This window comes from Meles meles, chromosome 2, assembly GCF_922984935.1.
Source record: "Meles meles chromosome 2, mMelMel3.1 paternal haplotype, whole genome shotgun sequence".
Taxonomy (NCBI): domain Eukaryota; kingdom Metazoa; phylum Chordata; class Mammalia; order Carnivora; family Mustelidae; genus Meles; species Meles meles.
The window spans coordinates 103,483,516-103,627,694 of NC_060067.1; the positions used below are offsets into that span (position 1 = coordinate 103,483,516).

General features: G+C 36.9%; 1 protein-coding gene across 1 annotated transcript; it reads left to right on the top strand.

The window, feature by feature from the left end:
* Nucleotides 1-9,715: 9,715 nt before the first annotated feature.
* Nucleotides 9,716-108,640, top strand: DKK2 (dickkopf WNT signaling pathway inhibitor 2). Its single transcript, XM_045997251.1, has 4 exons — nt 9,716-10,554; nt 102,587-102,737; nt 103,932-104,087; nt 106,306-108,640. The coding sequence occupies exons 1-4, from the start codon at nt 10,333-10,335 to the stop codon at nt 106,554-106,556; spliced, it is 780 nt and encodes a 259-aa protein (XP_045853207.1). The 5' UTR covers nt 9,716-10,332; the 3' UTR covers nt 106,557-108,640.
* Nucleotides 108,641-144,179: the final 35,539 nt, after the last annotated feature.

Consider the following 144,179-nt stretch of genomic DNA (forward strand, 5'->3'; position numbering starts at 1 on the left):
AAAATCTTCTTGTTTTTGCTCATTTTATTTTATAACATTTTATTAAATTATTTTATTTAGCAGATTTGTTGTTTTTGTTTTTGTTCCATTGCTTGAGGTTCTTATTTCGGGAAAGCTGTTATAAGCTTGTTGGATCTTCTTTTCCTATCTTCTATATTTATCATTTTTCTTGAATTCTTTTTATCCATTCCTTTTTTTTAAAATTTATTGACTGTCTCTTTTTTGTTTCATTTGCTATTTCTCCAAAAGCATTAAATGTTGCTCTTTTGTTCTTTCCAATTCAATGTTGTTTCTGAAATAATTTTTCTTGTTACAATTTTTTTCAGATTTTTATTTTCTTGAAACATATATTAGAGTTTTTCTAATTCTGTTATATGATGTTCTTTCATAGATCCAATTTTTTAAATTTCCTTTAACAGGTTTTAGAAGATTAGGTTACTGTTTTTTGTGTTCATTGGAAATTGTTTTTTGGCTTGCTTGTAGTGATGCTATTCTAGTCCTTATTTTCTTCTTTTCATATATTAAATTTACTTAGGACTGGATACAGTCTTTTTTTATTGCCCATTTTTAAGTCAAGTAAGTTTTTCTTTGCTGTTCAAGAGAAAATAGGGCCAGAATAACTTTTGCAGCTGCATTGGTCTAGCACTCCCCTCCTATTGTGTTTATAAAGAGATTTAAAAAATACCCTCACATCTACTACTTCCTTTTGCTCATTTTAATCTAGACTTTCTCTTTTTGTCCAATTGTTACTGGCCTTCTCAATTTGGATTTTATTTCCCTTTTTTTTTTTTTCTCCACTGAGGAACTTTTTTTGAATTCGAGCCTGCAGTACCCTTTCCTTCCTGGTTACATCTACTGTTCTCAGATTGGCTGTGTTCTTTCCAATGAGGACCTGATAGAGACTTCGGGATTCTCTGTTTTTAGAGCCCCATTTCTTTCCTCAATTTCATTTTTCATAGCAATCGATATTATGTGGGCATTATAACAACAGGTGATTTTGCTCACTCACCTTATTGCCTGATTTTATTCTAGGTGTCATCTGTGGGATTTGTTGTTATTGTGGTTGTGGTGGTGGTTGTGTTTGTTTGTTTGATTTTGTTATCCTAAGTGTCTTTTCTTTTTTTCCTGGTTTTGTATAGCAGGAGTTTGAAAAACACACCACAATGTATTCCTAGACTCTACCTTCAAATTTTTACCCATAGGCTTTTTGAATAACATTAACCCTCGTGTGGAAGCCCCTTTATTTGATGTTTATTGCAAGTAGTAGAACATGGGACAAAGTGAGGACAGAGTGAATCCTCGAGGAGGGAGGTAGCTTGTTGAAGTAGCATTGTAAAGAGCCAGGAAAAAAAGATGCAAATATTGTTTTGTTGGTGGGCAGTCACAAAAGCTAAAAGAAGGGTAAGAACTGAGGTCTTGAGGTTTTGTTGCATTTTTTTTTTCACATAGCCAAAGACAGTTTGAAATTAAAGTGGTAGTAAGATTAAATTGTGTGGTTCATTTCAAACGCATTCTGCACAGTCATTAGACCATTTTCAACATTGTTTATCTGCTTTTGTTTCTGAGTTGTTAGGAAGAATTTTTATGAGACTTTAGTGCCACATGGGCAACCACTGCACTGACCTTGACAAAGAAAGATGGCTCCTTGTGTGTAAGCTGGGTAAGGAAAAGCTTTCTTTTTAAAAAAAAAAAATCTTTTTAAATCTAGGATTCAGAAGTATTACAACATCTTCAAGGGAAAAACAGACAATTTATTTCATCAGGACTCTACCTTCCATTAACACTGGCATAAGAAAGGTCTAAATGCTTTTCTCCAAAAAAGTTACTTTGTAATGATCTCCAATTCTTCATCTTTCTTACTACTGATAATTGTGCATTACTGCCCTCTGCTGCATGAACTTGGACCTCTCTTAGTCTTTGTAGACTGATAATAACTGTGTAGGATCATTGATTTTTTTTTTAATTAAGTCCCTTTCTAACAGCCGATAGGAATTCATCTCTTGTCAGAGAATAATATCATAATGGGTTGCAATTTGCATCCCCGATATGTATAGATTTACTTAGAGGCATTACTTAGAGTGGTTTCCTTAGAGGCATTTTCATATTAAATGGTCATAGAAAAAGAAAAGCAGATGATCATGTCTACTATATTCAGAAACTGCTTTACAAATGCGTGGCAGATAGTATACAAATTAACTTATAATTAACAGTCTTAGACTCTATCTACTCTTGACTAAAGAGAATGAAATATGGCAGATTTTAATAGGCATAACTTCTGATCAGAACTTACAGGTGTGGGCTTTTTAAATGAACCACCTTGTGGAATTATGCAAACATGTAGAGGGAAAATCAGACAATTCTTTGAATTTGAAAATAGTACTTAGGAGGTTAGAATTTTATCTTGGCTTTTCATGTTAGAAAGGGCCCCAGTGCTGGCTCTGGTGTTAAGTGGAGGAAATATATTCAGTATTGTAGAACAAAAGGATAGTTTTCAAAATTTGAATAATTCTATTAAATGTTAAGATCATATATATATAGAATACATTTTGATACCTAAAAGGTCCATTGATAAGAGACTTGAGAATTTCATTTTCTTATTAATTAAAATAGAACACTGGCATTGGAGAACAAGGCTAACCCAATTTTAGAACACGGAAACAGTTGTTATGTTCTCCGTCTTATTTGATCTTAGATATATACAAATTACGCTGACAACAAAAATAGCATTTTATGGATTTCAGAAAGAACAACAAAAAAACCGGAATTAAATCTGAGCTTATTCTCAGATTTCTTGATAATTTAAAAACTAAGTGGTCAAAGTGCACATATATTAAAATATGATTTCAAGAGTAGTTTCAATGAAATTAGAGATTCCCTCTGCTTCCACATATTTAGCACTGCCTTGAATTAATTAAAGGTACTGTGATTCCAACTGGCTATTAATTTACTGAGTAAATGGAACAAATCAAATTAAATAAATGGACAAATTAAGTTAGTAACAGAACAACTTACTGATTGCTAGATCACTCTATTTTTGATTGCCACTTCCTTTTTCTTTGATCTACAATGATTTCATTTTCGTATCATATACTCCTGTATTTTATTGTTTCCATCTTTCGTTAACAAAGTGCTGTTTTTAAATGTAACAATGACCTTATCTTCTTGGCAAATAGCTTGTATTCTTTGTTTTCTTTATCAGGGCCCCAGTGGAATCTTTGACAATCATATTCAAACCCAGTCAGCTGGGTTTGTATTCAGCCATAATTCACACACAGAAGGACGGTGAGGAACTTAATACCATTAACACAGGCCAGAGGTAAAACGTAATAGGACAAATTTAAATAATGTTTTTAAATGGACGTATGACACATCTCTCACATTAAGTTTAGGAACTTTGGTAGGGTTCCAGAAATGTTATTCCTTCCCCAAATGTCCAAATGTTTTAATGCGCACTATGTTTATAAATCCATCTGTTAGGGGCTGGATTATGTTCCGCCCACAAATTCATATGTTAAAACCCTAACCCCCCCAGTACCTCAGAATGTGATTGCATTTGGAGATAAGGTCTTTAAAAAGGTCATTAGGTTAAAATGAGGTCTTTAGGGTAGACCCTAATGCAATATGACTTGTGTTCTTTTATAAAGAGAAAATTTGGCCAAATAGAGAAAGGGACAGCCATGTGAGGACATAGGTCATCATCTGCAAGCCCAGGAGAGTGGCCTGAGAAAAAACCAAACCTACCAAAACTTTGATCCTGGACTTCATGCCTCCAGAACGATGAGAAAATAAATTTCTGTTGTTTAAGCCACCCAGTCTGTGGTATTTTGTTATAGCAGCAGACTAAGAGCAAAATAAGACACCATCTTTAGAGCAGAGAGCCTTTTCTGGTTCTCTGCTAAATAAACACCCAGTTTCCGAGAGGCTTTACTACATTGGACAAAGATGTAATATATGTACCCATCTACTTCTATTCTGGATGTTATTTGTAGTCAGGTACCAAGTTAAGCTCCTGCAGAGGAATCAGTGTTAAGTTCTATTGCAGTGATGGAATTTTCTCCTTTTTCAGGTATGCTCCACATTGTTGCCATAACTGGGCATTACATCTAAAATGAGAGCCTGCTCTGCTGCCAGTTACTCTTTGTTCAGTATTGTTTTAATACTGGACATTGTTTTAAAGGCATGAACTAAGGGACCCAAATAAGAGATAACACATGTGGGGCCCCTGGGTGGCTCAGTGGGTTAAGCCTCTGCCTTTGGCTCAGGTCCTGATCTCAGGGTCCTGGGACTGAGCTGCGTGTTGGGCTCTCTGCTTGGCAGGGGGTCTGCTTCCCTCTCTCTCTCTCTGCCTACTTGTGATCTCTTTCTGTCAAATAAATAAATAAAATCTTTATTAAAAAAAAAGAGATAACACATGCAATGCATGTAGAGTACTTCACAAGCTGGCACATAGTAAGCATTTAATATATTGTGCTTATTATTATTGTTTTATTACTTCTATATATTCCAAGCCAGATACCTATAAAATTCCTTAAGGTAGCTGTAGTTTAATATCTTAACTTTTCATACCTCAGATTGCTTTTGGGCATTGTAGCCTATTCCTACAGTATGAAAAAGTAGGGTCTATTGCAAAATGATCATCAAAAATAAACTAAACACAATTTACATTCCCTGTTACCAAGCCCTGGTTATGCTTCAAACACAGATTTTTAAATTGCCACTTGGGAACCTATTTTCCTATTTTTTGCAAATAGTTCTCACATTATTTTTCAATCTATGACACAATTTTTTTTCTAGTTGAAGTTTTTCCTTAGTCATTAGTCATAGGTTCAGATCACTGACGGGAAAAAACACACTGTACCATAACTGGATTAGCTACTCTGCCCTTCTATTTTTTAAGACTCTCTACTTCAAGTGACCAAATCATTTCTGACTGAATAAATTGCCAGATTTTCAATAGTTTCTCCATTTAACTAATGTTTGTTTTGGAAATAATCTGTAATAATAACAGAGTAGAAATCAATCCATAGTGTTGTTGGCAGGTTGAGGGCTCATAGAACATTTGCCTAACTTACTGTGGCTTCTAAATCTTAGCAGTTAACAGTTGATTAAAACCAACCAATCAACCAATACATTCCTCCCTCAAATAGATACAACAACAAAAGCAGATATTTTAAAAGTCACGTTTCTAGAGCCCTTTCTATAAAAAAAATACAGCAGCTTTAACTTCTCTAGAACTCTGGAGACCTAAGAAGCAGAGTTTGGAAGCCCCTGGTCCAGATTATTGAGAAGTTGTTTGTTTTCTTGCTCACCAAGATGATATTTCTTACAATGAACCTCTCTTAAGAATTAAGCATGTTTCCCTTTCACAGCCAAGTGTAGTAGTTTCCAAAGATGAATCTTGAAACAGCCTGCCAGAGTTCAGCAGTGGGAGTAAGTGGACCACCAGGAAGGATTCGCAGTATATAGAACAAGCAGAAATTTGCACATTACAAAAGGAAAGGCTTGGTGTTCAACATTTGGAGAATGTTTCTAATTTCCATTTCACCAAAGGTCTCTCACATGCACAAGAATCAGAAGAGTTTTATCCACTTGATTTTTTTACTATAATATTTGCTCACTTTTTATTAGCTGGGCTCAGGTGCTAGGGGGAATCTGTTCAATAATTCTCATTTGAGTGGCAGATAACATATTGAGAAGATGATTAATATGTCAAGGATCAAAACCCAAGCCATTAACAAAGGAATTATGTTTCTGGTTCGCTGTGAAATCCCTTAAACCATCTCACTTGTATGTGTTTGTGTCAAGTATAGCTGGCACCTAAACTGTGAGTGATGGGTTTTTTTCTCATTAGCTGGTCTTGTTGTCCATGACATCAAGGAAGAAAAGGGTTAGTAGCTGAAAATATGATAGGGATCAAATGGGAAATGCAAATTTTCTATCTGGTATGGAAATTAGTCCAATCAAGAAACACAAAAATGTTCACAATACCAGTGCTAACTTACATTTACTGAAGGTTAATTAAAATGTAATTGACAGCAACATATGGTACTATTATTTTATAGGCAGTGTGAGAAATATGAAATTCTCATGTGATAAGATCCGAAGAGTTGAGTATTACTAGAATAGAGAACCAGGTGGCCTTGTTTACTATGGAGAGAGGAAACCCACATAACAATATTTTTCAAATCTTATACTATCCAACAAGAAGGTCTGTCATGTCCATCCTGTGTGGACAAGATGATTTGGTGTTCTAAAGGGGCTACTAAAATATACTCTCCCTTCCCAAATTTGCCATAATACCATATGTCTGTTCTTACCAACCTAAAATGACCACACTAGTGTCATTTCTTTGGGGTTCAACCACAAATGTAAGAATATTGTCTCTTTGTACACTATAAACGTGTACATGCAACTTATAAGAAAAGGAAAAACTCTGGGGGACATCTCTAATTTCTTTTATTTCCACAGTCACATGAATTCAGTCAGAATTCATTCAATGCAGAAGTTCTTGATACCCTGTGAGAGACCAGAGTTGGTAGAATTCAGTAGCAGATGAGAACAGAGGAAGGCTCCTGAGAAGGGCAAGAGGCAGATTTCAGTGAGGCAAGGCCTTGACAGTGGACCACAAGCCCCTCCATAGCCAAGGCCCTGACTTATGCACCTTTGGCTCTTCAGAACCATAAACTTAATACGTATGAATTGAGTGTATGAACAACTGCTAAGCAGACTTATGTAGGAAGTGGTTACCAATGCAGGGAGAGAGAGAATGGGGTAGAAAACAAGAATAAAGGAATGATGTATATGCCCTTAGCTCACCTTGAGGCTAAGTAGTCAGAAGGGAAACAGGACCCAGAAACAACTACTAAGACACTTGTGTTTTTTTTTGTTTTTTTTTTTTGTTTTTTTTGTTTTTGATGGAACCAAGCTGACTGGAGGAGCAAAGAAGGAAAATATGGCCAAAGGAAAAAGTGTTCATAGAGGTACTTTCTTCTGAATAAGAAAACCCTACCCTCACTTCTGTACAGTGTTGCTTTTATATGTTTACTCCCTAATGATGTTATTACAAAATGCATAAAAATATGTTTTCTCAAGTACAATATGAAGTTTGTATCTTCGTACTTATAAAAACATACATGAGAAAACACATGTGTGGTTATGATAGTAATCCAAAGGATTATGTTTATTTACAGTTGGTTGATTTTGTGTATGCATATCTATTTGTCTACATGTGGGTTATGTGTGCCTGTTTCTATTATACAGTTGTACAGAGAACATTTGGATCATGACTGCAATTAGTTTTTACCTCTGTTTCGGGTATAATCGTGTATGTGGTAGCATTTGATTCCATAGTGTGATTTAGTTTTACATATGGGGAAAATATTTGTGCACATAAAAGTGAACTTTGATTTTCAACTCTGGTTTGAAAAAATTTGCTTTTAAAGTTTGTAAGGTGTTGGGTAAGCCTCTGAGATAATCTCTATCATGATACTCAGAGCTGAAGGCTTTTGTGAGAGTAAAGAAGCTGAGCTTGATATCATTTTTCTTTTCAGCAGAGCATTGACAAGGGTTAGGTATGAGTATATAGGATCTTGCTTTGGTTGGAAGTAAGAAAAGAGGGAACTGATGGAAACAGGCAAAGTATCTTCAGATTTTCTCTTGGTTCACTTATTCCTTCTTTAGCTGATGGTGGATATTTACAACCTTCAAATGGATGTAGAGTGACTTCTTGCCTACATATTTAGCTGTCTTTTGAATTTTCCTTTTGCTCTAAAATACTCTTGAAAAATTCCTAACCAATAGTCTTCTAACTTAATTTTCTCCTTTACTCAAATGTTTTCCAACTGGAATATCCAGGAAAAGATAATACCCTCTTTAAGGTGTAAACAATGAATCACGAGTACTTAATAGAGTTTCCTTGCCTTCCACTAGTGCCTGGAATGGTTCCTTTGTCCTTACAAATCCACTTCTAGGGATATTTTTTAAAAAGTGGGGAAAAAAAATTCAACGTGAAAATCTCTAACCTAAGAAAGCACAAAAGCAAGTCAAAGATAAGAAAAGATTCCAGAAGTTTCCTTAAATTTTAATGCCCTTTTGCTTGTGATGTTTAAAAAAAAAAAAAAAAATCTGAAACTGAAGCATTCCAGGCCAGACAGACCCACAGATCAGGGCAGGAAATATGCAAAGCGGGTGCTGTCTGGGAGAACCCAGCCATAAATTCACACTTTAGAACTCAGCCCTTTTTTTGGGTAAAGAGTCACTATCGTTCTCATTTAGAGACAATATGTTCAATGTATACTCCTGTACACGCTCGTGTGCAACTGCATCAGGTATGAAAACTGAAGAACCCGGGTCTGAAGATCAGGTCTATAATGCGGTTCAGGAGATCAGCTTCATTCTCTAGATGTTAGCTGCCAACTTGAGGCACTGTCTCAATTTGTCTGCGCACAGGCGTTAGACCATGGAAAGGATAAATGCAACAATTCCCAAACAACCCTTCCCGTTGCATTAGAAACACTGGCACTTAACCACCAAACCGCTCCAAACCAGAGCCCTGTGCTTGCCTGGGACAGCTTGTCTGGGACAGCTTGTCTCCTGCCAGTGCTTCCGCACCCCGGCGGGCCGCTGCCACTGGCGCCCCCAAGCGCTGCGCGCCAGCCCGTCCCAGCCCCTCTCTGCACCTCCTTCCACCTTCTCAGAGGCAAACCGGACCTGAGGCGCCTGGGGGCTGGCAGGGAAGGCTTCCCCGGGAATTCCCAGAGGCTGAGAGGCAGGGAGCTGAGGAAGGCAGGACCTCCAAGGCTTCCTTGCCTCCCATCATTCCCGTTTGGGATTTCCTCTAGCACAGTAAAGATGCGAGGCTGAAACCCTCCGACACTACTCAAAGCACCCCATTTTTCCCAACCCCGCGGAGACGTAAACGTACGCTGCGTGTGTGGTGGGGTCGTGAAGTTGGGGGGTACAAAAGGTGGAGACTAGAAAATTCCAAAGGTCTCCCGGGTGAGCGTAGGAACATCGTTCCCTTTTTTTTCCTGGTCCTCTTCTCCCCAGTTCCAAAGTCCCCGTCCACGTCAGTTGGGCACCCCCTGGCACAACATAGCGCAGCCTCACATACACACTGGGAGGCACAGACTAAAAACCTAGCTTGGGCCCTTGCGCATACAGACCGCATGCTCTGTACGCCCAGATGCTCACTTCTCCAAACCTTCCATGGGGCTTTTCTAGTGCTCCTCTAGGAGTCAAGTACCTTAGATGGGTTGGAGAACCTAAAGAATGGCGCTGGCGGTCCCCAAGGGCGGAGGCAACCTGCCCCTCTCCACTTCCACTTTTGCCCTCCGTCTGTTTCCAAAGGTCTTTCCACCCGCCAGAGCTGTTGTCAGGAATTAGGAGGCCTCACGTTCCCCTGGGAATGAATCCCATTTTCTCAGTTGTTGTGGCGAGCAGAGGGGTGTGGGAGGGGGCAAAAAGGAGAGGCAGGAGGGAGAGCCCCAGGGGGAAGCAGAGGAGTGGGGCGGGAACGTGGGGGGTGAGAGAAACGTTTTCACTCTTTGTCACTCTTGAATTGGGGGCGGAGAAAAAAAAAAACCCCACTGTGGGAAGCTATAAAAAGCAAAGGGGGCGGCGGTGAGAGAGCAAACGGAGAGAGCGAGACCGCGCGGCGCACACGACCGCTCCCAGGGCATTGCTGCGCCTCTGGCTGGGATAGGCGGCCGGGTGTGAATCCGGGAGCGACACTTCGTCAAGACCGTGCCAGCGCGCGTGGGAGACCTCGGCTCTCCTCAGACCTCGACAGTCCGGTCTGGGGCGTTCTTGACCATCCCCCCTCCCCGAATAGCGCCCGCTATTATTGTGTCCTGCAAAGGTTGAGACTAAAGGGTCAGGAAGGAAAAGAGGAGAGAAAAGCAACTGAGGCCGAAGGAACTGGTGTGGCCCTCCAGAGCCAATTAAGAGAACTGGACCGCGGAGATCCGGCGGGAACACCGTGGTGCCCGGCAAGGAGCAACTGAAGCGGTGCGGTCTGTGGGGCTGGGTCTTCTTGCACCTCGGGTCACGCCTCCTTGGCGAGAAGGCGCCTTGCCTTTGATTGCTTCCAGTTCCTGCAGAACTTCCTGCCCTGGTGGAGAAGCGGGTCTTGCTTGGGTCGCTCTCGCTCCTGGTCTGAGGCGTGAGACTGAATTCACACAGTGCTGGGCCCCCGAAGCCGAGTGGGGTCGGGGGAACAGAGCCTGCGAGCCCCCGCACCCCGAGTGAGGGGGCCCGGTGTTGGGGTCCTCTCTCCCTTTGCACCCGCACCCCTCCAGGCTCTGTGCCTCCCCGGGGACCCCTCGCCGGGAAATGGCCGCGCTGATGCGGGGCAAGGAGTCGTCCCGCTGTCTGCTCCTACTGGCCGCGGTGCTGATGGTGGAGAGCTCACAGCTTGGCAGCTCGCGGGCCAAACTCAACTCCATCAAGTCTTCTCTGGGCGGGGAGACGCCTGCCCAGGCCGCCAATCGATCAGCGGGCACATACCAAGGACTGGCTTTCGGCGGCAGTAAGAAGGGCAAAAACCTGGGGCAGGTAGGAAAACACTCCCAATACACTCTACAGCCAAGAGCGGTAGGCACCAGTGCTCTTGAGCGTGCATTTGCCTTTGCACCCCTCAACCTTTCAAGTGCGCCCCCACGTGTGGGCACGCACCACAGCTGGGGAGGGCTTCCCAGAAGCAGATCTTCTTTGGTGCGGGTGGCTAGCGGCTGCTGGTGCTGGGGGGCGTGGAGCGGGCGGGTTAGGGTTCTCCCACCTTTGCTTGGGGACTTGGGCAGGTACAAGATCCAGTGTGTACCGGTGGGGAATGGTTCTTCTCCAAATTTATCACGGCAATGCTGACGATAATGTTAATAGCAGCTAACACATAGCAAAGATTTTGTGTCAGGCACCATTCTAAGAACTTACCTTTATTTAATCTTCCCAACGCTATGAGTTAGTCGCTGCTACTTTTTCCCTTGTGCCAATGAAAAAAATGAGTTAGGGAGTGATTAAGAGATTTACCCAAAGCGCACAAGCTAACGCTAAGTCGCAGAATGGGCTTCCAATCCTAACAGTCAGAGGCCAAATCTTGGTCTCTCAACCGTTACATTTCACAATCTAGATGGGGAATTTACCCCCTTTCAGGTTCTGTTCCCCTCCCAACCACTTTCTTCCTTCAAAGAAGTGAGGTCACAGGCAGAAAACTTCAATAGACGCTCCGTTTCTCACTTCTGTAGCCTCATAAATCATTCAGGTGGGAGCTATCTGATGAAGCGACAGTGACAGCATCTTAACGCGGGCGACCGGGGTGCCTGCGATATAGCAAGGTGGATCCCGGATGCATTTTTGCAAGAGGGCGTCTCTCTGTCACATAGATACATTGACAGTCGCATGCAAAATGTTACACAAACATACACACCATATAACGAGCGTGCACCCTCCGCACTGCTGTGGTCGGAGCGCAATGGCCAAGAGAGGGGGCCCTTGTGGGCACTGGGAACCAGGACAGCTCCCCCTTTCTGCTCCTTCTGTAGGAAGCCAGAAGTGAAAGCTCGTTTGCCAAACAGCACTCGCCCCTCTCAGCACAACTGTCAACCCATGAAGGTGGTTCATTGCCCCAGGGAGCCCGGGTTTCCCTGTTTTATCAGAGGAGCTTGCTGCAGCCCCTATGCGAACTCTCGGTGTCCTCCATTGCCCCTGCCCCTATCACAGGCGGCTGGGTAAGGGGTGAGATCAAGGGCCAGTCCTGGATGGACAGGGAGGGAAAAGTTGCCCAGCGCTTGGTCCCCTACTGCCCTCTCACGGGGACAATTTTGCTAGTTTTGCAGTTCCAGAATGCTTTGAAATGGTTTTGAAATTCTTTGACTTAGGCTTTGAAATGGCAACCATTTCGGCTATCTTTTCAAAGAAATACAAAGTCTACAATCACAAGATTTTTTTTTAAGATCTCAAGGGAAATAAACTATATATACACGCATACTTACTACATGCATACATATCCTTTGCGCATTCTCACATGTGCACGTACCTCCACATTTATGTGACCATTTTCATTCCCTTTTACTCTTCCCTCCTAAACACCCTGATACTTTCGATAGTAATGGACATAACGTTCTCTTAGATATCTATTGTCATGAGATGAGGTGAAGGTTGGAAAGAAAGGATGCTGTCAATCCAAATCATAAGACTTTTCTCCAATGCTACTGACTTCAAATTTCAGCTTATAGGTTGTTGAAGAGAGCTAGATGTTTATTTAGTTCAGCCAAGGACAGAGGGATGAACCCAGTGATCTTTTGAGGTTCCTTTCGATTCTCATCCATGTACATTTGTGAGATTCTGTAAAAGGCTTTCTGCTTCTGTCACCACTGGGCCCCAACACTTGATGTTCCTGAATCAAATTATCAGTTATGTCAAAACTGTCATTAGCCGTGGGGTTACATGGACTAAACTGAAGATTGCCGCCCACAATCCAGTTTATGCCTTATGTTTTGATATGTCTCTTTTGCTCTCTCCAAATATCTGCTCCTTAAAGAGGTTGCAACTCTATTTGCATGTCTTCAGATGGAAAATTTATTTATTTTACAAATGAGTTTAGTCTTCTCTTCCTTCCTTCTTTTCTTTCTTTCTCTTTCTCTCTTCCTTTCTGTCTTTCAAGTTGAAATTCTTGCATACTCTCGATAACCTAGCAGTTCCGTGGAATATATATCATTATATTTCCTTAATTATATATCCTTAAGATTTGATGTCAGATTTGTGAGAAAATGGTAATTTTGAGAGATAGTGGTAACATAAAACACTGAGTTGAATCGAAGTAAAATAGATGGAAAATAGGATTATCTTTTGTTATTTTCTGGCTTCTTGAGTGCTTAGCGGGTGATCTATAATATATATTATTATGAAGAAACAAACAGAAAAAAATCTATCTTCTTTGAAGTAGAAAGAGAAATTCTTTGAATATTTATGGGTCTCTTTACTTTCTTTAGCTATGTGGTTTCTGAGATTCTTAGGACTCTAATTTTCAGTAATGGAATGGAAGTTAGAAAGTCTATTCAAACAGGAAGATGCCACATCCTTTTTTGGAGAAAAAAACACAAAACCTAGAACTGAATTGTAGCTGAGCTGAATTTTTATCCATCAGAAATAGAAAAATATGATTGATTGAGAAGATTGGAAATAAAGTAAATAAAATATTAGTACCAACTAATTATGCAGTGTCATCCTAAGGCCTGATCATTTAATTTTTGTCCTCCTCTCCATCCTTGATTACTGATGCTGAAATATATGTGTTTCAGAGATACAGGATACAGGAACAGGAAACTGTAGGATGCAAATTCAAGTAGGCACTTTAGAAACTTAGTCTTCGGTCTTCTTTTCCTTAAGTGAAAATTAAATAATTGTCTATTTTTTCTGACGTACTTTCAGAATAGAGAACTAAAATAAAAATTTTATTGTGATTGCAGAATAAATTATTGAAGGAATTTAATAATTCATTAATCTACAAAAGTGAAAATGGGCAAAATGGGCCCCAATGTTTTCTTGATTCAATGTAGTCTGTTTTCATATGAAGTAAACATTCTTAGGAATATAGGATATGGGCATTAGGAATTAGGAATATTAAATATAGAATATATAGAATATATTCCCATATAGAATATAGGAATTCAATTTGTTCAGGAGGCAAGGTGGATTATTTGTAAATCACTCCTAGAAAAGATGGTTTTTAATTTCAGGAAATATTTAGAGAGCCCAGAAAGACAATGTACTGCTCTCCAGAGGTGTTACAGTTCTCATTTTTAGGTTTGCTTTCAAAGACAGTTATAAGTTGTGATGGAAAATGACATAGAAAATTGAATATGACAGTATTCAGGTGATTGATACAGAAAGAGCAAAAATGATTTTGTTGAATTATTCACACATATGTTTTAATTTGACTTTCTGTTTTCAGCTATTGCTTACGGGTTTTAAAGGATAGTGTATATATGTATAGGCATATGGGATAAATTAAGTTGTGGACTGTAACTAATGTATATACATGTCAATATATTTCAATTTTTAAAGAGATTATTGAAATGTTCTAAATTAAAAAGAATTTTAAACAAAACTTTCAATATATGGATACATGTATTCTGAATAAGTACACTGTTGCTCGACATCACCCCTGGAGTTTGAGGTAATCAAATTTTATTGGCCACCCTTAAGAACAAATTAAAAAAGCAAGCAATTTAAAAACTCAGTTTATCTTTGCAGTTCACTTTTTTTTTTTTTTTGGTAAATGGAGATACCTTTTGGATTTGTGCTTGAAATTACTTCTTTTAGTTTTCTTTACTTCTTGCTTTGCCTTTTTGAGACAAGCAGATTACTTTGAATGTAATGCTATAGGATTTTAAAATATTTTTAAAAGTTTTGAGTAGAACAGTGGAAAATAATTGTTTTAAATGTAAATAAGCTTTCTGGCATGTGTCTCTAAAAAGAAACTGAAAACTGCTTTAAAAATTTAGATTCCAGGATTTTCTCATATAACTTGGACATTTGGATAGGTTTGGATGAAGTTGTGTTGTGAAAAAAGAATGCTTGAAATACATCAGAACAGAAGCTTAAGGGAGTCTGTTAGAGAGCACTGATATTGCATTTTCTTTAATAAAAGTGCCACATCTACTCGTATGTGTGAACACTTATGAAAGTGCTCACAAAAATCAATTATATATAAACTAGTCTATTTTCTATAGGTGATCACTTTGCTTTTTGAAATTATCCATGACTTTTTTTTTTTTTTTTAACCCCAGCCCAACTTTCTCCTGTTAGAGAGTAAATATCTGCGATTTCCTCTGGACATCAACTGACGCTAAGTGTAATCGGGAATGCAAATCATTTTCAAAATTTAAAGTTTCCAAAATAGAAAGATTTTGAAACAATCCACAGTAAGATTCCTCTTCCTTCACTGTGAATAATAGAGAAATATTGATCGTTGGTACAAGTGGAAGGTGACCTCGTGAATAGCAAGAAAAGTATTTTAACGATAATCTAACTGTGAGCATCCATCATTTTATTTTTGTGCTAGAGGAGAGAGAGCAAGGGACAAGTTTACTTAAACTCACTCCAGCTGTGACTTTGACCCTACCAGAATCTTCTTTAGTACTCCCCGCTAAAGCAAACTCCTCCCAAGATGTTTCAAATCTTATAGTTTTTAAAGTAGAGAAAATGTAATAGAAGGGGAATTGATATATTCTGTTCTAGGAGAATATTGCCACTTCCTCTTCTCTTCCCTGCACAGTAAATTTGAGTGGATATTAAAATAACCTGTTAAATTATAGAGGTCTTTTATAATACTCAGTGTATTTACATTTTAGACTTACTCTTTTCTGGCTATTCATGCTTTGATATTAATGTAACATCAAAATGAATTATAAACTAATTTCTATCTGTGATTCCCTGATAGTCCTTTAAAGTCGTTTTACTTCATTAGACCTCTAGTTACTTATACTCATCCATAAAGGAGATAAAACTGTTCCTAGTTTTTTGGCAAGATGCGAAAGGAAACAAAATTAATAATAGTTAATGGATTGATTTTTGCATTGTGTAGGATTGCTTTAAGATAGCACAGAAAGATTAAATATGGAATGAATAATGAAAATTTAGTATTACCATGTAAGGTAAGCAGAGGTTAATTTTCTCGTCTTCCTCTGTCCACTCTTGCCAGGAACTAGAGAACAGCAACATATTTTTCTCTAATTATTATCTTTTTTTTCAGGACAAATATAAGTCATTCTCCCAAACGAAGAGGTCAACTGATATAAAATATGGGAGATTTTTTTGATAGGAACATCTGTCCACAGGAAGAAAAGTCACCACCCAAATATTTTAAGTGGTAGTTTCCCAACAAGTCTCTCATGCTAGCGACTTTGGGTCACTGCCCACTTCTTTGGGTTCAAACCAATGACGGAAGGCCATGAATGATACCAGCCTCTAATCAAATGTCCTTAGGGAGAGCTCATCCCATAAATCCTTATAAACTGAATCAGAGAAAACTTTAAGGCAGAGGAATTTCAATAGCAGATCTAGAATGATATATTTTAACTCAAGTAATTAACTTATGTAGGCATTAAAAAACAGAACTATTATTTCAATACTGATTCCACAACCACTGAATCTGTATAACAGATTATATTTATGGGATCTTAATACTAGATTTACCTGTGTGCTCCAAATAATAAATATAGAAATGAAATCAGAAAAAGCATAAAAGTAGTAAAGTTTTTAAAAGCCCATTACTTCTCTCACCTCCACAAATAAAAGGGACAAATGTGCATCAGATATCCTTTTAAATATATTACAGTGCTAACTTAATTGATTCCACATATGTATTATAATTTGGTATAGAGAATAGTTACATATTTCATAATCAAATGAATTTTAACTATCCCACCCTGTCTAAAACAAACAAATATATAAAACCAATGAGTGAATAAGTACAGTAAGTGGCAAAACAAGTCAAAGCATCACAGTTAGTAGGACTGATTTCTTAAAATGGTATATCTGTCCAAACATTTCCTAAAAGATGTTAATTCTCCGTGTTATGCTTTATCATTCCAAATAAGAAGGTTCTTTTTTTTAGGAACTGAAGGAAGTGAGTGATCATTGCTCCAGATGTTTCATTTTAATTAACTCTTTTGAACCTCTTAACAGCCCTTCAAGGAGCAAGTCCTATTATCATCCTTATTTTTAGAAATAATGAAATATTTTATAAAGGATAAAACAATGATTTTCCTGAGGCACAGAGAGGTTATGCAGTTTGCATAAGCCACACAGCATTAAAAAGAGAAAGGCAAAACACACTCCCCAGTATCCATCTTCCTGCATCTGAGTGCCACCTGGTGCCCACTGACAACAGGTAGAGGCCCTCTCAGGGACGTCTCTGAGTTGGTTTGGCTGGCATCACTCATACTCTGCTCAGAGAGGGAAAAGTTATCTAGGTTGAGAGCCTACTATTGCTGTTGCATCTTTCTCACTTTTGACTCCTCCTAGCTGCCTTTCAGAGAGTCAGAGGACCTGTAGCAGCGCCACAGCACTGTAGTTTCCAAATAGGTTCTAACTTCAACTTGCCACTAATCAACTAAATGTCTTTGAAAAAGGCACTTCGCAATGAATTTTGGAACACTGAGAAGAAATAAAATGAAATAAAATGGAAAAAAAAAAGAAAAAGAAAAGGCATGCCAATTTCTGGTTCTTTTTTTTAATATGTAAAATAAGATACAATAACAATAACAACCATAAGAGTAATAACACTTATGTGACTGAGCCAGAGGGAGAGGAAAGTACACTTATTTACTGTGCAAATGTCATTATTACTACTACCATTACAGAAATAGGTAAGCCAAGGGCTCAGGCACAGAAGAGAAAGTGGCTGTACAGTCTTCCCTGCCCTCCCAACAAATTGGGCAGGGCTAACTAAATAAATACATGTGATGTCATAAGGGAAACAAATGAACTCAATTACACCAAGGCCTGGAATTTAAAATAAAACAAGACAAAATAAATAAACACAAAAGTATATTATCACATTTCTTGTATCAAATGTGAACATAGGGATGGCGAGTCAGTGCTGTCTCGTAAAAGTAAGCAAAATAGCATGTAATTGAGTAATTGGTGAAATTACACAGAAGCCAGTGTACAGCAGACATTAAAATACAATCGCAGTAAGTGAAGGTCCTAACTGCCATGGCAATATTAGTTATTTAACCACAGGAACCAAAATAATTGAACAACATGTTAGAGTCTGCTGCCAACAGCATTAATTTGATATTCTCCAAAGTAAGATAGCCTCTGCAAAGGCAGGTTTCTTGACACTTTCTGCACAGTCTGGAGCCCAGAGAGCTTGCTGAAATTTGGAAGGTTTACAAGCATCTTTGAGTGTCGGCTGTCCTACCAGGAGGACTCAGAAATTTGGAGCTCATTATTCCCATTCCATTCCCTTCACTTTCTTTGTTTTATTTGAGCTATTTCTTTCATGATACACGTAATTTGGAAATAATTTAACAATGTTAAATGAAGAGTGGAAGTCATCTCATTGAAGTATGTGATCAATTTCTTTTAATGTATTGGGAATGAGCTGTTTGCCAATAAGTGTTTCTATTTCATAATGAGCTAAAAGACTACATTCAAATGGGAGGATGAGTGGGGGGAATTGTCATTTAAAACTAACTGAAATGACAGCTCACATTCAAATAATGGTCTTCACTTGCTCATTCTAGCTTCACTTCATCTTAACCCTTTGAAACTTGGCTCAGCAGGCATTGGGTTAATTTATCTCCGGAAATCCAAGGCCGCCTTTCCAAAAATCATCCTCAGTACTCTGTAGTCTTTCCTTTATACTTTCTTTATCCCCTTACTTCTGTGGCTACATATTTCCATGTTCCTTTTTGAGTTGTTCCTCTTTCTCTCTCTCTTTTCCTTCCTTCTTTTCTTTCTCTCTCTCTACTTTCTTTCTTTCTTTCTTTCTTTCTTTCTTTCTTTCTTTCTTTCTTTCTTTCTTCACTGATCCCTCTACGAACTTCTGTCCATACATGTGGACATTTCCTCAAGTCCCTTCCTTAGTCCTCTTCTTTTTCTGCTCCACTCTCTCTCCTTTGCCGATAAGATTTCCTTCTTCGGAATCATCTGTCACATAGGCAGAAATCTACCCTTAGTTTGAACTCCTGAGCCTCTTTACCTGCTCACCAGTTTGGGAAGTCTTTACAGAAACAAACAAACACATCTCCATATAAAAAAAATATAGATTTTTATGTCTAACTTTGAATTGTCAGGAGTCAGACAACCAAGTCTTTATGATTTCTCATGCTATCAATAAAACCTGGTAAAAAGTACCCTAGGTTAGTCTAATGAAGGCCATAAGAATCAAGTCTCATTGCCCAAATTCTTCTCATGCCCTGGTTGGTTCATCACTCACTGGTGATGAAAGAAAGCTGTGTAGATTCCCATGAACCCTACATATTTGAATGCTTGGGATTTAAATAGCCTCCACTTTTTTTTTCTCTATGATAGACCTGCTTGTTAAAACAACTCATGTCTGATTAGAATGTGCACAAATCTAGAATTTATACTTCTTAAACATTACATATTATAATATATACATGCACATTTTAAACTATATATAATGTTTATTTTTGTAGCTTGAACTACTGACCACAGAGTATTTTTATGCTGTTTGCTATTTTAGAAATAATTGTTAATTTTCAGTGTGGGAAAACATCCTTAACATTTACTTTCAACCTGACAGACTTAAACGTACTTTGATAACTGTGTAAGAGGATTCTTCAAATGTACTTCATTATTATTGAAGATGGAGAACTTTCTATGGAAAGAACCAAGAGAAGCTTTATCATAAAGTATATCAAGACTTTGTACCACAGACTAAAATGGGCATAGTTGAAGCTGACAGATACAGTTGAAATCACCTAGTTTAACTCATTTTATGTGTGAGGGAACCACACTAGAAGATGTTTCCTGATCTGCCCCAATATACTACAGTCAGTGCCTGTGACAAAAGAATTTCTCCTGGAACTTGGATTACTTGACTTCTAACAAAAGTCTTCCAAATAATCAAAAACAATGTTCTCTGTTAAACCTGTAATAGCAAAGCTCTACAGAAGAATTAAATTCAGTTGTTTCAAAGCTAATGGGAGATAAATTATATAGAGAGCTCTTTTTCAGCTCTGAATTTTGTATGTCAAAATGTATTTTCAAAGAATACAATGTCACAATGACAACTGCGTCAGTAGGATTTAAACAAAATTAATGAAGGAGAGTGGCTTTGCATGTATTGTCCTTGCTCATTTTTTCAGTCATGATACTTAGTGACATGATTAGCAAGAAGCCTGGCAGGAAAGAGTCTGTGCAGGAACAGCAGAAACACACAAAAGAAGGGGAGAAAATAATGGTGGGCTCTGGGAACACAGAGATTATTTTACAAAATAATTAGAGATTATTTTATAAAAAACAAAATTAAGACCTTCCACTCTGAATTTATGAAAGACAAACGTGAATTAATTAGAATAGACCCAAGAATAAGTTAATTTAATTGGATTTTGTGATTCTGGAGTCATAAATTCAGTTTGTGTCTTGATGGATTTTTTTTTAATAAGTAGGAAGTTGAAAGTGGAAGGGTTTTGTTTTTGTTGTTGTTGTTTTGTGTGTGTGTTTTTTCTATTCATTTTCTTGGATTTATTTAAAAAATTCAGTGCCAGCGGTAATACTTTCATCTTTCTGATTACAACTTAGTTTTTGTTTTTGTTTTATTCTTGCATGCTATAAACTGCTCTCTCATTTGCTGTTAGAATATCCTGTCCATGGGGTACTTGGGTAGCTCAGTGGGCTCAGCCTCCGCCTTGGGCTCAGGTCATGATCTCAGGGTCCTAGAATTGAGCCCTGTGTTGGACTCTCTGCTCACGGGGGAGTCTGGTTCCCCTCTCCCTCTGCCTGCCTCTCTGCCTACTTGTGATCTCTTTCTGTCTGTCAAATAAATAAAATCTTCAAAAAAAAAAAAAAGAATATCCTGTCCTTGATACTCAAGGAGAGCTCTATACCTTTTTTTTTTTTTTTTTTTTTTTTTCCTATCATGTCAGGGATGTGTTACTATTTATATGTTCTACCTTGGAAAGGCATGATAAGGGTCTTAACAGTAGAAGTAAGTTTATTTTTAAAGCTCTGAAATTAAACTTGAGGGTCATATTTTGGACACATTATAGGTTATGGGATTCAGAACGGATAAAGTTCAGGGAAATAGCCAACTAAGTTGTATGGATGTGAATCACATGGACTGTGACAGAGGAAAGAACATTTTGTCAAAAGTCTTCAAACAGGAAAGTGTGTATTTTCAGAGCTGTTGGAAACATATTGTATTGCTAAGGAGGCATTTCCTAGTGAACAATGTAATAACTCTGATCATTCATAGTTACAAGTGTTGGAATCTCACCCAGTTATTTGTCTAAGCTAAAAATAGTCTAGGTTTCCGGCTTTTTATCCCTGCTCCAAAGCAATTATTCTCTAATTTATAGGATTCTACTTCTTCCTTAATATTGATCTCTTTGGCTCCTTTATTATCATCCAATATTCATTGTTTTGACTCAGACCATAATTATTTCCTGATGGACTATTACAATACTATAATAGTTTTGTATTTCTCTAAACTATCCTCTATACTATTTTTTTAATCAACTAATTCAGTGTTTTCTTTTTAAGATTTTATTTATTTGACAGACAGAGATCACAAGTAGGCAGAGAGGCAGGCAGAGAAAGAGGGGGAAGCAGGCTCCCTGCTGAGCAGGGAGCCCAATGTGGGGCTTGATCCCAGGACCCTGGGATCATGACCTGAGCCGAAGCCAGAGGCTTAACCCACTGAGCCACCCAGGTGCCCTCCTCTATACTACTTCTAAGGTGAGTTTTTTTTTTTTTTTTTTAAGACTTTATTTATGTGTCTGTTGGCCATCTGGATGTCTTCTTTGCAGAAATGTCTGTTCATGTCCTCTGCCCATTTCTTGATTGGATTGTTTGTTCTTTGGGTGTTGAGTTGAGACTATGGACTCTGAAAAACAACCTGAGGGTTTTGAAGGGTCAGGGGTGGGAGGTTGGGGGAACAGGTGGTGGGTGATGGGGAGGGCACGTTTTGCATGGAGCACTGGGTGTTGTGCAAAAAGAATGAATACTGTTACGCTGAAAAAAAATAAATAAATAAATATTATTAGTATATAAAAAAAAAAAAGACTTTATTTATTTATTTGACAGACAGAGATCACAAGTAGGCAGAGAGGCAGGCAGAGAGAGAGAGGTAGAAGCAGGCTCCCTGCTGAGCAGAGAGCCTGATGATGCGGGGCTCTATTCCAGGACCCTGGGATCATGACCTGAGCCAAAGGCAGAGGTTTTAACCCACTGAGCCATCCAGGCACCCCAGAAGTCCAAACTTCTTGACATGGCATACAGCATCATCAATTACTTGTTTCTCTCTACTTTGTCCCTGAGGCCACATAATTGTTGAGTGGAAGAGCTGGGATTTATACTCAAGCAGTATTTCTTACGTCTGTCTGTTCAATCACTGTGCCATGCTGCTGCCTCATAAAATTGGAAGCCAGAGAAATCAGCTAGAGAATTTTTATTGGTACATTTCAGAATTCAGATGTGACTAAATTCTTCAGATCCGTCAACTTGCTAATCCCTTACTTACTTCTTAGGTGTATTAGATGCTATAATCATAGTAAACAAACATTTGTTTGACATAGATGCCATGTTGGGTCCTTGGACTAGGTAGCCATACAAACAAAAGCAGTCTTCTTGTGCAATCCAGTTGGATTTTAAGATAGAAAGAGGTATCCAGAAATGATCCAGTTCATTCCTCTATTTCCAATACAGTGTGAAATTTGGACAACCTGCTGTGTTTTCCTTTTTATAAAGATTTCTGAGAATGAACTCTTACATTGCATTGCTTAGTTATCTCATTATCTTAACCTTAATTATGTTAAAAATGGAAACATCCTGAGTTCTGTTTTAAGTGAAACATGAATAAAACAAACTTGGATATCAATTTCTATGTACGATCCCTTCCTTACTAAGGGAAAATGTAATCAAATAATTTTAGTCATTCTTGATATATTATCCTCTGTTTCCCTGAGGAACAGTCAGGCTGACCTGGAAGAGTAAGACCATCTCTATAAACAGTGAAGAAAAAAGTCTGGTCATGCTGGACATTATGGTGATAATGTAAAGAGGTGTGTCTGCTTTTTATTTTCTAAATATTTTGGAAGGAATTAAATTTAGATTTTTTTTTCTTTGTAAATGCCTCACTATTCCCTGAGGAAGTCTGATCCTAATTTTATCACTTATAAAGTACTAAAGAAACATTAGTGGGAAGAGGCAGGCTTAGGAGGAATTAGAAGAATGGCAAGAAATAACAAAGTTGCACTAGTAGGAGGGTAGGAGCCTGGTGACCTAAAAATAGAATTGCAGAGAGGGTGAGTTCAGTAAAGTAGACAGGATCTTACCTCAGGTAGGGAAGAGAGATGGAATGTGTGCTAAAATACATCAAATGAAGAAATTTGTTAAAGATACAAGTTTAAAATGATGTCATAGATTTTTTTTAAACAACCACACTGAAATATTATTTTTCCAAATTAGTCTCTGCAGAGAACTCATTCTTTTGATATTGCCACTTAGATTTTTCTGTTGGAACTAACTTCAGAAATAGTTTACATGTTTATTTTAAGTCATAACTTTATGATCACAAACAATGTTATTCATATTGATTAACACACCACATTTAAAATACTTGGCTCTGAGTGGCTTTATATTGTTTCCATAAACCAAAAACCCCACAGAAGTTAAGGATGTCAAAGAAATGTGGTGTAGTTTCTGAAAGCAATTCCAAAAAGTTCCAAAAGACATTCTGAGTCATGGAATCAGTATTGTGGTTTCAATTGTAAACCCTTCAATGCTGATTGCTTTAAGGTGGAAAACCATCAATTGGGTTTGTAATCTTTATATATATATAAATATATATAATATTATCTTGTATTAGGTCTTTTCTATTAGAAGAACTTGGTCAGAATTTATGTAATATGGTTATTATTTCTCATAGGATCATGGTGTTCAGGAAGCATTTAATGAGTGCAAGCTAGCAGTATGTTCCCCACCCAAAACCCACTCTTTTCCTGAAAGAAGAGGCACAAACAAATCAAACCCAGGGCAATTCCCTAGAGTCTGTCTGGTGATACACATTATTTTATATGCCACTTAGTTAAATCATATTCACTGAAGTCAGAAAAACAAAGAGGTCTGTCAAAAGTTATTTTTAATGCAAACATTCTATTAAAATTTCAGAGATAAACTGCTTAACTTCAATGAAAATGTTCTTGCAACAATTCAAATTAATACAATGCTTCCAAAATGTTCTTTGGAAATCCTTATAAATTTTCTTGCTTACTTATTTGCCCTGCTGCTATCTTCCCAACACTTTTCAGAAAAAAAATTTTCTTTTTAACAAGAAAAATCTTCTTGAACTTACATTTCAGTGAGGTCCTGGCCACACCAGCTGCAACACATTGTAACTGAATTTTAGTCTGTTGGTTCTTATTGTTAAAAGCACAAGTGACCGGAACTCAGGTCTTATGCCACTGACATCCCAGTGATTGATTACAAATTGAATTGGATGTGTGAAAAATAAAAGCTTTCAACACAAAATAGCAACAACTATATTTGATGTCTTGAGACTTAAAAAAATTAGGTTAAACTAAAAAACATAATTCTGGTTTTAGTAAACGTCAGTAAAGAAGAATGTAGCCCAACCTCACCAGTAATTTTGTTGTTGTTGTTGTTGTTTTTAACTCCACTTCTGGAAGAGTCAGAGACTAACTGGAGAGAATGTTCTGATTGTAGGGACCAAGATGTTCTGAATTTTCAAGGCCCATTTAAAATATCTTAGGGAATCAAGGCAGGGTGACCAAAGCAATGAACAAATTATTGATTTTGGATGCATATTATCAGATGTAGAACTCTCAGGCTTAATGTTGAGCCCATTGCAACCATCACAAGGGGAATTTAGTATAAGGATTTGAAAGAGTCGTGATCTGCAGCTAAAATGCATGAAAAGGAAGAGCATGATTCAGAGCTACTTATGACTCATTCACAAAATCAAGCAGGAAAAATGGGATGACCTTTCAGTCATCATCATTGCTTCTCCAAGAATAATGCAGTCTGACATTAAGTGTAGTATCACTATACTTCTCCAGTGTACTCTCTCTTTTTTTTTTTTAACATATAACGTATTATTAGCCCCAGGGGTACAGGTTTGTGAATCACCAGGCTTACACACATCACAGCACTCACCATATCTCTAGTGTACTCTTAACAAAATCCTCCAGCCAGCATTAGTGAGGTCAGATCGCTGAGCAATCCATGATGTCTTGCTTCTAGAAAATAGGGCCACTAATATTTGTTGAGAACCAGCTCATGCCAAGAACTTCATATTATCTCACTTAATCTTCTCAATGCCTTTATAAGCTTTTGTCACATGCAGAGCACTCAGTAAATGTTTGTGAAAGACAGGCAAGAAGAAGATGCTGGAAAAGTGAACAGTTACATTATGAGCAAGCTCAGCATATGGTGTCTGTGGTCCTGCGATGCTTTAGCTTAAAATTCAGAGTTATTTGATTACGGTTTTAATGTAGAATGGTTTTGCCTTGCTGAGTTAGTAGGGAGACCATTTAATTTTTTTTTTTTTTTTAATGAATGAGATTTAGATGGCTATCGGGTTATCAGGCCATTGTACACATGGTCAAAAATGCTCAACGTCATTAATCATCAGGGAAGTGCAAATCCAAACCACAGGGAGATATCACCTTACACTTATTAGGATAGTTATTATTTTAAAAAGGCAAGAAATAGCAAGTATACATGAGGATGTGGAGAAAAGGGAACACGTGTGAGCTTTGGTGGGAATGTAAATTGATGCAACCATTATGGAAAACAGTGTGGAGGTTCCTCAAAAAATTAAAAATTGAACTATCATAATAATTCAGCAATTTCACTTCTGGTATTTATCCAAAGAAAACAAAAACACTAACTCAAGAAGACATATGCACCTCTACATTCATGGCAGTATTATTTACAATAGCCAAGATATGGAAACAACCTAAGTGTCCACTGATGAATGAATGGATAAAGAAATTGTTTATAGAAATGGAAACTATATAACATTCCACATATAACAGAATATTATTCAGCCATAAATAGAAAATTTGGATATAATGGAATATTATTCAGCCATAAAAAGAATGGAATCTTGTCATTTGTGACAGCATGGATAGACCTCAAGGGCATTATGCTAAGTGAAATAAGTCAGAGAAAGACAAATACTGTATGATGTCTCTTATATATGGAATCTAAAAAAGAAAGAAACCAGCAAACATATAAACAAACAAAAACCAAGCTTGTAGCTATGGCACAACTCCATATGCAATTAGTTTAGTAAGTTTATCTGATTATTTTTTTATGTGCTTAATTTCTTATGCAAGAAATTTAATTATTTTTTAATTATGCAGAAACAGATTAACATGTTCTACTAAAACAGGCCTTACATGAACCAAGAAAGAAAAATGATCAGTGGCATGAAATCTAAATTGAAAATAATTTCTCAAGTCGGCCTACATTATTGGTTTAATTAAGATTATGAGTTGTTGATTCTTGTGCCTGAAAATTAAGGTGAATACTCTGATCTTGGTCAAATTGGAATCTATCGAATGGGTATTATGAAATCTTTGTTATAGTTACTGCATTTTTAGGATGATACTATAGCTTTATTTGTCACTATGTTATATCTATGTTATATATTTTATAACTATATTTTAAAATCTAAGTTTCCTTTCCATTTTCCCACCAGTCTTAAAAAATAGTGAATGAGTTTATTTTCCCCATATTGAGATTTTTTGTTTTGTTTTTAGGAACTTGACAACTTTATTTTTTTTTAAGATTTTATTTATTTATTTGACAGAGAGAGATCACAAGTAGGCAGAGAGAGAGAGAGAGAGAGAGAGAAGGAAGCAGGCTCCCTGCCGAGCAGAGAGCCCAATGTGGGACTCGATCCCAGGACCCTGAGATCATGACCTGAGCCGAAGGCAGAGGCTTAAACCACTGAGCCACCCAGGCGCCCGGAACTTGACAACTTTATAGAACTGTGACTGTAAACTCTAGAAATATTATCAAAGTGCTTATCTTCTCATCTCTGAAGAATAAACCAAAATTTCCATAATCTTTAAGAGGAGGAGATTATAAATATCTATTAAAGAAAAAAGTATACATTTAAAATATCTGATCATTATTAATGGTTGGCGAATGGTAATAGATTGCTAAACAAGTACTTAATATAGATAGTTTGAGGGAAATCCAGTCCCCCAAATTGCAAAGAAGTGTTAATTTATACACTTTTAAATGTTAGATTTATTGGGATGGGGAAGCAAAGGCAATTAATACTAATTGTTTAATAGATTCTGTATTGTCCACCCTGTTTTCTCTGTCCAGATTTTCATTAACCATCAGGAAGTCAAGGTGTGGGCCAAATATCTTATGTTTCAGAAAGACTAGGGAAGAGAGATATTCCCTTGTTGGTCTGATTGTTGCAAACTCAGGGACAAGAACATAGAGCATTTTTGGAATGTGCACATGCTTAGCACCTGGAATTTTCTGAGATTTACAGTCATACTTCATCAGTCACCAGAATGAAAAGCCAAATGCCGATCTGAAGGAGAACTTCTGAGCAATTCTTCTGGAGCTAGCCATATACCCAACTTGTCATCCCTCAGACATAAGCCTTTAATCCCCTCTTCCTAAAATTGTTTATTTTAAAATGTGAGAAAGGCTAAGGATGTCACAGTCGAGCTGTGAGCTTCCTCTTTAAAGAATCCCATCCTTCAAACCCATCTTCGGCAAAGGAACTGGCATTCCATGTGCTGAGCAGATGGCGTCCTGCGGCACTGGCCAGCCCACATGTGCAGCTGGGCCTATCTGGCACACAGGTGTCCTGATTTGGACTTTCTTGAAATTCTGACACCACACTTTCCTCTATGGAGCAGTATGACTTGGCTATGCTGTTTTCTAGTGACAACAGATATACTGGCCTAACAGGAACAGCTCTGACTAAGGTGATAACATAACCTTCTAACTCATATTTAGCTGGGATCCAGGGCGTGGGGTTTGTCCTAAGAGTTTGAGCCAACTTTTTGGTTTTGATTTCCTCTTTTATATTGTATTTTGTCATTCATGCCTCCTCCCTTCACCTCTTCGAATTTTGGGTACTTCTCAGAAGGGTGGGAAAGTCCTGTGGAGGGGAAATGCTGTTGTAATAAACAAACAAAGCTGAACATTCTCCATCAAATGGGTGGCTTTCCTAATCACTGGCAAATATCAGGCAACCACATTCCAATGTTAAGTAATCTTCAGGGTTTAAAAATGAGAAAAGCCAGACAAATTCATTAAACTTTTCATAGCCTTTGACAAAAACTACTGTGAAAGTAAAAGGCAATTTCAAAACTGTAAGCAACAAAGAAGAAATTTAGTTGATGTTCCTTCTGCATAATCTCTTACATAACTATTTTGGTCTCTCCAAAAATATTTGTCAGTGCAGAGACCAGATGTTTTGAAGTTAGTTAGTTTGTTTGTTTGTTTGTTTTAAAGAAAGTATAATATTTAAGAACTTTCCCATTTCTTTCCATCTTCGTAACAGCTGCCCCTAACAACTGCTTATAATGAATATGGCTAGGTAGGAAAAACATTCGGGGAAACAATGAGGGAAGTTAGATGGTATCACATTTTCAAGCTTTAGATTGTGTTCTTGGGTGCTCTCTTTTACAAAATAAAATTTTGAAAATTATTATGTCTTGTGTGTGAAAAGCTATTCATTTTTACTCAAGTGTGCCCTACATAATGAATTGGCTCTGCCTTTAGATATGCAGACAGAATTACTCACTTCAAGGAGGAACTACAATTTATTACACAGAAGTGATTTTATACCACTGTGTTAAGATAATTCAACCATTCCCATTGATAATAGAATATGGAAGAAATATTCTGATTTCCAAAAAGTAAAAATTTATCCTATAAGAATGACTTGTTTGATATTGATTCCAGACTGCATTACAAAGGAGATTATTAAATTCAGTATTTAGGGAAATAGAGATACCCAAGAAATAACACAGGTTACTTAGGATAAATCATGACAAACTAGTTTTATTATTTTTTGAGCAAGGGAACTGGTTTGGTCTCAGTATGACATCTAATCTTTACCAATTACAGTCATTTCCTCCATGATTTTGGGGCATTAAATACCAATATATGCCAATGACTCCCATATTTGTATCTCTAGGCAAAACCTCTCTTGAGCTTCAGAATAATATACCCAGATGCCAAGCTAATATTTCCACTAACACATATTTCATACTGACCATGTCAAAATCCCATCTTTTCCTTTTTTTAAATCTGTTGCACTCATGGATTCCTCATTTTAGTTGATGGTAAATTCATTTTTTTTCTAATTGCTCAACCAAAGGCCTTGGATTCCTCTGTAATTTATCTCTTTCCCTCACACATCAGGAAATCACCTTGGTTGTATCTTCAAAATGTATCCATAGATCAAACAGGCATCTCAACAAAGGTATGAGTTAATAGTAGCTCACAGGAAAGAGACGTAGGAATTTCAGTTTGACTGAATAAGATACACCTGGGGCAAAGCAGACCTTCCAAGGAAAATAACATCATACATACAAATGGGGGAAATATATTTAGTTTATATTCTAGGACGTGTTTTATCTGTATAAATTCAAAACTTTAAAAAATTTGGAAATCAATTCAATTATCAAGTCTGCCTTTGCCAGGACAGGAAAAATTGCTCAAGTGGCATTCATTAGCCATACTCTATAAAAAACAACAACAAAAACACTTTGTAAATCCTGTTCTTTGTTAGTAAGACAAGATTCTTCAATCATTTTTTTAAAGTGACTAGATAACATCAAAACCCATATATCATGTATATTTTCTTGACATCTTCCAAATGTTCTTGTTTGTTTGTTTAGTTTTTCTCTATGTTATGATACACATATAGTTAGCAGTAGACACCAAACACACAAGGAGAATGATTCCTTAGATTGGCTATGATGTTCTTTAGCAGTCTTATATTGAGATGTGACTTAGGTTCCCAAACTCAGACTTTCAAATCACTTTGCTTTAGTTTGACTCTCTGGGAGGACAAACCTTATTTATTCTTTAGGGAAAGGGGAAATGATATCACACAAGAGATGTTATGATATTGTTATCACACCATTTATCATAGTCCCAATTTTTATCATAAATATCAAATATTTCTCCTTTATTCTGTCATAATACCAATATGATTTATTTGTCATGTTTGTGCATAGACATTTGAGGGAAATTGTATTTCATTTCAGTAACCAGAATTATCCTCTTTTGTCTAAAATTTAGGTTATTCTGTAATCCCCTTTACAGGACTTAGTATCTGTGTCTCAAGAGAGATGAAAAATACAAAATTAACATTAAGATATTGACAAATCAACCAATGAAACAGACACTAGAGGCTAGATACAGATTGGAACATCAACCACTAAGAGGCGGAGGCACCATTTAAAAACTAACGCTGGGAAAATTGGGTATTTATATGGGAAAAACTTGATACTGTAATACTACCTTACTTCATGTAAAAATCAATTCTAAATGGGTTAGTGTTTATAAATAAAAAGAAAAAATATATAAAAATTTTTAGAAGAAAATACAGTAAATATCTTCTAAGTAAGAAGAGATTTTTTAAAAGCAATGCACTAACCAAAAGGAAAAAAAAAAAGAAAAATTTGACTTAATTAAAAGTAAGAACACTGGCCTACCCAGTGACACCATAAACAAAGTAGAAAACAGACCACTGGCTAGAAGATGTCTGAGCATATGCAGCCAGCACAAATCTTATATGAGGAAGGAAGGAGTGGTGTCTGGATTATTCAACAAATCCCTATAAATCAACAAAGAATTGAAAGAGAGGTAAACTATATTGGAAGTTAAACTAAAAAGAAAAGAAAAGGGAGGTAAAAAATCCAATAAAAATAGGAAAAACACATGAACAGTCAATTGACAGAAGGGTAATAAAATGGCCAAGAAATATTTGACTAGACCTCAATCTTATTAATAACAAAGAGAATTCAAATTAAGATACTGACCTTCCATTTCATACATATTGGATGATCAAAAATTAAGACCTTAATAATACAAAATGTGCAGAAATACATACAGAACTTTATTACATGGTTCATGGGGAGTGTAATTACTACAGCTACTTGGCAATATCTTGTAATTCTGAACATTCATACATGCTATGACTTAGCAACTCCACTCCTAAGAATATATCCCAGAGAAATGCTTTTTTTCATGTGCACCAGAAGATATGTATAAAAAGGATGAAGCAGCATTGCTTACATTATTAAAAAAAAAAAAACCCAGCCAATAATCCAGTTTTTCAACAAAAGAATGCATATATAAATCATGGTAGATTAATATTGTGAAGTGTTATAAAACTGAAAATAAAGAAATGAACTATAGGTGAGAAGTAAGCATGAATGAAGCTTTGATATGTAACAGTGACAGAAAAATCAATATAAATAATGTTGAGAATAGTGCTCATTTTAGGGGGTATATAGAAGGTATACTAAATAGAGGCAAGATACTGATATTGTTCTAGCTCTTGGGTTGAAAGATGGGTTCACAGTTGTGTTTGATAAATTACAAATACTTAAATATATTTTGCATGTGTCAAATATATTTTAAACTATTTAAAAATAAAAAGATTAAAAAGTAATACAAAGGAATAATGAGAATCTTAGTATAATTTAAGGGTTTCTATTCTGGTGGGATATCTGCAGATGGAATTCAAGAGAGGGGTAGACATCTTTGAACATGTCCTCTGAAAAATGTTGTCACTTTAAAAGTAACTTTTAGAGGTCATTTGTTGGCAACACTCTGAAAAACAGTACTAGAGAAAGTTGTCTAAGAGTAGAACTTAGAACTTAGAGAATGTAGATAAAGATTTTATGAATTTTTTTCTCAACTAATGATGAACCCCTTTCCCACTGTCATATCCCTACCTTATGGAATATTCTCCCGATATATATAAACCTGGATATCTCCCTGCTTACTCATCATCTTTGAAAACATCAAGGTTTTGGATATTTTCCACCTAACCCAGAAAAGTAGACACTTTTTTTTAAGAGAAGTACTTATCGCTTCAATAAACACCCCCTTATACTAAATGTATCTCTATCTAATTGCTTCCTAGGATAGTGAATAGAGATGAAATTACTTATAATCAATGAGGAGAATAATGAATTTTAAAGTTTCAGCACTGAAACTAATATAAATATTGGATGATGTTTATTTTAATCACCTTTACAAAAAGTTGTTGGTCAATGGTTCTACTTGGAGTGTTATTAACTTACATGCTCCTTGGATACCTTGCTTGTAAAATAGGTTATAATTCTTTTTTAAAAATTTTTATTGGGGCGCCTGGGTGGCTCAATGGGTTAAAGACTCTGTCTTTGGCTCAGGTATTGATCCTGGGGTCTTGGGATCAAGCCCCACATTAGGCTCTCTATTCCTCGGAAAGCCTGCTTCCTTCTCTCTCCTTCTGCCTGCCTCTCGGACTACTTGTGATCTCTGTCTGTCAAATAAATAAATAAAATCTTAAAAAAAATTATTATTTTTTCAGTGTTCCAAGATTCATTGTTTATGCACCATACCCAGTGCTCCATGCAATATGTGCCCTCCTTAGTACATCACTGGGCTTACCCATCCCCCCACCCTCTCCCCTCCAAAAACCTCAGTGTATTGCTCAGAGTCCACAGTCTTGTATGCTTTATCTCCCCTTCCAATTTACCCCAATTCACTTTTCCTTTCCTTTTCCTAATGTCCTCCATGTTACTCCTTAAGTTCCATAAGTAAGTGAAATAATTGTTAAGCTGCAGTAAAACAGATTAAAATCACTTTAAAGTCTGTGTAAACTTTCCCTTAAGCTCTGTTATATGCATTGGTATGCGATCTTTCAGTGGTTTGGCTTTTGATGAATTCTGCATATTGGAAAGAGTAGTTTAAATAATTTTGTTATTTATTTATTTAAGATTTTATTTATTTATTTGACAGACAGAAATCACAAGTAGGCAGAAAGAGGAAGGGAAGCAGGCTCCCTGCTGAGCAGAGAGCTCCATTCGGGGCTTGATCCCAGGACCCTGGGATCATGACCTGAGCCTAAGGCAGAGGCTTTAACCCACTGAGCCACCCAGGCGCCCCAATTTTTGTTATTTAAATGGTAAGTTATATCTAGTTAGCAACTTTCTGTTCTAAAGATGATGGGGGGTGCTATAAGAGCACCCCCTTTCTTTAAGAGCAAAATAAGAAATTAAAATAATTCTTCTATTTTATTGAAATTAAAAAATGGCTTTATGCTAGTGATTCTCCAAGTTTGGTCCATGGATTCCTGGGTATGTTCCAAGACCCTTCAAGAAATCTAGAGATCAAAACTTTTTTCATAATAACACTAAGATGTTATTTTCCTTTCTTCACTATGATGATAATTTGTTATTGATGGTGCAAAAAAAAATGGTGAGTAAAATTGCTGTTACTTTAACATGAATCACGGTAGTAGCACCAGACTGTATTCGGTGCTATTGTATTCTGCATCAATAGGCTCATAATAAAATTATACACACATATGTACGCATGCCCTTTCCCTTAAAAATGATGAAGCTCTTGATGAAGCAGTGAGAATTAATTCATTTTATTACATCTTGATCCTTGAAAAGCAATCTTTTAAATATTCTGTGTGATGAAATAGGAAGTATGCATAAAGTACTTTTGCTGCTGCATGCCACAGTATGACTGTAATATTTGAGTTGCAAGTTGAACTAGCTGCCTTTTTTTTTTTTTTTTGGAACGTCTTTTTCTTTCTTTTTTTACCTGAAAGAATGACTAAAAAATAAGCTGTGGTTTTCAGACTTAGCAAATATTTGGCAAATACTTTCTCGGAAATGAGGAAAGTGAACCTGTTACTTCAAGAAAAATAGTTCATGACATTTGTTGCCATGATAACATTAGAGCTTTCAAGGTCTGCATGACCGTACTAACATTTTCTTTCTTTTTTTTTTTAAGACTTTATTTATTTGACAGAGAGAGAGAGAGATCACAAGCAGGCAGAGAGGCAAGCAGAGAGGGGGAAGCAGGCTCCCTGCTGAGCAGAGAGCACAATGTGGGGCTTGATCCCAGGACCCTGAGATCATTATCTGAGCTGAAGGGAGAGGCCTAACCCACTGAGCCACCCGGGCACCCTAACCAACATTTTCTAAGTGATCAATGGATAATGTTGCAAAAATCATAATGCAAAGTAGATCAAAGAGTTTTAATGCGTTAAAGTATGAAAGGCTCATTGACATGGTTTCAGATTCCATACTGCAACTAACCTTTTAAGAAACTACCATCTGTCAAGTTCTGGTGTAGTAATCAAGGAAGAGTCACAATCATATGAAAAAGCAGTTAAAATACTCCTCTTCCTTCAAACTACATATCTATGAGAAGCCAGGTCTTTTAAAATCCATTTCAATCAAAACAACATATCATAAGAAATTAGCTGCAGAAGCAGATAATACAGCTGTCTTCTACTCAAATGTTAGATTTTCAAAAATGTAAAATAATGCCATACTTCTCACTATATTTTTCTTCTGTGTTTAAAAATAGTTATTTTTCATAAACTATATGAGCTTATTATTATTTGTAAGTGAATTAATAAATATTTTAAAAAATTAACTTCTAATATGGTCATTATGGATAGATACAACAAACATAAACAAAAGCTTTTTGAAGACCTCAATAGTTTTTAAGACACCAATAGGGTCCTGAAACTCAAAACTTTGAGAACAACTTATGCAAATTCTCGATCTTTCTTCCCCAGTGATTAGCAATAAAGTAAACAGAAAACTTACAGGAGTATCAGAACTTAAAGAAGAACCAGGAAGGCAACTTGATCTATTCTCTTTTCTTTTTTTTTTTTTAAGATTTTATTTATTTATTTATTTAACAGACAGAGATCACAAGTAGGCAGAGAGGCAGGCAGAGAGGAGGAAGCAGGCTCTCTGCTGAGCAGAGATCCCAATGTGGAACTCAATCCCAGGACCCTGGGATCATGACCTGAGCCCAAGGCAGAGGCTTTAACCTACTGAGCCACCCAGGCACCCCTTGATCTATTCTCTTTAATTTAACATTCTAGTTTCTGAGACTTAGTGCCTCTAGTTAGGTTGAATCCCACATTTATTCTCTTAAACAAAATTTATTTAGATATTTCTATGGCTTAAGTATTGTCCTAGAACTGGAAATACAGAAAAGAAAAACACAAACATCCCTGTACTGCCCTAAAAAGTATGTGTAAACTTCAATATCGGATTTAGCTTAAATTGATACAAGTGAAAGATTAAATTAAATATTTGATTTAGCTTAAATTAATAACACTGAAAGATTGTGTGAAAACATTGATGTATACTTGGTAGATTATTTCAAGTTAGAAACTAGGAGTAGAAGTATTTATCATTTTTTGTTGCCCACCCACTCTTATGTTTTGTTATGTGTTAATAAAGAGCTAACCTATAGTTCTAAAGGGACTTGTTAGACATTTTATAGTTTTAGGTTGATGGGGCTTTAACCAAGAATCATGGCTGTACTCTCTCAGAGCTCATACGTTCTGAGTATAGGCATCATTTAGTTACCCCTTTCCTATCCTTGTAGGAAGACAGCCTACTGGTAGGTAAATCATTGAAATGGAAGGAAAAAAACACACAGGTTTATTTTGTTTTGTTTTGTTTGAGTGAAAAAAGCAGCTCATTTAAGTCTATAAAATGATGGTAAACTTCACAGATGGCAAAATGCTTTGGGATCCTTAGGGGAAAATAAATCCTTTTGAAGTATAAATTTGAGGAATTGAGGAACATTCACCTGGGCCAAATTCTTATTCCCTGTAATTCGAGAAGAGTTCCCACAGAATTACAGAGATTTAGACTGGTTAGCAAGTACTCATTTAAAGAAAAATATCTGTTAGCCAAGGAGCCTACAACTGTTTTTTTGCATAACAAAATGCCTTATTCTGCTTTGATACTGATTCAAGAATGTCCCTTCCAATACTATGTCAAAGTGAGGGTTTACATATTTTATTAAAGTGACTTACTTGAAAAATATTGCTGTCCCTTTGCCCTCCCCCAGCTGCAAGTTCCCTTGTTGAAGCATGATTTCATAAATTTATTCTGAAACAAAATTTTATTTTTCCTTTGCTCTATCCCTTCCAGCTGCAAACTGCTACCTGGCTTTGTGAGATAATTAATACATATGTTTAAAATAAGAACTCTTCTTCTCCCCTCTACTCTCCCAACTGCACATTTCTAGCCCTTCCGTGGTTGTTTTCAGCCTTTTATTTATAGTAATATTTCATGAATACAGAACAAGTTCAGATTCTGCAGTACCTCTTTCCAAGCCCACATATTGTCCTGACTCTCTGTGGTTCTGGATCTTGCCAGTGGAGAGTAGAAGCCCAGGTTCTTCCTCAGTTGCAACATTACTTTTAAATCCCACTATTTTTTATTTAATTTTTTGAGGTTTTCTGTCCCCAAAACATTACTAAATGAGCATTAGCCATGAAGGGCCCATTATAATACCCTATTTTGAAATTATGGGGTAATTTTTGTTTGTGCTTGAAGACAGTGGACATCCTAACTTTTGAACTAATCATTTGGTATGCAATTCATAATTCCTTCATATTAAAATGTAAATATATGAAAGCATTTCAGTTATTGAGAAGACACACTTGGTTCTACTTTGGTAACACTTGATGTATATGTTTGTTTTCACTTGTCAAATTTGCAAACAGATTCTTTATTGCTGGGCAGCTTATGAAAAGACATTACAAATGATCAAATGTTCTTGATGATGGAATAATGGATTGATTTTTTTTATATAGTCCAGTTTTGATTGTATTTATTGATCATCTTTTAAGTATCTTGAACATCTCTGCTTAGTAAAATATCTAGTCTAGGAAATCTTTCTATGTTATTACTATAGTTGGCCATTGAAAGACACAGGTTTCAACTACGTGGTTCCACTTATATGTGGATTTTTTTTTTTTTTAGATTTTATTTATTTGAGAGAGAGAGACAGTGAGAGAGAGCATGAGAGGGGAGAAGGTCTGAGGGAGAAGCAGACTCCCCGTGGAGTAAGCAGTCAGATGCGGGATTCCAGGACCACGGTACCAGCTAAAGGCAGCCACCCAATCAACAGAGACACCCAGGAGGCCTTATATGCGGATTTTTAATAATAAATACAGTAGGGGCACCTGGGTGGCTCAGTGGGTTAAGCCTCTGCCTTTGGCTCAGGTCATGATTCCAGAATCCTGGGCTCGAGCCTCTCATCGGGCTTCCTGCTTAAAGGAGAGCCTGCTTCTCCCTCTCCCTCTGCCTGCCACTCTGCCTACTTGTGCGCGCTCTCTCTCTCTAACTCTCTGTCAAATAAATAAATACAATCTTTAAAAAAATAAATGCAGTAAAGTATTGTAAATATATTTTCTATTCCTTATGATTGTCTTACTAACGTATTCTTTTCTGTAGCTTACTTTATCATAAGAATACAGTTATAGTACATATAATGTACAAAATTTGTGTTAAATGACTATTTTCTCAGTAAGGCTTCTGGTCAACAGTTAAGTTAGTTGTTAAGTAGTTATTAGCAGTTAAGTTGTGGAGGAGTCACAAGTTATAGGTAGATTTCTGACTGTGCAGGTGTTGGCACCCCAACCTCCATGACGCTCAAGGGCCAACTGTAATATTATTTTTATTTGACTTATAATTTTCTTAGACTAGTAATCCCTCAACACTTGGAAATAAACAGAAGCCTAATTAGACATTAAATAAATCATTCAAAGACTAGAGAAGGTTCAGTCTGTGTGTGTGTGTGTGTGTGTGTGTGTGTGTGTGTGTGTATAAGGTATTGTGTGTATGAAACATTAAAGGAGCTTTGACTTTCTCCCTTTGTTTTTCCACTTTGCAGCTGGAGTGAGCTTTGCAAATTACAAATTTGATGGTGCCTCTCCCCTTTAAGATAAAGTTCTAACAGGACCCAGGTCTATGATTTATAGGAGCACTTATCTTTACCTAGTACATAGTGCTTCTTCTTTTTCCTATTACATGCTTTAGTTGGGTAATTTATTCAACCTGCCTGCCTTACTGAACTTCTCAAGACAAGACAATGTTGCTAAGTTCCAATAGCAGCCTGTATGTATTCTTAACTATAACTGTTGCTATTCTGAATATGTTGGGTCAGTATTATTCTTAACTGCTCATTCCCACACAGACCAAAAGATTCTATCTTTTTCACCCTTGTTCATCCAGTGTCTACCACAAGAACAGACACAAAGTGGATGTGTAGCAACTATTACTTGAATACGTGAGTAAATGTTGAATTATAAATTCTTTGAAGTCTCTCTCAGTCATACACAGCACGATTCTACATTGTTTTTGACGGAGTCCATTTAGTGTTTAATGGTGGTGATTAGAGAATACTTATTTCCTTTGACCCTGTTTTATCAGAGGCTGGAACATAGATAAGGACATAATTAGAGGAGTGCTTTGGAGTTGAATCAGAAAGGTGCAACCATAAAAGGATAAGAACAAAAGATGATATGGGGGTCTAGTTTGGGAAGTTTCTCACTTTGAAACCTTCTCTTTCCCAAGGAAATAACAAACCTGTATAGCGACATGCAATTGCCTCCTGTTGTTTTCCTCAATTCTTAACAATATCAAGTATGCCCTTGTATGTCTACACTTGGCATATAGCATGACTTCCATCTACTCACACACCAGTTCCTAAACTTCACTACATACTAGAATCAGCAGATGCCCGGGCTTCCTTTCAGACCAATTAAATCAAATCTGGTGTAAAATCCAAACATTCTTAGTTTTTTAAACCTCTTCAATCAATTTCAATGTGCCACCAATTTGAGATCAACTGCACTTGAGATGACAACAGATGTGTTAATTTGGAATCATGGTAAACTCCATGAGCATGTTCAAGGAAAGGCATTGTTGGATTAGAAAACCACCTCTAGTGGTAAACTATAGCACCACCACATGAAGGTGTTTGATTTCTTACAAAACATTTCTTTTTTGTAGTGGTATAATTTAAAATTATGTTTATTTTAAAATACTGATGGAACTGCAAATGAAGTCACTCTAATTACATTCAGGAGTGCTGAAATAAATGACTACTTTGGCAAGGAAAGGCAATACATATGAAAAAAATAATCTGCTTCCTTACTGCCACCTTCCTTAAGTCCATGCTGAAAAAGAACCTCAAATTTTGTGGAATATATAAAAAGGAAATAGAATCTCTGTTACTCTGGAGTCTGTTGACACAGAGGGGATATTGAGGGTCCAATCAGGAACTTCAATTTAAGGACAAACTTAAAAATCCTTGCAACTCTCCTATTTTTAAAAATGAATTCAAGATTATTGCACTGGGGAAAAATCATTAATCTCAAAAAAGCAAAGTTATTCTGATAGTCATTGCTATAGGAAAGCACACCTATTTATTTTATCCATTAGCTTTGAACATATGAGTGAAGCTTTATTTTTTTTATTTATTTTAAAGAATTTTTTCACTTTACAACATTTAAAAACTGTCCCTTTGAAAAGTTTTCACAGTCTATCAATGTTTGATGTATTTGTCCTGCTAACACTCATTTCCCTCCACTTTCTCCTTTAAAATAATTACAATGAAGAAGGTTAAGATTTCATTTCAATTCACTCTTAAAATGCTGTACTTCTCAGTCAAATTTCAGGATAATATTTTTGCCAAAAAGTTCTTATTTAACAGGTACGTGTTTCTTTGATTTTCATTTGGCTTTGCTTTGTACAAAAGCAAGGCACAAAGCAGAGATTGTCACCTGCCCTTTCACTTCTCTCTCTGGGGTCAAATCGACAGGTACACAGTATGGGTGCAGGGGAGGGGATAAGCAGAGAGTAAAAAGAGAGGTGGAAACTGCTTGTACCCAATTCAGCCATCAAATGAATCATATAGAATATAATACTTGACTAATACTGTGCACTTAACATGATCACTAAAGATTTCAGCCAGATCCCCGAAATTTGGCTTAGATAAACAAACCTTGGTTACCAAGAAGTTGTGGAAAGTATTCTTTTTTCCCACAACCAGGTGCTGCTAAGCATGGAAAGAGGCTCTGAAACTAGGGACAACTTCCTGCTGGGGTTTAGTTAGGTATATTGAAAAATCGGCTGCTTTGAAATTATTGAGATGTTGAAATTTCTCCTTCTGAATCATGTAGTAACACCAGACCCACATCACTGAAGTTATGTATTCAAACATGATTATCATTAATAACAGAAGAAAACTGCTTGTTTTTTTTAAATCATTTTAATGGGAGCCCTCAAACCTTTACCTTCTAGCCCTTTAATTTTTATTTCCGACATTTATCTTCTAGCTCAGTAGGGACATTCTACTTCTTTGATTACCTCCGTAGCGATTTAGTTTTTATTTCCAACATTTTCTTAAGTGTTGGAATTGCTCTTTGAAGCCACACTGTTTTTTTAACACAGAAGAGTGCTACTTATTTTAAATTCCCATTGCCACTGTGACTCTAGTTTCTGTACAGTTGTGCTGTCTTAAAACAGCAGACTACGGTCTGTGCTGAGGAGTTTCTTCAGGCATTCTAGTATGCTGCCAGATTTAGGAGTCAGTGCTCTAGAAACAAAACTGTTTCTTAAATGAGATGGAAAAACTTCTTCTTGTAAAGAATCTACCTCAATCAGTGGAAGAAAACACTTCATAGAACTCCACTGATAATTGTATGATCGTTAATATAATTTGTTTAACAAGGAGCTATGCGTCCGTTAGAAACTAAAACCAAAATTAAATAAAATCCTCTGCATTTTATCTCCCCACTTATAAAAATCTATGAAAATACCCTCTGCCTCTTTAATTGCAAATTCAAAATAATAATACAAATGGGATGCTTGGGGTGTACAGGCAAGTTAAGAGCAGATGCACACCAAATACCATATAAGGAAGAAAGAATGAAATGATAGAGCATCACCAAAATATCTAAACATATTTTGGGAGAACCGTATTAAAGGCATTGAGATGGAAGAAACAGATCTTCTAGGTTTTTCTGCTGTTTCACATTTTTAAATTTTCTATTTATTATTTTTATTTTCTTCTACTGCCATAATAAATGACCACAAACTTAGTGGCTTAAATCAACATGTTAGTTTTCTTACAGACTGGGAATTTTGGCACCGGTCTCGTTGGGCTAAAATCAAGGTGTCAATAGGGCTGAGTTCTTTTCTAAAGCTCTGGGGAGAATTCATTTCCTGGACTTTCCTGGTTTCTGTAGACTGCCCATGTTCCTTGACTCTTGGGACCCTTTTCTTCCATCTTCAATGCCAGTAACAGAAGGTCTTCCTTTCATATTGCATCTCTCTGACCGTTCTTCCTTGGTAACGAACTTCTCCAAGTTTTATAGTCTTTCCAACTCTAGCCTGGAAAGCTCTTCCAGTTTTAAAGGTCTATGTGATTGGATTGGGCCTGCCCAGATATTCTAGAATAATCTTCCCATACCCTGTTTCTTAATGTCTGCAAAGTTCCTTCTGTCATATGAGGTAATGTATTCACAAATTCTAGGGATTAGGATGTAGACATAGTTATGGGTGTGAATTCTGCTTACTACAGCATGCATGATCTTTAGGCAGTAATTTGTATACCACATCTTCTATGATTTTATTGAGTTATAAGAATTATAACAGGGATTTATATTATATTACCTATAATATAATATAAATTAATTATAATGAATAATAATATAAATTATATTTATATTATAATATTAAAAATTATAAGAATTACATAGGGAAGTAAATTTAAGAGCTTTATTGGAAGTGTATTTTGTCAACTGCAGATGACTTGTGGCTAGTGGTTGAATAGATGTTAATAGATTCTTAATTGGGGCTTTGGTCTAAATTACCCTTGAAAATTTCTTAGGAAGACATTATGAATCCTAAGGTAGGTATATCAATAATAACCTATATTAATAATCAATATCTAATCAATAATAACCTATATGTTATATAGGTTATTACTGATAGGCCTAGCTTAGGATTCACAATATTAAAGATATATATGTATATTTATACATATTTTATTATACATATCTATTATATTTATTATATAAAGTATGTATATTATACATATTTTATATTTATATAAAATATTTATATATTTATACATTATATATATGTGTATGTATGTGTGTGTGTGTGTGTATTTTTCCTTCACTATTGAATAGATCACCAGCACTGTGATCTGCCTAAACACCAGGTAGTTAGTAGATGAAAACTGTATGTTTCTAAACATTTGAATCACAGTGAAGTGAGACACTATAATATTAAAATACAGAGGCATGTTGGAACTGAGTGAGTAATTCAATAGCATATTCATACACCCAATCCTTTACTCACTCTGATCATATGGTCTGGAGTGGTGGCCTTAATTTAAATTGTTCTTTCTCTTGCATTCTATTTTATAGATTCTTGCTCTCTCTCTCTCTCAATACACATAGTATTTATATAACTCATATATAAATATGAGTTATCTCATATATAAATATGAGTTATATTGAACCATGTTGCTTCATCAACTTGAATTTTGACCATCGCTCATAAGGAAAAAAATAAGTAAAACAAATAGGAAGTATGAATTCCATTCCCATGAGTTTTTCCTCCATCCAATAGTTCAGTTTGGAATGCAAGACTTAACACAACTTCTAGAGCTGTGTTTCTCAAATTATTATGTGCATACAAATTACCTGGGGATCTTATTAGAATACAGATCCTTATTCAGCAGATCTGGGATAGAGCCTAATATTTTTTATTTCAACAAGGTCCCTGGTGATGTGTTGATGATGGACCCAGTTTGAGATATATTTGTTGTACCTGGCTAATGATGTGTTGTTGCTACGGTAACCCAACTCTGTAGTAAAGGAAGCTGCAGGTATAGGCACTTGGTGTTTGTGGTTGGCTGAGGAACGAGAGGAGCAAAACCACCATCCATGGAATTATAACTGAATGCCTCTAAGTCAGAACCCCACCAAAGGCCAAACTTTAGGGCAGTGTCACCGAGCCTTGTATGGTCCTTGGCTCAATGATAATGAAGGCTGATGGGATTGCTTGCTGAGATGGGATCGATCCCAAAGCCTCTCCAGTTGGTCAAGGGCACATGGGTGGTCTGGGGGAGTGGCAGGGTGAGGGACTGAAGCATGAGCACTTCTGTTCGGACTGGAATGATGGCAAATGATGCCTGAGCAGAATGAAGCCAGAGGAAAGTCTGGTGGAGATCTATAGCAAGTCCTATGCAGATCCCTCACCTGACCTAGATAAAGGGGAGAAAGACTGAGTCATCAAGCAGCTGGTTCCATTCAAAGTTTCCCTCAGGATAGCAGGTACCGTGGAGAATTCCCCATGAAAAGGAAGGCAGAGACCTACAACCCAAGGACTCTTAAATTGCCAAAAACCATGAGAAGCTATGGGAGAGGCAAGAAGCAAATTCTCCATTAGCACCTTTGGAAGAAACCAACTCTGCTATCACCTTTAAGTAACAAGATTTTGGTGGACTTAAGCTATGAGGGATCTTACCTTCAATCCATCCATAATCCTGTAGTATATGTTTGAATTATGTATTACTAATCATTTGTGGGATATGATAACTTATCTGACCTATACTAAGCATTTAATAGATGCTATCTAATTTAATCCCTATAATGGTGCCAAGAGATGGGCATTATCCCCTTTTAAAGAAAAGGAAACAAAAGGTGAGGAAATCCAATGATTTGTCCAAGATCACACAATTTCTAAGTGGCACAGCTGAATTCAAATACATCCATGATCTTCTAGGATCTGGAATTTTAATCACTGTGCTATAGTAAACATTTCAACAGGGAGTCAACCCAGAACCCGAACTCCAGATAGAGTATTAGAATGAGATTGATTTTTTAAAAAATTTTTTTAAATTTATTATTTGACAGACAGAGATCACAAGTAAGCAGAGAGGCAGGCAGAGAGAGAGGAGGAAGCAGGCTCCCCGCTGAGCAGAGAGCCCGATGCAGGGCTCGATCCCAGGACTCCTGAGATCATGACCTGAGCCAAAGGCAGAGGCTTTAACCCACTGAGCCACCCAGGTGCCCCATGAGATTGATTTTTAATCTTTATACCATTTTTAGGACATACCAGCTTTGCTGTTGGCTCAACATTTGTTCAATGACTAGTGGTTTTCCCTTCCTTTTTCTTTCTTTCTTCTTTTCTTCTTTTTCTTTTTGGCAGTAGAAATCATTGAGCCAGCAAAGCAGAAGCATGTGAAGCCCTCCAGCAGATAAACATTTTCCATTCACAGTTTGAAGGGAATAAAAAAGCCAAATAAAAGAACCCAAATGGCAAACACTGTAAAGCCATTCCTTCATAAAAATAAATTTTTGGTGAAGAGGTCTTTCATTTGGAAATTAGATCCAGCTTCTGCTTATGGAAAAAGCAAGTAAAAGGCAGGGAGAACCAGTACGTCTGCTAACTGTATAGCTGCACAGTGATACTTGGAGTTTCAGAATGTAAAAACGTAGACTTAAGAGATTTGAACAATTTGTTTGCATATCTATGCACTGTGAAATCAGCCATTGCAAAGAAACAGTGTCCTGTAGCTAGTTCAGAATGATATAATTCAGGACAGATTTTTTTTTTTCTCTCCAACACATGGTTTTGAAATCGAAGATTTATTTTCTTTGAAGGAAGATGGAAAAGTCATTATGGACCAAGTGCAAAAAATTAAGCCCCGAGTAAGATTTTCATGGCACGTAACATTTCACTTCCTGCTTATCTTTGATTGGATGGGCATATTTCTTGTCAGCAAAGACCAGTAGGTTTTCTGGATCTAAGGTCTGTGGTAGTACAGTGAAGGTAATAGAACGATAAGACTTTCTCATTCCAAAGGACAATGCTTTTTTTCTGTTGTGAATTAGAAATTTTATTTTTCCTAATTATTCTAGAAATTGTCTTTATGTGTTGTTATATGACTTACCTTATGGAAAACAAGTAGATTTTCATCCTTTAAGTTAAAAAACAGTGTTCGTTCTTTTGTACACATAGGAATGACAAGGTACTGAATGGTGTGAGAGGGGGCAAGCCATGATCTCTGCCCTCTAGGACCTTAAAACCTGCAAATAGTCAGGGTTAAGAGGAATGAAAAAGAACATACTATTCTTTACCAAGCATAAGACACCTGCCAGATTTTTGGCTAAGAGCTTTAAATATATTGTTTAATCCTCACAGCAATCAGTACTAATTGATTTAAACGCCAGTTCATTGCCTGAAAAGGCAATTTCCTTAATTTAGTCTTGCAAATAGAAATATCATCATGTAAAAGTTAAAATGTTTATTTAGAAGATTCTTGGAAGATGAAAGCCTTTAGGATTACTAAGATCTATCTATTAGTTTCCTAGGACTGCTGAACCAAAGTACCACAAATTGGGTGGCTTGGAACAATAGAAACATATTCCCGAGTAGGTCTGGAGGGCAGAAGTCTGAAATCAAGGTGTTGGCAGAACCATGTTCCCTTCAAGGCTCTAAGGACCTCTTCTTAGCTTCTGACAGTTGTTGGCAATTCTTAGCATTCTTTAGTTTTTTAAGTACCTTTGCATGTTGTTCAGGTTTGGGGATGGAGAGTTAAAATGACCACTGGTCTCACTGAGGCTTTATGTTTCTAAGCTGAGAGTACGTTTTTATTATTACTTCTTTGTTTGTTTTGTTTTTAGCAGAGCAAAGAGTCCTGTCTATACGATATAGGAGAAGTAAAGAGAAGTCAATCCACAGAGCAGTCATACCTGGTTTTTCCTCCCAGGAAGCTTCAAGTCTACCATCTTAGAACAGGTTGCAGTTCCTACAGGTCAGGTAGTTGGGGGACTAGGAGTAACTACTTACCTCAACTCACAGATTTTATAGGTGGTGAGATCTAACCTTCCTAATTGTGTCACCATGGACAGGAGACTTAATTCAAATTTCAATTTCAATCCATTTCAAGGGTCTGGCATCACTTCTGGCACATAATAGGCCATAGAAGTTTGTTCTTTTTGTCCTTTGTCTTCCATAGGTACACTGTGTCTCAAAGGGGTCACAATGCAGGATATCTGATACCGGAGCCCTCTCTTAGCCTATAGAAGGAGGAAAGAGGTAAAATGAACTGCAATTAGCATATAACACAAGTGAAAGATCCTGAATTGTTACCAAATAACAAATCAGCGCATGCGGTTCAACTGCCCTTCTGCTCCTTGGGTAGAAGCTTCAGTTATGAGCAATGTCTCGGGTGCTAAAGGTAGTGAAGCATCCAGTGCTACACAACTGGTGATGCAGATTTTACAAAGATTGAAAAGCCCATAATCATTTGTCCAATGTTGTAAACAAAATTCTTTATTCTAATTGAAAAAAGTGCTATATCGTTGACGACTTAAACAGAAACACTGTAATTTAATCTCTAGTCATTAACATCAATCCAAACCTTTTGAACTGTAGTTTTGCAGTTTATAACACTAGCAAAGAAAAATCCATAATAAAAGCAAATTTCCCATTCAAGTCGAAGACTATTCTTCTTATAAGTAAGAATTTATGAGATCTCTAACAAGTAACTTTATAAAACTGCACATTGTTTGAAGTATTTTAGGCTGTTGATCTTTAGATTTCTATTTTATCACCCCTTTACACACTTTCCTCTTCTCCAGTTACATATGCTCTTATCACTGCTTTATGTATTTCTTTTTACATTATGTATTCCATCATCACACTTATTCATTTTCATGGTGATAAGACTTCAAAACATTCCCCTTCCGTTCACAGCACCATTTTTTCTACCATAATTATTCGAAGAGTTGAAACTTTACCAACTGAAAATGCTCCAGTTTATACTTAAATTTCCATGACATATTTGTCTATAAAATATTAAAGTTAAAAAAAATACAAAAATACAAAAATTTGAACTTGGGTTTTTTAATTAGCTATTTGTCTTTCATGTAGCCAAATCCTTTCTAACTAAAGGAATAAAGATTGAACCAGAAAAAGAAGTCCCCTTAAAAAAGACATATGGATACACATGTATGTTCATACACACCCACACTCCACATACCCCCACACACATTTAAATACTTTTCATGAAGTAGGGTCCCATCAAACGCATCCTTAAACCCTATAATCTGCAGTGACCCAGGTCTTGTGCGAGGTGATTCACATACTTCAGTGGTTATTCTTGTAGAAAATCTAGAAGGTAGGAATAGGGTTATCATCAAGAAAGTAAAGTAATTTGCCTAACAACACAAAAACTAAGCACTGAAATCCATATATTAATCCAAGACACTCTGATTCCAGAGAGTTCCTTGTAGCTTCCTCGTAGCCAATTCTGCCTTTTGTTTTCCCTAGAGAAACTTGAAATTGTTGACTCTAAGGAGTTACTTTACTTGCATATTGGTTAAATTAATGATCTCCATTTTCAATGCTTCATTTGTTCCTCTCAAAGTTTTTCACATAGTATTCAGGAAGATATTTTTATCAGTTGCAAAGTCACATGCTTATAATAGGATCAATGTATGTCACAACAAAATTACTTGGGATTTTATTGCCTCAAACATAAGCTTTTTAATATGGTCCTCAAAATGAATGACTATTTAATGCTTTCTGTAATTTGCATAAATAAACTGATTTCTTTTTTAGACAGGAAATAGGGTAATTTTTCTGATTAGCTATTAGTTATTCAATATAGCTCATTTTTTAATTAATTAATTAATTAATTATTAACATATAATGTGTTATTAGCCCCAGGGGTACAGGTCTGTGAATCGCCAGGTTTACACACTTCCTAGCACTCACCACAATATGGCTCAGCTTAAGAAAAGTTGACAACAAATTTGTCGAACACATACTCTTAGGAAGTAGTACAGATATTTTATAGAACTGTTCCTTTCATGGGAAAATTCATTGATTATTATTATCAAATTTAAAAATTAAAATTATATCATAATTATTATCTTAAAATCATTACCATAATTCTAAAAATTATTATCATAATTTCAAAATCGCTACTCTTTTTTGACTAGAGCTACTGAATTAAATGAGATTTAATGTAAACTGCTGCTGACATCCACTCCAGAGATTGCTTTTGGAAGACACACTGACTGGTTGTCCTTACTAAAGTAAAGGAAGGGATGACAATATACCTTTATGCCCTTGCATACCCAAAGTAATTATAACAATTTGGCAGAAAAATATGGATATACTTTAGGTACTTTTCTTCCAGAAGAAATTTAAGCAAAATAACTTGTTTGGTGGCCAGATGGAGGGCCACCACATTGTGAGATTGAAACAGAATGGACTAGAAAAACCCAGTACATTCAAAATAGATTAGAAAATATGATTCATTTTATTTTGTGGGAAAACAGGATGTCTTGACAACTGAGAAGAAAAGAAAGCGTCCTTGGCTTGGATATTTCTAGCTCTTCATGCCAGTTGTTTGCATTCTCCTGCCTCACCTGTTTAAATGTTCACAAAAAGGGTGTTTCATATGCCAAAGGAGCTCCATACCATTCTTATTCTTGAACAGTCCTGACAGCCTTTAAGACTGTAATTCTAGAAACAGGAGCCTGGTATTAAGTATCTGCACATGTTCTCCATTATTTCCTCCAGAAGAAAACAATAGCTGGGTAAGATTATGCTCTAATGGAATCCATTTTCACTAAATAGGTGCATTTAGTCAGATGTAATTTGGTAAACCATAAAAGAGAAAAAGAAGAAACTATTTAAAATGAGAAGGGGAAGTATAATGCTTATTAAAAAGTGTCAGAGTAACTCATTATGCATGCATGCATAATTGCAGACCTGAATATTTATTTCAATACACCTGAGTCTTAGAGATGTTTTCAGAAGAAAAATCGGTGTTTAAGCTACCTGGACCTTTATCAAGCGATGCTTTGGTTCGTTGACCTAATGAGTTCCCAACCTCCAATAACTTTTTTTGAATGAAATTACAAGAAAGGTTTTTCATTGGCATGGTAAAGGAACTCTAAGGAAATTAATAAATACAACTCAGGTATTTCTAGACAGCTGACTGGCCTCAGATAACCTTGTTGATATCCTTAGTAATTTCCTATATTTCAGGAGGAATTGAATGTATTCATTTGAAATCTTTCACTTGAAGGTCAAATAGAACTTATAAAGAGAAAGTCTATTTGTTATTCCGGATCTTCAAAGTCACGGCTGGTAAAAAATCTGAAAACCATTTTACAGGATGAACAAATAATTGAAACTTTTTTAATATGGAAGGAATGTCTAGCAATATTTTTAGTATTGCCATGGATGATTGTTTATTCATTCATTCATTCATTCATTCATCACTCATTCAACCATTTATTTAACAAACATTTCTGTTTTTTTAAGATTTTATTTATTTACTTGACAGAGAGAGATCACAAGTAAGCAGAGAGGCAGACAGAGAGAGAGAGAGGAAGGGAAGCAGGCTACCCGCTGAGCAGAGAGCCCGATGCAGAGCTCCATCTCAGGACTCTGGGATCATGACCTGAGCTGAAGGCAGAGGCTTAACCCACTGAGCCACCCAGGCGCCCCAAACAAAAATTTCTTGAGAGCCTATTGTGTGTCAGGGCTGTGCAAGAGGCTAAGGAGATAGAGCTCCTGTGTTACAGCTAGTATGATGAGGATTGTTATTTTGTAACTGGAAGAAAGAACTAAGAATAATGTGGAGGCATTACAGAGATTCGAGCTGGCATTTTGCATAGGGTAAACATTTCTAAAATCAGAGACTTTATAAAATAATAGACTATTTCAAGTTACAAAACTCTGTAAGCATGTTCTACAGGTAATTGTGTGCCAATTTATAGGGAATTGTTCATACATGGTAGTTGGTGAAAACTTCCATGCTTCCTCTCAACTCAATGATTTAGTTTTAAAATCACATATAATTTATTGTTAGTCAAATTAAAAGGAGCTTTTCAGAGTTAAACTTGGCCTACAGAAAAGGCTAAACTAGGTGTCAGACAGACACTCTTCAGAGAAGCAGGAAACAAACCTACCAGTTGTATTGCTGTCACACCTTTCTCAGAAAGGAGAGAGCCAACATTCTGCAGCTGTTTTCCCCCAGCCTGCTAGTTTGTAGACTAGCAAAAAAGTCACCAAAGGAACTATGAAAACCTGTCTCCAGCCCATGACCCAATAATTTTGTGTGTGAGGTTAAACATCAGACGTTGCCCTTTCTTTGATGTCTTGGAGTATGAAGGTAGTTATGGTCTCCAAGATCTGTCAGCTTCAACACCCATGTGATTCCATCGTCTATCTTAGAACTCTGGCCTCCAAAGAACTTCATTCAAAAACCTTTCTTCATAACATACTAAATTTATAATCTGCTGTCTGAAAGGCATTCAGTTACCTTTCATGGAAATAGAATGGAATCTGTATCAGAACACTTGAAATAAGAAATCTCTAAGATTATACTTTTCTCCCTATATTTGCATATTATGTCTTCGTTAAATCAAAGCATAGGCTCTTTTTAGAATCTGATCTATAAATTATTGTAGATGGGGTCAGCTTTGTATCTGAACACTTATTACTTAAGAGATTATGTGACTTGAAGATCCAGAATGACAAATATACTTTCTCTCTATATATCTCTATTTGACTCTCAAGTGAAAGATTTCCAAAGTAGAAATTTCTGGTTTCTAATGCATTCATTTAATGTTATTTAATGTTTCCCCTGACCCCCTATAAGATCTCTCAGTATCACAGAATTAACTTTGGGACAGATATTCACACGGCTAAGTAAAAATATGAATTTTTAAAAAAATTTCTCATGGCAAAAGGGGACTTATAGGTACATAGAATCTTATTCCTTGGTGGCCTTATTCTACACCTGAGAATGGTCTGTTTTCCCTATAACACTATGTAGGTTTATGAAAATTCTTATTGGCAAATTTATTTTTTAAAGGCTTCTTCAGCAAAAAGTAAGTAAAAGCAAAATACATTATTTCTCTGTATTTTATTTCATGGAAAAAAATAGAACAAATATCCACCAAGATTTTTATTTAATCTGGAAATGAAAAAAACAAGACAATAGGACGTTGGTGAAATTGCTAAGATGAAGTTTAACTTTAACTTATACATTCTTATATAAAATAGTTTAAGTAGGAAAAAGACTTTCAGGATTTAATCAACATATTTATAATAATGTTTATAGCAAAAGAAAAATGAAATAAAAGGATTAAAAATACTATGTATTTTTATTCCTGAATCAATAATTTTCAAGGACATTGTGTAGAAAATAAAATTAGGACTATAATTAATTTTAATAGAACATTTAATAATGTTAAATTCTTGAAACATAGAAGAGGAAACAAATTGGGTTACAGGACATTAATATTTTAGGCAGTAGTTCTAGTACTAATATGTAACTAATATTGTTAATGATATTAACATTATCTATAACAAATGAAATCAATTTTTAATAAAATAATATCCCAGTCTTGAGAAATTGTTGGTGGCAGAATAAGCATATTCTACTACAAAAATGAATGGGGTGATAAGATCTACTGTCTGCCTACCGCTGTCTGAGCAGAGTTAACTGCATGTGCCTATGTGTGGATCAAACGAGAGCATTTGTAGCACTTGCTCTAGGTTCAGGGGCACAGGACAGTCCTTGGAGGGGCACCAGGACTTCAAAGGGGAGCGGCTGGGGGCCAGATGGGGCCAGTGGTAGTCAGGAGAGTGCTGTTTTGGTAAGTTCCTTAGCAAGATCTCCTTGTTTTTCCCTGGTTGCTCTCCTATTATTTACGCAAAGAAAGTCATGATACTGAGTGATAAAAGGGAAGAAAAGAATTGGTCTCTAACCCTCAAATTATTTATCTGCAATAGCTGGACCACCCAGAACAACCCACCCTTTGAGTTATTTAACTGAGAATTATTAGAAGGTTTAATTGTGAACTTGCAGTAAGTATGAGATGTGTGTGTATGTGTGTGTGTGTGTGAGAGAGAGAGAGAGAGATTGTTTTGAAAGACTCCTTTCTGGAAAAAAGAGGGATGGATGTGTCAAAATCCTGGACTGAAATTGTATAAGTGGACTTTGAAAAATTATCTTCAGCAAATGTAAGCAAACTCTCAGATATGTTGGGGCCACTCTGATATTTGGAAATAGCCAGCAATGCATGGGCATTACATTGCCAGCTCTGAAAACTTGGCTTTTGTCCTTAAGAGATCTCAGATGGGTTGGTAACAACCCAGAGATAAGGGAAGTTAAATGACCCCACTTGGTGAGAAGAGAGGAAGGCATGTGAGCGTAATAGTGGAGAGGCTGCTAAATACAGTGTCTGCTGGCAGTTTCCATAAACCACAAAATGCTCTTTAAGTTCTTCAAACCAAATTTCCTCAACCACTAGATAAGGTTTCAATGCATGATATTATTATGCCGCAGGCTCCCCCCCCACCCCAAGTTAATATCTTTGTTTTGATTTTGGCTGGGGAAGTTCCTTTGTTGGTCAGCCACAACATTTCCATTAACTCACATAAATTCCCCCATCTCACAATGCCTGCCAGTTTTCTCCCTGCCCAAACAGGAGAGATAACGTTAGCAGTGTTGCGTGAAACATCTAAAATTAAAATTATTTTTCCCACAGCTTCCGACCACTGGATTGTGGATAACTTCAGGATTATTCATTACCTTCCTAATCAAAACAATGGACTTGGGAATACTTTTTATTTTAACTAGGAACCAAACCTTTATGTATGATATTAGAAATTGTTGATAGGTTTTTTCATTTTTGGTTTTGTGTGTGTGTGTGTGTGTGTGTGTGTTTAATGAATACCGGAGTTGTTTCCGAGATTCCTTTTTGATCTTGTGAAATCTAATGTGCACGTTCTGGCTGCCCAGAGGAAGCTGTATGGCTTCCCCATTCAGCTCCTAAAAGTTACCCCGTTGGCCGCAGAGGCCTAGTCCAGCAGTCCAATTAGTCCACAAGCCAAGTGGCTGACATATTTCCTAAATTGTTATTGGACGTGAAGCAAATTGGTCCTTGTGGATACTGTGGCAGTGACTACATGGGTAAATTTAGCTACTATTTCATAGTTTCAATAAACTAAAGAAATGAGTCTATTGCTTCTATCAAAGGAACTAGGAACTTAGGAACTTAGGAACTTCCATTTATTAAGCATTTTACCATGTATGAGGCATGGGGCAAATACCTCAAATGCATAATCTCTTGAGTTACTGACAATAAACCAGAGAGATGAATATTATTTTTCAAATTTTATAGATTTATAGGCATAGCTCCTTTAAATAATTTGCCCAAGAGTATACTGTAACCAATAAAAGAGCCAAGATTTAAAACACTAAAGTCTGTGTTCTGAATCATTTCTCCGTGCTATTTAATTGAACCCCAGTTAGCCAGGTTTTGGGAAGAATGGAAAATAATAAACATTTTTTGCACTTGAACTGGTTTCAGATTCAAAGGTTCCCAAAGAGAGGTATACACAGGTTCTGTGCAGTATTTGCATGGGATCTTCATAGTTCCTGAAAAGATCCCCATTCAATTTACATGCAATCCTGTTTCTTTCTCAGAGGGATAGGATCACTTGGTGAGGCCTCAGTTAAACAAGTTTGTGACCATAATGATAGCAATAACCCTCAGAGTTTTCATCTTCTGTCAGGCACTGTCCTTTTTTTTTTTTTTTTTTAAATATTTTATTAATTTGACAGAGAGAAATCACAACTAGGCAGAGAGGCAGGCAGAGAGAGAGGAGGAAGCAGGCTCCCCGCGGAGCAGAGAGCCCGATGCGGGGCCCCATGCGGGGCTTGATCCCAGGACCCCGGGATCATGACCTGAGCCAAAGGCAGAGGCTTTAACCCACTGAGCCACCCAGGCGCACCCTGTCAGGCACTGTTCTTACTCTCCATGTAATAGCTCATTCCAATCTTCACAACAACCCTATGAGGTAAATTCTCTGTTCTGGGGGCAGGATGTAGTGGGGGGACATTTTCCCATTCCCATATATGAATTAAGTGTGACCTACTATATTCTCTTTTTAATGATTCACATTTTACATCAGCCTAGTAAAGTCTCTGAGAAGTTCTGCAGTAAAGAAACAGCTTTGTTTTAGCCAGCACATCCGAATTTATTCTAATGTATGCTCCCATCTCCAGTAACACGTATTAACATTTCATAGAGAACAGATTGAAGATAACTGCTCCAGATTTTCATAACAGCTGAATTCAGAAGCAAACCCCTGGGCAAATGTTTAATGGCTAGGAGGTGAGGAAGAGGCAGGAGGTGGAGAAGGATGTTATTCCATCAATTCTAGAGACCATAGTAGAGACACTGGGCTCAGGTGACCAAAGTTGCATTTGACATGTCAATCAAAACATTGTTTGCCAATGCTGAAATAAATTTATGAAAAGTTTGGCACTTCACCACAGCTGTGCACTTAACCCAAACCTTTAGTGTTTCTGCCAGTTTTGAAGCAAATCTTTCATCTAATAATATGGTGATTCCAGGATTTAGGGCAAGCTGGCATCATGTAGCTGCTGATAATAGGATCAATTTGTTCAAGCAGCGGTAATGTTGTTACACTTACTGCTAAGAGTTCTTGGTCTTTCATTGTTGGTCATTTCATTTTATTTTGTTGTTGGTCATTTCAGGCTTTCTGCTTATCTCTGAGGAGAGGTTCAGCAAGTGACTTAGATTAAAAATCTGTTCACCTTTCTGGCTCCATGGGATCACTTCAGGGTGTAGTATTAGGATGGAAACAAAAGGAATTTTGCAAGGTCCATGGAAACAACCCAAGAGAGAATCCAAGTCGCAAAGTGAGTGAGGGAATTAACTGCCACTGGAGTTCAGGGTTTGGAACTGAGGAGAAGGATTGAATGATTATGAAGGTTTTGAACAGTTAAGAGCCTCCGTGATGAACTTTGGTGATGGGTGGGATTTGAAAAGTTACAGATGAGGAAAAGTAGTACTCTGGGGTGTGTGTGTGTTTTAGAGGCCAGGCCAAAAAGAGACAGTATGGAACAGAAACACTGTGGAAAATTGAACTTGTGTTCCTGAAATTGCAATAACTTGATCAGATGCATGGAAGGGCTCACATGAAACTTCAGAAAAGTAGGTTAAAATCAAGTTATGGTATTCTTTGCAGGCCAGGTCAAGAATTTGGAATTGGAATTTCTTCAGTAATCAAAAGAGAACTCTTTAAGTTCTTGAGCAGTGGGGATGACTTAAAAAGCAGCATCTTAGGAGGACTCCCCTAGTGGTGCTAGGAGGGCTTATCTGGAAAGAAAGAGAGAAGGAGAGGGCCATGCAGCTGGTACAGACACCAGTGCACCATGATGAAGACATGGATTCCTACTGCAGAGGAATGGAATTAAAAGTAAGGGCTTGAAAGGTTTCTGGGTATAATGGTGAAGGAGCCATAGAAGAATGCAGGTGTACCAACCTGGGTGATTCTTACAATGGAGACTGAAATAATTAACTCTGAACCTCACTTTATGTGACACATCAATTTTGTCAATATAATGAATAATTGTACTATTAATATAAATAAGTCATTGTTCCATACCCAAACAGTAACATTTCAATAACTGTTGAAATTCTTTTCACAAAGGAATTTTCCTAATCACTGCAAAAAAAAAAAAAAAAAAAGTGCTTTCTGATAATCTGTGAGGCTACATTGTTTTCCCCAAGTGGTAACCACTTGGAAAAGAAAAAAAGTGTAGATAGGCCTTTTTTTTTTAAAGCACTGAGTATATTTTCCACTTCTTTCTCATCCTTCAATAACCTGTTCAGTGCCCAAGGAGGTTGACCTGCAAGAAGTGCATCCGGGGTTCCTTGCCTCGGTTACCAGTTGAATTTGGCCATCAGAAGACACTACCAGCAGGGGACTGAATGATAGGAGGGGATTCAGCAGTATGTTGGAAAGAGCTAATTTTGCCCATTTTCTCCCAACTCTGCTTTCAGTAGCATCATGTTGTTATCTTGCAATCAGCCATGATATGAGAATTTATACCATGGAAATGAGCACATGTTATAAATCAGGATTTTCATTTTTAGAAAATCAGTTTACCTGCATACCACTAGAAGAGTGTGTGTCCAGGTACTTATGCCTTTCATTCCCTCTGTTTCCTCATCATCTGAGCTGGCTATGTACTTCAACCAAAGGTTGGATGGAGGGTGGATGGAGGGGATGGAGGGGACTCTCTCCATATAGCAACACTGTTCAGGGTTCTGTAGCCACTGCTTCCTCTTCAGGCTTAAAAGACATGATGCTTTCTTGCCTTGCTCACCTCAGACTACTGCACCATCTCCTTTGTTTCTCTAAACTTGCACCATCCAGTATGGTAGCTACTAGCTACATGCGGCTATTGACCAACTGATGGTGTGTGACTGTCATAATAGTATATCTGATGAATTTTTAAATTTTATTTGGTTAAAATTAACTAATGAAACCTAAAATTTTAGAAACAGAAATAGTATAAGACATTTTTCCATTAAATACAACTTTATTGTTTTGGTAGGACTTCATTTTACTTGAGACATTATTTGAACTGAGATGAAATACACACCAGATTTCAAAGACTTGATATGAAAAAAAAAAGAAACACATCTAACTAAAGACTTCCTTACATTTATTTCGTATTAAAATAATATTTTGGCTGTGTTGGGTTAAACTAAATACATTATTAAAAGTAATTTTACCTCTTTCTGTTCACTTTTTAATGTGGTTACTAGAAAATTCTAAATAGTGGTTCCCACTATTAGACTTTCCTACTATAAACCTTGCTTACACTACTGTAAATAGCCTCTTTATACTCTTTTTTTCTAAAGATTTATTTATTTATTTGACAGAGAGAGAGATCACAAGTAGGCAGAGAGGTAGATAGAGAGAGAGGAGGAAACAGGTTCTCCACCGAACAGAAAGCCTGATGCGGAGCTCGATCCCAGGACCCTGAGATCATGACCCAAGCCAAAAGCAGAGGCTTAACCCACTGAGCCACCCAGGTGCCCCTTATACTCTTTTCAAATACACAGTTTAAAAATACCATTAGCTTCTGACTGGTGGAACCCAACTGATACTACCACCACCACCACAACAACAAATGTGTTAATTTTAAATCTGTTAAAAAATTAATTCATTTTTTCTTTATGAACTATATTGCCACTCTCTTTTTTAAATATAATTTTTCATTTTTTGTTAACGTATAATGTATTATTAGCCCCAAGGGTACAAGTCTGTGAATTGCCAGGTTTACACACTTCGCAGCACTCACCCTTCCCCAATGTCCATAACCCAACCACCCTCTCCCTACTCCCCTCTCCCCCAGCAACTGTCAGTTTGTTTTGTGAAATTAAGCGTCTCTTGGTTTGTCTCCCTCCTGATTCCATCTTATTTCATTTATTCCTTTCCTACCCCCCAATCCCTCCAAGTTGCCTCTCAACTTCTCATATGAGATCATATGAAATTGTCTTTCTCTGATTGACTTATTTCGCTAAGTGTAATACCCTCTCGTTCCATCCCACTTCGTCGCGAATAGCAAGATTTCATTTCTTTTGATGGCTGTATAGTATTCCGTTGTATGTATATACCACATCTTCTTTATCCATTCATCTGTTGATGGACATCTAGGTTCTTTTCATAGTTTGGCTATTGTACCACTCTCTTTTTTAAAGAGAAAAGAAACAGGCTTATTTTGGAGGAATGTATCTAGTGGGAACTATTAACTAGGTGATGTTTAGCTTCTGATGTTTCCTAAACAATTTTTACAATATGGTCTGGTGGAATAATCCTCAAAAATATTTCCCAGCTGGAAGGAAGTATTAATATTAGCTATCATATGCCAGATATCATAAGTAGCTATCATATGCCAGATAATTTTTGGATAGACTGTCTAATTCAACTCTCTCAATAATCCTGAGAGATAGGAATTTTGAGATACCCTCATTTTACAGACCAGGAAATTGAGGGATGGAGAAGTTACTTGCTCAGTGTCACACAGCTGGTAAGCATGGAGACCAAAATGAAGCCCAGATTTACTTGACTTTATACCCCAGGATCATTCTAACACAACAAGCAAGAAATATTCCTTACTCTAAGGCATCTTAAACAAAATTTAGAGAGGAGAGTTGTTGGTTTAACTAGATATTGATTTTTAAGATTTCCCTGCAATTTAGATGCTCATAAGCCTCCTTTTCCCTCTTCAAACTCTCACACCACATTTCACTTCTTTCTTGACACCAAGGGTAATCATTTTTGAATAGCCCTAGAAAAGACCATAGCTCACAATACTTCCATGAAAAGTTGCTTCTAGGGGTGGCTTGTCGCGCCACGTGCAGGAAGACAGAGCCAGAGGTTTGGTGGAGTAAATCAGACCAATTTGAGTGGACTGCATTGGCTGAGCCCAGCCACTGTCTCACACCACCCCCCACATCCTGCTCTTGATCCTTAATCAGAATCCTATGTGGACCCTTAGACAGTCTTGCTTCCCTTTAGTGACACTGGGAAAGGGTGAAACAGAGGCTCAGAAATGGAAACTGTACCCAAGTCACAAAAGAGATGAAGGTTCTCGACTTGGGGTTGAAGATGTCACAGTGCTGCCTCCCATTCTTATTTCCAATCTATGTATAATTTGATCCTCCTGCACTGACTTCAGTTTACAACTTCTTGGGAGTTTTAAAGCGATGCTTACACACATGTTAGCAGTTGTTGCACTGGACTTCACATATCCTCTCTTATTAAATGGGTGTGAAATAAAAATAATTTTTAAATGCCGGTAGGGACTGAACTTGAATCCGTATTAAGTCTGGAATTGTGCACAGCTTTGTGATATTGTGCACTAAAAAGGAAATGATAGAAACCTGAAGGATCACTGAAAAGTTGGTCATGGTTTTGTATTCCTTATTTAGAGCAAAGAATCCTTTGGTAGCATAATAAATGCTATCTGATTAAATGTAAGGACACAAGGGATGCTTCCTTTTATATCCATTTTATTCTTTGGTCTGATCTAATATGACTGCATGACCACCTAGATATCCTGTCATCTAAACTCTTCTGAAGACGAAAACAGAGGCAGTGTTACCTGGGATTAAAAGCCGGTCTTGAAATCAGGCAGATGTCAATTCAGCTGTGTTACCTAAATGCTGCAGGATCTCCTTCGCCTCTTGACACCCCAATTTCCTTATCTGCATAAAGAGGATAATGTCATATCAGTTAGATTTATTCATATGTAATTAACAGAAACTAACTCTTAAGTAACTTATGATAAATATTTTTTAGAAGGGAACTTATTGTATGTATATGAGGTAGTTGGAAAAACCCAAGGAAAGAATGAATTGGGTCTCAGAAGAGTATAAACTGATGGAGTGCCTGGGTTCTAGAAAATAAAGCTGGTGGGTGTTATTAGAGTACCTCGACCAGAATGAGAAAGCTCTGGTCAAATTTCATCCTTTGGCCTTTCTACTCAAGATGTAAATTCCCAGGAAGAGTCTTCGGGGCCTGGTTGGGTCCTGCATTCCTTCCCTTGGCCAAGGGAGGGCAGGAGAAGGTAGGGAGCAATAACTAAGAGAGACTGAGTTCCTTTTTTAATTTTTAATTTTTTAAGATTTTATTTATTTATTTGAGAGAAGGGGAGTGAGAGCACAGGGAGGGGGGGGCAGAGGGAGATGCAAACTCCCTCCTGAGCAGGGAATCCAACCCATGACTCAATCCTAGGGCCCTGGGATCATGACTCGAACCAAAGGCAGCCACTTAACCAACTAAACCACGCAGAGCTGACTGAGTTCTTAAATAAAATATCAGGGTGCTCTTATCAAGGAAAGGGACATGGGTATCGAAAAAGTAAAAGAAATGAAATGTTTTACAGACTCTTGACATAGAATCATTATGCCATTTAAATGAGATCATTGGCACTGGTACACACAGTGACAGCAAGTTGTCAATAAAGATGATTTTAAAAATTGTCATTAAGAAACAGTTCAGGGGTGCCTGGGTGGCTCAGTGGGTTGAGGCCTCTGCTTTTGGCTCAGGTCATGATCCCAGGTCCTGGGATCGAGCCCCGCATCGGGCTTTCTGCTCAGCGGGGAGCCTGCTTCCTCTTCTCTCTCTCTCTCTGCCTGCCTCTCTGCCCACTTGTGATCTCTGTCTGTCAAATAAATAAATAAAATCTTAAAAAAAAAAAACTGTTCATAATCCAGTATATTATTCTTTATTAAGAATGGTCATGTTCTCAAAGAGCATTATTTTACACACACACACAAACACACACACACACACACACACACAGCAGTCCCTTAAATTTTACTAGTGAGACATTGTAACAATATGCTATCTAACTAGATGGAGATACATGGAAAACAACATAAGTAGTAATTATGTCCCAAATAGTTAGCATGCAATTATTTAATTCAAAAATCTGCCTTTGCCATTTCAAACACAAGCTGACAATAAATCCCGCGCCATCTATTTTAGTTATGGTAAATCATAGTCGTATGTGGTCATGACTATGGCTAATTGTGGGATAAAGGATTTAATTTTAGAGTATGAATTAAATACACTCTTGTTGACATTTGTGCATGACAGTCTGGGAACAATAGGGAAGAGCTAACAGCTATGTGATATAACTTCCTCAATAGAGAGAATAATAAAGAACATTTAAATCAAAAATTCTGATCTGAATGATGGTACTGATGATGCTGGAAGCTTGGACTCTGTATTTAGAATACACCAGCTGCTTCAAATTAGTGAGATTGTAGACTCTTTTGACATGGGTTCATTGAAGGGGTGTATGTGTGTGTGTGTGTGACTAAGTCTCTCCAGTTATGTGCAAACAGAAAATCTAGAACACAATTTCCTGACGTAGTTTATAGAGGAATATATTCCGTGGGACACTTTGCCATGCTAAGATTGCCGGTATGCATTGAAACTTGTAACTTTTTAAAGAACATTAAGAAAGAATCTAGTTACATTTGGCCTAAAATTGCTTAGGGACTTCATGACAACACGAAGAACTTAAAAGGAACCAACTTTCTGTCTCTCTCTCTCTCTTTTTTTTTAATTTAAACTTCTGCTTTCACTTCACAACAATGTCTTCCATTAAAACTAAACAATTAGCGCTGTCAAAGCAAGGCCTCAAACAATTAACATAAGACTCAAAGTTATTTCCCTCATCATAAATCTTCAGTAAAAGACAAATATGTATACAATATGAGGAGGAACAGAATATGCCCTCTGCTTCCACAACACATCCCCAGGAAGAGAAAGTCCTCTACTGATGGTAGGTGTTTAGTGTCATGATACAGCTCCTGCAAAAACTTCTCAGGGAATTCTGTAAATAAACATAGTTGAAAGAAACTTAAAATAATGCCATTTTATAATTGTACTGTGTGCAGTTCACTGTGGGTATTAAACTGAAATCTGAGTCATGGCCCTTTCCATTCTGGAAAGATCTTAAAATTCACACAGTGTTGCTGGGCCACCATTGGGGTGATGTGGGGGAGACTTGGCAGAAGGATCTAAGCTGTGTCCCATTAGAGACTCAGGTTGAATTTGTATGTATATTTGTATATGTGAGTGGGATTTTTTTCTTCCTTCTCCTCCTCCCTCCCTCCCTTTTCTCTCTTCCCTTCTTTTTTTTTTTTTTTTGATATTTTGTTTATTTATTTGACAGACGGAAATCACAACTAGGCAGAGAGGCAGACAGAGAAAGGAGGAAGCAGGCTCCCTGCTGAGCAGAGAGCCAGTACCCTGGGATCATGACCTGAGCTGAAGGCAGAGGCTTTAACCCACTGAGCCACCCAGGCGCCCCTCTCTCTTCATTTCTTTTAAACATTTTTTTTGGTCTGATAATTATAGATAATCATGTAGGTGTAGTAATTGGCAAAGAGAGATCTGGGGTAACTTTTGCCAGGGTTCCCCCAGTGGTAACATCTTGCAAAAGCATAGTGCAGTATCACAGGTTTTGACATTTGTCAAGACACAAAACATTTCCCTTCTGCAGTTATCTGTCATGTGGCCTTTTAGAGTCATATATATTTCTCTCCCCTAATTTTGTCACTTCAAGAATGTTCCATAAAAGAATTCAGACACTATATAATATTTGGGGGTTAACTTTTCTTACTTAACATAATTCTTTGGAGGTTCACAAGAGGCAGTTGTTTGTATCCATAGTTTATTTTTTTTTATTGCTGAGCAATATTTCATTTTATAGAATACCAGTTTGTTTAACCATTGACCTGTCGAAAGCAGGTTTGTTTCCCCTTTTTGTTCATTAAGAATAAAGCTGTTTAAGATACTTGCATCCCAATGTTTATAGCAATGTTATTCCCAGCACACAAAAAGTGGAAACAAATAAGAACATACACCAACATATAAACGGGTAAACAAAATGTTGTATATATGTGGCAAGAAATATTATTCAGCCTTAAAAAGGAATAATTCTGATACATGCTGCATCATGGATGAAACTTGAAACCACTCTGGTATGTGAAATGAGCCAGATATAACAGGACACCTATTGTATAATTCTACTTATAGGAAGTATCTAAAATATGCAAATTCATAGAGAGAGAAAGGAGATTAGAGGTTACCAGGAGCTGAAGAGGAGAGGAAAATGGAAGTTATTACTTAATGTGTATGGAGTTTCCATTTGGGATGATAAAGAAGTTCTGAAAATGTGTAGTGGTAATGGTTGCACAGTATTGCAAATGTATTTACATGTCACTGAATTATGCACTTAAATATGATTAAAATGGTAAAATTTATGGTATGTATATTTTACCACAGTAATGAAAATGGAATATATAAACACTTGTGCACAGGTTTGTGTATGAACAGAAGTCTTCATTTCTCTGGAATAAAAGCCCAGAATTATAATTCCTGGGTCATATGGTAATTGCATTTTTAATTTTTAAAGAAAATGCGAAACTGTTTTCCCAAGTACTGTGCCATTTTCATTCCCATCACCAATGTATGAACGATCTAGTTTTTCTGCATTCTCACCAACATCTGGTGCTGTCACTCAATTTTTTAAAATTTTAGTCATTCTGATAGGTGCATACTGATATCTCACTGTGGTTTTAATTTGCATTTTTCTAAAAACTAATGATTTTAAATATCTTTTCAGATGCATTTTGCCATCTGTATATCTTCCTAAGTGAAATACCCCTTCATGTCTTTTGTCTACTTTGTGATTGAATTGTCTTTTTACTGTTGGGTTTTGAGCGTTCTTTATATACTCTCTGTACTAGATCATTGTTGCAGATGTAATTTGCACATTTTCTCCTACTTTGTCACCTGTTTTAATTTCATAGAACAAAATTTTTAAAATTTTTGTGAAGTCCAGTTATCATTTTTTTGTTTCTGTGGATTATACTTCGGGGTCAAGTCTAAGAACTCTGCCTAGTCCTAGATCTCAAAAACTTCTCCTTAGAAGAGAATGTTTTTTTCCTTAGAAGTTGTATAATATTATAATTAAATTTAAATCTGCAGTGCATTTTGAGTTAATTTTTGTATGTGTGAATTTTGATCAAAATTAATATTTTTCCTCATGAATATTCAGTTGATCTTGTCCACTTATTGACACTATCCCTACTCCATTGAACTTTTTTAATTACCTTAAAATGATCCTCTTTCCTTCCTCCCTCCCTTCCTTTTTCTCTTTCTTTTTGGCTACTGCTTTACATAATCTACAGAATCTCATTGCTGCTGGTTTTTCTTTGTGTAAACGAGGGTTTCAGCACTTTGTGCTATGAAGTTTGATGCTCAACATGTCCACAGGAGTAACAAATTTACATCTTTCCTATATTTATAAAACACTTACATTGGCATTTTCCTGGTCCAAAAATTATGTACTTCCATAGTTGTTGTGTTAGTTAATGAACAAAGGAGAGATGGAAACAGGTAGAATATTTTAGTCCTCTCTTTTTTATACTACCTATCCAGTGTCAGCAACACCAATTCCTCTGGGTTTATTCCTGTTCTGCTGTATTGGGAGCCCAGAAACTAGGAAATGGGACACAGGAGACTTTCCAGTCAACGAAAGTGCTGAGAACAGTAACTTAGGCAAACAGATCCTGTACTTTCCTCTGTCCTTGCCTCCCTCCCTACCTGCACAAAGTAAACAGGTCTTTGCTTTCATATTTTATTGATTTGCCCAATATTTATTGAGTACACCAAAGTTGTCCTAGTTGCTGATACAATCTTAGAGAAAAAAAATGCATGTTTTGATCCCTAAGAATTTGTAATTTACCTGAAGAGATAAGGATATACATAAAATACATAAATATATTAAATAAGTGTTATATAAAGAGAATGAACGATAAAGGTTAAAAACAAAATAGCTCAGTAAAGAGGCAAAGTCCCTTTTGTTGGGAATGAGTGTGGGAAGGCATCACTGAGCAACAAAGAGGGGCTTTGCAGCAAACTTTAAAGTGGAGGCAGGATTTCAAATAGTTCAAGACTGCGAAAGAGATAAAGGACTGTGAGGATGATTGCCTTAAGAGAGGTTCAGTGTCTAGAGAAAACACAGAGCTTCTGTTTCAGGGATGACATACCACTTTTGACATTATAGTTTAAAAAGTAGAAGATTTAAATATTAAGGGAATAAATGCACAGCAACACATTTTGAATGCTGTGGGAAGATCCTTATTTGTACCTGGACCCTTATACTCACAACAGCTTCCAAAAGAATTCAAAGATTTAGGGCCTAAGTAGGATGGAAGAATGTTTCCATATGTGTAATTGTTTTTAAGATTTTAGACTGAATAATGGATATAATGTAATGGTTGACAAGAAAAATATTTTCCCATTAAAGGCTAAAAATACTTGTTTGCATAATGTGTCAACATGAAATGGCAATAATTTTTTTAAGATTTTTATCTATTTATTTGTCAGAGAGAGAGATCACAAGTAGGCAGAGAGGCAGGCAGAGAGAGGGAAGCAGGCTCCCTGCCGAGCGGAGAGCCCAATTCAGGACTCGAACCTAGGACCCTGAGATCATGACCGGAACCAAAGGCAGAGGCTTTAACCCACTGAGCCACCCAGGCGCCCCTGAAATCACAATAATTTTATTGTTGCTCTAGTTTACTTTAAAAACAATTCAGACTGCTCCTTCATGAATCCATAGGGCAAAATCTTGCTTTACTCTGATTCAGTCTATTTTCTCGATATAGGCTGACTTCTGGTAATAGCATATTAAGAATTGTGAGTCCTGACCCATATTGAATCTTTGCTCAAGTCACTTGTCATCTTTGAGTGGGGAGATAGTAATAACATCTACTTCATATTGTTGTCACAAGGATAAAATGATACCATGTATGTTTCTTTTTTTAAAAGAAAATTGGTAGAGTGCTAACTGAATATTATTAGGTAATAAACTTTAGGGTGGCTTGGACTACCTCTCAACTATCTTTGCATTTTCCAAGTGCCTCCTGCACTACCTGGTATAGAGCACCTAGGTTTTTTTGTTTGTTTGTTTGTTTGTTTTTGGTAGAATTACTGAAAGTAGAAACAGTACCACAGTATATTTATTTGTCTTTACACATAGAATCTTTTTAATAAGTTTGTTGATGAATAAATGAATGTTCTATGAACTTATTTACAAAGAATTTAGCATATATTTATCTTATTTAATCATAGTAAAGCATGTAGACTAGAAAACATATTACTTGTACCCAAAATTATTCCTTGTTATACTTCTGATATAATCGTATCATGCTGAATAAAAATCAAATTACATGTCTTCCATTTGTCTTACTTTGTGTGTAAGCAGACATTATACATGATATAATAATCAGTATATAACATGCAGAAAAATTAAAAAGTTTAAGTCTCAAAGTTTCAAACCTAAACATTTAAACTTAAGTTTTGATACTAAATAGACAGGTATAAGGATATGTGCATATGTATATATACGTACAAACAAATGTATCTTTGGGTATATATCTATATATGTAAGTATATAAATGTATAGACATTATAGGTATACAGCCATTCAGTATCAGTTGAAATTAGCAGATTAGTGCCCCAGAATGTGTTGAGTTTCAAATCAAATTAAAACAAAACAAACATGTAGCTCTACAACAATTGTCTTATTAAAATTAAAACTGTTTCAGAGTTTTTACTGCATTCTAGGTGGGAGGAGCTCTCTGTAATATAGACTGGTGTACCAGAAACCATAATATAGACAGCAAAATGAAATTTTATATGTAAGTATGTGGATGAATAATTTAAGACATGATAATAAACTGAAGTGACTAGTTTTATGAATTTTCCGCTTATGAATCTTTTTGACCATTTATATAAGTCTTATGTGGTTAAGTGTTAAGGTTTAACAAACAAATGTCTGGATACTGTGATGGATGAGAAAAGACAGAAGTACATCTGTGCAAAAGTGCAGTGAGTGTGAATGAGTTGGCAGTAAGGTGGGAATAACACAGCATTAGCTGAGTGTGTTACACACTTAGCAGAGCAGACCCTAAACATATGCGAGCCCTTATGGTTTTGGTCAGCAGCACTGTCCAACAGCCACGTGGGACTCCTTCTAGGATAAGTCACAAGTATGTAATTTACCATGGAGTGGCCTATTTATGGTACACAGGAGGATACCTTGCTGGTTGTTTTTTCTACAGTTATTAAATCTTAGAGAAGTTACAGTCCAAGATACTGTAAAACTTTGCACAAGACAACAGGATACTTCCTACATTCTTCCTGTCTTTGAAGAAAATGAGATTAAGTAGTCTGATCAGAACTCAAAGAATGAGAAAAATGTGACTTTTTGAGCCAGCTGAAGTTGCCTTCAAATCCTGGCTCTTTATTTAATTTTTTTGGCCCATGTTTTAGTTTTCTTGCACAACAGACAAAACAGTATGTAACTTACATGGTCATTTTGAGTACTAAGTGAGATAATGGATACAAATATATAATATAATGCCTAAGATCTACTACATGGTCATACTCCCTCGTGGTCCAACACTGTATCTCCACTATATTTCCCATCATCCACAGGGAAATTAACCAAAGACTCTTATTTTTATTAAATCTAAAATTAAAATGGTGCCTGGGTGGCTCAGTTGGTTAAGTGACTGCCTTCAACTCAGGTCATGACCCCAGGGTACTGGGATTGAGCCCCACATCGGGCTCCCTGCTCAGTGGGTAGCCTGCTTTCCCCTCTCCCTCTGCTGCTCTGCCTGCTTGTGCTTTCTCGCTCTCTGTGTCAAATAAATAAATAAAATTCTTTAAAAAAATTCAAAAATTAAATAATTTAAATCTTTTCTTATTGAAAATTGATGCTAATTTATTGAGAAGAATGTAATAGCTTCTCTTATATTGTACCTATAAAAATAAGCAATTGTTCTGAGAACTTTATATAATGTTATTTTAAAAGATTTATTTATATATTTGAGAAAGAGAGAGAGAGAGAGCAAGTGTGGGGAGGGGAAGAGGGAGAGAATCGTCAAGCAGATTGACTGCTGTGTGTGGACCCCAACAGACCCTACTTCATGATCCATGAGATCATGACCTGAGCAGAAATCAAGAGTTGGACATTTGAAAAACTGAGCCATCCAGGTGCCCCAGAGCTTTACTTGTGTTAAGATTTGAATACATGCCTTGATAAATACTCCATTCAGTAGATATTATTATAAGTATTTTGCAGATGCTCATAATAATCATGAGGAAGAATGTACCATCTTACCTATATTGATTTATAACAAGAAAGCTCCTTAAGAAGAAGACAAGTTTAAGTTATTTGTATTTTTACACTTTGTTTTGCACTTCATAGTCAGTCAAGAAATATTGGCTGAATTATTTTTCTCTTGAAAACCTTCATTGCTAAGTCCAGAGATGGCATTATGGAAACTCTGCTTCTCTGATCCAAGTACTAATCAAGAAGCTCTAGGTAGTAAAGACCTATTTAGGTAATAAGTAAAAAAGCAAGAATTTTGCTCTGTAATTTGTGAATAACTGATAAATTTTGCTTCTGTGAACTGGTTTGTTCACTGATGTAAAGATGAGGTAGAAAGGCAAGGGGAAGAATGAGAAGGAGAAAGGGAGATGACACAATTCTTTAAACAGTCAGGTGTGAGAAATTACTAGTGAATTATCCTTGAAGTGATCAGATTGCATTGCAGGATGTTGCACTGCAAAAGGTATATTAGCAAAAAAATTATTATAGCATTACCAGCCTGAGGCACTTATTTCTTTGTACCTAGTAACTGCATCACAAATGAATGGACGCTCCATTACAATGGGTTTAGAATACCAAGGAAAGTAGTCTCAGGTTGCTACAGCTGGATTTTTTTCAAGGGTGGAAAATAAAATAATAAGGATACCAACTGGGCCACCCACTGCAAATGTGGGTGACCAAATGAGCCAACAGAACCTCTAATGAGTATTTACTCCAAAGGACTTGCATGTAAACTACTTCCAGACTGATGTAGTGCCAAGCTTAAGGGATTAAGTCCTTCAATGGCTTTGTGGATCAGCAGCCACGGCATCTAGGAACAAAGGAGGGGTCTCCTTATTACACATATCAAGAATATTACTTTCAGACAAGAATAATGCAAAGTATGGATCAAAGAACACTGTAAAATAGATGGAAGACAGTAGAAATAAGTAATAACAGCATCATTCATACTCTGGATTTAGGGTGATTTTATTTAGTTAAGGCATTATTTTTCAGAAGACTTTAAAGCATCGCTTAACATTTATGTGGTCTGGCCTACATTATAGGTAGTTGTGTACATGTCTTTGGTTTTGATGATCTTGGAGGCAGGAGTTTCTCTGCTCTGTTTCATCAGTGTGCCATTAATCTTCTGGTCTTTTCCACCTCCAGCATTCAACAGAGTATAGATGTAAGTTTTTTAATGATCATTTTTGAAATAAATTGAACCATGCAGTTACTTTTGCTTTAATAATATAGAGAGGAATAGCATAACATGGTTTTCTTTTAGGAGAAAGAAATCCGAGATACAAAGAAATTGGATATCCAGAGAGAATATCTCAGTATCACTTAGAAAGTTAGTGGCTGGGTTTATCCTGACTCAGGGATCTTGCATATCTCAGACAAATCAAATCCCTCAGTGCAATGCAAATGACAGGGTACATATGGAAAATAACATTCTCAATATGTTTACCCAGAGAAAACACAAAGCAAGAAAATGTTTGCACACTATGACAAAAGTCAGTGCTAGAATAGGTTCTAAGATGACCACCCAAACAAATGTTTACTTCTGTAAAGCAAAACAAAGCAAAGCAAAACAAAACCTAATTTGGTATTTTAAAAGGTTGAAACCTAACAACAACAGCTATTTGATTCTTTTTTTTCTTCTTGTTTCTAAATAGTTGTGTTAACATTTAAAAACTTGACTTTTCTAGTCCTTCTCAAAGAAATAGTCATTTGCATTTAGCAGCAAGATTTCCTAAGAAATGCTGTCAGATATAAATAGTGGTCATGTTTCCTCCCTTTAGATACGAGCTAGTTATATGGGTATTAGGAGTTGACTCGAAATTTTGGAACCACACTGTCTCAATTAAAGGTTTTCCCAGCGATCGGCAACACCAGTTTTGCCACAATCTTAATATTCTATGGGTCCAATAGGCCCCGTTCAGATATAGCAGGTTACAAACTAGTAATGACAAATTAATACATGCTGATGATATTGATGATGATGGTAATAAGGATCATAGCAACTGCTGAGTTGTTTTGTTGAGATTTTCACATACATCCTCTCATTGAATCTTCAGAATGACAATGGCAAAGGTAGATAAGCATTATTCATTTCTAAATGGCCTACAGCTTCATACTTGCAGTTACATACAGTCGGAACGTTTCCAAAATTTCTGTGTATTTATAGTCTTAAATTAGCAATTCCATAGAGTGCCAAAAAATGTTCTCATTTCTTTATGTCAATTGATTCATTTAATTCTCACTATAACCATGTGAAGTAGGTAGAAATCATGTCCCTATTTTATAAATGTGAAAAGTGAGGCTAAATTAACTGTTACAGATCACGCCTCTGAAAAGTGTAGAACTGGGATTCAAATCCAAGCACCTGGCTAAAGCATATTAACATTTGACCCAAACTCAAAAATACGTGTCCTGAGGAAAATATCACAATAGCTGGGTTTTCATAAGGTTCTATCCGACTCATAATATCTCTGAAACTGGATGGTAAGCATCTCCCTCCTTTGTTCTGCAGCCAGCTCTGTCGTAGACAGGGGCGTTTCCCAGGGCTTCTGTCCCTGGGGTCCGCCCAGCAGAGCTGACAGGAAGGTTTGAATGAGGGTGGGGGAGGTTCTGACCAAGTTGAACTCCTGATACATTCTGTGCTCTTGAGGAGTCTGTGTATTTCCTCGTCAGTTCCTTTCCATTGACACCATGAATCATTCCAAGTTGTTTTTTCCCTCCCTGCATTCTTGAGTTGGGAGAGTGGAACAATCAATATTTCTCACACCTGAAACAAGCATTCAAAGTAAATGTCAAAAGCTTTCAGAGGTGGTATCGCCACGGACAAGAAAACAACAGAGACGGTGGAAGTACAAAACAGGGGAGACATATTATTTCTTTTTTTTAATTTATTTTTAAATTTTTTTTTAGCTATTTCCCCACCCTACCCCTTGACACACACACTGATATGCTATACTTGGTACAAGTTATGTAATTAATTTTCTGAGGAAAACTTTTTAAATTCTGGAGTCAACACGGGACTGAATTTCTTGGGTGGAGGGCTAGGAAACACGGGAAGGGAGAGGTGAGGAAAAGGGGGCATCAGCACTACTGGTAGAATAGGTTCTAAGAGTGAGGAGCCCAGGAAAATAGTCCTAAAGAAGGAGGAGTGGGAGTACCTGGGATGACCTAGGCTATGTGGAACAAGAGAGAGGGTACAGATCCCAAACTGGAGGCAGAAGTTTTAGCAGAGGCAGAGTGAATGAAACCAGGACTGAATTCCAACCAGGACTGAATTCCAAGCAATAATCATGAAATTGCTTCTTTGGGGCAATTGATATATATATATATATATATATATATATATATATATATATAAAATTTTTCTCCAAGAACCTAGCCCTGAACTTAATTCCAGAAAGGACCTGATATTTGTTTTATGTCAAATGCTAAAATTTCTTCATGAGTAGTTTTGTTTTACTCTGGGAGTGTCTCTAAGCTGACCAAGTTACGCTTCTGTGAAATCCAGATTGGCAACGGGAGAAAGGGATGAAGAGCATGACCATATATCTTGAGGGAGTGTCTTTTTATCTTCTCTTCAGCGGGGGAGTCAATATATTAACTCCTTTCTTCTTAACCTGAAGGAACTACAACTAGAGCCAGCTCTTCCATTTTCTATAAATCCCAAGTGTGACAACAGCTCAGGAATCTTGCCAACACATTCAAAGCCAAACTGCCCAGAAAGCCATATGGAAAATGAAAAATAAATTACCTCATTATGCAGTCCATTTTATGCATTATGCATATCTATCTGTTGGGCACTCTGTGCTTCATAACAACTTGACTTAAAAGTAAATATATTTGCAATAATTTTAAGAATATAAATAATGGCCCCAGTATTCAGACCCTTACTTTAAATCTTAATCACGATCAAGACCTCTCTGAGTGGAGAGATAGAAAATGATACACGAGTGTGGGCGCACATACACATACACACACATACATATACTAAGATGCTGGAGAGAGGGCTGGTGTGATAACCGGTCATACCAAGTTATCATAGCAACTTGTTAAGCAAGCAAGTTGCTTAGCTATCCTGGCCTTATTAACACTATCTATAAAAATGATGACAGCAACCGAAATGAGACAAGCTCTGGAAAAAGCTGAGGAGCCACACAGTGGGAGGGGAGTCCATTTAACCTAGATATCTTCAAATCTATACCACCTACTCTGTCTCACTCTCTATTATTTCCCTTTCACTCCCCTCCCCTTCTTTCTTTCTTTCATTTATCAACTTTATTAAGTGTTAGGCATTGCATTTCTGGTTTTTAGCAAAACCCCCAGCAGGGAAGACAGATGTGTGCCCTAGGATTATGTCATCATTCTCCTCAAAATCCTTCTGTGACTTCCTGTTTCTTCTACATTAAACCAATGTCTGAGTAAGTCTGGTCTCAGAGGTCATCACCTTGCTCTCATCCCTTGGGATACTTCATCCTTCTTTGTGTCGTGCAGTCTCATGCCACAGGGACTTTACACAAACCATTTCCATTTTCTGGAACTAGCCTCCGTGTGGCTCTCCCTTCAACTAGTTAACTGCTAGGGACCCTTCAGATCTCAACTCAAAAATCACTTCTTTGGAAAAACTTTCACTGACCCTTCATCTGGATGAGGTTCTTTTGCTCTGTGCTTCTATAGTACTGTACCCCCACTCACTCAGTACTATCTAAGTTTAACATATTTCTTAATCTCTACCCCACCAAACAGCAAGCTCCATAAGAAAACATCATCTTCTTCCATCCTTGTGAAGCCAGCGTCTCCCACAGTTCCTGATTTAGGATAACTGCTCAATATTTATTAGCTGAATGAGTGAGTGAATGAATGTATGAATGAGTAGATCCTCCAAGACACTTGACTGTCATCAATTCTTGTCCCTACCAGTTCTTGTAATACTAAAAAAAAAAAAAAAAAAAAAGGCAGTACGCTTTTAAAATTTAAAAAAAAAATTGTGGACTTCTGTACTACACAAACAGACTCTAATAATGAAAATAATTCTTTGAAGACAGTTCTTTATTGTGACCTTTCTTCTACTTGTAATCCATTATTAACTAGAAACCTATGGCTGAAAAGCCTGGTAGTTTTGAGACAGCCTCCAGAGAATTATGACTTGCAAGCTGTTCATTAACATGCATATTGTCTAAAGAAAGAAAGAACCCAGAGGCTTACAATATGCTCTTTCAAACATGACTATTTGTGAACAATGGTCAAGACATTTAATTTACTTCCTAACAGATGAGATTTAAATAAAAAACACAAGTACATTCTTGAGAAAATTAGAATGGGTGAAAATGTAGAAGGGATGGGGAGTTAGCTATTATTGAGAAAACCCCAGGATATCGATGAGGTTGCATTCAGTTGCTGCACTTGTGACTGGAGTTGAGAGTAAGGCTAAGTACATTTTGGCCTATAATGCATATTCCCACATAAATTCCATTGTGTATGCAGAAAATGAATGGACTGCATGCTTCTTTAAGCTCAGAGTCTGATTCCGAAGTTTGGTTAACATTTGCTGTTTTTCTTTAGTGAAGGAATATTTTGTCATAAAAGGAAACTTTTTACTAGAGTTAGTATATTAGCTACTGCTTTTTGGTGGATTATTGTGTTAAATGACTACTTGGTCATTATCTCATAATTTCAATCACCTGACATCATCTTTAATTAATTATCTATGTCTTATTACAAAGTTCTAAATCTACGTTCATTTGAAACTATGTACTTAAAAGCCTTTATGTTTTCCCAAGTTATTTTTAAATCTTAAAGTACTTATGTATCGCTGGATTTTTCACTGGACTTCAAATGCAATCAAGGACTTCTCAGTGTTGTTAATATTCTTTGGGAAAAAAATTGAAAGAATGATATAAAGATCAAAAGTAAGCAAAATATCTTGCATGTATCAAATTTTATTTTTGGTGGGATGTTTCAAATATTTTTTATTGCTTTTTAATTGGGAAGACCTGCATAACTCTTGGCTTTGATGTTCTTGGGAAACCTATTCCTACCAAACTTAAGAATAACTCATTAGGCTCATAGAAAGATATGTTGCTATAGTTTTAACACAATGGTTCCTTGTTTGATGAGAAAAAAACAATAATGATTTGACCAACTGAGACTAGGAGATGATCTATGGATTTAATCTCTCAAGTTTTGCCTGGATGACAAGAATAATACTAGCACCAGCTAACACCTATGGTACTTATCAAGTGCCAGACATTGTCCAAAGTGTTTTATATATACATCACATCATGTCATTCTTAGAAAAAATTTCATAAGGTAAGATTTTATAGATGCCCAGAGAGGTGAAGGAACTTGCCTACAATCATACAATTTTTTAGGTGATTCGTCCATCATGGTCTTTTAACTATCCATCCATGGATAAAGACCATCCATCATGGTCTTTTAACTATCGTGCTATCTGGTAGTCTCCCTTTATCCGTGGTTTTGCTTTCTGTGTTTTCAGTTGCCAGCAGTCAGCTATGTTCAACAACAGATGATCCTCCTTCCGACATATATCAGAATGTTAATAGTATCCTAACACTACGTCACCACACCTTCGTCATCCACCTTCCTGCATCTCATCATGTAGGCATTTTATTATCTTACAAGTATGAGAACAATACAGCAAATATTTTGGAGGGGGAACACATTAACATAAATTTTATTATATCGCATTATAATTATTCTATTTTATTATTATTATTGTTAACTTCTTATTGTGCCTAATTTATAAATGAAACCTTATCATAGTATGTATGTATAAGAAAAACATAGTATGTATAGGGTTCTGTACTACCCATGGTTTCAGGCATCCACGGGGGGCCTTGGAGTGTATCCCCTGTGGATAAAGAGGGACTACTGTAATTCATAGCTTGTTTCTTTGTATTTTCCTGAGATGTATGGAAAATAATGGAAGGACAGAATTATGTGAGAAATTTTTTTCAATAGAAAAAGTTATATTTTGAATATCTATAACTGTGCATAAGGGGTTTACTGTTGTCTAATTGATAAATTATTGTAACTAAATTGTTCATGTCAGAAGCACAAGAAAGAGAAAACCCATGCTTACAAAGAAAATCTGTGACTGTTAACTATTAGCAGACTTTCTTCTTTTCTTTTCGTACAAGCTGTTAGTGGTTGCAAATGTAAGAGTTCGAAATTTCTTTACAAGGTTAAAACATTTTAAAATTTATTGTTGTATGGTTGTTTGACTCTGTTGAAATTCTAGAACCACTTCATTATGAAAATGTTAAACTATTAGAAATTTTAATAGGATTAAAAATTAAGAAAAACTAATATGGTGTTAAAACATAGCTACTATAATTAAATATTAAATTTTTCAACTCTAAAAATTTTGTAAAATAGACAACCCAACAACATGTACCAACTTTTCAACAAAGTCAAAATACTTTTTTGTTCTGAAAGATTTAATGAGTTTGGGTTTATTGTTTTAGAGCACATAGAAATTTAGCCAATTGTTAATTTTCGGGAGAAGGGGAAGTGAGATGACATGAGGACTCTCATAAGTAGTGTTGAGCTAAAATTAGTACTTAATATAAACATTTTCTTTTATCAAAATATTAGTTAAGCTTCTAACAAATAGATGAATTCTTTAAATAGAATTAACCTCTTCATATATTAGCTGGTCAAAAGAGAAAAATTCATATGAAAAGAAGAAAAAATAAAATGCTTGGATTCCACAAATATGCATAATTATAATGAAAAATAAATGTACAGTGACCATAGTATTAAATCCTTTTTCTCATGTAGGGCAGGCCAATGACAACAGAATGAAGAAAACAGCAAGGAAGAAGAAAATACCTACCCATTTCATTGTTCCTTTACAATTTAATTTTTCATTATTGTTAAGACTATAGGAAAGAGAATTTAATTATCTATAAGCATTTTTTTCTAATTATAAATTATAACTGATGTGAAGGAAAGTTTACACATCTTATAACAATATGAATGTCAATATGAAACATTTTAAAATTTTAGGCAGTGTGACTTAAGTCTAGTTGGCCATTTATTTAATGAGACATGAATCACTGTTTATAAAATAAATTTATAATGGATATCTAGAATCCAAGTTCTTTCTGCATATAACTTGTTTTATCCTTTTGTTTAAGGATGCACCCCCTCAGTTCAGTTTTCATGCTAATGAACAAATTGTTTCATAAATTGGTGACATGTTGAACAAACTCAGAAATCACATTTTAAAAATCACTTGAGCTTCATTGTGTCTGAGTTTAATTGAATATCTACACACTTTAGGGTAGGAAAGACAAATTGGTTTTGCAAGGGGCAAGAGAAATTGCTGAATGAATAAAGGAATAAGAGAAAGAAGAGTGACCTTCTGCCAACCATAACTTTTTAAATATATTTCATTTTTGCAAACTACTTCTGCCAACCATAACTTTTTAAATATATTTCATTTTTGCAAACTACTACTGCTATGGGTTTGCTCATTTTTTTAAACTTTTACATTATTTTTTATTAGGTATATCCCTTATTAAATTTTTAAAATTCCCATTAAAATGTAACCATTCTGTTCTAGGAATGAAGTTACTTATGGGAACTTTTTATAAATTGTAGTCTAGGTCTCACTTAATCTCTGCATCCTTTTAAGAGTCATTTGAAAAATAGGCATAAAGCATCAAGTAGACTTCCCAGATAGATGAAGAGATTTACATGAAAGGAAAGGAGTAATTTCCTTGCATTGCATACTGCAAGCCAATCATTTCTTAATAGCATGGAAGACCAATTTTCTAAAGTCCCTGAGAAAGAAGAATGAGATCAATCAAGAACATAAACTTATGTGAGGCAATCAGGCACTCATAAAAACAGCTTAATGTAATGAATTTTTGTGATGTAGAGACTTGGGATATTTCATTCCTTATCCACCAGGAAAACCCTTTTATATGTTTGGAATATTTTCCCACACAGGCAAATAAAATCTTTTTTTAGATGTTTTGTGATTTCAGAAAGTCAAATACAGTAATTGGGCATATATTTTTGGCTTTCCAAAATAATGTCTGCTTGATATGATCAACTATTAAGAAGGGAAATGGAAGCATATATCTGCATCTAATGCCATTATTTTCCTCTTTATTTTTGTTTTAGAAATTTTATTTATTTATTTTATAGAAAGAGAGCATGGGTGGGGTTGGGGGGGAGGTGCAGAGGGAGAGGGAAAGAAAGACTCCCTGCTGAGCGGGGAGACCAATCTGGGGCTCAATCCCAGGACCCCAGGGCCATGACCTGAGCAGAAGGCAGATACTTAACCCACTGAGCTATCCAGGCACCCCAATACTTTACCTTTCTGACTTTGGAAGGATAGGAGGAAAATATGGGTAAGGAAAGGGGACGTAAAAGCCACTCAGCCTTCAGTTTTCAGGCTTTTTCATCTCTTAAATTCTTAATAATAACCTTTCTGGCCATTTTATTTTGTTTAAGGAATGGTGAGAACATGAGGAAAACTCAATCTATTGGACAGGAGGACAGTTAGTTGAAATGGATACCAAAAATTAGAAGCAGCATAAACCTGCCCAAGGCATAATTTTTGCCTTCTTTGATTAATTAAAATTTTACCAAGCTATAACATTTAAAAATGATGCCAGGCATGCTTCCATGAATTCAGATGTCTTTCAAAGTGCCTATCACATATATAGTCATTATAAGAGGACTTTATCTTTTTTAGTTTGTATGTGTGGTTTGGGTGAAGTGTAGATGGGAGATTAAGAGTCACAGTATTACACTCGTTTTTTGAATATACGTGCAAATATTGTAAATTATAGGCAATGTGTAATGCAGTCATATTCTCATAGATCGTAGATTTGCATGTATTTTTGATTGATCCTTTAAAAAAGGATTGTGATTACTATTCATACTTGAGCTTGGGATAATTATATTTTGTTAATAAAGCTCCCAACAAAGATAAAAGTAAACCAATCCACTCCAAAGACCTTGCAATACCATCTATATATAATCTATATATTTAATATACATTTTAATATACATTATCATGTTATCAATCATTTCTATCTTTGATCATAGTAACTGCACAAACATTTTGCAGTGCAGACAACTCTGAATAAATTCTCAGTTCTCTTACTTTGATAGAAGTGGTCAGCTACATTTTTTGAAGAGTTCTTGCTCCTTTTAAAAGTGCTAGAGAGTAGCATCTTAAAAAATATGGACTACAAAAAATCTATATGTGGACTATATTCTCTTACTCTTTAAATTGTCTTCGGAAATCTTGTATTCAATAGTTTTTCACTGATTCTCTTCTATGCATCAGAACTGTATCATGAGGTTGCATATAGAGATGAGCTAAACCTTACTTGCTTTCAAGGAAACTTCTAAACAACTTCAGTGGAATGTGGAAATGCGATAAAGGGAAATGAGTTCAACTGGGAGCAGGGGTAAGAGTTCTGTTTCTGGGGCTGGGGTGCAAGAGGAGGACATGGAAGGGAGGGCTTCACAGAGGGACAATATCCACTTAACTCTTCACAAGTTAAACATAACTTGTTTTGTAACTTAAACGTAGGACTTCTCTCTTTATCGGTGTTCTGTGTTAATAACGGTGGTTTACCACCAAGAAATGTTTTTCATTTACTCTCTTCGTATTTCTGATTTTGACAAATAAAATATCTTTGGCATATCTAGGTTTATCTGCAACTTCACCAAAGTTTTCCATGGTACACCAGATAATTGTTGATGTTTATAGAAGAAAAAAGTAATAATTGACTTCTCCTTTGGTATTGTTAGGGGTGAAAAAATGAATTGTGTTGATTTCATGGATGATGTATTATTTATATTGGGTGTGATTCCACAGAAGGGAAAACAATTATTCCATACACACACTCTGGTGCAGTGTTTCCTTTGCCTACCCTATAAAAACTCCCCAAATTTCATGCTCTAGTCTAATAAGTAGGGTCAGAGATGAATCTACTTTTAAAATTTATCCACCTTACATTTACTTTGAAAGAGTTTTAGCTATATGGATACTTTACCTTTTTTTTTTTTTTAAGATTTTATTTTTTTATTTAACACAGAGGGAGCGAGCGCACACAAGCAGAGGGAGAGGGAGAGGGCGAAGCAGGTTCTCCACTGAACAAGGAGCCAGATGCAGGTCTCAATCCCAGGACCCCAGGATCATGACCTTAGCCGAAGACAGACACTTAACTGACTGAGCCACCCAGGTGGCTTTACCTTTCTGACTTTGTAAGGATAGAAGGAAAATATGGGTAAGGAAGGGGAGCATAAAAGCCACTCAACCTTTAGTATTTGGGAGGATATCAGTACAACATTGAAAGAGAAAGAGAAAATAAAACCCATGACATTCCCAGTAAGTTGTTATTTAAAAGGAGAATTAACATTAAAATCTGTAACACTCTGTCTTGTTCATTATTACTTGATTTATGAATAAAAAACTTTCTATTGAGGAGACATGCAAAGTTGCCTCACTATGCGATTTCCCAAGGCTCTCCAGTTGAAGCAAAGCAGTATTATTAATTGTGAACCTGTGGGGTCATATTCCATAATGGGAAAACCCCTCAACATTGTTTGGAAATGTTTCCGTTCCAGTTTGTACAGACATGGCCTTCTATTTAACACTGATGGTGGTTTCTGTATACCATGAACTGCCGAAGACCTGCTTTTCTCTGTCACATAAAAATGGGCGTTTCTCGAATTTGATTTAGGCTGTCATTTGAAATAATGAAGTGGTATATTAGAGAATGTATTTCATCTTGATTAAATGCAATTACAGTAGTCATCTCTTCTTCCTTTCCTATTTTTCTGTGATAAAAATAAACTTCTAGGTCTTCCAAATGAAAAATACAGAAAGTGATGATAGTATTATGTCAGGGATAATGAATCAACTGACAAAACAATAATTCAAAACTTCAAAATCCATATGCACAGCCCTAGCACTTTTAGATAATAGCTGACTTCCTAAGTCTGTCTGTGAAATTTTAGCTGACACAGTGGTGACTTTGGCTCCATATGGGAGAGGAGACAACTTTCCATCAGAGGTGATTTTTCTATTTTAGAGGTTTTATGTAAATTGTTGAGAATACAAACAATTTTACGTCATTTGCAATGTACTTTAAATAATATGTTATCTCATTTGAGGACTCAGTGGTGTACTAAACAGAAACGTAATTACTATTATATACACTGTGTATTTGTAGAAACTGCAGCTTGGCTGATAATTTGCAGGAGATACACAGACTCTAGCAGTGTCTTGGATTTTCTTCACCATACTGCACAGCAGGATTTTTATGCCATAAGAAAACTACATGTCTAGAGCTTATATGTAAATTGACTAGAATCATAAAGTTAGTACAGATTTGAGGTCTAAAATACTTGATTTCATTACCTGAAAGTGATAGGGTTGTGTTACATTATCATAAATTCTGTATCGTATGATTCTGTGATTCTAGAATGTTAGAGATGGCTCAAGTATTACCCTTCCTATAGGGGAATTCTTGCTTATCTCTTTGCTGGGCTATATTGTGACTGAAATGTAGAATTTCTCTTTTTATGGAAGGAATTGTCTCATGTGGACACAGAAAAGAAATTCAGTAGCCTCTGAGAAGCTGAGGAAATGGAAGGTGGGATGAGATATTTTAAAACTTTCCCTTTTCATCTCCTGAGTGTGACAACTCATCTATAATCTTGAAAATCATCAAAATGTAATTGATCCTCTAACTGGTTATGGTTAAAGCCTTCCTTGTCTCCCCTTTTTCTTTGTTAAACACTTGTTACTTTGTTCTTTTCATGTAGAGCAGAATCACTGGGAAAGTATGAATAGGGTTTATACCAGAAGGATGTTCTAGCCACCTCTTTAAGTTTGCGCTACAAATGTGTTTTTGTCTGTTTTATTTCCATAGAGAAAGGTGAAGCGCAATCCCCCCTTTGGAATAGTGACTACAGTGATGACGATGGCCAGCACTCAGTGCTGGTTGTCCTGGTAACAGCATCTCAAATCTTACAGTAACATCTGGTGTTCTTAAGCCTAACAGCTGGTTGTCTAAAGAAAAATTTGAATAAGGAGTTGAAACACAAATGGGAATACCACAAAATAAAAGTGGTTACCTAGGAGGAATACCAAGAAATAACTAAGCTGAAGCAGGAAATTAAATGCAACTTGCAAAAGACAGAGAGAAACATATCGGAGATTTTAGAAAATGGATAAGAAAGAGATAATGTTGTCTCTGCCAAATTAAATAAGATAAAGATTGTGAGTTAAGTTTTATATTCTTTTTATAAGAAAATTGACCAACATGTTGGGAAGATGAAAGACCTGATTAAATCTGGAGAATTTGGACTAAAAGAAGCAGACTATTTTTTGGAGTCTCTATGAATCCTAGCAGAAGTGGTAACCATGATTATCAGTTCAGTTAAGCCTCCTGAGAACTCATTGTAAGGTAATGAGGTATACAAATAAGGTATACAAAGATTAGAAAATGCTCGAAAATTCCCCTAGAAGTGGTTGACCAATAACTTTTAACTTCTTATTTTTATTCATGGAATTAAACGTGGTATCATTATATTTTAAGGATTTGAGGTTCTTTTATTTTTGAGAAGATTGTGTGTACTTTATGGACTCATCGAGTACAAACTGATGTTGAAGTAGTACCCATCTTAAGTCATATCCTTAATACAAATGAAGAGTTTTGGTATCATTACTCTTCATTTATAAGGGCACAGGATCTGATTGTTTACAAAAAGTTGTTAACAGAGTCATAATGATTGTTCTTCACCTTCATCTCTTAAGTTGGAAAATTCACTAAATTCCTAATTTCTTTGGTTAGATTTCTGGTATACATACTCTCATACTAGGTGACATTCAGAATATTTAAAATAGAAATAGGTCCTTGTCTATAAGGGCATTGACTAAAGCCAAATAGAGGCTTTCTTGTGATTTAAGATACAATTGCAGAAAGTTAAATAAGACCACTGGACTAATCAGGGTGTAAAACTTGCAGTGAGTAGATTTAATAGGCAGAATCAGAAAAACTGAGCAGAAACAGAAAGGGAATTAGAGTTTTACTTGATACAGGGAAGAACAGTTTTGGAATTTGTTTCCAGAGTGGAATGGACAGCCCCTCGAGGTCATAATTTCCTTACTAGAGCCAAGGCTGAATGGCCACTTGTCAAAGATGCTGAGTAAAAGCTTCATAGTGAGTTAAATAATTGCTAAGCTCACACCCAAATCCAAGATTTAGTTTTCTTGTTGTTTATTCAATGCCACACCAAACATGTAGCTATTTCCAGACTTGCATTTTGTTTAATGACATTTAGAAAAAAATAAGCAAATATTTGACCACATTATTTTCCATCTAATGCAAATATTTTCCCAAATGGCAGCTATATCACCTTTTTAAAGAGCCAATATTTTTGGAGAAAATTTTAAAACCCTAAAAATTTAAAGAATAATTAAATCCCTGACTTTCATCACCTAGAATTAGGAACTTTTTAATGTTTTTTTCCATATTTGATTAAAAATAAAATGTTAGAGTTTAACATGTTTAACTTTATAGTTAAGAATGCTCTGAACATGGGGTGCGTGGATGGTTCAGTGTGTTAAGCCTCTGCCTTTGGTTCAGGTCATGATCTCAGGGTCCTGGGATCGAGCCCCGCATCAGGCTCTCTGCTTAGTGGGGAGCCTGCTTCTTCCCCTCTCTCTCTGTGTCTGCCTCTCTGCCTACTTGTGATCTCTGTCTGTCAAATAAATAAATAAAATCTTAAAAACAAAAAAGAATGCTCTGAACACTGCTTCCTTTTCCCTCTCTCCCACTTTTGTCTCATCTCATACTCTCTTAGTCATAGGTTTTTCCATTTTTCTGGTTTTCTTTTAAGCATTTTGAACCACTCCTTTTAAGTTTTTGGAGGATGTTTAAGGAGAAGCGGGATGGTCATGAGGAAGAAATGGTATCAATTGAATATTAGTGAATGCAAATGTAAATTTGCAATACTTAAAGAGCCAGAAGAGATCCAGAATATGTTAGGCAGTGAATGGGAAATGTCTGGAGTCACAAGTCATCACGGTCTAGAATGCCATCTGCACAAGAGAGCTGAAGCAGTAGATGTGGGTAGAGCTCTGTAGTGCAAGATCCTAAAAAAACAGTTAAAGTCAGAGGCCAGGGCTGTTTAGAATTACTATGTTAGGTGAGAGGATGAACAGGACTCAGGCAAGACAAGATGAAGAGCCAGAATGGTATGTGACAGAATCTCGGGAGAAAATGATGTTTATAAAGGCGGATCTGGTCCAGAAAGAGTAGAGAATGTTGCCTTGAATTGAACTGTTAGAAGGTGTGAGTATACCCAGGACTGATGAGTTTCTGCATGTTGGTAACATCTGATTTCAGATTAAATGATGATTCAAGAAAGCAGAAAGAGGAGACTATAAGTGTAAAGCATTCTTCCAAGAAACCTGCCAATGAAAGAAAGAACGTTTTTAGAGATTTGGTTTTTAATAAGAGATTTTTCTCAAGGGAAAGAAAATTTGCTATTTGGTGGGAAGAAATAAAAATGGCATGATTTTTTTTTTTGGCATGATCTCTTTTTAACAAAACTCTCACTAGTCAAACTCAGGAACACAATTTATTCTGGTGGTGGGGCAAAGTTTTATAGGAGAAAGGAAAAGCAACGGGGAGAGGGAGAGTCTGTGGGACCTAAAAGAGACAGTGATAAGGAGAAAAGAACCTCTTTAATGCTAGATGTATAAGACTATGTTTAGAAAATATATCTATTCCTTCATTTATTAAGCATCTATCCTATGCCAGACATACTCCTAGATCTTGGAGATGCAGTCATAAACAAAACAAATAAAAAATATCCCTGCCTTCATGTTTCTATTTCAGTGAGGGGAGAAATGATAAACAAGTAAACATTAAGGCTATATAGCATGGAAGCAGGTAGGAAGTGCTATACATAGGGGAAAATAAAGTGGTAAAGGAGGCAAGAGACCAGTAGAGTGGGGTGTCAGGAAGGCTTCAATAATAAGGTCATGTTTGAGCAAAGATTGAAGGATGGGAAGGTGTCTGACATGCGGCTTCTGGGGAGAAGCCTTCCAGGCAAAGAAAAGAGCTAGTTCTGGGCCCCAAGTTGGAGGATGCCTGGTGTGTGGGAATAATAGCAAGGAGACCAGTGTAGCTGCAGCAGGGTGAGCGAAGGAAGGGGTGAGAAGCAAGAAAGAAGTGCAGGGCAAGCTCACGTCAAACAGAATGAGCTTGGGCTGTTGTGCCCAATGAGATGCAAAGCCCACAGACAGTGTTTCCCTGCACTTGACAGGATCTAGCTCCCATTCCAACAAATCCACTAGGGCTGCTGTGTTGGAAATGAGGTGGGTAAAGGAATTCTGGCTTGGAGGGCTAAGAGGGGAGGCTCAGAGCAGAGTACAGCAGTGCAGATGGCGAGAAGGGGGTTGCGTTCTACTAACTCTTTGAAGATAGAGCTGCCTGGATTCGCTGATGCATTTGAAGTTAGGAGTAAGAGACAGGAATCCAAGCTGGCTCCAAGGTTTTCAGCCTGACCACTGCACTGTAGACTTGCCACATACTGAGATGGGGAAGACTGCTGCGAAGAAATGGAGCAGCATTTGCAGCATTATTTGAAAATCTGGATAGTCATCCCTTCCTATATGGATTTTCCCAAACATGTGTATCAACTGGGACTTCTTTGACATTCCAATTTGGAATCAAATTGTCAAAGTTTTTGCCATTCAAGCCATGGTTTATGCTATGCAGGATCCTCATGTGGATGTTGTTGTTTGTAAAGCACTTAACACAGAGAGCACTGTGTAGTAAATTCTCAGTAAATACCATCTATGATTAGAAGTTTTTTGTACTGCCAGGCTGTATTAACAATGATGCTATTATGCATTTATCAAATGTTCTATTTCGATATCTAGTTTTACTAGGTGCAAACAAACCAGAAAAGGAGGTCTCATATTTTTTCTGTAGTACAAAAAAAAAAAAAGGAGATTAAAGACAAATCATCCTGGGAAATGGGCAAGTTTTTTGTTAGTTGCAACAGCTAGCTTATTAAAAACATAAAACAAAGGAAAACTTTTTTTTAGGTGATTTCCTTCATCCTGCAGTTGCCAAACTAGGGGCACACAGTGATATGTGCAAAGTCTATGTGCTAACCAATGACGGTGAGGACTTGAACCCAGATTTTAGTCTCCTGGCCCTCAGCTACTTGGACCACAATATGTTACCTCTTTTGTTTGGGCCAAAACCCAGTTTGTACAAAGACTCTACATGTACAACTGCTTATTATTCATCGGAGCTATAAAGGCGGCTTTCTCCCTTTCTCCCTCTCTCTCCCAATTGTTTGTACTATTATTTGATGTACGGACAGAAAATGAATAGAAGTCGTAGCAGTGTGACCAGAGCTGTCATCTTTTTGCCCAAAGTTAAAAAGAGTCAAAATAGCCACCCACCCACAGAGCAGAGATCTAGAAATGTGTGGGTAATTCAAGTCACCTGGTACCATGGGCTCTGCAGGTGTTTGTAACACACACCCTACCCTTTACTGGTAAATGGTTTCCTGGTGTTTCATTTAGTCCCAGTGTCACTGCATAAAGAAGGAAATCTCAGACATCAAAGGAAGAAAGAAGATTAAAGGATCCCAGCACTTTAGAAACAAGACCTTGTCAGCTCTACCGTTTACTCTCCTGCAATGCTCCCCCTCGCCCAACCTCAAGCTAAGTGACCAGGAGAGCGTGCACAGATCTGGTAGGCAGATGTTGGAATATAAGTTGGCTGTATTACAAGTTGTCATCTGTACACATGTACACACATGGGGGAGGGGCAGGCAAAGAAAGTGGTTTGGGGTTGATGCTAAAACAATGGCATCAACTCATGATGCAGAGACCCGGGAGAGGAGGGGGTGCTCTAGTCGGGGCCTGCAAGACCTTTCAGTGCAGTTAGACTATGATATTGGCGTGAAACTTGACTTGCATAGGAATTAACCTATGCATAAATCTCTGTCCATGTGTCAAGAACATCGGGCGCTATACAGCCCTGTATTTAAAAGCACCTCCAGTCGTCCTAAAGGAAGCCCTCTTACCTTTGATACTGATTCATACCTTTGAAACTAATTAATTCAACAGTGAACGGCTACTCTCTACCAGGCATGCTGTGTCTGACCCGTGATGAGAGATACCTCTCCTTCTGGCATTTTGCAAGTACAAACTTCACACAGTTTTCATAGTTTCTCAGGCAGGCTGGAAGAGATAATATGCTTTGCTAATTAAGAAAAAGGACTGATTTTCATCAAGCAATAAAATTCTAATCTACATGGTCATTTTTAAGCTGACAAAGTGCTTTCGAGTATAGGTTTTAATTTTGATGCTGATCCAGCCTGTGAAGCAGAGAAAGCAGACACCTCCTATTAGCTTATTTTGTTTAAACATATAACATCCCTGTTTGAAATTAGCAAAATCTAAAATTAGAAAATAGGACACTAGGCAACTCAGCATAGCACAGCGTTCTGAAAGTATGGGCTCTAGACCGGCAATATCAGCATCACTTGGGAACTTAGTAGAAATGAAAACTCAGCCCTCACCCCAGACTTCAGTGAATCAGAAACTCTGAGGTTGAAGTGCTACCATCTGTGGTCTAACGTGTCCTGCAGGCGATTCTGATGTAGGCTGAAGTTTGAGAACTACTCTGGTAAGGAGCACAGCATTAGAATATCAGGGTTCTGTATCTGGATCAGGCATTTACTCTCTGGAGGTTACTGAACAGCATCTGAGTAACCCCCCTCCCTTGTAAAGCAGAAGTTAGTGATGCCAAACCAATCTGCTTATTGGGTTTGGGGTGGAAGGGCTGTATTTTGAAGTGATGGAAATGTTTTGGAACTAGATAGAGGTAGTGGTTGCCCAACACTGTGAATGTACTAAAGGGCACTGAATTATTCATCTAAAAATGGTTAACTTTATTATATGTGAATTTCACATCAGTAATTTTTTTTTTTAAGAACTGCCTACCCAACTCACCTCCCTTGTCGGATGAGAAAATGTGCCTGAAGGCTCGGTGCCAACCAGAAGGTGCTCTGCAGATGTGAGTTTGTGGGAAGGCTATTCAGAGAGTAACTATTCTTAGCTACTTTTATTTTTCCTGAAAAACAGAGAGCCCTGTCATTTCAATTAGACATTAGCAAGGGTTGCCAAATAATGTGGCTTTTTAAAGAAAACATTTTATCTTTATATTACTTCTCAAAGCAGCTGTCATGGGATGAATTTGGTGTGGGTGGAGGGGAATACCAGCTGAAACTCATGTAGCTGGTATCAAGAGATACAATTCTACAGCTCCAGGTCATACATACAATTCTAGTTCTTCCAAAATCAAAACCAAACAATTAGGATACTCCAGGTACTTAGAAAATGTCCCCTCAGTCTGATACCGAGTCTTTCCTTTTGCCATTCTTTTCTAAGATAAGGGGATTCCTGTGTGCTCCCTGAAAAGATGACCTGAGAATGTCTTGTTACCATCTTGGTGTGACCAGCCACATGAGCACTGGCTTGTGTCTGCCCTCTGTGATTCTCTTACGGGCAGGAACCATATCTTATGCATCTTTAACCCCCTAAGGTCCCTACATTAGCAGTCCGGTAGTAAATACTCAATGGATGGCAATGGCCTGGAATGGGTGATTTCCTACGAGCTCCTGGGTTAATTTTCACTCTGGAGACTGGACCTTCAGAGCTGGAGCACTCATTCATGAATACAATGAATGCAAAGCCACCTCCACTTAGTAAATTGTGAATAGTCCAGTTCAGGGAAGCTCAGAAGTTTATTCACGCTATCGGGGGTCTTGGTAGCCTGATGCAGCCTTATCAGAGGTTGCCTTTTCAGCCTCTCCAAGGTGAAGTTGGAAGCGGGAGGAGAGAATTTTGACTGCATGTTGTCAGGATGCTGTCTGTGCTCTCTGTGTAGAACCAAGGGATTTCAGATGGTGCCTGGAGTTGGCTGCTCCGTGAAGATTAGATTTAGAGTTCTGCCTAGTTTACAGGAATTCTTAGTTTTTTTCTCTACTAGAAATTTCAAATGTCGACAAAAGTAGAGAGAATAGTATGAATGACTCTCCCCATGTGCTCATCCTGTAGTCCAGTCGTTTTAAACTCATGCATAATCTCACTTCATCCTCACTGTCCAACTCATCTCCACTTTCTGCAAGGCATTTAAAAATAAATCCTATATATTATATTATTTATCCACAAATATTTCAGTTGTTTCTTTAAAAGAACTTAATTTTTTTTTTTTTTTAAATTTCCTTTAGAGAGAGAGAAAACAGGGGTGGAGGGGGAGGGGTAGAAGGACAGGGAGAGAGAGAATCCCAAGCGGATTCCCTGCTGAGTGTGGAGCCCAACAAAGGGCTTGATCTCATGACTCTGAGATCGTTACCTGAGCCAAAATCAAGAGTCAGCCACTTAACTGACTGAGCCCCTCAGGCGCCCCAGGAGAAAAGAAATTTTTAAAAATAAGTGCAATACTATTATTAGAACTAAAAATTAACAACACTTCCTTATAATCATGAAATATCCAGTTAATAGAATTCTCAAGTGCTTACAATTTTGGAACTTAGCAAGAAGTGATTACCATCAAAATTTGTGATTTGTAATGAAGAATGGTCTTCATTCATTATAAAGGGGCATACTGATCAAGTACCTAGGCAAATTGTGAAATCATTTGGGTAGAAAGCACATCTGCAAAATATCTGTAGTTTCCAGGAGCCTGTTATTTTTAGGGTCTCACGAAAATATGTGCAGTTTGTAGAGTAGCTCTAGCCACTGTGGCATCTGTTAGCAGGAGGAGTGTTTTTGGCTGGTCAGATGGTGGATTTAAGGCTACACGGCTGGGCTGAGGTTATGTGGAGAGTTACTGAACTTTAGTGAGAAATGCGAAAAGCTCATCCTCACCACACCCAGGTTATGCACCCAAATTCCCAGACAATTTTTGTCTTATTTTCGGCAAAGTCTGTCCTCAATGAAAACCATACAGCTCTATCACTGGAAACACATTTTTGCCTTTGATCGGGTATTGGTTGGGACTCAGCAGCGAACTAGCCAGACAGCAGGACATAGATGTGCATTATTACCCCATCTCTGTATATCCAAACATGTTTATCTAACAGGGGAAAGATCGCCCTGCGGATAGTACCAGAACAAAACATATGGATGTAAAATAAAATTCTCCCTAGAGTTCTCCAAACATATGCTGGCAGTTGTGACAGAGAGAGCTAATTTGTTAATACTGAAGGAGTTTGCTACTTTGAAGACAAATAGCTCTATGTATGATTCTTGCTAAATATTGATATTAATTATTATTCTATAATCAGTAACTGGCTGATTACTCTTTTAGCTGATTCATTCTGTGAAGCTGTGTTTTAAAGAGCTGTGATTTCTTTTTGGAAGGTTCCCAGAAAGCAGAACTGGACTTTCTATCAAATTTGCTGTTAGTTATTAATGTGTCTCTATAAGGAAGGCATTCTAATGTTTCTTGGAATCATCATTTGCAAGTTGTAAACAGTTTTCAGTGTACCATTTACAAAACCATAGCTACAACCCTCGTTACTATGGCATGAGTAGTCTTACTTCAAGAGCTGATTCTTGATTTTTCCAGACCATCCTGTTTAAAATCCCAGGCAGAATTTGATCAGCATGTATTAGGCAGTGCTGTGCTCAAGGAGAGGAGATGAAAAACAGCACATGACCAGATCCTTATGCTTTTGATCTGCCCTCAGAAAGAGCCTGGCTAGTGCACTGGGTTTTGTAATAAAAATCACTTCATCCAATGTTAATGTGGAAACAACTTGACTTGCTTGTGTGAATGAAGTTCTGGTGATCTCATTTAAACCCAGGAAATGTTATAGTCAGCCCATAATCCATCCTGTCTGATACCTGCTGTGCCCAGGTGTGGCTGTGTCTTTCCTTTTTCTATGGAATAAGGGGATCCAATCACTCTAGTCTCTAGACTGGGAAGCTAAACTGTACAGGAATCATATAGAGACTCAGCTTTTTAAAATACACAGTGACATCCCTGCTTAGACTCAAAACATGTAGCAAACATATAATTTGGAAAATTTAACCTAGAAAGTAGAGTTTTTATTTCTTACCTCTTTCTCCAGGCAATAGGCCCATCTCATGGTTTTATGAATACCAAATACGCACCTAGCTTAGGCTAAATAGAGGCCTTCATAAATTTCTTTAAGTTTTTAAACTTGGGAGTGGGTGTGAAAATTGTACAGGTGTCTCTACAATTCTAATGTGGGACACAATGAAGGGAGCTGGATGGGTTTGTATAAGAACTATAGACATGATTTGAAACAAATTTGGTTAAAATCTAGAAGCATTGTCCATAATTTCTGGTAAAAATTGACATGCTCATGAGACTTAACTAATTTAACATGGCTGGTGAGAACCTTGTTTCCTCAAATTGTTTAAGATCATAAACAAGTCAGAAATCCAATAAATGCTTTGGTGGGGGCATTCCATGAGGCACACATTTGGAAAAATTGCTTTCATTGTTATGTACTGGTTGCTATATTGCTGTGACTAAGGTGTATCAAGAGACAGAATCCACTTAGCATTCTACCTGTGTACCTCCAACATGTGGAAAAGAGGGGAAGCTGTCATGAGCTACTCGCTCACCTTCTTGCTTCTTTGCAATAGTATGTCATAGAGGTGGGGTTAACTATGCAAACTATCAAATATGATCCACCAATGAGAAAAATAGTAAGAGCTAAAGGCAAAGAAAATTTAGGAAGAAACATTTAGGATGGATTGTCACCAGCTTTATCTGATCCTCAGAAGTACTGAGTCATAGTTTCCAAGCCACCAAGAGACTTAAACAATTGCTTGAGGACAATTAGGAAAGAGGTGAGATCCAGAGTGAGTGCTGTGAAGGACCAGTAGGTTAGCATGATGGTTCTGGCAGAGACCATTGATACTACTTAGAAATGAAAGAGTCTACTTTTCATTTTAGATAATTTACATGTGAAAAATACCATCATCTACAGGAATGTAATATAAAGAAGATGTCTGATCGTACTTGAAAATGTGAATCTGAGGCTTCACATAAAATATAAAGCCAAGTCGCTGGCTGGAAAATTACTTATCAACCAACCTCCTTTCTTCTGAAACACATATGATGTCCTTAGGGATACAGTGCTAGATGAGAGATACAGTGCTAGATGAGAAATGGTTTATCTAGAATGTAGCTGATTTTTAAAAATCCATTTCAAAATACATACAAAAAAGTCACCATGTAATTTCCAAGTTTTTGTAGTTTTTGTTTTTTTTTTTTACCATCTTTTGATGGGTACTTATGTGAGCATTTTTGTCAATTCATGGTACAAATTTCCAAACAGTTTTACAACAAAACCTCATTCATTAATTCGTTACTAGGCAAAATGCAGAATGCTGTTATTCCAGGCACAATGTGACCACTGAGGATACAGAGGTGAAAGATGATTTCTGTAATCAAAGAATATAAAGAAGGCAGAGGAAGAACAGAGCATAGTCTATATCGTGGTATAGATAAGCATGAGGTGTTAACAGGGAGCAGATAAAATGAAACATCCAAGTCAGCTGGTCGTGAGGAGCCAGCCCAGGTTTTCCCAAAGTAAACTTACTTGATATAGTCTCTGAACAGTGAGTTGGATTTATTTGGATGTGAAGTAAATGGAGGAAAGGTATTCTTGGCAGAAAAAAAAAATGTGTATAAATGCTGAGGCCTGAGGGTATGGCTAATGGCTGTGCAAGTAGCCCCATATAGCTGGCATGTGTAATGCAAGTGCTGGGAAGGGAGATGGGGATCATATGTCATGCTAAGAACAAAAATGTTTTCTGTTCATCTTTATTGTGACACAGCTGCCTCCTTCAGTTCAAACAAACAGGACAGATTTCAGATAGTATTCCAAACATAGTTCTGGAAACTTTTTAGAGTTGTATGGGAGGGAAAACAAAATTTAAGAAAAGTATAGGATTACAGATCAATCCTAGCAAAATTGTCTAAAAACTCTATTAGCCATTGGGCTAATGATTTCTATTTCATTTGTTCACCTCGACTTCTGACAAGCCAATAGCACTGGGGTTGTGCTGAGGTGGTACAGCTTCCCCCGGTCCTCAGGGCCAGGTGTGTTGGGGGAGTGGTCCTCCCTTTCCTAGTTGTGCTCCACTTCTATTTCCCACCCTCCCTCCCCTGTCTCACATTTTAAAGCCCCGTATTTTCCACAGAGTATGGAATGTGAGGCAGACACAGAGGTGTTAAAAAGTGTCCAACGCCAGTACATCTGGGGATTCTTAGCAATGAACAAGGGCCAACAAAGGAAGCAGCAGAAATCCAGAGGAGCATACTTGCTGCACAGGCTAGAAGGACAGAGGGATGGAGGGGAAGTGACTTAAAACTAGAGACAGGATTTCATTTTTTTCCATCTAGTTACAAATCTTCTGACCTCCCTTGCACTGTGGAGAATGTGCTGGTCACCACAGCAAAGCAGATGTATGGGATGTGGGTGGCGTGGGGGACCAACGTCTTCAATATGTTTTCTTCAGGATTACTAACACATTGAATATGTCATCACAAGATGTACCACATTTCTGAGGCTGAGATTTGAACACTAGGGGCACACAAACCAAAGAATCTGTCATCTGGCTTATAATTTTCTCCCTTTCCAATCCTGTAACAAAGCATTTAAATAGAATTTTTCGATAGAAGTAGATTATACACCAATGAGTGATGTCTTTATGCCACGCTGTTTGCTTGAATAAGTTCCATTGTCCTTTTGTGCTGACCTTCTCTTCCTTCTTCCACACAGTAAGAATTTAAATTAGTTCATGGGGGTAGAAGGCTGGTAAGTAAGACCACGTGTGTATTGAGATATCGATTGTTTTTTGGAAAAGAATTTTATTTTAATAAACAACATGTGGTCACATAATTGCTATTATCAGACCCTAAAAATAAAAGTACTCTCCAAGCTGGGGCTTTTGAACCCAATCATCTTGCAAATGTCTGAAATAAATGAGTAGCCTTAGTTATTGTAATTTTATCCATCAGGAAGTCAGGCAACTATTCTACCCAGATGCTTTAACCCTTCTGTTATGTTAGAGACCCTGAGACTGGTTCCAACTCTATCCAACACAGTTTGCCCCGAACTTTGGAGCTCAGAAATGATGATATGAGTCTATTTAGTGTGCTCCTCTTGTGAATTTCTATGTGAGGCCTGTCCCATCAACTGAACACTCTGTAAAAGTAAAAATGAAACCTGGGCACAGGGCACAGATTCTTAACCTGTTTTATAGGCTATATAAATATTAGCTCGAGATCACTAGAGAAGGACTCAAGCTGGGAAATGGGAAAGAATAGGGATGGGAAAACAACGGATTAAATGCCTTCCGTTCTTTTCTCTTAGTAAGAGATAAGTTGGCTCATCCAAAGCTCGGGAGTTAAAGTCCTTCACCCAGCTGCACATGTAACTTGCATTTAGTCCCTCCATATGTCACTAGTGTGTCATGTCCTAATGATTCCAGTCCAAGAGACTTCACACATTGACTATTTATTTTCTTCCAAATGGCAGAGGCAGAAATAGATGAGTTATTTAGGCAAGATTCTTGTTAAATTTGTGAACCACCTCTGCATTCTACTTTTTTCCCCTTTCTTTTTCAGTAATTTTTTTAAAAGATTTTATTCATTTATTTGTGAGTGAGAGAGAGCATGTGCAAGTGCATGGATTGGGGAGGAGGGCAGAGAGAGAGGAAGAAGAAGCAAACTCCCAGCTGAGCTAGGAGCCTGATGCAGGGCAATCCCAGGACTCTGGAATCATGATCTGAGCTGAAGGCAGATGCTTAACTGACTGAGCCACCTGGGTGCCCCTGGATCCCACTTTTTTAATCAAAATATCTTTTAGTCAAGTCGATCTTTGTGTCTGTCATGATTTAGTAAACCTCTTGCTCCAACCCTCTGGAGAATCACGTTGGGCCATGCTTCTTCTCAAGTCCTTGCTTCTCTTCCCAGCACACCTTGAGGGAAATAATGCTGCCTGCCTTCTTGTTCATGACTCTAAATTTGAATGATAACATTTTCTATTTTCAAGCAATATTTATACAGAGCTTAAAATAGTTCTTAATTAAGAACTGAGTGTTTTCACCACAAATGGATATTGAGGATTATATTGTGTTGTGACTTTTCCATCTTCCCAACCATAAAAGAATGAGCTTTTCAATTTTATTAGCTTCTATCAACTGTTTCCTCAAAATCAGAATACAATGTGGCAAGTGGCCATTTGATTATTTGTCTAGCCTAATTCCTAGTGGAGATGGAAGAGAATTAAATGAGATTGGAGAAGTATATAGTTTGATATTCTACACTAAATGAATAACTTTACTTCAATTAAGTAATCGAATATACTTCAATTAAGTAATTGTTGGAGCAATGGATTGTTTATATATAATTTAAACATATTAATAGTCTGATTCTGCTAATAAGATGATATCAATAAAACAAAACAGAAAATTTTTAATTAAGAAACTTCAGTCTGGATTCTTGATACTCTTGCAAGACGTTTTTGCCTCGAAGAAACCCAAGTTCTTCTAAACCTTCCTACTACAAAAACTATGAAACATAAATTAGCAAGGAATAAGAAACTACCTTGAATCTCATGAGATTAGTTCTTTTAAAATTATATTAATTTTAATAGATAATATAGGCATCTAGTGCAAATTAGAAAATGTTTAAAGGACTTCACATGGAAACTAAAATTTTCCTCTTTTCTCAGTTCTCTGTCCTACCTTCCCATGGGTAAATTCTGCTATACATTTCTTGATTTTCTGAAGTAATACATTGGATAACTTTTGTACACACACACACACACACACACACACACAAAAACATGTATGTGTGTGTATATATACACACTCATTAACCTATATCTTCACTAGATTTTTATTCTCATTTATATACCATGATATTACAAGTTAAAAATGGCTCAAACTCATGTAACATCTAAAATTCCCAAGTGTTTACACTTGGGCTCAGAAATAGTTACTAACACAGACCTATTCTGTAATTGTAAGGAAGGTCTTTTATAAACAACAATTTGAAAGTGTGTTAAGTTTTCATAACTACCTGGGCATCAGTATTTAAATTTTGAATATGATTTTTCATGGGAAAGGGAATTTGATGCTCTACAAGAAATAGGAAATAAAAACACACATCATCTATTTACCATACTTGATATGGGGAGGAAAAGTACTTGTTTTGTAAAGACCCACAGGATACAAGATACAAAGAAAACTGCAAAGCTGTGTATTGCCAACAAGACACAGGTGTATACCACATGAGGATATGAAACAATCCAGCCACAATGCGTGTGTTGACAGCTCTGAGGCTACACTGTGTTTCTCCCAAAGTGCACTGGTGTGTTTGTTACGTGTTACTTTATTTTTCCGTATAGTTTCAGAAATTCTCAAGCCTATCCCTAAGCACAGTGGCTACGTAGTAGGAGTTAAAGATGAAGCTGTTGGGAAATAGTTGTCAGTGAATCTCTTACTTAGATTCATGTGTCAGGGAACCAATTTCCCACTTAGACCGTGTCTATCTGAAAGATAATATTGAGTCCATATCTCATATGGACTAGACATTTTCTGTATGAGATATATACAAGAGGCATCCTTAATCTTTGCAACAATTCTATAGAGCAACGTTTCCCTATCTTACCTTATCTATGATCACCAGGACCGGATTTTATTAATAATACAGACTCCTGGACCATATTCAGTTCTACAAAATTAGAGTCTCTGTGAGAAGGAGTCTGTGAGTAAGTAGTTTTTAAAGAAACCCCATGAGATTTTAAAGATTAGGTAAGTAGGGAAATGCTGCTGAAGGTAGGAATGATATGAGTCTTATTAAGGAGGAAACTGAGACTCTGTTAAGTAACTTACAACAATGAATAATTCAAACAGCAGTATGACTCCAAAATTCTTCCTACCACGTTACCTTTCTGAAGGTCATGAGGTCAAGAAAATGTGTAATGCTACACTGAAAATTTTATATTGTAGACATCCAATCCTGGATTTGGAAAAAAACTTGAAATTGTGTGGCTTCTTCCTCTGCTTTGGTTAGAGCAATTATACTCCACCAATAGCCAAATTACAAAAGTCTTTATAATTATATGTGGAGGATAAAGGGCTCCAAGAATTGCTGCAAAAACACTCCCAAGATGCTGCTTTTTGAACATGGGACAGAAATGTTTTTGTCCTGTCTATTCCAAATGAGGGGAAAATGGGTCAAAAACGGAGGAAAAAAATCAAGCAAACTAGAAGGTGTTGAGTTCTCTAGATGCTGAGACTGTGTGGAAAGGGTTGGCTTTGCCTATTGCCTTATGATCAATAGCAACAATGTACATGTTACAGTTGAGAATGTGTTCTGTGTTCTAAGTTGAGAATTCCCAGGAATCTCCTTGCAGCTTAATGAGATACAGAGAACAAGGCAGAAAACCCAATTTAGGGAGGACCTTGCCTTGATTTCATAGAATTATTGTTTCTTAGGATTTCAGTGAGGCTCCCTGAATACACTGGGGAAGTTAATGGGCCACTGGCAGAGATCCATCTTTCCTAACTTAAGATCCAGGCAGCATTAGCAGAATTCTCCCAGCTCTGGACTTCCATGTCAAAAACCAAATATCTAACAACTCCAGCCCTAAAATGAATCTGTGGAAAAGGTACTCAAAGGTTTTCCATGGTGTGCACAGCATGAATGGTTTTCAGGAAATCAATTTCCATATCCTTAACTCCCATGATTTTTTTTTCTTAAAGTTGTCTGGGAATGTGCCTGTGTTTACAATAAGTCTTTTGCCATTTTATGTGGAAAGAAAGGCAAAATCGTCATGCATTCCAAATCTTGATATACTGCATTAACCAGCAGTATAAAACCTTTTATAGATGACAGACTAAAGTAAAATTTGCAGTTTTGGTTTTAACAAAGATGTTCTTAATGGTTGATTAGGATATCCTAAACAATCTTTCCTTGTCTTGTCAATTCTTTAAAAGTGAAGCTTGGTCCTGGCTGGAAAATTCTGGATACAGAGCATCTAAAAATAGTTGTGATGACTTGTATATTTTAAGAGTTAACTGGACGTTTTCTAAAACCAATTTTCTCTAAGAAAAATATCCATGGCTGTGTTGTGACTTATTTTAGGATCAGTATGCATTAATCAATCAGGTAGGTAAAGGCTATTTTTTTTTGAATCATGTCAAATTACTGTGAATTTCACCTTATAATCATATTTATAAAACAAACTAAAATTATGCTGAAAAATTTTACATGTCAAATGTGTGAGGATATGTACTATTTTAGGGATGGTGCAGGGAAAATGTTTGTAGATCACAGAACTGGTTGTGTCTGGATTGATGCTGGTGTTCAATAAATAAGTAAATAAATGTTCAATAAATAAATCCAATAAATAAACAACTATTGGATATTGAATGAATACCCAAACAGCCGCCTTAATGAACCCATGGCACATGTCTGGGTCATGAAATATCTGAACTTCTTCCGTCCAGTTTAATGAAGCTCAGTCCTCCTGGCCTTATGTTCAGGAATCCTCAAAGATACACCCTTATCCCCTAGAGGTAATTGTGGATAAAGGGAAAAATCCCATGGCACAGCCTTTGGCATGTAGTATACAACAACACATTAGCCAGATTGAGTTCCATGTCCCCGCACCTCCGGAAGTTGCAGTCTTAAGGTTTGACTTTGAAATCACCACCTTAAAGGATAGCAAACCTTGCATATACATTGAAACAGAGAACTATCATATGGAACGTCAGGGCAAGAGAAGATCATCTTTTCTTTAAGGACCTAGGGGAAGCCAGTCTGATGGCGTCAATTTCCCAGCAATTGTCAGCCTTCTGCTATGTTCTCTTTGAGACCCCAGACATTCTAGTCCCCAGCACTTTGCTGCTACCTCCTTCTATCCACTTGCCCCAAATGTTTTTCATTCCCACAGCTGGGTCGTCCCCCTGCAGGCTTTCTTCTGCCTGCCCAGCTGATGATGTTTTTCTGGCTCCAGAAAACTTCCGATTGTTACAAACAGTGCTTGCGGGGACAAAGGATTGTCCCGATTAAAACAATAACAACAAAACTAGGACGGTCTTGCAAGAATCCGGATGGGTGGCCAGCCCATATGAACACTATGTGATGTCTCTCTCTCTCTGTCTCTCTTTTTTATTCTCCCCATCATTAAACAGGAACAAGGTCATTATTTTGAAAACTCAGGAGTTACACTAAGGTTTTAGTTGTGACCAAAGTTTTGTTCAGTAGCTGGTGCTGCTGAGATCCCTAAAACACTTTTTTTCTGTGTCATTATTCTTAGGGGTCTGATTCCGTCATCGTCACATCTGTATGTTTAAAGGGATGGGCAGACCTGAAAAATTAGAATAAATTTCATCCCAAATCTTAATCTCAAATTAACAGGTCTTTTTCTCCCTGCAGTTTTGAGAATAATTGGAAAAAAAAAAAAGGCTCAATTAGTTCAAATAAGATGGAGTTACATTTCATTTTATTTCATTCTTTAGAATATTATTTAATTATCCCTAATTGCATGATGGGCCTTTACTTGTAACTCTGATTACATTGAGTTTAAGGGGACACAAAACTGTTGTTGAGAAATGAAACGAGAAAATGTTGTTTACAATATTTCCCGTGTTGTCCGCCAGTATTCTCTCTATCCAACAGCTGCACCAGGACATGCTGTTGGTATTTGGAGCCTTCTAGAGAGAGAAGTGGCCAAGTTTATTTTTCTCATCTCTGAATTTGGCACACAGGTCAGCACTGAAAACCCCTTATCTATGTGTGGTTCAGATTGTCACGAGTTAGTTCTCTTCATCATCATACCTTGTAGGGAGGCCAGAAAGCCAGGGCAGGACCCTGAATCCCCAAGTTCTCTGCTTCTGAGCACATAGGACTTAACTGCAGAAGTTACTTATGCTCTCTTTATTTCATTGCTAGAATTTTAAATAATGATTCCATATTAGCACAGAACAGATATAAAAAAATCCTTTATACTAAAAAGAAATGCTCATATTTGATGGACTTTGTTTTCAAGCTGTGTCCAATGCATTCACTCTTTTTTTAGTTCATGTCTAACTAGTGTTGCTATTTACAGAAATCATTCTATTTTTAGCATAGAAAAGGGGTTGGGCAAAACTTCTTTGTTTTTTGGCCTGATCATGGACAGCTCTCATATATTTTTAATTCACGGCCCATCATCTGCTATTATTAGGTTTCTCAAATGAACCCATCTCCTAATTGGACTGAGGCTAAGTCATGAATGATTTTTGTGTCAAGGAAAGTATTCCTGGATGCTCATACTGCCCCATGTCACCTTTCCTCAGACTGCTTATCTAGACAAGTCAATGAGGAACCATGCAAATTCACTATTAATACTTTCCATAGCAGGTAAAAAATATTGTTCTTCTTTTTAATTTATACAAATAAATAACAGGGAAGCATATTATTGCTTTTGTTAAATGGAAAGGTAGACTAAGATACTCAAATTCATTTTTTGTATGCCATAAAAACATAATCAGATGGGAAAAGCAACAGGCTTTTGAGGCTGAAGTAAGCAGAAAATAAAGATTTTTCTATGGGAAAGTTTCTGAATGGCACTTCTGTTAATGTATATAATTCCCTTCAGTGGCCTATTAATGCCACAGTCATCACTACTTCAGGATCATCCGTAACTACTTTAACCACATACTTCCCTCTCCCTTCTCTCTTTCTCTCTCTCTCCCTCCTTCCCATTCTACCTCGCTTCCCCTCTTGCCTGCTATGATAGCATTTGCAGACATTTTTAAGGGGGAAATGTGGGAAGAAACTAGCAAGCTGCAGAGAACTCATCCTTGAGACGAAAATGTCTTATTTAAAGCTCTTTATTAACAAATAATGTATTAGGCTGAAAAAATGAGAACAGCTATTAATGGTTTAGATCCATATTTTCCCATGTTCTGTGTTTTGTTACTAATGGTCATGCCAAAGGAAGCTATATGGCTGAGTAGATCTGGTTTGGAGACAATGATCTCAAAGTGAAGCACACTCCCGTCTTCTTTGCTTTCCCAAAGATCTGCTTCAATCAATTTGTCTTATCATTTATTTTATTCATATTTGAAGGCTGTTTATTGGAGCAAGGAGTTTTATAAGCATACTAGAAGCCATATAATATAATCTTGCATTTTGATTATTAAAATTTTATTTCAATTGTCAAAGAATTGCTCTTAATATTATGTTCTGGGATTGCATTTCAAGTGCAAGATCACATTAACAATATTTTTTTTTTAAAGATTTGCATTCTTTTTTTTTTAAGATTTTATTTATTTATTTGAAAGAGAGAGATCACAAGTAGGCAGAGAGAGAGAGAGAGAGGAGGAAGCAGGCTCCCTGCCAAGCAGACAGCCCGATGCGGGACTCGATCCCAGGACTCTGGGATCATGACCTGAATCGAAGGCAGAGGCTTAACCCACTGAGCCACCCAGGAGCCCCAACAATAATCTTTTATTACATAAAATTCTGCGTATTTTTTCTGCCTGTGTCATTTCTACTTAAATTGGCTTTAAATAAAACTGTAAAAATAGCATAATAACACTGCATTTCCTCTAACATATTTTATCTCTTAGACCAAGTAAGCTTTCCTCTGAAAAACTTGTGAGAATTTTACTATGATACCATTCAAACAGAGGACTACTATACATATTACTTTTTTGCAATATCATCTGCATCAAATATTTTCTTTTACAAAAAAGATTTTATTTATTTTATAAAGAGAGAGAGAGAGTGGTGGGGGAGGGGCAGAGGAAGAGGGAGGGGCAGAGAATCTAAAGCAGACTCCATGCTGAGTGTGGAGCAAATAGTGGGGCTCGATTTCATGACCCTATGATCATGACCTGAGCCGAAACTGAAAGTCAGATGCTCAACCAACTGAGCCAGCCTGGTGTGCCATGCTTCAGATATTTTCCATCTCAAGCATTTTCCATTTCCCCCAAACTGAGAATGGGAAGTTAATGATGTATCTTCCACAATTTTCTGTAAAATGAACTGCTACTTTTAGCAAACAACTTGCTTTTTACCTTATAGACTATTGTTTTTATTTTTTTTTTAGGAATGGAATTAAGTATTATTCTATAATCAGAATCCCTTGAAGATTTGTTGTTTGTGTTGCAAATTGCTTATGATGTTTTAGGTAACACATGTTTATTTCCATTGAAAGAACATGACCTATTTTTCAGGAAGCAAAAAAAAAAACAACAAAACTTGTAAACATCAAATGTTTCTTGCAAAACAATTTGATGAAATAAATGTAAATGAATCAGAAACATGTGAATTGTATTTCACTTAAAATTAATGGGTTTAACTGTGAAGGGAGTAAAGTGCTTGGGGGAAAGAGTGTGGCAAGGCGGGAAGTGACATTTGTTTTGTTTTCATCAGTCTTGGAATCTTGAAAAATGGACTAATATTCTGAATTTAACCTCATTCAGATTCTCTATTAAGCCTAATGATGGAGATCCAGAATGGGACAATAGTATGAAATTTCATTTTATAGCTTTATTTGGCTACGATTATAATGTAGGCATCAAACATGACCACCATATAATCCTTCAAAAGCACTTGCAACTCGAAATTTGTTATTTTCCTCTTGTAATCAAGTTGAAAGTGTATTTTTCCCGCTGTAGAATATGTGAAGTCTTCAAACTTACATATCAGCTTCGCATTTATTTCCTTTGTTAAGCTGAAGAGGATCTGATGGAAACAAAAAACATGGGGACACTGAATGTAGCCACACATAGCAGAAGGGCGGGAGGCAGGAGGAAGAGAGTGTAAGAGATGGAGAAAAAAGGGGAAAAGAAATAGACCATGCATGCAGACCTAGGTCACCAGACCTTATTTCATAAGCAAAGTACTCAAATCCCATTACTTATTTGAGAGTCGCAAGAACTTTAGGCCATAGGTTTGCATTCATACCATTTATTCAGGCTTAAAAACAACTACATAGCTTCTTTTTACTTTTTGTATTTTTTCAATTAAAAAAAAATCCATTACTCTGAAAACAGGAAAGAACTACAAAAAGAAAAGAAAAACAACTTATAAATAAGTCTCCCTGTCAACATGCTTCAAAATATGAGGAAGTTTGATGTGTGGCATGGCAGTTCAATTTCTCAACTCCGTCTCTGCAGACAGGGATATTTTGAGTGTCCTGAACACTTCCAAGAGGCAAGGAGTACATAAGAGGAGCGTGTATTTTTATTTTGGGCGATCATCTAGAGTACTGTTTAATTAGCCTCACATGGTGAGAAATGGAGACACTGGGTCCTTTCTGTATAAATTGAAGGCACTGTAGGCCATAGGGCTCTTTTTATATGTAAAGAGCCTTCCTTTTCATTTCCTGAGAACACTATGTCATTGGAGTTGAGCATTTCCCTTACCACTCAGAACCCCACTGCTGCTCATCTCCTGCATTTGGAATAAGGACCCTGCTCCTTGATTTCTTTGTGCCAAACGGCTTGTTACTTCCATTCTAGAAGTGGTTCTCTGCCATGATCTTCATGGGCAGAATTTGTGGAGAGTCACTCTTAATGTATTTGTTCCCTAATGAGGCAGGAGATGTGTTTTAGCTTCTAGCACAGTCCTTTGTTGTTTTATTTAAACTTCTTCTCATCCAGTTTAGCAGAGGAAAAATGGAATAGTGAAGCTCTTTCATTTACACCATAAATCAGTGTCATTATTGCAATTACAACTATTTCTGAGCCCCCAAAGTTACTCTTAAAAGCTCTACGGACTCACACAAAATATAAATCCCAGCTCCAAAGTTGTGTCATCAAAAATACTGGAATAGCATCAACTCTATCTTTGTCCCCACCAACAATCAATATTTATAAGGTCCTCGATGAAGGAAATGTCTCTATGTAGGATCCGTGCTCAGACATGATTTCAATGGCACATTTCCTTTGACCAGAAACCTACTGTGGTGTATTTCCTACCATGATTTCCCGCACTGACTTTTCATAAGTGTGACAGAATCTAATCTACTTTGCATTTGGTGTTGTTGTTGCACTTTCTGACAGGCCTACCCTTGTAGCAGTGATAAGGAATGTGAAATTGGGAGATACTGCCACAGTCCCCACCAAGGATCCTCGGCCTGCATGGTGTGTCGAAGGAAAAAGAAGCGGTGCCATAGAGATGGCATGTGTTGTCCCGGAACCCGCTGCAATAATGGTAAAGATCTAGTTCAGTGTCAACGGGCCTCTTTCTTTTTATGTAGGAGGCATGCCTAGCTAATTCAACTACCTTCTCCTTAACCAGACCCCTGAAATGCAAGGAGCCTTTCCAAACTGGCAGGGATTGGATCATGGTTTAGATAGGTGTATGGTTACTTGGATTACCTCCCCAATTCTAGTTTTCCTGGGCTCTGATCTCTATTTCTACATTTTATATTCTATGGCAATCTAGGATTTGCCATGCTGAAGTGTTTTATATGAGTATCTATAAACATGTAAATGAATACATGTGAGGAGAGCAAAGAACCTGCTGTGATTTAGCTACACGGTGATGAGTCCTTCCAGGTGGATACCTTGACTCTTATATTCAGGGTGTCTTCTTTTAAAGGCCCCACCCTGCACCACACTCATAGTGAAGGAGTGAGTCCTTCCTCCAAGCAGAGACGCAGGAGTTTGTTCCTCAGCCTTTCCATAAGCATGACTTCACCCAATCTCAATGAATTTATAGGGAGACAATTCAGCAATAATGATGAAATGACATCATCATTTCATCAATGACTCAAGGACAACACAGGATAAAACCATTAAAAAATTACAGAAGGTGATCAGAAACATAAACGTAGTCATAGAAACCAAGATAATCAGACTTCTAGCTGTATACATGCTCCTGACCTCTGGGCAGAGTCCTATTGAAAGTACCTGGGACAGGTGAAGGGAAGAAGACCTCATGCCATTAGAGATGTCTATAATGTAGACTAAGGTTATATTTTTGATGAACAAAGGAAACTGGATCCTGAAGATGGATATCTGGTCAGACATTTTAAAAGTACAAGTAGCTAATATTCATTTAATACTAAGTCATTACTTTAAACACTTTACCTGTATTCACAACTTAATGAAGTGTTTTTATTCCTATTTTTGCCCACAGTCACTTGGTCTTGAGAGAGACGAGATTCAAATTAAGGAAGCCTGACTTAGGTTCAGCGATTTAACTCTATTTCATATTATGTAATATGATTCAATATTATTTATGTAAATAAGAGAATAGCTGAATGAAGAGAGGATAGATAGATGATAGGTAGATAGATAAAAAGATAAGAGATAGCATCACACCTCACATCAGCACAATGGCTGGATAAGCATCGGACTTTATAGAGTTGAATCAGTCTAACTTCTTATTTGCTATCTCCAGGCATCTGCATCCCTGTCACTGAGAGCATCCTAACCCCTCACATCCCAGCTCTGGATGGCACCCGACACGGAGATCGAAACCATGGTCACTACTCAAACCACGACTTGGGATGGCAAAATCTAGGAAGACCACACACTAAGATGTCACACACAAAAGGTAGGAAATCTATAACTCTACGCTTACTTTTTCTTGTTTGAAGAGAAGTAGAATTAAAATATTCATAATTCATTGCATTGGGTTTAGGAAAAAAAACAAGGAAGTTACTTTGTTGGCAAGATTTTAACTGAATTTATTAATTATTAATTTTTAGGATGCTGGAGGTTTCTAAGAGCTGTTAAATTGTTAGGAAATATATATTGTGAGAACTGCAGCACCCCTGATCAATCATGCCATTTTCTAAACAGTCCTCCCTTTAAATGTTTGCAGTCATATGATTACATCCCTAAGCTTTTGAATCTTTTTCTCACCTTTACAGAAATTTTATTTCACTAAACAACCACATAATACACTATTTATAGACCAACTTATCAAAAATAATTGGTTTCTAGTAGGTTTATATGGTCATAAAATCCCCTTACTTGCATCAAAATATTTGGGAAGCCTAATCACTAACAGTTAAATTTGAAAGCATGAAATTATTGAACATTACTACTAATAGTAAAACATTGAAGGCATGAAACACATCTATCTTTAAAGGAGGCTTCTTTCAAGTGTGTTCTGTGGAGCATCAGTCTTTTAAGACATTCTGTGAATAAAAGTGTGCTGTGTTCAAGAGTTTTGTAATAATGCATCTCCCAGTTTGAGAACTTTATATAATTGGTATATTGAAGGCTCTGAGAAGCCCAACAATGAGGAAAACTGGTTAACGTTTTTAAACACCATGTGTCCCCATATTTCTTGACCACAGAAACATTTCCCCACATTTTTATGTTCTGCAGAGCTAGTGGACTATAGAATACCTGACCTATTCATCAGATCTGGAATAGTAATGTTGCATGGATAGTGCTAAAAAGATTGACAGCTCCTCTGCAATTATCCCTTGTCTATGCTCCCTGAAACCTATGCCTTTACCCAGTCTCCTATTTCTATTCCACCAAATTCACATGCATTTGTCATTACATGAGTATCCTTCCTTATTCCAATAGATGGCTATGTCACAGTACAGTTTCAAAGTTACTAATAATTTTATAGTTTTATGTGTAATTTTCTGATGGCAACTAGGAAGAACTCTTATGACAATGGCTAGAGGGTCGTGTCCGTTTCTCACAGTGGGACTGGTTCCTTCAGGGATGACAGATAATCCTTTAGACCAGGATTGACACATTATGGCCTGTGTGCCAAGTCTGTCCTACCGCCCGTTTTTGTAAAACAATGTTTTGCTGGAATACAGACTTGCTGATTCATGTAGGCATTACTTATGTCTGCTTTTGTGACAGCAGAATTGAGGAGTGATAGATCATATGGGCTAAAAAGCCTAAGTATATACAATCTGGCAAAAATACAGAGAAGTTTATTGATCCCTTCTTTATATAGGTGACACATCAACCCAGCTGTGATGTGTGTTTGCTCTTTGTTGACTTGGCCATTTTTTCTGAATTAAATATCCAGATTTGTTCTTCCACATGTTTAAACGATGGGCTCTTGGTTGACTCTGGAGCTGTCTGCCTTTCTCTACTCTGCTCTGACTCACAACTCTTTAGATACTGAACGATACTAGGCTCCCTGTCCGGAGGGCCTTTGGGAGTCCAGTCCCAGCGAGCGATTGCTGGCCCCAGATGCTGACATGAACTTTACCTTTGGATCCTCCAGTCTGAATGTGGTAGTGGCTTCCTGCTCCGTTGCTTTACCATCCTCTGGTCCTTCTTAGCCCTGCCATGACCTGCATGCCTACTTGTCTGCATTAAACATCTTCTGTCTTAAGTTTCTGTTCTCCTGGCTAGACACTGATACAGGGTTTTAGGCGTCCCTGAGAATTTTGGCATTCTCCTTGAAACAGAGTTTATTTACACCTTCCAAGAAGGTATCAAATTAATTACCTTGAAAGTAGTTCTCTTTATTTATTTTTCATTCACCTCATAAACAAAAATGATCAGAGAAATATCTAAGAGCAGACCATGCCAAAGTAAAGAGAAGATGAAACACAGTCCTAGCTCTTCATGAAATTTGTTATTCAGATGGCAACTAATCAAAATAGACAATAACGGATTGACATGATTAGAGAGAGAGAGTCAAGTGATAGGAATCCAAGACTTTCCATCATAAATGATAACTTCTTGGAAGACAGTACAAGTAAAAGTATTATATGTACCTCTGATTGCAAAGTAGAATTTTTTTCTAGTGTCATGGTAATATCTTTTGTTCACCATCTCTGCAGGGCATGAAGGAGACCCCTGCCTACGATCATCAGACTGCATCGAAGGGTTTTGCTGTGCTCGCCACTTCTGGACCAAAATCTGCAAACCAGTGCTCCATCAGGGGGAAGTCTGTACCAAACAGCGCAAGAAGGGCTCTCATGGGCTGGAAATTTTCCAGCGGTGTGACTGTGCAAAGGGCCTGTCGTGTAAAGTATGGAAAGATGCCACCTATTCTTCCAAAGCCAGACTCCACGTGTGTCAGAAAATATGATCACCTCTGAGGAAAATCATCCCTAGCAGACTGTGAATCTGTGTATTTAATGCATTATAGCATGGCGGAAAATAGGATTTGGATCTCAGAATGATGGCTCAAATAAGGAAAGTGATAAGAATATAGAGATGACAGAGAGAGAAAAAAGAAAAGAGAATAAGCAGATGAGAAAGGGGTAACAAATATAGTACAACTGATGCATTTCCATGATGCAGCTTGTTCATGTAAATAATGTACACGTTTGTGAAAATGCTGTTACTGAAAAAAAAAAAAAGCACACAGTGAAAATTACTGACGAATACCATACAACTTTCCAAGAGTTTAGGTTGTGCTGGAGGATCAGTTTCCTTCAGATTGGTGATTGCCTATAGAAATAACCTAAAAGCCTTATTTCTAATTCAAAGTTATAGTTTAACAAAATAGTCCCTTGGCATACAATAGGTTCTAACATAAAAAGCATTGTTAAATAGGAAATGAAAGCATGGAACATAATCTGCAACACAGAATCACCTTTGCATTTGGGATGCTACTTCTATGGCTCAATGAAAGGTCTTGGTAGACAAGAAAAAAAGCAGTCAGTATTTTCCAAATCTCAAAATAATTGCAAGGCTTTTATGAATGCCTTTAGGAAAAACCAAACTTATTTTGCTTTCAACTGTTTATTTACATTTTTCAAAAGTTGATTTTCACTGGTAATTCCCAAGAACCAGTATAAGACAAAACAGTCCATTCTCATTCTAAAGGAATGGCATTGCACATTTTCTTGATTGTATGATTCCAACCTTGAATATATTTTATTTTCCAAAGTATCCCAATTAATTGTGAATAGTAAAGAGTGGAATTTCACAGATTGCAAAAAAATTGTAAGGTGTCCAAGATACAGAATCAACACTAACAGATTGTTATTTTTTGAAGCTTTGGCATTCTGTGTGTTTGATAGAATTAGATTGGTAAACCCATTTATTCTTTACACATGTAGCAGTATAGTCAGGAAAAGCTGAAAACAGAAACTAATCTGCATTTGTGCTGCACTGAGGGACACAAAGGAAATGGACAAAACTTCGTCAAGTGCCCAGGTTTTGGCAACATGTCCATCATGTATCTGAAGCACAAACTGACTATTCATGTTGGAATCCCAAGGCTGCACAGCCTAAATGAAGTTTTCCATGGGATATGCTACCACAATATTTACTATGCAGATGAGTTCTGTGTAGGTCACTAGTTGACCTCAAAATATTTATTTTATATTTTTTGAGGTCCTAAAATAATATGAGGAAGTCTCATGAAATAGACTCCCAGGGCAGGTAGTATCTTAAGGTTCTATTGTCCTCCATCAACTTCTAACTTGTCAATGGCACCATCTGAAATTTCTGTACCAATATCTCTCTTTAATAGCTGGGTTTTTCTTTTTTTGTTTTTGTTTTTGTTTTTTGCCAAAGATACCATTTCTGTTTTCTGCAGCCATTGAAAGTAAAGAATATACATGGAATAACTTGTAAAATCTACATATTGCTAACCTGTAGAAACCACAGTTTCCAAATTCCAAGTTCCAAAGGTAATTCCAAATTACCTTTTTTTACTTTGCTCATCTCTAAATATTTATGTCTAGAGCATAAGGCAAAAAATTATCTTACAGTTATTACTTTTGACCTTTTTGTTTATAGACTGCAAGTCACTCCTTAATTTTCTCTTACTTAAACCCCTTCTGAAGTTTCAAATTCAAGTTTTCCCAGTAGAGATTAAATCTGAGCCTGCATGTCTATTAAGAATTTCAGCTTTCCATACACATTTACAAGGGTGATTAAGATTCACATTTTTCCACATGTCTGCTAAAACAAAAATTAAAAGCTAATCTATCCAAGAACCAAAGTCTGTGCAAACATGTTTCTATAAGCTTGGCAACATGAAAATGGAACGTTTCAGTCAAACATTTCCTATATAACAATCACATTCACAATCTGTTTTTTGCATTAGTTCCCTATGTACATCCCAAAATTATTATTTGAAGTAATTTATTTACAGGAAATGTTAATGAGATGTATTTTCTTATAGAGATATTTCTTACAGAAAGCTTTGTAGCAGAATATATTTGCGGCTATTGACTTTGTAATTTAGGTAAAATGTATAATAAGATAAAATATATTAAATTTTTCTCCTTCAAAAATGGAATTCAAATTTCCTTGTGTTTTGCTTTTGAGAAAAACTTTCACAAAATCATAGATTCTAAGAGTTCAAATGGACAATCTGATTTGACAGTTGGGGTAGGAATCCTTTGGATGACATCACCATGAGATGACCCAAGGCAGTTTATTATCACTAAAGGCAGTTTATTCATGGCACGACAGATGTAATTGTTAGAAAGTTACTGTTTCATTAAACTAAAATATTCCAGGCTGTGCTTTCTACCCATTTATTCCTACTTTGTGTTCTGGAACATCTTGGAACAAGGACTCTCCACAAACTTCTTCAAAACACTTGAAGCCACCTAGCCTATTTCCTATAATCTTCTAGCCTGATTAAAATCTCCCCAGAGATTCCAACATGCTGAGCATATTGGTTCATTCCCCAATGGCACAATGAAGCCATAGAATATCTTTATTTCTACATGGATACAGACTGAGTTATCTGGCCCTAAGTGAACTCCCAGCTACACCTGGCAAAGTCTTTCCTCTGCTTCCTAAATACAGAGATGTCAGGAGTCTTTGATAAACAGAACTCACCAATTTTGAGACTGGGAGTGGTTGTAGAAGCCCATGTTGTGTTAGAGATGTTAATGGGCTGGAAATGTGGGAAATAAACGTTCTGTGACAGTGGGATGGATTAAGTGTAGCTATGGCAGCATAATGAAGCTCAAACAGTCCCATAGCTGGAGGTCAGAGTTGAAGATACCTCAAGTATTGCTGAAATAACTTCCACATTATTCTAATTAGTTACTTAAATAGTTATTCTTAAGTAGTTATTCATTTCCTCAAATTGAGAACATTTGTATTTCCTAGCTACAGTGTATTTTTAGCCTATAACAGTCATATGGGTAATATTTTTCTTTTCCACTGAGCTCAGGGAGATGCTCTGAAAACAGACGAATTGTCTTGACTTCCTTTTAGCCAAGAAACACGATGCCTTATCACAGCCCTAGGATTTGAGGGGGAAACAATCAATTACATTTTTCTCCACCCCCCAAATTCAGGCCATTTGAGAAAAAAAAAAAGTTAAGAAAGAAAGGCAGATGACAGATTACCCTGGGCTGATAAAATTATCAGAGAGTATGGTGTGTAGCATAAGCCAGAGGATACTAGGAAGGGCCAGGTTCCAGAGCAAGATACTAGAAAGTTGCCCATTCTAAGACAACACCAGACAACATCATTTCTATCTGTGGGAGCTGCCCTGGTAAAATTTACTGCGTGGATGGGCAGAACAGAGTGAAACACTTTCATCTGGCAATTTATGCCAAAGAATGGTGGGAAAGAAGAGACCTATGCATTTCTCCTTTAAGAATCTCATTTGAGGGGCGCCTGGGTGGCTCAGTGGGTTAGAGCCTCTGCCTTCGGCTCAGGTCATGATCCCAGGGTCCTGGGATCAAGCCCCACATCGGGCTCTCTGCTCGGCGGGGAGCCTGCTTCCCTCTCTCTCTGCCTGCCTCTCTGCCTACTTGTGATCTCTGTCTGTGAAATAAATAAAATCTTAAAAAAAAAAAAATCTCATTTGAAATGCTATAAAACTGGGTAGTTCATAGCACATGAAAGGAGTAAGGGGTAGAGACAAAGATTATTATACATTCCACATTCAACTAATGTTAAGAACTAGAAAAGAAAAAAACTCTCCCCCACATCATTCCCCATATCTTTATATTTTCAACACATTGTACATAGCCATTTGTTCATGGTGAACATACCACCATAGATCAGCTACCTACTAAAGCAACACCTGATGAGGTCTTTCCCCCACTGCTGGTTACTTCTTTACGGATACTCCTAGGACCATGGGTGGAAAGTTTAGATTTTTATCCCCAGGAGATGGCAAGATTTTTGAAGATAATTCAATTGACTCCAAGACCACACTATACTCAGGGTTGGAAAATAACTCTTCTTTCTTTTTAGCATCTCAAATTATGCCCGTCATATTATCCAATCTATCAGTGGTTCTGCAGTGGGATTAAATGACACATTGGGTATCTGATAGTAAAATGTGTAAAAAGTACTGCAATCATAAAATTCCAACAACTCAAAGACTTTTGAATATAAATCCTGCACCATTAAGAAATACCTAGGAAAAATTAATGCACAAAATTTAAATCCTCTTGAATGCTAAAGGCAAAATAAGTTGAAGTCCAGAGAATTTAAAATCTATATTTGTTATCTTTCTTTTTAGAATAAGGAGCCCAAAGAAACTGAAATTCAAAATCTTTTTTTTTAAAGATTTTATTTATTTATTTGACAGACAGAGATCACAGGTAGGCAGAAAGGCAGCCAGAGAGAGAGGAGGGGAAGCAGGCTCCCTGCTGAGCAGAGATCCTGATGCGGGGCTCGATCCCAGGACCCTGGGACCATGACCTGGGCCAAAGGCAGAGGCTTTAACCCACTGAGCCACCCAGGTGCCCCTGAAATTCAAAATCTTAATGGCTAAAGTTTTTCTTCCTCAACCCGATGTATTCTGCTCTGTCTTAACCAGAGGGTTTATTAATGACAGTGTAGAGTAGGACTCTTTCAGCAGCTATGGCCAGGATAGTATCTCACTGGAATGAGACAACTGAATTTTTAAAAATATTTTATTTACTTATTTATGTGAGAGAGAGAGAGAGAGGAGAGTGCTAGCATGAGTTGGGGGACAAGCGAGAGAAGAAATAGACTTCTCGCTGAGCACTGAACCCACCTCAGACTAGATTCCAGTCCCCTGAGATCATGACCTGAATCAAGAGTCTACCGACTAAGCCATCTCTACTGAGAGAATTAATTTTTAATAATGTCCAACCAATTTTTGGATACATATAATTAAGTCAAAGATGTCACCACATTTAGAAAATAAGGTAATCTCCAGCTCTTAGAACAGATATACCAGGCAATACACTGTTAACAAATCTATGACATGGTGTTGTCAAAAACCATAGCAAAGGTGTTGGAATCTGAGTGAAAGAAGATAGACAGAAAAAAAAGAAAAACAACAAGAACAAAAAAACTCTTTGTTTTTGCTTTGTTAAAAATGTAAACTAATCAAAAAAAAAAAAATTGTCGACTAATCCAAATCAGTTCTGGAACCAAGGGCCTAGTACTTAAACTTACTTGGGAAAAACATCCCACCAAGATATTAGATATAGCAATATATTTTACCATAAGATAGGCTGGCAGGAGACTCCATCTGTGTATTTCATCTACTTTTAGAGAGTGAGTGGTATTTGAGGCATTACTGCCTTCATGTAAAACTGGTCAAATTAGAAACTCGCCATTAGGTATTAGCATCATTGAGGCTTCTTCGTTTACCCACCTAACATATTCAAAGTATCACCAGTGCTTGAGAATATGTTTGGTCTGGTGGTATGGGCTCCATAATATCTTGTAAGTTGATTTTTTTAGGGGTGTGCCATAGTGGCAGCTCCCACTACTTCATGCGTTACTTATTTCCTCATCCCTGCATTTATTCAAGATATAGAAGCATATCAACACATTCTTGAAATAAAATTGCTATCAATGCTCCTGAAAATTATTTTAATAAATGGTGCCCCAAGGCACAGAAGACGCTACCAACTTACATTCCCTCAATCAACACATACTCACCGAGAATGCCTTCTATGTGCCAGGAAGCTTTGTAGGCATGATGGATAGAAGGAGAAAACAAAAACAAAAAAGTTCATCCTTTCCTTGTTTTTACATTTCAGTTATTTTTTAGGGCAATGCCTGGGAGACAGAAAATAAACAAAAATTATATAAATTCTAGAGGAGACAGAGATGAGCCCTATGAAGAAAATTGAAGCAGAGTAAAGAAACAGATTCTGTATTAGGGGAGATTTCTTAGAGAAGGCAAATTTGAGTAGAAAATTGAGTGAAGTGAGGGGTTGGGAATGGAAATGTCTGGAGATTCAGAACACAGGAAGAAGGACATGAGCAAACATCTGACACTGGGAAGAAGTTGAGTGGAAGACTTGGATGGAGTGGGTAAAGGGAGAGAGAGGGTAGACTAGGTCAGAGGAAGAGTTGGGTCAGATTGTGTAGAACCTTATTGATCTTTATAAGTACTTTTATTTTGAAAGAGAGATGGAGCTAGTGAGAGATTTTGAGCAGAGGAGTAGCATGGGCTAACAGGTTTTCAAAGGTTCACAGAGGCCACTGTGTAGAGAAAAGAAGACAGAATCCAGGCAAGAACCACTGGTGGCTTAGATTTGTGAGGTAAGTTGGAGGTCACGAGAGACATTTGGATTTAGGGTATGTTGGAGGTAGAGCTAGCTGGATTTGCCATTGGACTGGATGCAGGATTTGTGAACAGCAGAGTCTCTCTAGCTTAGCCCAAGGATGAAGATCATTGGGAAATTGTTGATAAGAAAAAAAAAGGTGAAAGAGCTCCTTTCTGTACAGCACCTTTCTATTTAGTATCTAAAGGAAGAATTGTCCTCATAGAATGTTGACAACTCTTTAGAAAATGGCCCTTTGCAAATTTCTCACCAGCCATCTCGAGAGCTTGAGAAATAAATAATATAAAGGAGAAACTGAATCAACAAAAAGAGAGAAGTTGTTGAATGCACTAAGAAAGGCAGTTGCAGACAAATAGAAGAATGAGAGAGTGGTAGGAAGACATAGAAAAGGGAATAAATAGAGGCCAGAGAACAGAGAATGGGCAGAGAGTTTTAAAACAGAATGTAGGAGAGAGATGCATCAAGTGGAATGCTAGAAATCCTGAAAGGTGCTAATAAGAAACTTCAATTTGATACAGATGTCAAACAGTGTCAAGGAAAACTTACGGGAAGAGAACGGCTGACTCACAGCAGTAGGTTTAGAAAATTATTTAAGCAAAGGGTGTATCCCAGGCAACACTCCCATTGACTTTGGGCCAATGAGTTGCAGTAGAGGGCAATTTGTCAAAGGAAGTCATAGTTCTCTTTGAGTTTTAAGTAATTGTATAGTGTAGAACCTGGGAATTCAAAAGAAAAACAATATGCAAGTAATTGAAGTACTTTCATGAGAAATACACTTGCCATCATACCTCTAACACGTACGTCATGAATACCACAATGCACAACCTTTTAAAATTTCCTGGGGGTCAACATTTCTTATAGATGCCATGGACTTGTTTTATTTGCTCCACAACTTCCCACTTCACTGCACCTGCTACACAAGTCATCATTCTGTGTTTAATGGCCAGTCAGCCTCCAGGGGCTAGTAACAGATGGAGAACTTCAGATCAGCTAATGCATATAAAATACTCAAAGTCCCACTTAAGCTTTTCAGGCAGACCATGAAATTGAGATAATTTTATCCCCCATTTCTTTTCCTACCTTATCACTCCTTACCACTGAGCTCTTGTCTGTTGCAATGACCATTTATTCTTTCTCTGATTGTATGCCATACTTAAAGCTTATTATAGAACAGGAAAACCAAGCAATGTCTATGGAAATTTCACAGTAACATTCAAACTATTTAACACATATACACATCTTATAACTTTCCAAGACCCAAATACAGCGATGCTACCTTTTATAATGCGTGAGAGGAATACACAGCAAAAATCATTTTTACATGTATCAAGGGACCTTGAGTTCTCCGTGGAGAGTATACTCCCCACTACACCATTTGACTTCAGTTTGGGACTGTTAAAAATCATTCTTAGCTAGGGAGAAATATGAGGAGGCTGCCACAATTTTCCTTAATATAAAAACAATAAATATAACTTAAAGGTGGTTGGGATTTATTTCTCTGATGTGTGTAAAGTTGCTCAAAAACAGTTTTAGGGCTTCAGAAGAGAATAGGTATCTATTATTTAACAGGGAAAAACAGTCTCAAGAAAAACCTGCTAGTGTTAAGAGTGGGATAGACTGAAAAGGTTGACCATCTGGGAGGACAGGCAGAAGCAACTAAAAAAAAAAAAAAAAAATTCAGGGAGTAGGGGAATGTGAACTTTCTTTGAAGAAACTTTTGTTTTGGTAGGCTTGAAATAAATCTAAGGAAACATTTATTTTTTAATTTTATTTTTTAATTTTAATTCAATTAGCCTACATATAATACATCACTAGTTTCAGATGCAGAGTTCAATAATTCATCAGTAGTATATAACACCCAGTGCTCTTCCCATCACATGCCCTTCTTAAGCCCATCACCCAGTTACCCCATCTCCCCACTCGCTTTCCCTCCAGCAACCTTTTATGTTTCCTATAGTTAAGAATCTCTCACAGTTTGTCTCCCTCTCTGATTTCTTTCAATTCAGTTTTCCCTCCCTCCCTCTATGATCCTCTGTGTTGTTTCTTGTATTCCACATAGGAGTGAAACCATATGATAATTGTCTTTCTCTGATTGACTTATTTTGCTTAGCATAATACCCTTCAGTTCCATCCATGTCAATGTAAATGGTAAGATTTCATCCTTTCTGATGGCTGAGAAGGGTTTAAAGAGAAGGATTCATTGGGTGAAAACTGGCTGTTAGGGATGGGAACTTCATAGAAAAGCCAATGACTTAGGGACTACCCAAATGGAGTATTATGCTAGTTCAACATCTTTCTTGTATTCAGGTCATCTACCAAGAACCCAGCTCTTATCTCATCATAATTGGCAAAGAATGTTCGTATGGACTCTCCCATAGGATATAGACAATAGTAATTGTAATAATTGGCATTTTTTACATTGCCTCAGAATGCCATTATGTGTGATACTTTTTCCTTATAATATGCTTGAAACTCTTGTCTCTCTTGAGTATTTACTATGGACCAGGTACTGGTTTAGCAGTGCCTCCAGTTCATCTCATGTCATTCTTCAGAGCAACCCCTTTACAGCCAAGAGGGCTAGAGTCAGGATTTGAGACCCTGACTATCTCAGGCAGGAGTCTGTTCTCTTATGATTAGCATATGTTGGCTCCATTGGAGATAACCAAACCTCTTATGATTATGGGGATTCTGTGGTTCACCTACTGACACAGCGCTCATGAGCACCAGAACTGAGGCTAGGCTACTTTTGTAACCATTTCTTCACTCTAAGATATACTGAGTACATCCTAAAGCAGTTCCCCTGTTTCCCTGAAAACAGTAATTGGTGCTGGAATTCGGGCTAACAATATATCACTGTCTCCCCAGCAGACATTTCTCCTCACTGATTTCTTCCCAGGGAACAAACTTGCCCGGTTAGTATTTTGGACATTGCTAACAAGAAGAATTTATATGTATATAAGTTTATAAAGTTTACAAATAAATACTGTATCAGAGTGAGGTAAAAAAAAGACTTTGTATAATGACCATAATTTGCTGTTTAAAAAAGAAAGCCACAAGGGCGCCTGGGTGACTCAGTCAGTTAAGCGTCTGACTTGATTTTGGCTCAGGTCATGATCTCAGGGTCATGAGATCCAGTCCTATCTTGGGCTCTATGCTCATCAGGGAGTCTGCTTGAAGATTCTTTCCCTCTGTCCTTTCCCTATGGATTCTCTCTCTCTCTCTCTCAAATAAATAAATAAATACATCTTAACACCCCCCCCAACACACACAACTTTTAGTTTGTAAATGGTTTCCAAAAAAATGTCCTAAGTTAGAAAGATGTTTGTTACTTATAGAATGATATAATTACTAAGTTGTAATATATTTTAAATCACTTTAAAAAAAATGATACCTGACGAATGATTTTCTTTTGTCCTCTTGTGTCCCAGGAGATTGACTGTTACCAACTACATGAGTAAGTCTCTCTAAATCTGTAACTCCTTGCTGAATTTGGCTGAGGAAGACACTTGAGGATCTGATAGTGAAAATACAGGGCTTTTGGCTCTTCCCTGATATCGCATAGTCTGGTAGTGGCTGTATTCTTTCACCAAAGACCATAGATGGGGATGAGCACCCTTTCTCTGACTCCTCTCCAGGTTTCAGGGATGACTCCTTCCTGCATTGGAATTCTTACTCCTAATGAACCTAGCCCCGAGTATATCAACATCCCTTGTTGCTTTTCCCTAACACTGCCTACACCATTATAAACTCACCCTAGTCAGTCTCTCCTCAAAGATCTGTCTCTGTCTGCCATCTGTTTCCTGCCAGGACCGTCACTGATACCTCACCTATAGGTATAATCTGCTTTTCCTTTTCACTCTTCTCCTTCACAGTCTTTGAAAGTCAAGATGTAATATCATAAAGATGGTAAGTTATCAAGTCCAGGCCTCTGTCAGCTTTCATACATGTTTAGTGTTGCTACTAAACACTTGAATTTAGAGTGATGGTTTGTATCCTAATTTTAGGCGAATTTGTACTATTTGCTAAAATTGAGAAAATGGAAAGTTCTTACATGAAAATCTGGATTTCTAAATTCTCCTGAAAAGCAAAACAAAACAATACAAAATACCAGGAACTATAGGAAAATGCTGGGCCTGCATTTCTGGCATCAGTGATTGCCTAGAGCTAAGTGGAGCTAAAGTTCTCAGACCTCTAGCTCTTTTTGGTTCCCACATCTCTCTTGTGTTTTGAGCACCCACTGCTATATATATATATATATATATATATATATATATATATATATATAATTATTTCAGTTGGACTTTTTTTCTTGTACATTTAGAAAAAAGAGAAATGTCACACGTTCCTCTGCTACAAATACCTCGTCTCCTATTACCTTAAACTATGTCTCCCAGAATAGCTTCTATATGCAACGTGATCTGGACTCTGCTTACCTTCTCTACCAGTCTCCTATCTTTCTCCCTTCTGTTGCTCTACTTTAGATGAGTTTATTTTCTTTCAGTTCCTTGAGCTCACCAAGGTTGTTCCCATCAAAGTCACCCTTCCTTCAGTCCTTTTGTATATAGTTTTGTATATAGTATATATTTTGTATATAGTTCCCATATATACCCCCACCAGCACTGGATTCAAAGAGATCCATCAAATGCTGTCTCTTCAAAAAGGTCTTCTCTTTAGAATGTGAAGGTCTCCATTTTGAGAGGATCTAGCATGTATGCCCACAACTCTAGTATCTTATTCTTTCTTCTGGATCCTCTACCTATTTTTTTTTTTAATCTCCAGTACCACTACCCCTCAGGTGACTCCACCAGTGAATCCACAAATTGTAGCTGCAAGTGAACTAATATCACTTGACCTCTCCATGGTTCAGACTGTGAATGCTGCTTCAGCCCTGGGATTAAGGGGTAGAAGACTTATTGTGCAGTATTAAAACCAGATGGTGTTATTTTAATTAGAGTAATGGGGGTTCTTAATCAGGAAAACTGCACTAACAAAGCCAGGATATGTCGTCATGACCATTTGAACAAATCGACAAAGAATTGCAAAGTCATTACTTTAGCATATCCTTGAAATTTTTCTGTAGAAATATCTCTGTTTCCATTAACATGTATTTGTGGGACTTTTCCAAAATTTATTTCCTAAGCTTTTATTTATTTATTTTTAACTCTTTCAATGAAGTGACAAAACCCCAAATACCTTAATGGGCAGATAAACATGCTTCATTTGGGGGTGTAGGTGTGTATGTGTGTGTATTTCTGTGTGCCTAAGGTGTGTTCTCCTCAAAAATAAATAAAATAAAAGACAAATCCTCCCTTTGGAACCGTTAACCACAAAAGATTCCTACGAGAAAAGTGAAATTTAATTTGGGAGGGATGAATGGAACAATCTGGTCCCATAAGTAGTGCAATATACTTAGCTCCATTCCAATCATTTTAATAACTCACACCCACTCTTTATTCCTTTCACTCGTCTGTGTTTTAGCACTTCTATGTGTATCTCTAGAGACCCCAGCATTCCTTCCATGTTTCTGACACTTGTGCTTATACGTATTGGGGCTGATCCTCTCCCCTCTATTAGATTTTAAATTTATTGTGCACCAAGAACTTTATAACTCCCTACTTCACTTAGTAGCCCCACAGCTGAAGTCTTACCTCTTTCATGAACTCTCCCTTAGACCCTTCTGACCCCTGTGATCCTAGCCTTCTCCAAAATCATATTGCATTTTTCATTGCATCACATCCCACAGCACTTTTTGTAATAACACGTACTGAGCACTTGTTATAAGACACACACTTTTCTCTGTGCTTTGTATGCATTACTGAATTTAATTCTCATAATAACCTTATGCATCAGGTACTATTCTTTATGGCAAACCAAAGACCAGATGAAGGTATTTGAACAAGCAATACAACTAGTAAATTCTATAATCACCAAGTTTTCTGCATTTAGAACATTCTTTTTAACCATTCTGCTTGATCATGTTATCCTATTTCCCACATAGATAATGCCTATCCATTTATGAATTATGTCCTATACATTAGTTGAGTCACAGCCAAGTGTCATACTATATTCAAACAGCCCCTGCAGTACCAAGGTCTGTCTTACAGAAGGTACTCAATAAATACACCTTAGTGAATTCAGAAACTGTATTTTTAACTAAGTGGTCTTCCTGAGAGTCTCTATGTCAGCTTACCTATCTGCATGAAGTCAAGTTTTTAAAATCTATGAGACTTTAACGTTCCTATTGTTGACTTCATCAAAATATTTGAAGGAAATGGATGTATGTTATGTGATAAAGGTTATCATTTTTAAGACCTAAGGAAGAAAAGGTAAGCCTGCAAAACCTCCCATGCATCAGTGTGACTAGAAACAATATTCTTTTCTGCTGTGGACTGAGTTCAAGTATACCAGTCTTGGTACTTCAACTTAATTTATGCTGTGGGGGAAAGAGAGCTGACAAGACACAGAGCAGGGAGAAAGGAACAACTATTCATTAAGCTTCTCTTTGTCTTATTACCCAAATTAACTGTAAAACTATATATTAAAACAATTTAAAGAAGTCAATCATGGGAAACCACTCTGAGTTTATTTCTCTGTTTTTGTACAGAACTCCTTAGAACCCCATGATATCAATAAGACAGACTTCAGGGTGTCCAAAAATGTTACAAAATTCTTTGTAAAATGCTGTGTGTGTGTGTTATGTGTGGTTGAGAAGGCTCACGGTATTTATCAGTTCCTTAAAGGAGCTTTGAACAGTAAGATGTACTGCTCTCCTGATGACTACAATATATCCTACATCACCTGAAAGTTGTTCATTGGTTCATAATCAAGAATAAATAATATCAACCTTCTATGAAAGAAAGTTTTGAGGTTTTAATATACGGAAAGTGAAAACAAAGAGTCCTGTTCATATTTTAGAACAGCAGTTCTCGGGACACTTTCATACTCCGAATAATGAAAGAGGATCCTCCAAATACTTTTGTTTATGTGAGCTGTATCTATCAATTCCTAGCGACGTTAGGAAGTAAAACAAATTTTTTTTTTACCATTTTATTTATTTTTTCAGCGTAACAGTATTCATTGTTTTTGCACAACACCCAGTGCTCCATGCAAAACGTGCCCTGCCTATTACCCACCACCTGTTCCCCCAACCTCCCACCCCTGACCCTTCAAAACCCTCAGGTTGTTTTTCAGAGTCCATAGTCTCTTATGGTTCACCTCCCCTTCCAATTTTTTTTTTTTTATAAACATATAATGTATTTTTATCCCCAGGGGTACAGGTCTGTGAATCGCCAAGTTTACACACTTCACAGCACTCACCATAGCACATACCCTCCCCAATGTCCATAACCCCCTCCCCCTCTCCCAACCCCACCTCCTCCCAGTAACCCCCAGTTTATTTTGTGAGATTAAGAGTCATTTATGGTTTGTCTCCCTCTCAATCCCATCTTGTTTCACTTATTCTTCTCCTATCCCCCTAACCCCCCATGTTGCTTCTCCATGTCCTCATATCAGGGAGATCATATGATAGTTGTCTTTCTCCGATTGACTTATTTCACTAAGCATGATACCCTCTAGTTCCATCCACGTTGTCCCAAATGGCAAGATTTCATTTCTTTTGATGGCTGCATAGTATTCCATTGTGTATATATACCACGTCTTCTTTATCCATTCATCTGTTGATGGACATCTAGGTTCTTTCCATAGTTTGGCTATTGTAGACATTGCTGCTATAAACATTCGGGTACACGTGCCCCTTCGGATCACTATGTTTGTATCTTTAGGGTAAATACCCAGTAGTGCAATTGCTGGGTCATAGGTTAATTCTATTTTCAACATTTTGAGGAACCTCCATGCTGTTTTCCAGAGTGGTTGCACCAGCTTGCATTCCCACCAACAGTGTAGGAGGGGTAAAACAAAATTTTTTAAGCATACGCAAGCACACATTCCCTTAACCTTCAGAACAATGGAGCCATCAGAGTCATGGTCATGCGGCCTCTGGAAAACTCTACCGTGAGATCCTGAGAGAATGAAGTTGAAAAAGCAAATAATATTTTTGTCTTATTATGAAAATAGTTTCACTTCGCAGCTCCCTGAGGGTCTAAAGGATCCTCAAGTAAACTCGGGATTATTGTGAGAACTACTGCTTTAGAGAAACTAAAATCTTATAAGTGGTACCATTTTCCCATTTCATTTCGGCTTTTTGGAAAGATGAGATCCATATATATCAGCTTCAGGAAACATGGGAACTTTTATGAAAGTGTTAATGCTATCCTCACTCTAACTTCATCCCTTATTTCCTTTTTGCCTTACTTTTATCAGACATTTATTTCATCTTACTTCATTGTGTACATTTTCACAAATGCCCTCAAGTCCTTTTGGAATAGCATAGTATCTAAACAAACAAATACACACAGAAAAGCACAAAATCACCATAAAAGACTGAAATGGGGACGATAGTATTTTAAAGTAATTTATTCTGAAATTACTAAGTTCAATGTGATGACACTAGGAAACCTGTAACTTTTACCAAGTTAAAAAAAAATCATGTAATGGAAAAATTTAAATCTTGAAGGGGTTTTAATGTTTTAGTCAAATAGAATCTTTTTTTATGGGGGAAGAAAGTGAAGTAATATTTTTGCTTCCGTTTCCATAACTTAAATATGGATTTTAAAAAGTTCTTCATTCCTTGAATATAGACATTACCTTGATAGAAATACAAAGTAACATATTTTTGTTGTTAACTGTTATGAATATTTGATAATTCTCTTACACAAATGGACTGTGATGCCATTTACCTCATGGGTGTTCAACATTTAATGGCTAATGTTCAATATGGCCGAGAAATGGACTTTCTGAGTGGGGTCGGGTGCAACAGAAGCAATTAGGATCTGTGTCTGTGTATTGTTCATCACTGGCAACAAAACACTGTATCTTTCGCGTGCAACTGGTGGCTCTCTCTTCCTGCCAGTAGCCCACTGTTAAAGATAAATGTTTGAAAACAGGAGATTTCTCCCATGAAACCATAAATCTGTGTTTGTGGTTGTCTAATCTCTGTTGTGGGAACGGATCTGACATCGCCATCTGAAAATTATGACTTCTTTCAACTCAAAAACCAGGATGCAGATGACGATGAAGAAAAATTTCCTCTCTTTCCAGGCAAATGTCACAATTGTGTATAATTCTGTTACCCATGTTGAGAGGCAAATGGACTTAGGGTTTACTATCCTTTAATTAGATTTATCTTCCAGGAGATGTCATGGTTTATGTGCTCACTAAAACAACTGAACTGAGCCCTTACTTCCTCTCTAGCTAATCCTGGGCTGGAGAATGCAAATGTCATCACTGTAATATTACAAGTCATGGAAACAACACAGAAAAGAGGATTTTCATCCAAGGGTTCAAATCAAGTCCATATTTTCAGGTCCCCAATCACTTCCCTGTGTTCTTTCATCAAACATTTCCAATGTGCATCACACCTTCCTGGAAATATCCCTTAAATTCCACTTGTCAGAGTGATATGATGCAAAAGTTGTGCTTTTTGGGAGGAACACAACCTGCCACCTACTTACTGTGTGTCCTTCCTTCTATCCTTGACTTAAGAAATAATATTTCTTTAGTTATCCTCCTTTTTTTTTTTTCTTTTTTAACATCTGAGCATATGTTGGAAGCAGTGACATCATGTACTAACATTCCTCTCTCAAAGAGCACACAACCCCTTTCAGGCCAGATGCTTGGAGCAAACATTAAACATGCATCCTACCACTTCCCCAAGCATGAGTAACCATCTAGACATCATCACAGAGAAGCTCACATGGAGGTTACTCCATGTAACATCTAATGGTGTGGGTAGGAATAGAAGTCCAGAAGTCCCAACTCCCTGTGAAGTGTTCTGCCTAGAAAATACCAGGCCTGTTTCTTCAGGTAAGAAAGCATACTCTGGGAATAGGCCAAAGATTTGGCTAAGGGGAGGATGGGTCAGTACTTCCTCAGCCCTGAGTGAGCACCCTTCCAGATACTGTCACAGTGGTTCTTAGGTGGGTGGGTGTGACCTTTGCTGAGCAACTATTTCTGTTGGCACAGAGACAATCTTTCTCCATGTTTGGTAGTAATGTGGAGGCAATTTTCTTATTTCAAAAAAGAAAGGTCAAAAACTGGAAAAGTGCTGCACTGTCTGGAAAATCTCACATTCCTTGATCTGTAAGACAAATCTAAACACTCAAACAAAAAACCCATTGTGAACCTCTATAAACATCAGGCAAAAAATACATATTCACTTTTCTTGTGAATTGACACATTTTTGTTGCTGTAGGTTGATTTAGGTATTTTGGGTATTTAGGTATTTAGGTATTTTGGGCAGCTACTTTAGGTGGTAGTACTGTTAAAAAGTTTATTCAGACCTTAAAATCTGAAAGCATTAGTACGCTTTCCCCCATTATATCTTCTCTATTCCTTTCAATTCACCAGCAGGGTTTAGCTCAGCAACACTGGGGGAGTGGGGGTGTGGGGAACGACATTCATTTAAAAGGAAAACACAAGTTGTTTTCTATTTGTACTTCACACAAAATAGAGGTTCTCAGTAAGTACTTATTGACTATAATAATGAAAATTGCTGTCATAAACTCTGCCTGTTAAAGATGCTCATTTTCTATGCTGAATTTATGGAGGAGAGGATACATTTTTAGGGAGAATGGGGTAGTTTATGGGATACTGAAGAATAATTTGACAATGTTTTGCAGCAAAAATACTTTGAGATATATTAGTACTCATGCAGGCATAGATGACTTACGTTGAATTTAATATGCCCTTGAATTTGATTTTACATTCTCACCCTGCATAATTATTCTCCATTGGCATTACTCTAATTAGCCAAGGCAACAAAGTCACAGTTTCTATTTAAGTTTTAGTTTTTCAGAAAGGCAAGACCCACAAGGGGAGTCAGAAATTTTTACGTATAAACTTGAAGCATGAGACTCAGATTTTAAAGTTACCTTTTATTTTTATTTGTAACGTTTTTCTATAAACTAGCTTCTCTTAAATGGGCTTAAAAATTTTTCAACTTAAATAATTATAACTATATAAATATAAGCATATATTTGTCAACCAGTGCCCTGGAATCCTATTATATACAGTGATATACAAATGTGCATTAAAAAAAAAAAAAAAAAGATCCATGAAACATAAATCTTAGAGGTTTCCTGGCAAAAAAAAAAAAAAAAAAAAAAAAGAAGTGATAAATACAAGTTAATTACTGGAATGATAGGAAGGGATCGGAGCAAGAGAAAAAAAAATCAAAATAATTTTTAAGTTAGTAACCTTTCACCTGACTCACACTGGTTGGAATCCAATATTGACCAGAGGGATGGGAATTCATTCTGATGATGTGATGGTAAAAAGTTGTGAGTTAATGAGTCTGGTGGTCTTGGCACTATTCCCAGAGAATTAGAGTTCCCAGTATGTAACTGAAGGATAGCTTTGGTCCAACTGGCAGTCTTTGTTGTGTCAAAAAAGACTCAGGGCTATTGGGACACATCTTTCCCTTCCTACTGACAGGCTTCATCTCTGAATGAGAGGAAGGAACTCTGGTGGTCACCTCTGGAGAAGTAGTGGCCAAGACCCTATTCTCAGTCTGACCTGTGATTCCAGGGCACTTGGGTTTGGAAGGAGTGCTTCCCAAAACCTAATGCTGTCTTAGGGGAACATAAAGAAACATAAAATTTATCACTTAGAAAGATGGAATGATTTCATGTGCAGCCTTCATATCAGAGTCCTCGAGGAGAAGTGATGAATAAGCTGAGAAATTTTATTCAGCAGAACTATTCCCTTGGGTAGGAGAAAGAGTGAACCACGGTCATCTTTATTAGAAATTGTGCACCTGAAGGCTCCCAGACAGAGTGAGAGAACATGCACAACACCATTGTAAAACACTTTTTAAAAATCTTTAGGATGCATTAGTGAGTTAATACACAGGGGTTTAGCTCTGATTGCCTGATATGGAAATCCCAGCTGCTCATCTTTAAAAGTGAACACTTTCCATTATAAAGTGTTTTGGTGGGTTTTTTTTGTTTTTTTTGTTTTTTTGTCTTTTTTTTTTTTTTTTTTTTGCACTGGCTTTCCTCTTTGTTTTATTTTGTAATATTCATTTAGAGTCCTTATGTGGTCTCCATGGTTTCTAAAATTACTAAAGAGGGGAAAAAAAACCCTCTTCCCAAAATCATTGTGAGTGACTGGAGTGAATGATTCTTCTCCATGAATCAAGCTCCAAAAATATACAGAAAGAAATGCAAGGTCAGTATGGTGAAGTGATTCTAGTCTCTATAATTGTACCATTCCATTGGTGTTCCAATCCAAATGGATTATCTATGAGCCAATGATGCAAAGTTCAGAAGTTTCTTGGAGGGGTTAAATCCCAGTGTGAGAAGAGTGCAGGCAGTCAGAAAAAAAAAATTACAAAAGCAATTTTATAATAGAGAGGAGAAAGAGCTCCTAGATGACATTCATACACAAAACATCACACACTAAGCAATAGAGTACAAGATGACAATCCAGTCAGCTTCTCCAATTTGTATTTTATTTGGCCTGTTGGTAAAACATTTGGCACTGTTTGGTATGCCCTCTTATTGAAATTTTCTCTTTTCTTGATTTCCATATTAATCTCCTATGCAGATTTCTACTCTGTTATCTTTCTGTTTGGAAAACTTGATGTGTTTTGGGACTCTAGGTCCTCTTTCTTCATATTTTACAGACTCTCCCAGGAAATCTTGTCCTATTCTTTGGCTTCAGATTCTGTCCTCTTGACAGTAACTCCTGATTGATCAGGGCTCATTCAGAGACTAATGACAGAAATTCGAATAAAATCAATTGAGTTTCCAAAAGAAAGGTTATTTATTGACCAAAACAACCAAAAAGCCTAGGCATAGTTACTGTTAACATGTTCAGTGTATCTATTCACTTAAAAAGCTTTTATTGAAGATCTACTATAAGCCAAGTAGAATTTAAGGATCAGGGATAGAAAAGTGAACAGATAGACAGCAATCTCTGACACAGTGTAGTTAACAGTATGATAATTTGAAAAGCATCCAAAATATATTGTATGTTAGATGCTGATAAATGATAAGGAGAAAAATAAGGCATGGAGGGAGACAGGGAGGGCTAGGATAGATTAAGTCTACTATTTTCAGTAATTGGCCAGGGCAAAATTTCACTGAGAAAGTAACATTTGAGTCAAGATCTTCTGAAGGAGCTAAAGGAGTGAGTCATGTAAAGTAGGAGAAAGAGCATCCTAGGCAGAGTGAATGGCAAATGCAAATACTCAGAGTAGAGTAAGTCTAGAGGTTGTGAGACCTTTCAGGGAGTAGCAGGATAGCTGCAGAAAAGGGAGCAATGAAGGTAGTCATAGATAGAGGTAGTTACATATCTACCTCTATCTATGACTGTCTTCATCACTGGCAGTGGGCAGACCATGTAGCACCTTTTGGACCTTTGTAAAGATTTTAGCTCTTTACTCTGAATGAAATCTGACTTGTGTTTTGAGGGGACAAGCATGATGATCTAACTTATGTTTTAACGAAATTATTCCAGTGGTTAGTATAAAGAAACAAAGTTGGAAGCAGGAAGACCAGTTGATGAATGTATCACCCCAAAACTCTGTGCTCAAAACCATAAGTATTAATTATCACTTATTCATCTTTAGGTGGGGTCTCCACTGAGCCTACCCACTCATCTGTGGTTAGTTGCTGGATAGCTTAGCTGATCCTGGCATCCCACATTTTGGAAGATTGGCTGACTGTTGGTTGGCCTTTGACAGTCTCAGCTGGGATGTCTGACCTCCCCTCTTCATGTTGTTTTATCCTCCACCAGGCTGACCTGGGCTTGTTCATGTGGTGGTGGCAGGGTTTCAGAGACAGAGAATGAGTGTGCCAAACCTGTGAAAGCTGGCCACGGTCCTGTCAGTCACCTCTGCTACATTCTCTTGGCCAAAGCAAGTCAAAGGCCAGTCAGAAAATGATTCTATCAGTTTATGAAAAAGCAGTAAAATCATGTTGCAGAGGGTAGGCTGGGAGGCCAACAATCCACAAGAGTGTATTTTAAAAATAGGTAATTCGATCCTCTACATTTTGAAGGTAGAGCCAAGACAACTTGCTGAAAAACTAAAGGTAGCATATGAGAAAAAGGGGGAGTTGAGATTGACACAACTGTTTCTGAACTGAACAATCCAGAATGATGGAATTACTATTAACCTGGAAGGAGAAGGTAGCAGGAAGAGAAATCACTTGTCTTTTCTATCAAGATTCTATTTTTAAGCTCTGATTTCTTCTATAGGTAGACTTTCTCCACATCAGGGGAAAAATTCTTCACCAGGAGCTTCAGATATATATCTCTTTCTGGATTATCAGTTAAGTAGAAAATGAAACATTCTTTGTCCATCGTTTTATTAGAAGTTCTGAACTGACTTTTTTTGGATCAGTTAAGGCCTTTGGCCATTCCACAACAGTCATTATAATTATTCAGGTATGGTTCACATGTTCACCCTCAGAACCTGTGAATACTATTAGTCTTTTTGAATAACATACATGGCGAGAGGAGCGGTGGTGATTTCTCAGAGAAATGAGATTCCATTGCTGGGGAGAAGGGATGCCAAAACAGCATTTGTCCATCACAAACACAAAGCCTCTACTACCAAGATCTCTTTTTATGCCCTTTATCTTTAAGATAATATAACTTGGATATTCCATAGGACCTCCAGCTTGATTTAAAGAAAACTGTACTCATTATCTTTCTACCTCCCTTGCAAACACCCGATGATCTCTTATGTTTCTTACCACAGGAATGGCACCACCATTCCTCTGTTTGCTCAAGAAAGAAACTTGGGAGTCATCATTCACTGCTACTTGCCCCTATATCCAGTGAATCACAAAATCTCATAAATCTCATAAATTCTGTACCTACTAGTTATCTGTTAGAATAGCTGTTAGTTTGGGGCCATCATTCACAGGATTATTGCCTGGCTGATTATGTTGTATTTATTTTCATTCTTAGTTAATCTGTCCTTTATTCTAATTTACTTCTTCATGTACAGAGCAAATTTCCACAACAAAATACAGTTATATGACTTCCTTGACTTATGTCCTATAATCAGTCCCTATTACTCTTAGAAAAATACAGCTTGAAAGTTCCCTGTTTACCTCTTGTTTCTTGTTTTGTTACTTTTTGCCACTCAGACTGTGTTCTAAGCATAGTAAACACTTTTACTTCCTTAAGAAAGGTGCCATTTCCCTTTTATCTTGGGCTACTGAACATTCTGTTTCTTTTCCCTGGAATATATATATTTCAAGATAGGTCACATTTCTCCTAGGAACTATTTTTGACCCTTCCTTTTACTGGTCTAGGATGCTACTTACCTCTATATCTTCCATGTCATAACACTTTTACACTGCATTTTTTGACTATTTATTTACTTGTAATTAGTCATTAGGTTTCAAATTTCATGAGTAGTGATCATGTTTGTCTTGGTCACTGTTTTTTCCATCAATAACTCATTCATACTAGTCAGTTAAGGTTTCATTTGGACTTATGAATAGAACTCTGACAAAGCTTTTTGTAAAGAAAATTTTAATCATCACATAATAGGAATAAGCTTCACAAAAGTTTTTTTTGTGGTGGTTGTAGTTTCAGCGGCCCTTTTAGTATTAAAGTCTCACAAAGACTAACCTGAAACACTGAAGAAACAGAAGAGAGAATGAGAAAAGTGTTATGACAGTGTGAGCCAATGACTCTTAATCTCACAAAACAAACTGGGGGTTGCTGGGGGGAGGTGGGATTGGGAGAGGGGGAGCGGGCTATGGACATTGGGGAGGGGAGGCGAACCATAAGAGACTATGGACTCTGAAAAACAACCTGAGGGTTTTGAAGGGTCAGGGGTGGGAGGTTGGGGGAACAGGTGGTGGGTGATGGGGAGGGCACGTTTTGCATGGAGCACTGGGTGTTGTGCAAAAAGAATGAATACTGTTACGCTGAAAAAATAAAAAAAAAAAAAGTTAAAAACCATCAGAAAAAAAAAAAAATTAAGATGGGTAAGTTCCCATTTCATTTGTTAGTTGTTCAGTGGAGGTAGCAGAAAAACGGTGAGTGTTATAGAAACTTCGTTATAATGAGACAAGATGAGATCGGGAGGGAGACAAACCATAAGAGACTCTTAATCTCACAAAACAAACTGAGGGTTGTGAGGGTTGGGGGTAGGGAGGTAGGGAGAGGGTGGTTTGGTTATGGACACTGGGGAAGGTATGTGCTGTGGTGAGTGCTGTGAAGTGTAAACCTGGCAATTCACAGACCTGTACCCCTGGGGCTAATAATACATTACATGTTAATAAAAAATAAAAAAAATTTAAATTAGAAAAAAAGAAAATTCATTATAGTTATCATATTTAGTTGGTTGTGGGAGGAGTTGGAAAATGAAGTTCTGGAACATAGACCAGGTACTCTAGAAGCCAAGTATACCCAGCTGCTCACGCTAGTCCAGGCAAGGGGGGAATTTATGGCAAGGCCTATGAGAAGCTCTTCTTTCGGTGTAGCTCCACTTCTATGGAATCCCAGCCAAGTACCTGGTAGTGGTCCTGGCCCACTGCTGGTCAGCAGGACTTGATGTAGAGAAGATCTGAACTTACAGCAGAGGATAGAGAGGATAAACCAGTTCTGATGGGCATCCCTAAGTCCACCCCCACAAAGACATCTGAGTGCAAAGAGATCTGCTTCATCTCTTATTTATTTCTAGATTTTATTCAAATGTTTAACCTGGACCCATGCAAAGAAGGACATTCTGGAAAATAGATTTCCCAGCTTAACAAATGTGACCAGCATCAACTACTGAATGCTGGAGGCTTTGTTTAGATGCCAGAGACACTTGTGGATTTATTTTCCCACCCAATCTGAATCTGGCAAAAAGCAGAGACTTAGACATTTAGTTGCCCTGTAGAGCAGGGTGACCCTGACTCAGACTTCACACTGAGCAGCTGGAGTGAAAAAGAATGGGTGAAAATGCCAAAAAGCCTAAGTATGAATGGCAAATAATCTTGAAAATCAAATAAGTTCATGGCATATGGGAAAAAGAATGAGATCTAGTCTTAATTATAATGGTTTTAAAAATAGAAAACTTGCTGCCAAGAAATAAAGTACAAAAATGTTTAGACTGGGTTTCAATTATAGTTGGAAAATGTAATGAGTTAGAAACCTTGTATTTGTCTTATGGACTTGAGAAGCAAATTAAACATTCAATAGAACGTGTCATATGAGTCAGTAAATTTTAATATTAGGCGTCTGTTGCTCATGTTGAGGATGTGTGTTATAACACTGAATTCTCTGTGGCCACCTGCCTTCTTGAGCCCTATGTCTGACTTCTAGTAAGATTTCCATTTCTTCTCCCACAAACTCCTTCCCCTAGTCTCAGAGTTTCTTGCCAAAGGATATTGGGAAAATATTTGACCTCAGAATACTCTCTCTACAAAGATCATGCCTTCATCAGTGATGCAAGCTTTCAAATTATTAACTAGAAAGTCTAAAATGTCAGCCTCAAGTATTTGTATTCAGATGCTGTCTCTATGTCCTAGCCTTCCAAATCCCAAACAATGTCGAACAAGATGGCTAAGAGGTTCACCAAACCAACAACAAAAAAATCTCATCAAATATGACTTATACTGCCCCTCTTTAAAGTTATATAAAGCCAGCTTCCAGCAATTTTAGCACAGCTATTGTGTCCTGTCAGTCAGTAAAGCTTTACATATATATTGAGGTAGTCTCAGAACCTTCTAACAGGTAAACAGTAAACTATAATGTTATTCCCATAATGGGATGAAATCTAGATTCTCCAAAATCACATTCCTTTTGCTAGATAGAACTTCATATAAACTACCTTTAGAGAGCTATCTATCAAGTAGATTCAAACAAAGGCCACTTTTGTCATGGGTTTTGAAAGCCAGTGTGGGAAGTTTTTAAAGTTTCATGTGGGTCATTCCCACAACTGTTTCCCTACATCTCACCCCTGGATAGTCTCCTTCTTTTTCCGTACTCTATTCTTGCAAATCAGCGTGCTTTAATGCTATCATTTAATTCCCTTTCAGGGCCTGTCACTGGCCATTTCTGTCTTTGTCTTAGTTAAGAGTTTCTTCGTGGGCATATAGGAGCATAGGAGTCAGAGCAGAAGATTTGGTGGAGAAAGAACCTTCCCTACCACAGATCATTACTCATCTTCTGACTCATCCACAAAGCTGGAGGCTTAGAACTGTCTATTTTAATTACAATTAGTTTTTAATAGAACTAAAACAACTGTGTTGAGAAATGTCATTGGCACGTGACATTTCAGTTAAGTGTGTGGAAGAGGGGTGCTTAACCTTAATATGTGATGCAGACACTAAAAAAGCTCATGATCTAGAGCTCCTAAAATGCATTAAAGATACAATTAATTAATCTTTAACAAATGTTAAAGATAAGTTAACAAGCTAACAAGCAATGTCTATGGAAAATTGTACAGTTAATTAAAATTAAACATTTTAGGGAGTTAAATTCTGAAAGTTATTTCCAGGCTTTCAATTTTCTTGAATGTTAGGAAAAACAAGAATTGTCCATTTTCAAAAAACAAACAAACAAACAGTAAAAAAATTTAAATTTTATGAGACTCCTAACTTTATCTTTTTAAAAATCACAATTCTTTACCTTTAAAGTGGTTTATTAATGTTATTTGATATAGATATGATTATTTTAAGAGAGAATTTGGCAACTTTGGCTGAGCTAACACTAACCAAAAGAAAATTTAAAAACAATGAAGACACCATTCCCTGGAATTCATTTTTTCCCAGAAAGCCAATTGCCATCTTTGGTCGAGTCTCAGTGTCAGAAACTGATTTAACGAGAGGATAAAAAGCATAGGATATCAATATATGTGAGATGAGAACATGAATTCAGATTTCAAAGATGGAATTAATGCAGATATTATTATTTTTGGAAAAAGCAATCTCAAACCTTTCTGCTAAATTAAAGAAACAAACCAACATCCAAGAAATCATCATACAAAGTGAAACTCACTGTGTATTTGCCTGGACAACTGAAACAGAAAACTCAACTATCTCCTTGAACATATTCCGTTGAAACACTTTAACACTTTCTGAACTAAAATAAAGGGGAAAAAATGTCGCTGTGTAATCCAGTGCCCAGTTCTATTTAGAGGCTACATTAAGTAACGCTGATACTATTTTATGAGTTAATCATAACACATGAGCTTAACTTTAGAGCTCTGGAAAATTAGACCCTACTTTTAATGGGACACTAAACGTTCGTCCAGCAGAGGGCAATGGTGCATGTGTACAGTTCAGCTCTGCACAGGGACAGGGGAGGAATGCGTAGGAAGAAAAAGTGTGGTTCAGTGAACATGCAAAGGACAATGCAGTTAAATTTCACTAAAATCTTCAAGGTTTGGGGGCGCCTGGGTGCATCAATCATTAAGTGTCTGTCTTCAGCTCAGGCCGTGATCCCAGGGTCCTGGGATCAGCCCCATGTCAGGCTCTCTGAGCTCAGGGGGGAGTCTGCTTCTCCCTCCCGCTCTGCCACCTCCCCTGCTTGTATTCTCTTTCTTTCTCCACTTTCTCTTAAATAAATAAATAAGATCTTTAAAAAAAAAAGTCGTCAAGGTTTTGTTACTGATGAGAAATAAGGCGTTTCAATTCTTCAAGGTTTATTGAGATGTTGGTAGAAAGATCCCAGAAGGGGGTGGAATCAGCTTTTGAAATGCTTTATCTCAAATTACAGAATCCACCGACTTAACAGTGGTAGGAATTGTGCAGCGTTCTCTCTTTTAACCTTTTTAACTCTGTTTTTACTTTTTTCACTTAACATTTTAAAAAATTGTTTTTGTCATACTGTTGTGTGCAATATTAAAAATAGTGGTAGCTAATATGTATTAGGTATTTATAATTTTGTTAGGTATTGTCTTAAAGTCTGGATGTCTACTGTATGCTATTGGCTGAATGTTTATGTCCTCACAAAATTCATATGGGGAAATGTGATGGTATTAGGAGATGAGGCTTTTAGGTGGTGATCAGGATTAAGTGAAGTCATGAGGGTAGAGCCCTCTAATGAGATTAGAGCCCATATAAGAGTCACAAGAGAGCTGGTTTCCTCTCCCTGCTCTCTACGTTGAGGAACTGGCTACAAGGAGAGCTAGTGGTCTGAGACCCTTAAAAAGGCCCTCACCAGAACCCTACCATGCTAGCAATCTGATCTCAGACTTTCAGCCTCCAAACTGTGAGAAATGCATTTCTGTTGTTAAAACAGACCAAATGGACTAAGATACTATATTAACTCATTATCTTCTCAGTAACTCTGCTGTGTATGTATTCTTACTTCCTTTTTAAATGTGGACAAACTGAGGTTAAGTCGCTTTTGTACATCTATCCTATTGTTCCTCACTGGTGGATCGTATTTGAGAGCGTTTACTCTACCACATTCTACTTACATATTTTTGTACTGCAGAGGCATAAATTGCCTCCATCTCCCCACTGTGCCAAGCTCTACTGCAGTGAATCCACTCAAATTTTCCACCTGTCCAAAACTATGAAACATACATTCTCATGTGATTTCTTGGCCTATGATATACCAATATTTAATTTCACAAAAGTACTGCCAACTGTGTTCTAAAACGGCTATACCAGCTTATGGAGGGAATTCTTGTCTTCCTGAATTCTCACTCATTAATATTTTAACATGTACTTTTCAAGGGTTTATTAATTTGCATTTTTGATCTCTGATAATGAGCTGTGTCCTTTTTTCTAAAGAACCTTCTAGCTGCCTGGGTTTCCCAAGTACCATTCCAAAATAATGCATTCTATGTGGTAAAATCCAGATTTCACCTTAGGATTTCTCTTTTGGGATCTTATACAAGAAGACTTCCCTAACCTTGAATCACAAAGACACAACCTAATATTTTCTTCTTTTAGCCTGTGGTCTTACCTTTTCCATTTAGGCTGTAAACCACATGAAATCCACTTTTGTGTCTGGTGTGTAGTAGGGATTGAGCCATGTTTTTTCCCAGATGGTAAAGTTTTCCCAACATCATCTATTTCCTGTTGTACTGTAGTGAAAACTCATTGTCTAAGTTCTCACATGCATCTCTTTCCGAACTCTCACTAGCGTTCCATTGCCAGTTGCTGTGTCAGTTTTCTATTTTTGTGCTAGTTTCATTATATTTTCAGTGTTGTGACTTTATTACACTGCAGTTTTGCCAGGTGTATTAGGGTATAATTTACCAGTAGTGAAATTCACTCTCGTAGGTAGAGATCTACGGTTTTTGACAAACATATGAGTCAACGTAACTGCCACCACAGCCAAGACAGAGAAAATACTTCTCTCACTCCCCTATCCCAAATATCCTCGTAATTCCTATGTAGTCAATATATACTCCCAACGCAGACTCTGGCAACCACTGATCCATTTTGTGTCCCTCCAGAATGCCTTTTCCAGAATGTCACATGAAGGGAATCCTCCATCGTGTAGCCTTTTAAGAATAGCTTTTACACTTAGCATAATTCATTTGAGATCATGCAAGTTGTGCATATCAGTGGCTTGCTCATTTTCACTGCTGAATAGCATGCCATCCTTTGGATATCCCACACTTCGTTTATGCATTCACTGGTTAAAGAATGTTTAGGCCATTTTTCATTTTTGGTGCTGTTGAATAAGCTATGATAAATATTCACATACAGGTTTTTGCATGAACAGGATTGCTGGGTTATATGTTTAAGTGAATAATAACCCGTGGAACTGTTTTCTAGAGCCCTGATAATGTACATCATCAGCAAGTACTATATGAAACTTCCAGGTGCTCTGTGTTGTCTCCAGCAACTGATACCAGTAGTTCTCTTTTTGGTGTTTCTTTATCTTTTTGTTCTTGTCTTTGGGTCTTTTCTTTGTTCTTGTCTTTCAGTGGGTGAATACTGGTACTGATGGTGATCTTAGTTTAATTTTCCACCATGACTCATGTTATCGAGCATTTTCTCATGTATTTCCTTGCTATCCTTGTATCTTCTTTGTGAAGTCTGTTGAAACCATTTGCTTCCATTTTTTGTTGGGCTGTTTGTTTGCTTACTGTTTTGAGAGTTATTCATACAGTCTGGACACAGGTGGGTTTTCAGATACGTGTTTTACAAGTATTTTCAGTCAGTGGATAGCTTGACATTTATCCTCATAAGGTTCTTAGAAAAGCAGAAATGTTTAATTTTGAAGAAGTCTGAAATATCAAATTTAACTTTTATCGATAGTGCTTTTGGAGAGGTATGTGAGAAATGTTTGCCTATCTCAAAGTCGCAAAGGTTTTTTTTTTATGTTTTATAGTTTTGAGTTTTACAATGAAAACCACAGTCTATTTTAAATTAATTTTTGTATATGTTGTAAGGTATGGATCAGGCTTATTTTTCTGCATACAGAGAAATCTAAGTGTTCCAGGGCCATTGGTTGAAAAGACTGCCCTTGTTCATTAAATTTCCTCTGTACCTCTGAACAATTGAACATATGCGTGGGTCTGTTTCTGGATTCTTTATTGTGTTCCACTGTTCTATATGACTCTACTTCTGCAGATACCACACTGCCTGATTAATGTAGCTTTAGAGTAAGTCTTGAAATCACATATTGTGTGTCCATTTCCCTCCTTTTTTTCAAAATGTATTTGGATTTTCTAGCTGCTTTGCCTTTCTGCTTATAGTTTAGAAAAGTTTCAATTTCTAAAATTTCTGGAATTTTTATTGAGATTACAATGACTGTAGAGATCCTGGGGAGAATTACCATTTGGCAACATTGTGTCTTTGGCTCTGTGGATGAGAAAGTTCTGGCACATTTAGTGTCTTTCTCATAGCAGAACCATGACTCTTCCTCAAGCCTGCACTACTGACAGGACCTTTCTTGCTTTCCAGACCAGCTTTCAATTTTGCTTGGGAGTGCCCACTTGAAGTCTGTGAAGAGCCTACAAGTTCATGCACACTCTGCTGTACCTGCAGCTTTCAACTTGCCCTTCATAGTAGCCCCAGGATCTTATACCTTCATACTTGCCCACATTTGGCTTTTAGCAATTTGTAGATTGTGAATTCTTCCTGCTGTTTGTATGGCAGTGCTATCTTTCTCATGTGCTCAGACAGGGGTTAGGGCACCTGTCATTTTTTAGAGGAGGGGAAAACAGATCACCCTGAAATCCCAGCTCACTGAGGAGTTAAAAGACAATAATGATTTTGTAGATATTCTGGGGTTTTCTTATCAGAGTGAGAGTGAAGTTTTCTCCATCTTTCTGCATTCTGGGTGGAAGCTGGAAATTATTACTATGGCTTTATAATATGTCTTAATAGCTGTTAATAATTTTCCTTTCCTTGTTATTTGCATCTTCCATATAAAAGTTTGTTGAGATATTAATTGGTTATGCTGTGGAGTAGAACTTATGGGCAATTTGTAGATAATTGACATTTTCAAGGTAAAGTTTTGCATTGATAAACATGGTTCATATTTCCATGTATTTGGAAATATTTCCGTTCTTTAATATTTATTTTTTCACTTACATATTATTTAAAAAAAATTTTTAGTGAGGTGTAAGTCACCTAATGTAAAATTTAATGCTAAAACACACATTTCAATGATGATTGTACATCCACAGTGTAGTGTAAGGACCACCTCTATCAATTTTCAAGTATTTCTATCACCCAAAAACAAAACCTTGCACTCATTAAGCAGTCACTTTCTTTTTTCTTTTTTTTTCAGTTATTAAGTCTTTGATGATTACCTTTTATTTATTTATTTATTTATTTTTTCAGCGTAACAGTATTCATTGTTTTTGCACAACACCCAGTGCTCCATGCAATACGTGCCCTCCCTATTACCCACCACCTGGTTCCCCCAACCTCCCACCCCCGCCCCTTCAAAACCATCAGGTTGTTTTTCAGAGTCCATAGTCTCTTATGGTTCATCTCCCCTTCCAATTTCCCTCAACCTCCCTCTCCTCACCTCACACCAGTCAGAATGGCTAAAATTAATAAGTCAGGAAATGACAGATGCTGGCAAGGATGCGGAGAAAGGGGAACCCTCCTACACTGTGGGTGGGAATGCAAGCTGGTGCAACCACTCTGGAAAACAGCATGGAGGTTCCTCAAAGTGTTGAAAATAGAACTACCCTATGAGCCAGCAATTGCACTACTGGGTATTTACCCTAAAGGTACAAACATAGTGATCCGAAGGGGCACGTGTACCCGAATGTTTATAGCAGCAATGTCTACCATAGCCAAACTATGGAAAGAACCTAAATGTCCATCAACAGATGAATGGATAAAGAAGAGTGGTATATATACACAATGGAATACTATGCAGCCATCAAAAGAAATGAAATCTTGCCATTTGCGACAACATGGATGGAACTAAAGGGTATCATGCTTAGTGAAATAAGTCAATCGGAGAAAGACAAGCAGTCACTTTCTATTCTTGCCTGTCCCCAGATCTGAGCAACCACTAATCTGCTTCCCGTCTCTATGGATCTACTTATTCTGGATGTTTCATATAAACAGAATGCTACAATATGTGACTTTATGTGCCTGTCTTCTCTCGTTTAGCATAATGTTTTCATAGTTCGTTTATGTGATAGCATATATAAGTACTTCATTCCTTTTTATGGCTGAATGATATTTTGTGGTGTGGATATACTACATTTTGTGTATCTACTCATCTGTTGATGGACATTTTTCTCCCCACCTTTTGGCTATTATGCATAGTGCTGCTATGAATAGTCACGTACAAGTATTTGAGTACCTGCTTTCAATTCTTTCACTTTTTATCTTGGAGAAATAGAATTGATGGGTCATATGGTAATTCTATATTTAACTGTTTAAATGTCAACATTTCTTACATTACAGCTGTACCATTTTACATTCCCACTAGCAAAGTATGGTGAGTCCAACTTTTCCATATTTTCTCCAACACTTGTTATTTCCTATTTTCTTTCTTATAACCATCCTAGTGAATGTGAACTGGTATCTCTTTGTGGTTTTTTGCATTTCCTTCATGACTAATTATGTTAAACATTTTAAAAATTTCATTTCTTTAAGATTTTTAATGTTTTTCTCTGAAAATTTTTGTGTACTATTTTATAATTTTGTTATTTTTAATAAAAGTGATACACTTTTAAATATCTCTTATAAATGGAACACCATTTTTAAATTTCTTTTTTAGCTGTTTATTGCTGATAATGTCATCGAGTTCCTAAGTTTAACTTTCATCCAGGTGAACTTTCTAATTATTATTAACAAATTATTTATTGAGTTATCTACATAGATTTTTTTTCTCTTCGCTTATGATCTTCATACCCCTCTCCCTGTTTCTTAAATGCTTGGTGTTTTGGTCCATTTGGGCTGCCATTACAAAGTACCACAAACAGCGTGACTTATCAACAGCAGACGTTTATTGCTTGGGGTGGGGAGGTCCAAAATCAGGACACCAGCATGGTCAGGTAAGGGTTCTCTTCTGGGTTGCAGAATTCTCACTGTATCTTCACAGAACAGAAGGAAGCAAGGGAGCTCTCTGAGATCTCTTTCCTAAAGGTGTTAAATGTCATTCATGGAGGATTCTGCCCTTGTGACCTATGTCACTTCCCAAAGGTTCTCCTTACTAATACCATCACTACTACTAATACCATTACTAATACCACATTGGACATTCAGATTTCAAAATTTGAATTTTTTTTTTTTTTTTGCAAACAATCAGACCATAGCAGTTGGTGAGAATCTTTCATATTACGCGAAAAAGTAATTGTGATGATGGACATCAATATCATATTCCTGACCTTAGGCACCTAAATTCATTTCTTCCTTTAGGAAAGTTTTTCAGGGTGCCTGGGTGGCTCAGTCAGTTAAGGAAAGTTTTCTATAGATTTAAATCTCTGTTGTAACTGAGATTACTTTCCCCTTTCCTGGTATATTTTTACTTTGCATCTTCCTTTTTTATCTTAAATAAATTTTGCTAAAGTTTTGACCTTTTATCAATCTTTCATTTTGTTATTCTTTTTCTCTATTTATTTAAATTATTTTTGCCTTTAATTTTATTGTATTCTTCTTGTTTCATTGACCTTGTTCTGCTGCTTTTTTTTGAAATGAAATTAGCAATATTTCAATATTGCTTGCTTTATGACTAATTATAGTATAGTCTTTATATAGTATAGTCTTTCCAAATGCTGCTTTAGCTGTGTATAATAAATTTCAGGGTCTTTTCATCTTTGTTCAATTCTTACCATTTTATAGTTTCCTTAAAGATTTGTTCTTTAACTCAAATGTTTTTTTTTAATAGTATATTACTTAATTTTTACAGACATTAGGGAATTTTTTTAAGTTCCTTTGAATTATTAATTTCTAATTTTATTGTTTTGTGATCAGAGAACACATACAGTATAATATTCATTCTTTTAAACATATCTAGGCTTCTATATGACATTGCCAAAATTTATTTTTTGATGGCTTCATGTTTAGTCATGCAACAAATATTTAATAAATACTCTGTGTCTGGCCTTTTTAAGTAGTTGGGAAAAATTAGTAAACAAAACAGACAAAATCTCTTTCTTCATGGAGTTTACTTTCTAACAGGAAGAGAAAAATAATTAACAATAGCTAATAAATAAAAGAGAGAAATGTTATAGGGGAAAAAAGCACAGTTTGGTAAAATAGATTGGGAATGACAAGTGAGGTAGGATTTCAAGTTTATTTTCTTAAGATTTTATTTTTAAGTAAACTCCAGACCCAATGTAGGGCTCGAATTTACAACCTGGAGGCCAAGAATCTTATGTTCTATTAACTGAGCCAGCCAGGCACTCTGGATTTCAATTTTAAATAGAATAATCAAGGTTTGCTTCAATGAAAAGATGAAAATGAGTGGAAAATGAAAGGAGATGAGAGAATTAATCATTGGGATAATTGGAAAAATATCATTCCAGGGAGAAAGAGCCCATGTAATGTCCTGTGGTAGAAATGTACCCAGACACTTTAAGGAATGTATAGTAGTAGAGACCAAATGATGAAGTCTTGTAGACCATTGTAAAGACTTTAACTTATTTTAACAGAGTTAGAAGTCAACAGAAGTTTTGGGACACAGGAGTGATCTGATTTTCACATATTAAGCACTGGCTATTTAGTGGGGTCAAGGATGGAAGGAAGGAGAAGATTTTGGAGACTATAGCAATAATCAAGATAATCAGTGAAGATGAATTGCATCATGGATATTGCAGTAAAGATAGTGAAATGTAGTTGGATTGTGAACATACTTTTAAGGCAATGCAAACAGGATTTTCTGCTAAATCAGATGCAAAGAGTGAGAGAAGAAAGAAGTATAGGATGGGTAAGGTAGGTTTGGGAGTAATAATAAGTTTTAACAAAATAAGTTTGAGATGTTGACTCATAAGCTAAATGTACAGATCAGAAGAAATGTGAGAGCTGGAGAAAAAATGAGGGAGATGTTTTTAAATAATGTATGAAAATTTAAAAACACACATTTTATTGGTGACAGTGAAGTTCTCTATATACGTATTCAATAGCTTTACTTATTACTTAAATCTTCTGTGTTTTTGCTTGCATATGTGTTCATGATTAGTATATTTCATAATAATAGTATGTAATCTGAAACCACGGTGCCAGAGTTTTATTCTGGTTTTAATACTTTCTGCTTGTGAACAAGTTACTGAACCTCTCTGGGCCTCACTTTTCTCCTCTATTAAATTTGGCTAATAAGAGTACCTGTAATGTTGGGTAGTTATGAGAATTAAATGTGTATGCGAAGTGGTTAGAAGAGCACCTGGTATATGATAATAATTTTGTATGTATTCTTTAGTATTAGTATCACTAGGATTATTACTATTTTACCATTATAGACTTCTTTTCCCGCAGTAATAGTTTTCACTTCAAATTGCATTTTGTCTGACATAATTGCTTCCACATATTTCTTTTGCTCATCACATATTTCTCCTTTTCTTTAGCTTATATTTTCTTCTGATTTAAGTATATCCTCTGGGGCACCTGGGTGGCTCAGTCAGTTAAGCGTCTGCCTTCAGCTTGGGTCATGATCCCAGGGTCCTGAGAATAAGCCTTGCTCATTGGGAATCTGTTCCTTTTTCTCCCTCTCCCTCTGTGTGTGCTCTCTCTCTTTCTTTAGCTCTCACTCTCTTTCAAATATATAAATAAAATCTTCTAAAATATATATATCCTCTGATTGACAAGATATTGCTAAACTTGTTTTCCTAGATTCTATTGAACAATCTTGGATTTTTATTTTGATGTTTCATTTAGATTTCTTCTACTACATTTTGTAATAATATATATAATACATTGTAACCTTGTGATGAAATTTATTTGTAGCATCATACTTTCACTTATGTTCCTTATTTTTTTTTTTTTTGCTTTCTTCTTTCTTGTTACTTTCTTCTTTCTTTCTTTTTTTTTTCTTTCTTTCTTTCTTAAGGGTTACTTATTTCCATTGTACAGATTGCATTTTCTTATTTCTGTGGTTTAAAAATCATGGTTTTTTAAAATTTCACTATGGGTTACCCAAACTTAGTGAGACCCATTTTTTTCTTACCAATTATTTAAACTTCTCATGACTTATATCTTCCATCTAAACAAATAAGCTCCTATCATTTTTTGTCAACCCCTCTCCCTGCTAATCAGCCAAAATTGTCTGGTTTTTAAATATTCTGTGTTACATAAGTTATTTTTCTTCCTTTGTTTTTTTTTTTTTCCCCCTTTTGGATGTGTGTGTGTGTGATTAATGCTCACTATACTTCTTACACATGTCATAGTGACCTCCTGGGTTTATTTCTCTTCCTAATAGAGAGTGGCCACACCAAAGGTTTTAAAGTGGATCTTTGCATGATAACATTCTGGAAATGTTTTTATATTGGCCTTCTATTTAAAGGATAACAGCGAGGCAACCTACTAAATAGGAGAAGATATTTGCAAATGATAAATCCAATAAAGAGTTAATATCCAAAATATGAAATATCTTATACAACTCAACACCAAAAAGCCCCCAAAATTCCAATTTAAAGGTGGGCAGAGGATGTAAATAGACATTTTCCCAAAGAATACATACAGATGGCCAGCACACACACACACACACACACACACACACACACACTTAAAAAGCAATCAACAACAACCACACACACACACACACACACATGCACACACTCACAAGAAACCAAGATTGACATCATCTAATCATCAGGGAAATGCAAATTAAAACCACAACAAGATTTTACTTTATATTGTCAGAATGGCTATTATTAAACAAAAGAACAAACAAAAAACAAAACAAGACAAAACAACAACAAAAAAAGAACTAGTAAGTGTTGGCAAGGATGTGGAGAAAAAGGAACATTCACACACTGTTGGTAGAAAGGCAAACTGGTGCAGTCACTGTGGAAAACAGTATGAAGTTTCCTCAAAAACTTAAAAATAGAATTATCATATGATCCAGTAGTTCCATTATGGGTATTTACTCATAGAAAATGAAAACAGTAATTTGAAAAAGTATATGCACCTCTGTGTTTATTGCACATTACTTAAAATAGTCAAGACATGAAAGCAACCCAACAGTCCATCAATAGATGAATGTGTAAAGATGGAGATACACACACACACACACACAGACACACACACACACACACACAGGAATATGATTCAGCTATAAAGAAGAGTAAAATCTTGTTATTTACAACAACATGGATGGACCTAGAGGGTATAATGCTGAGTGAAATAAGTCAGAGAAAGACAAACGCCATATGATTTCACTCATATGTGTAATTTAAGAAACAAAACAAATGAACAAAGAAAAAAAAAGACAAAAAAAAAAAAACCAGACTCTTAAACAGAGTGAATAAACTGGTGGTTACCAGAAGGGAGTGGTGGCGGGATGGGTAAACAGATAAAGGGGATAAAAAAACATTTACTTTGGGACGCCTGGGTGGCTCAGTGGATTAAGCCACTGCCTTCGGCTCAGGTCTTGATCTCAGGGTCCTGGGATCGAGCCCCACATAGGGCTCTCTGCTCCGCAGGGAGCCTGCTTCCTCCTCTCTCTCTGCCTACTTGTGATCTCTATCTCTGTCAAAAAAAACAAAAAAAAAACACACTTATTTTGATGAGCACTGAGAAATGTATAGAATTGTTGAATCATTATATTGTATACCTGAAACATTTGAAACCATTAGTTATACTTGAATAAAACAAAAATTTTAAAAAGGGTAATAGCCAGTTATATAATTTTAGATTTTTTAATTCATTTCCTTTAATATTTTGAACATTACTTATGTTTTTACTGAATTTTTTTGGTATGCCCTAAGTCACTGTTGATAAGGCAACTTAGTTCTTATCTTCTTTTGAGTCTCTTTTTTAAAAAAAATTATTTATTTATTTTAGAGAGAAAGAGTGAGTAGGGTGGTGGTGGTAGGGGTACTCAGAGGGAGAGAGAGTTTCAAGAAGACTTTGTGCTGAGCACAACAAGACCTGGACCTGGGGCTGATCCCAGGACCCTGAGATCAGGACCTCAGCTGAATCCAAGAGTTTGACACCCAACCTACTGTGCCACCCAGGGGCCACTTAAGTGATCTGCTTTTATTCTTTGAAAGCTCTTAGATTGTTCTCCTTTTCTTAAATTTTACTATCAAGTAGCTATTTGTGTCCCTACACCTAGGTTATAGCCCTTGGTCCTATAGTGATTCTAACTCCAGGTTTTAGCCCTTCCTTCCAGGACAGAGCATTTCCGATGTCTCCACTGAAATACAGTTATGTGTGTGCAAGTTCATAACACTCATGAACAAGGGTAGAACTTGAACTACAATCTCTGTTTGCTACCACCACACAGATGATCTCTCCCATCAGCTCTTTATCCTCTCAGTTGTTATTTTCTACTACATTTTTTTGTAGTTCTGCCTTACACATGTGGATCTTGGAAAACAGCAGAAGACTTACTGTGAATGTCCACAGAGAATTTTAGTCCCCCCTCTGCTGTTTCCTCTTTTCCTTAGTGTTGTTCCTCAAACAGCAGCCAACCTCTATCTCTTCAGCCAAAGAGATGATCTTCTGCTGGGCTTTGTTCCTCTGCCCACAATGTGGAAATTGTCTTCAGAGAATAAGTGAGGTTAATGGGGAGCTTCTCTTTTTCATCCCTAAAGTTTCTCTGAG

What these genes read in the sequence shown, in the direction of transcription:
- DKK2 (XM_045997251.1), top strand. Translation starts at nt 10,333, where the DNA reads ATGGCCGCGCTGATGCGGGGCAAGGAGTCGTCCCGCTGTCTGCTCCTA. An exon ending in AGGGCAAAAACCTGGGGCAG is followed by an intron (nt 10,555 to 102,586) that starts GTAGGAAAACAC and finishes ACTTTCTGACAG; the next exon opens with GCCTACCCTTGTAGCAGTGA. An exon ending in CGGAACCCGCTGCAATAATG is followed by an intron (nt 102,738 to 103,931) that starts GTAAAGATCTAG and finishes TGCTATCTCCAG; the next exon opens with GCATCTGCATCCCTGTCACT.